At 36.9% G+C, this 144,179-nt stretch overlaps 3 protein-coding genes, 1 long non-coding RNA gene and 1 pseudogene across 4 annotated transcripts; 4 read left to right on the top strand and 1 right to left on the bottom strand.

Annotated features, from left to right (window-relative positions):
* The first annotated feature begins 19,491 nt into the window (after positions 1–19,491).
* Positions 19,492–23,877, top strand: LOC122002718 (probable glutathione S-transferase DHAR1, cytosolic). Its single transcript, XM_042557991.1, has 6 exons — positions 19,492–19,652; positions 19,731–19,821; positions 19,911–20,057; positions 21,222–21,339; positions 21,537–21,677; positions 23,546–23,877. Exons 1-6 carry the CDS (start codon positions 19,574–19,576, stop codon positions 23,630–23,632), a joined length of 663 nt encoding a protein of 220 aa, XP_042413925.1. The 5' UTR covers positions 19,492–19,573; the 3' UTR covers positions 23,633–23,877.
* An 8,205-nt stretch (positions 23,878–32,082) lies between these two features.
* On the top strand, positions 32,083–91,614 carry LOC122002717 (beta-hexosaminidase 1-like). Its single transcript, XM_042557990.1, has 15 exons — positions 32,083–32,532; positions 32,625–32,708; positions 35,836–35,871; positions 37,879–37,990; positions 38,085–38,155; positions 38,267–38,397; positions 43,969–43,985; positions 44,165–44,213; positions 49,481–49,581; positions 61,101–61,160; positions 73,285–73,318; positions 80,184–80,282; positions 80,400–80,459; positions 80,555–80,805; positions 91,240–91,614. Exons 1-15 carry the CDS (start codon positions 32,167–32,169, stop codon positions 91,413–91,415), a joined length of 1,647 nt encoding a protein of 548 aa, XP_042413924.1. The 5' UTR covers positions 32,083–32,166; the 3' UTR covers positions 91,416–91,614.
* Positions 91,615–98,635: 7,021 nt separating this feature from the next.
* On the top strand, positions 98,636–101,478 carry LOC122002715 (annotated as a pseudogene).
* A 32,297-nt stretch (positions 101,479–133,775) lies between these two features.
* On the bottom strand, positions 133,776–134,860 carry LOC122002714. The gene is made up of 2 exons (XR_006117705.1): positions 134,722–134,860; positions 133,776–134,069 (listed from the first exon to the last, which is right to left on the bottom strand). It is a non-coding gene; the product is annotated as an uncharacterized LOC122002714 (long non-coding RNA).
* LOC122002713 (tetraspanin-6-like) lies at positions 134,101–137,565 on the top strand. Its single transcript, XM_042557989.1, has 3 exons — positions 134,101–135,207; positions 136,788–137,107; positions 137,280–137,565. The coding sequence occupies exons 1-3, from the start codon at positions 134,710–134,712 to the stop codon at positions 137,317–137,319; spliced, it is 858 nt and encodes a 285-aa protein (XP_042413923.1). The 5' UTR covers positions 134,101–134,709; the 3' UTR covers positions 137,320–137,565.
* Positions 137,566–144,179: the final 6,614 nt, after the last annotated feature.

The raw sequence follows: 144,179 nt of genomic DNA, 5'->3' as shown, positions 1-144,179 counted from the left end.
GGCGCACGTCGACCGGATGGAAGGCCTCACATTTCCAAGCGACTGGCGGACACCCATCATAGAGTTCCTCCGCTCGGGAGCCACACCGTCTGACCGGAACGAAACCCAGCTGTTAAGAAGGAGGGTCGGTCGGTTCACACTCATCGGCGATCAGCTTTATAAGAAGGCTTTCTCTCGCCCGCTGTTGAAATGCGTGAGCTCGGAAGACTCGGCTTACATCCTCCAAGAAGTACATCAAGGATCGTGCGGAGGACATCCGGGCGGACGATCACTAGCTAAGAAGATCCTGCAGCCGGATACTTTTGGCCGAGCTTACAAGAAGACGCCGCTCGTACAGTATCTACGTGCCTTTCGTGCCAGAAGTACCATAACTTCTCCCACCGACCGACCGAGGAAATGAAGGCATCAATCGTTTCATGTTCGTTCGATCAATGGGGAATGGATATTGTCGGTCCATTTCTGATGGCGACCGGGCAGAGGAAATTTTTGCTAGTGGCGGTGGATTATTTTTCCAAGTGGGTGGAGGCCGAGCCGCTGGCAAAAATCACCGAACAGATGGTCAAAAAATTCATCTGGCAACACATTATCTGTCGGTTCGGCATCCCTCGCCGATTGGTTTCCGACAATGGGCGGCAATTCACAGGGAAGGTGCTAGAGGATTGGTGCAAAAGCTACGGCATCGAGCAACACTTCACGTCCGTGGCTTATCCCCAAAGCAATGGTCAAACCGAAGTAGCCAATCGGGAAATTCTTCGTATTTTGCGCGCTCGGCTCGACCATTTGGGAGGAAATTGGCCGGATGAAGTGTTGGACGTCTTATGGGTCATCCGAACGACTCCGAAGGAAGGGACGGGCGTCACACCGTTCCATTTGGTGTATGGCGGTGAGGCGGTTATTCCGGTTGAAGTCGACGTCGAGTCCGTCCGAATCCAGAGCTATGATGATGACAACGTCGAACGAAGGAACATGGAGCTGGATTTGATCGACGAGGAGCGAGCCAAGGCGTCCGTTCGGCTGATGGCGTACCGACAGCGGATGAAGCAAAATTACAACCGCCGTGTAATCCCCAGATCATTCCAGGTCGGTGATCTTGTCTGGAAGAAAGTCAAGCCAGTCGGCGACATCGGCAAACTGGAGGCACCGTGGGCAGGCCCCTTCAAGGTTATTGAAAAGCTCCGCTCGGGAGCCTATTATTTGGAGGATGAAGACGGGCGGCAGCTGGATCGACCATGGAGTGCGAATCATCTCCAGCCTTATCGAGCGGGGTGAAAGGTGCACGAATGTAAATCATTTTCGTATATGTTAGTCGCCCGTGTCCTTGTAATGCAGGAAGCAAAATTAATTCAAAGGATTGCCAAGGGTTCTGCCGATCGGCAGTGTCGAAGTTAGCCGTGAAGGCCGTCGAGCTCCGACGTTAAATATCGAGAGACGAGCCGGCGTCTATAAACGTCCGAGCGCAAGACCGTCGAGCTCCGACGTTAAATATCGAGAGACGAGCCGACGTCTATAAACGTCCGAGCGGAAGGCCGTCGAACTCCGACGTTAAATATCGAGAGACGAGCCAGTGTCTATAAACGTCTGAGCGCAAGACCGTCGAGCTCCGACGTTAAATATCAAGAGATGAGCCGGCGTCTATAAATCATCCGAGCGGAAGACCGTCGAGCTCCGGCGTTAAATATCGAGAGACGAGTCGACGTCTATAAATGTCCGGGCGCAAGGTCGTCGAGCTCCGACATTAAATATCGAGAGACGAGCCAACGTCTATAAACGTCCGAGCGGAAGACCGTCGAGCTCCGACGTTAAATATCGAGAGACGAGCCGGCGTCTATAAACGTCCGAACGCAAGACCGTCGAGCTCCGACGTTAAATATCGAGAGACGAGCCGGCATCTATAAACGTCCGAGCGGAAGGCCGTCGAGCTCCGACGTTAAATATCGAGAGACGAGCCGACGTCTATAAACGTCCGAGCGCAAGACCGTCGAGCTCCGACGTTAAATATCGAGAGACGAGCCGGCGTCTATAAACGTCCGAGTAGGGTAATTCTTCTCATAATCCTTGAGTTGTCTGGAGGCATAGGCGATCACCTTGTCGTTTTGCATCAATACTACCCCTAGTCCCAACTTAGAGGCATCACTATAGATGTCAAAGCTGCTGGTGTTGTCTGGTAGAGCCAAAATGGGAGCACTGGTCAATCTCCTTTTTAGCTCGCTGAAGCTGTTCTCACAGTCCTCTGTCCTCTGAAATTTCCTGTTCTTTCTGGTAAGAGCTGTCAGTGGGGAGGCTATCCTGGAGAAGTCCTCTACAAACTTTCTGTAATATCCTGCTAATCCCAAAAAGCTCCTAATTTCGCTGGCGTTCTTAGGTCTCTTCCAGTTACTTACTGCCTCTATCTTGCTGGGGTCTACCATAACCCCATCTTTTGATATGATGTGACCCAGGAAGGACACCTGATCTAGCCAAAATTCACATTTCGTGAACTTGGCGTATAGCTGGTTCTGCTGAAGGGTCTGCAATACTAGTTTCAGGTGCTCTGAGTGTTCTTCCTGAGTTCCTGAGTAGATAAGAATGTCATCGATAAACACAATAACAAACTTATCTAAATACTCCCTGAATACTCTGTTCATGAGATCCATGAATGTAGCTGGAGCATTGGTCACACCAAAGGGCATGACTACGAACTCGTAGTGTCCGTATCTGGTCCTGAATACTGTCTTGGGTATATCCCCTTCTTTAACCTTCACCTGATGATAACCTGATCTGAGATCTATCTTAGAGAACACTGCTGCTCCCTTCAGCTGGTCGAACAGGTCATCGATTCTGGGAAGGGGATATTTGTTCTTGATCGTGACTTGGTTCAGTGATCTGTAGTCTATGCACAGTCGCATGCTTCCATCCTTTTTCTTCACGAACAATACAGGCGCTCCCCATGGTGAGTGACTCGGGCGTATGAAACCCTTGTCAAGCAGCTCCTGTAGTTGCTCCTGAAGTTCCTTCAGTTCTGCTGGAGCCATGCGATAAGGCGCTTTGGAGATAGGATTTGTACCGGGAATGAGCTCTATCTCAAAGTCAATCTCCCTGTCTGGTGCTAAGCCTGGTAACTCTTCTGGGAAGACTGTTGGGTAGTCACATACGACTCGAACCTCTGCTAGCTGTGGGTTCTTGTCCTGGCGGGCGTTGACTACGTGTGCTAGGAACCCTGTACATCCTGAATCCAGTAGCTTCTATGCTTTCATAGCTGAGAGGAACTTCTTGACCTTTCTCTTTGGTTCCCTGCTGTATTCAAATTGCACTGCCGCTTCAGGTTGGAAGATAACTTTCTGTTTACGGCACTCTATGGTAGCACCGTATCTGATCAGAAAGTCCATTCCAAAGATAACGTCATAGTCGGTTATCTCTAGCACTATCAGATCACAAAAGAGCTCTCTGTCTGCTATAATGACCGGCACTGCTCTGAGCCAGTGCGTGGATGCCATGATCTCCCCTGAAGGTAGTGCCGTCAAAAACTGACCACTGAGTATCTCTGAGGGTCTTTCTAATTTTTCAGAGAACATCCTGGCTATATATGAATGGGTTGCCCCAGTATCAAATAGAACAGTAGCACTATACTGTAAAATGCTAATCTGACATGTGACAACTGTCGAAGCATTGGCTACGTCCACTCTGGTGAGTGAGTAGATCCTCGCATTCGCCATAGCTGGAGGGGCTTCTAATCTGCCTTGGCTGATAAGTGGACCTTCTAGAGCGGCCTGCATATGATATAACTGAGCTGGCTAGCCTGCATACTGAATCTGCAGTGGCTGAGGAAGGCCGGTCTTGTTCGGGCACTGTTTGGCCATGTGCCCTTCTTGTCCACATTCAAAGTATCCTCGTGTACCCTTGCGACAAACCCCTGGGTGGAATTTCCCACAAGTAGCACACTTTGGATAGCTGGGTCGCTTGCTAGATGGTCCTCCTTTTGGGTCGCTCCCTGATTTGCGCTTGTTGTTGGAGTTCCCTTTCCAGTTAGAGCTGTGGCCCTAATGTTTTTGAGTGTGAGAGTTTCCTTAGCCTTTGGACTCTGAGGAGACTTGCTTCTGCTGCTTTATGCTGTTCTGGTAATGCTCTGTGGTCAAGGCACTGCTCACTAACTCCTCTGTGGTTTGTGGCCTATGTATGCCACCAGCCACGTTCACTGCTATCTCTGGCCTCAGCATCTTGAGCATCAACCGGATTCGTTCCTTCTCTGTGCTGACTAGCTCTGGGCATAGACGAGCCAACCTGTTGAATTTCTTCACGGCTTCCTCAACTGAAAGGTTGCCCTGACGAAACTCGGTGAACTCGTCGTAGTGGCGGTTTGTAACCCGTATGTGAAAGAACTCCTCGAAGAATTCTTTCTCGAAGTCATCCCATGACATTTTGGTTCACTGGGCGCTTCGTTCTGATTCTTTCCCACCACATGCGTGCGTCTCCTGTCAGGCAGAAGAAGGCACACTTCACCTTCTCGTGTTCTGGCCAGTCCAGAAGCTCCATCGTACTCTCCAGTGTTTTGAACCAGGCTTGTGCATCCCATGGTTCACTAGTGCCTGAGAAGTTCTCTGGCTTGACTCGCTGCCACTGGATCAGATAGGCTTCCTTTCTTGACTCAACTGCTGGGACTGCTGGTGCTGGTACTGGTGCTGGCGCTGGCGCTGGCGCTGTAGGCTGAGCTGGTGGAACCTCCAAGACTTCTGGAGTCGTCAGGTTCGGTTTCGAGGTGACTGTGGGGGTACTCTGCTGATTAGCCTTGAGGGTGACTATCTCCTGTTGCTGTTCAGCTAGCTGCTGCTGTAACTAAGCCACTAATGTTGTAAGGTCTGGGGGAGGCACTGAACTGCTTGCCTCTTGCTGGGGCTCAGTAGCTAGTGCCCTTCTAGCTGGGCGTCCTCGTGCCATTGCTAAAGACATAGGGGACAGAACATGAATAACTATTACAATCATAATTGTATAACTATCATTATCATGTTATATACTATCACATACTATCATGCATCAGTTTATCTATAAACATGAGCTATACAAGAAAGCAAGAAACATAAATAAAGTAGGGGTATTCTTACTTGGAAGCTGCAGGTTCAATGCTGATGTGTGTGTAGGAAGTATGGAACTTGGCTCTGATACCACTCTGTAACTACCCGTCTTCTACTAACTAAGCTGTAAGGCTTATCGTCACATTATGCTGTGCTAAACTATTCCCTGACCATCACTAAAACTAGACGCGGAAGCTGTACTAATTAAAATTTTGCTAAGCTGTTAACATTTCTTGGTGCTACATGTACTAAGGAGTGTAATCTAAGTATACCTAACATATACTACATCCCCTATGGTCAAGGAACTGAAATATATGTTTTCCAGCTGTTATCAGACCTCCCAATCGATCCACGGATCGATTGGAATAGTCGGATCGATCCAGGGATCGATCCAGACGGCTACTGTATGCGGGACATAAGTTGGATCGATCCAGTGATCGATCCAGCACGCTACTGTGCTCGGGGCAATAATTTGGATCGATAGGCTGATCGATCCGGGCTGGTCAATCGATCCAGTGATCGATCCCAGAGCTCTCTGTTCACGACAGAAATGGCTGGATCGATCGGCTGATCGATCCAAAGGCCTACTGTTCGCGGAAGAGATTGCCCAATCGATCAGCTGATCGATTGGGAACCCTCGAATCGATCAGCTGATCGATTCGAGTTACTGATTTCGTGGCAAATGTCTGATTTCAGCACTGTTTCGTGCCTCAACCACATTTACAGTTCTAAGATGGCTAGGAAACACTCTAACGATGACCACTAACATTCTAACATCATATATTTAACATTCTAAGCACAATATAAAGTATGGTTCGTTAGCTCATGGCGTTTAACATGCTAAAGTTCATATGCTGAATTGAAATTGCTGGATCCCTAGGATCTTTATTCCATGTTCCATCCACACACATCCTCATCAGTGCATTGACCTCCAGCCTCCGCTAGTCCATCTTTCCTTTACCTTTATCTGCAGTATAAGGAAAATAGAATCTGTAAGCTTAAAGCTTAGTAAGAAACCATCTACCTCACAAAAACATGCATACGATGCATTCATACTTTTAAAACATGCTATTTAAAACATATGCTGAACATGTAAAAGATGGCATGACATACAATCATCCAAACATGTATATCGAACTAAACATAGAGTTATCATGCATATTCACAGGGAAAAACTAAGCTGGAGCATGATACTGAGCTAAGCTATTACTGATCTGATACTAAAACTGTACTGAATTCATATGACTATTTTATGAACTTTTGAAAACTATATATATAATAGGTGAAAATACATAATCATGCTGTTGTTTGGGCCCGGCGACTGTACCTGCTGTGCGCGCATCCCTAACTAGACCCGGGTTTGCAAGTCCCGAATTTAGAAAGGTTACTAAGTTATCTGAACCTAGGGACCGACTGTGGGAGTCCAGCCCAATGGATATCTAATCCTGTATAGTGCCACTGAAAAGTAAAATACTGATTATAGCTGTATTTTTGGCTGTTCTTGCTATTTTAGGTTGTCTGAACCTAGAGCTAGGTTGTCTGAACCTAGAGGCAACTGTGGGAGCCCACCCATTGGACATCTAGTCTCATATAAGCTGTAATAAAGCTGAAAGTGCTAAATGAATGCTTCTATTGCATTTAACTAAGCTATTAAAATGCCTAAATTGCATTTCTTTTATGAACTGAGCATTTTATCAAACACTTGGTGTGCTCTAACCCTCTCCTCTACTAGGGAGACCACATCTAGGCACCCGACAGCGTCTACATCCTCCAACGGTAGGGAAGGACGTGTCTGGCCCATCTAGAGGTGTTCAACTAAATCCCTAAGTCGCGAAGGAGGTTAAACATGAAGGTGCCCGGCTCGGCTTGCTTGGGGTAATAGAAATAAAAGAATACCTCCGGTCGGAGGGGGATGTTGTGAATCTTAAACAAAACGACAACACCGCAGAGGAGACGGAAGGTATTGGGTACTAAACTGCCGAGCGGCACACCGAAAAAGTTACAGACATCTATGATGAACGGGTGTACAGGAAAACGAAGACCGGCGGTAAACTGGTCTCGGAAGACACAGAAAGCTCCGCGCGGCGGCCTGTGAGGCCGAGCGGAAGGACCAGCTAAGCGAATTTCGAAATCCTCTGGGATTTCGAAATTGTCGGCCAAAATATCGAAATCCCGCTGTTCGAATCGGGACTGCATGGTGGTGTACCATGGGCCGAGCGACTGATCTTCGGGATTGGAAGAGCTAGCCATGGGCCGATCGGGAGGAGTCAAAAGGCAAAAAGGCAGGAGCAAAACAACATCAAATGAAAGGAAGTTTCAAGGATCGAAACTGAGAAAGAAATGCGGAGGAAACACCGGAAAGGAGGAAGAAAAGATATAAAACCTTGCTGCGGGGAAAGGGATCAAGGAAAAGGCGCTGGAGAGCGTCGGAGAGCAGAAACAGGATCGCCGGAGCTCCGAAGCGCAGGAGGCAATGGTTGAAATCCCGGAGGCAGGTGAGGAAGAGAAGGAAACGAAGAATTTATAGGGTGAAGGCCGGGCGGCCTCCACCGTTGGATCCAGGTCACGGGAATCAAAGCATGCATCGAGCCGTCCATTTCTAATCGCTTCGATCACATCAAAACACCACGGCACCGCCGCCGTACGCCGATGGCAGTGCTCCACGTGGCATTCAATCATTCGGAGCATTTAATGAAAGCATGCTCAACCTTAATGTCGAAGATTGGCGCAGAACACGAGGAGATCCGGTGAATGCCATTGTTGATTCGCTTAAGGCTACCTCTATGGTTGGCCGAGCTGATGATACAAGCACGGAGGAACCGCTCGGCCGGATTCTTAGTCCAGTCAGTCGGACTATTCGCCTCCTTCGACTAGACTTGAAGGGGAGGCAAGTGATCCGGTAGTAAGAACAGGGGATCCCGCCCTGTGAAGTCAACGCCACGTGGAAGCCACAGTGGCAGTTGTCCATCCGGAGAGGGCCCGGTCCGACCGGACGGACGGCAGGCCGATGGAATCGAACGCCCGGAGAGGGATGGGTCCGATCGGCTTGTCGACCGGACGATATTCGGCTGATGGTTAAAGGCGCCCTGTCGAAATTAGGGTTCCGGCGCTCAGTGGAAAAGGTCGCTGGGCCGAGCGGACCTCACGCTCGGCCAAAGCCATAAGGTAACACTGCTAATAGTCCCCATAAAGCACGTGATGGAGGATCTCCTCAAGTAAACCACCGCATATGTCCGGCCGGATGTTGAGGGAGCTGTCCGCCCGGAAGCCAGATTTGGAGCAAAGGGGAAAAGGACAAGGAACGTCTTTTTCTGACAGCAGGTATGTTTCACGTGTGGACCATGCTACAAATCTTGTGACAGGGGATTCCGCTGTCCCATCGAGGACATGCTAAGACTGTAGCAGTATGGGTTAGGGAAGCTCACTGACAAGTCCTTACTGGAGTATGGGCCATGGACACGTATACACCTCGGTAAGTGTACACTCACTTCTTCGCTGCCCTATATAAAGGCCCTCATTCTTCGCCGGAGGTACGCAGTCTACGAGTTTTAAAGCCACTGTTTCTTTCTTGAGCTTCGCCTGACTTGAGCGTCGGAGGGTCGCCGCCAGGAATCCCTTCCCGACCCGACTTCTGTGCAGGTTCGCAGGAGCTTTGTGCCGCCAGTCGAAGATCCACGCCAGCAGCCGGAAGTGCCACGTGCCCAGCGTCCATTGATTCGGCATTCGGACAGGATCACATGATATAATATACATAAAAACATCTTAATTTTCAAAATGAAATTCGATTTAACCCCAAAAAATCCACTAAATCCTATATTTAAATCAACCTAGATCAATCCGAACCCGACCCGACCCAACTCGAAAATTTTTAACTCTCCAACCCTCCAATCCGAACTCGACCCAAACCTGAAAATGTCCAACTCGAACCTGATTTTTTTTAGGTCGACTTGCGTTGGGTCGTCGGATCGGGTTCATTTTTGACACCCCTATACAGACCTAACCTCTTACAAGATCATTGTAAAGAAAAAATAATTAATCGGATAACATTAAATTCAAGATGATCGATCTAGTTTTATAAAAAAAAAATTATTAGTCATTAGAGTAAATTGGGAAGCACTCATAGTAGATGATCTAAAAGTCCAGCATCCCTTAGTTACGCGTCTCATTTGGAGGAAAAATCTCTATAAATATATCATAATTAGAAATCGAACTGTGAATATTCAGATGACAACTGAACACTCTTCCATTGTAACATAGTCATGAGACTCTTACAATAACATAGTCATGGGACTCTTACAAGAGCATTGTAGTAGATACAAGAAGCTAATAACATAGGTAGGGTTTTACAATGAGGCTCAACAATCGGATATCAATTAATTAATAACTTAATCAATCTATTGCATAATTGTCCGTGGGAATTACTTCATTGACCTCATCTTGCTCGCGTGACACCCATAAATTGACTAGTTTGACACTATCAATATACTACTTCCGACCGAGTCCAACACATGACGAGTGTTTCCTCCATTTAAAATAACAATAACTTTATCTAGGGTTTACCTATCGATTATCAATCACCATTACTTTATTGACCTTGATAGGCCCCCAGGGCGTAGCGCAGACGGTGGGCGCATGATATCTCTGGCGTAATGGCAGGGGTCGATTCTCAGGAACTGACGACCTGGGATTTATCCCGCCATGCGCTTATGACCTGTGTACCTGCATGAACCTCCTTCCATATCCGTGGGGTCGGCACTAGGGGGGTTGCTAAGGTAACGGATCTATTTTTTTTTTTATCGACCTTGATAGAATCATATGGATCATGATTGTTTCCATCAATTTCTTCACGAGTGATCCCTCCAACTTGCATTGATTGGTTAATCAAAACACAATTCGATAAGTTTTCGAGTCGGCTACCTAATCGACTAAACATACATATGCAATCAGTCGACTTGGTCATCCATCAATTAGGAAACATATTGTAGGATTAAATTTAGCGATAAAGGGGTGTTCTTTTCTTTTCTTTTCTTTTACAAAACAAATCTATAAGCAACTTTAAACTAAAAACAAGAACTCTATTTATTATTTGGTTTGTAGTCCAATGACTATCACTCCAAAGCTTACAATCCCTTAGACAATTTTTAAATGGGCAATCCACTAATATTGTCCTTTCCGAAAACCTTTATAGAAGGAAAAAAAAACATATAAGGATGAAGAGAATAGTAACAAGCTACTATCTTTAATTTAAATGCAAAAACTAAATTTGCCTACAACTTAAGATTAGTATGTAGACATAGGTTATTAGATGACCTCTCGACATAGTAGCATAAGATCTTGCATGAACTTATCGACAACGAGGAAGGAATTGATGAGAGAATTGAATGTATGATGTTGAGCCTCATATCTTGAGGCTTCTTTTAAAGCCTCATTCAGTTGATTGAAAATCATTCAGTCGACTAAACCTTCTGGTTGACTAAATCATTTATCAAACAACTTGACTTTGATCTTTCCTTGCTTGCTTCGATCCGATCAAATCAATCCCATAAAATTTGCTTGTCTGGTCGACTGAACACCTATCCAGGTGACTGGACTTAGATTTCCTTTATTATTTTGATCCGATCATATCTGATATGTTATTTCCATGTGTGTTTGATCGTCTGATCCACCCGATTAGTCAACTGAATACTTATTTCCTTCTTAATTTGCATGGATACGGATCTGGTATGTGATTATCTGCTTGGATTGGTCCACCGAATCACCTTGCTCGGTCAACATAATCCTTTGATCAACCAAAGACTCTTTTTCTACAAAACAAAGTTAGCGCACAATACCAACAATAATAATTTTGCAAAACAGAGTTAGAAATATATAATTATGCATAAGTTAATCTGACACTTAGGACTATCTGATCTTAACTATGAAACTTCTGTTAGTTTCTTGGGACGGACTAATTAACGGCTAAAGTTATCCCAATTAGGACATGTCCTTTCAAAATGAAAGATCTCTCTAGAACTTACCTTACTTATCCACCAAATATATGGTCCAGTTGACTTGTTTGGAGTTCTTTTTCTGCTCAATGTCTAATCCCATCAAAACTTTCCTTACTTGATGTCTATCCAGCTGACCCATCAAGTGCTCTGTCATATTAGCTTATCTGTTCTTCTGCTTGGTATCTAGTCCATTTAATCCACTAAGACTCTCTTACATAGTATCCGGTTCTCCTAACCTACAAGGTCTTTTTAATGCCTAATGTTCGGATATTTTTTATTGGCAGTAGCTACTAGCGATTAATTACTACAACGTGTAATGAGTAATGTCTATTATTATTTTAAAATATTTTATTTTTTATTATTTTATATTTATATTTTATATTTCATTGGATATAGGGTCAGATATCCAAATAACTGACAATCCGTCAGATATCTGATATATAATAACCGCCGGATATAGGGTCGGATGTAGGTCCTGATATTGTATTATCTGATTTAGTAGGACCGGATAATTTTTTATCCTAATAACAGAATCAATCTGATTCATGATTACTCTTACTATTTCACGAGCGAGTGGAAGCGCTTGTCTATCTGCTGAAATTCTTCCTGCATCTATTATCGAAGACTAGTATATCATCCAACTCTGGAGGGGCTGTGGGAGCTGGAGGTATTTCTAAGAGTGGACTCATGGGAGCACCAGCGGGCTTGGCAATTGACTGAACAACTGACTCCTCATCCTTAGGCTCCTCGACGTGTGGGGCATGTGGATGATGCTCCTTAAAAGCTAAAGTCTGACCAACTACTTTTATCCTAGCTAAGGATAGCTGTCGGATGCCAATTTTGTCAAAATGAGTGGATATGGATTTGATATTGACAACTGTAGTTTTAATGTCAAAGGATTTTAGTAATGAAGTAATGACATGACAGTCTGCCATGTAGACCCTAAATGATAGTTTAAACACCCATAAACTCATGTCAATATTAAGTCGATGTTTAAGAGTATACAAGAGAAGATAGAGTCTGATGGCAGAATGACCTTGAGTGCCTAAGGGTAGAATGCAACCAGCAATTGCTTTATAAAAGGCATTGTCTTGGGCTCTTAGGTCGATTGAGTTCATTACTTTAGGATGTGGATTTTCAAAGAAGTCAATATACATGGAGTCCAATGTAAGATGAGCACAAGGCTCAGGTAATGTCTTGGGAAAATCCAAAAAATAATAAAAGGTGTCATTAGTTACTCCAGTCTGAAGAAAGGATCTAACATTAAAAGGTGTCAACATAGAACATAAAGTCCTAACATACAATTCTAGTTTTATAATTGTACTCATCAATTTGCTGAAGGTTGTTGTGAAATTCAGCATACAAGTCAAAATTGATGAAATGCATGCAGTTTAGTTGATCATGCATGGTAGGTAAAAATTTCCATCATACTAGGATAATATGTGGTGAAAATGACATATCTAGATATTGATTTCCTAAATGATGAAATATTTTTGTTTGGAATGAATGCCCAAGTTCTTCAGTAAGGAACTTAAGGTTTTGTCTAGGATTGGATGGGCCAGCCTGATTAGTAATTTAGTTTCGGAGCTAGAAGATCAGAGGAAGAGAGAAACTTTGACTTCGGTATGAGAGTTTATATCGAGATGCACATGAAGTAGGAGATGAATTAAGTGGTTTTTAAAAAGTCTTCTTTTTATGTTTTAAAACAAAAATATGCAGGGAAAAGGAAATAAATAGAAATAGGAAAAGGCATGAATATAAGGATTTATTTGGTTCAGAAGTTTCGATAACTCTTACTTCAAGATTAAGATCTCTCAGATTTATCATTGGGTAATTCACTAAATACCTCTTTCAAAATCGCAGGAAGAGGTGATCGAATATAGGAGATAGGGACAATGTAATAACCTATACTTTCCCTTTCTAAAACTGTAATAAAAAATGTAACACTTAATAAAATATTACTAGTAATTAAGAGTGTTTATGTGTTGTTATCGGTATGATGGAGATGATACTCAGAAAAATAATATTACAAAGATAATAATATTACATCAACAACAATTTAAAAATTTATAAATCACTGGACATTACTTTATTTGATAATATTTCAAGGATATTGATTATAATAACAGATTATATAATTTCAACAAAACATCAATTTTGTCATTCAATAAACAAATATAGTTTTTTGGAATTGACAATCAAAAGAAAACATCTCAAAATCAAAATATATAAAAGAATAAAGTACATAATTTTTTTAAATTTAAATATTCAACTTTTTTAACCGATTAATCCTGATTAATCTGATCGCACAAATATTTTTTTTATCGATTATTAGTATAAATCAGAAAGTACTTGCGAAGTCAAAAAAAGATGATTAATCCAACCTCATAAATTTTTTTTATCGGTCACTAGTGTAAATCAAAAAGTGTTCGTGAAGACTCATCTAAGGGGGCGTTTGGTTTAGAGGAATAGGAGTGAGGAATGAGAATGAGAATCATTGATTGCCATTGTTAATGTTTGGATTATAGGAATAGGAATACAAATAAGGGAATGAATCCTTGAAATTGGGTAATGACTCATTCCCATGTACCTCCCCTTCAATGACTCATTACCCTATTTTCATCAATTAAAATATTTTCTTATTCCAAAAATACCCTTGACCTAAAACTAAAATTTTCTCCATTAATATCAAATATCAAAATATATTTTTTTTATTTTTTCTTTCATATCACTTCTCTCTTCTTGTGTGTCTCTCATCATATTTTCTCTCTCATCATTTTATCACACACTTTCTCTCTCCTTAATCTCTCCTATCACACTCTCTTTCCTCTTTTTTCTCATTACACTTTCTCTCTTATCATACTTTCTCTCTCCTCAATCTCTTCCATCACACTCTCTTCCTTTTTTTTTTCTCATCATACTTTCTCTCTCCTTAATCTCTCCAATCACACTCTCTTTTTTTCTTTTTTTTTTCTCATCTCACTTTCACTCTCATCACACTTTCTCTCTCCTCAATCTCTCTTGTCACACTCCCTCCTTTTTTTTCCTCAACATACTTTCTCTTTCATCATACTTTCTTCCTCATCATACTTTCTCTCTCCTCAATCTCTCTCATCACACTCACTGTTCTCTTTTTTCTCATCACACTTTTCTCTCATCATACTTTCTCTCTCACCATACTTTCTCTCTCATCACACTCTCTCTCCTCTTTTTTCTCATTACATTTTCTCTTTCTTCATCATCTCCCATCATACTTTCTCTCTCATCTTCTCTCATCATGCTCTCTCCTATCACACTCTCTTTTCTCATTTTCTCTCATCACACTTTGTCTCTCTTCATTCTTTCTCATCACATTTTCTCTCTCATCACACTTTCTCTCTCATCATACTTTCTCTCTCATCATTCTCTTTCATCATATTTTTCTCTCACATTCATCTTTCTCTCACATCTAATTTTTTCTCTTATTTTCCTTTAAGGGTAAAAAAGGAAATTTTGATTTATTCCGATAGAAAATATGTAAGTAACCAAACATTGCTTTTAAGAGTGATATTCATGCTCATACTCATTCCCATTTCATAATATAATGATTCTCATTCCGATTCCTATTCTTAGGAAAGAACCAAACACCCCCTAAACTGTCAGCGTTCTTGGAATTATCATCCCACTAGAGATTTTTCTTTAAAGGCCTAATTAACTGCTGCACCATTGCATCTAAAGAATATATTAATGAAGAAATAGTACTAGTTAGGGTTACTAAAGTGTTCCTTATGCTTAGAAATGACAATCCAAAAAGAAAATTTCAGCAATTTTTCAACAGTCAAGTCCTTCTCAATGGAGGAGAATGATGCAAACATGGAAATATATTATCATAAAACAATTATGATGGAAGGAAAAAAAATCAACAACCGCTCGATTAGGCTAAGAGATGCCTACACTTCATAACGATTTCACCTTTCCACTTACAAAATAAACAAATACATCAACATCAAACAGACAATATTTGAAAAAAAACAAATCAGTAATCGTTGTCTGATTTAGCTAAAATGGTGCCTTCACTTCGTAACGGTACCTTTTCACTTGACAAAATCAAGTGCTTTTCAATTGAAGCGAAAAACATAGTGCATAATTTACTTTTATTAAAAGTTATTTAAATTGTTAATTGAAACTTTTTAAAAAGTTCTTTAATTTAGTTTAGAAAAGTCTAATAAGTTAATATTATGATAATTATAATCTTATTTTTAAAAAGTCCGTTTTTTTAATAAAGAATAGATTGTATTATTAAATTATAATTAAAACTAAAATCTCATATAATAGATAAGTTTTGGAACTAATATAATTTAAAATTCTCTTTTAGTGAGAATCCATAATTATTTTTGAGTGAGGATGATATCATTATCCTTTTGTTGTGCTGTGCCAAAATTAATCAGTCGGATCCGTTCTTGACCCTACTTGTTTAACAAGTGGGGTCCATAAAATCTCACCTATGAATGAAATGGTTCATCTTTGCGTCTAAAGGATCCGACCTCGAAATTAATATGTATATAGAATTTAAAATTTTAGAAAAAAAAGTTCATGAAAAATATGATATATTTGGCATAAATTAATTTGCTTTTAAACTTACAAAATTATGTATTGCTTCAATCTATATTACTTTTAAAAAATTATAAGTTTTTAAAATTTTATGTATTTTAAAAACTTATAATTTTTTAAAAATTTATATAATCTCTTTATTTTTTATTTATACCTAACATAATATATAGTTTTTTTTTAAAAAAATAAAAGGATATTTATATCACTATTATTATTTTTGAAATTTATTTCGTATATTTTAGTTTTTAGTTTTATAAATTTTATAGCTCATAATAACTTTTTAAAAAATATAACAAAATTTATATAGTTTTTTCATGAAAAAAAATTCCATCGTAGTCGGCCCCAATCTTAGATAAAGGATATTGCATTAAATTGTGGTAAAATATAAATTAGTGTACTAATGTTATATTGTTGCTAAGAAAATTCATTATAGAGTCTAACTATAATATTTCAATAAGAACTACTATATCTCCATAATAATAAGTGTAATGTTAAATATATAAGAATTCTTACCTCTTAGATTGGATAAATATAGACATTATAAGAATATAAATTGACTTCAATTATGAATAAGATAGTAGATATAATGATTAAAAAAATTTAATATTTTATATTTATAAGAGACAAAATGGGTATGAAGAAGACAAAAATTATAGAGAACTCAAAATTTATGGTATATAGGAAAGACTAAAATGAAAAATAAAATAAATATTTTTATAGATAGTTTATTAAGGGATAAAGTGGTAAAAATCATTAGGATGGAAGATAAGATTACAACTTTTAAGACAGTAGCAATAAAAGAAATTATGCATGTGGATATGATAGAGTACATGTGTGAGCCATAATTTTGGAATAAGAAATGTTGAAGAAAAATGTATATTGGATTTCACAATAACATATGAATTTCAAATAGCTAATATGTCTTTGAAGAAGAGAAAAAAAACACTTATTACATTCAAAAGTAGGAACATTAATTTTCAAATTGGCTTTCTTAAGTTAGAAAGAGAGATAATTTGTTTTAAAAAAATTTATAAGGTCATTCATAAATAAAAACTTAACTACCCAATATAAATTAGTGATGTTAGATATGTGGCTCAAGCATAATATCAATAGAAGAAAAACATGTATGACTTCAACCTAAGATAAAATGGTGAAAGTTAAAAGATGGAAAATAAAGTATCTTTAAGAAAAAGATTGGAGCATAATTATTAGGAGAAATACATAGCGATTTGAATATGATATGGAATAAGATGATATCAAATTTAAAATAGTGGTTAAGAGTTACTTAGTGTGTCAAAAGGATAAATACCACCAAATAAAGAATATTGATGGTGAAAATGAGAAAATATAAGAGAAAATAATAAAAAAAAACAAACAATCTATAAGTTACTATACACTTGTAAAAAGGAACAAAACTTAAAACGGCATGCAATATCTAATAATTAAAGAGGACAACAAAATAATTAAGGAGCATGCAATATCTAATAAAGAGGACAACAAAATAAGGAGTGAAGCTAATAATGAAGTAGGTCAGAGAAGAATATAAATTAAGATTTTGATTAGAGAATTCAAATTTAAAAGTATAACAGGTATGAAATGAGATACAAAATAGAAAAAATCAATTGGATTGATGATTTTCCAATAGAGATATTAAAGTACTTAGTGATGTAAGGTATTGAATGTTTTATAAAGTTATTCAAATTGATATAAAAAATAAAGAAAATATCTTATCAATGAAGGGTAAGTACTCTAACCCCTTTATAAAATCAAATGAGATATATAAAATTATACAAATTATAGAGACATTAAACTAATAAGTGAATGCCATAAAACTTTAATAACGAGTAATAGAAAAAAAAAGATTAAGAAAGAGACTAAGGTAATTCAAAAATTAATTTTGATTCATGCTTATAAGATCGACGATAGAAGTTATATATTTTTTTCAAACAACTAATTAAAAAGTATTTAGAAAAGAAGCAAGACTTACATATGATATTCATTGAATAAAAAAACTTATGGATAAAGAATTATATGAAGAATTTTAAATAAAAAATTTATTGATATAACATATATTAAAATATTTAAGGATATATTATGATGTAATAATAAGAGTAAAGACTCTAAGTAAATTAATGAAAGTATTTTCTATAAAGATAATATTTCATCAATGTTCAACTCTAAGTACATTTCTTATATTAGTTATGAATGAACTTACTAGACACATCCAAGACATATTACCGTAGTACATGTTATTTACAATGATATTATTTTAACCTATGAGAATTACGAAGAAGTAAATGCTAAACTCAAATATTAACAGAAAATATTAGAAGAAGGTTCAATTGTAATTTTTTTTTTTTTTTACATTAATTAGTTATAAACAAACTCTCTAGACATATCCCAGACACATTAACGAAGTGCATGTTATTTACGATGATATTATTTTAACTTATGAGGCTTATGAAGAAGTAAATACGAAGCTCAAATATTAACAGAAAATATTAGAAGGAAGAGGTTTTGAGTTTAATAGAGTAAAGATAAAATATATGAAATTTAAGTTTTATAATAGTAGGCTTAACAAGACAAAATATATGAAATTTATGTTTTGTAGGTGCATGTTATTTACAATAATTGTTAAGATAAAAGTTGACAAATTATTTATATTAAGAACTTTAAATATTTAGGGTTATTTTTATAAAATAATAGAGAAGTTAGTACATATGTTTTATATAGGAAATAAGTAATATAGTTGAAATAAATGAGAAGGTTAGGTGTTTTGTGCTATTATAGGATATCTCTAAAACTTAAGAAAAAGTTTTATAAAATCATAACTATATCTATTATATTATATTATGAATCAAATATATAAGTAGAAGATGATAGGCATAAAGATAGATAAGGATGTTAAGATGAATTTATAAACATGAGGATGGATAATATAAGAAAAAATATTAGAGAGAAAGTTAGAATTATGTCTATTAAGGAAAAACTTTAAAATTACATTTAAGATAATATACACGTGTACTTATGTGATCAATAAATGTCTTATATAGATGATGTCAAATTATAACAAATACACATATTAATCAAAAAAGAAGGAGATTGAACACTACTTGATTAGTAATGATTAAATAATATAAATTTATTTAAATATAAATGAAGATATGATGAATAATTGAACCTAATAATATAGGAGAATCCTTTGTATTGATCATGCCTATTGGGATAAAAACTTAGTTGTTATTTTTATATCAAAATTTATGTCATTCCTTTTATTTTTTTAAAGAAATATATTTTAAATATTATTTAAATTTACAATTTAAACTTATACTAATTTAATGAAGGGTTTGTTTTCTAGATAATTTCTAAAAATTAATTTAAGATTAGTTATAATAAAATAATTTGAATAGAGTGCCAAATTTTTTAAGAAAAAATGCACTTTGATAATTTTTTTTAAAAAAAATATGCGCAAGATATTTACTTTTGCCCAATATTTAACTTCCTCTAAATCCTTTGTCTATTTCATATTTTGAGTATTTTTTTTTTCCGTTGTAAAAGCCGAAAAAAGACGACTTTAAAGTCGGGCCCAGAACACTTTAATTACTTTATCCTTTCCTTTACAAAAAGCCAAATTTGGGACCACAATAATTGGATTCGTAATTGAATTACTCTTTTATCCTTTTGTTCAAAATGAAAACAAAAGGCCGAAATTGGGCCGCTTTACAATTAATAAACGTTTGTTGTTAATGACAAATCATCGAATCAACGTCAAACACGTGCGCCTAATTAGCCTCGCACCATACTCCGCAGGAGTAGCACACCACGCAAATTGGTCTGTTTAAAATGCATCGACTAGAATTCTCTAGACCATCATCGAGTTCTAGTAGCTGTCTCACATCCGTCGCGTGCGCACGATCCGGAGCTCAGTACCCTCCGCCTCGCCGAACAATGGCAGACGTCGTCTCTGATAAAGCCGTCGAGGTCTGCGTGAAAGCCGCCGTCGGCGCACCGGACACCCTCGGCGACTGTAAAGCCCCCTCGTACTCTTTCGTCGCCTTGTGCCGGTTCTATAATCATTGATCTCTTGTCCATGCAAAATGAACAGGTCCTTTTAGTCATAGGGTGCTCCTCACGCTAGAGGAGAAGAAGATTCCCTACGATCTGAAGTTGATCGATGTTAGCAACAAGCCAGATTGGTAACTGAGCGTGATGTTTCATGACGAGGGTTTATTTTTTTAGCTTGTGTTCACGGGAAGGTTTCTTATCGTTAATGTCGTTGGATTAGGTTCTTGGCTATTAGCCCAGAAGGTAAGGTTCCGGTGCTGAAGGCGGATGATGACCAGTGGGTTCCCGATTCAGATGTCATCACCCAAATTTTGGAGGAGAAATATCCGAACCCTCCGCTTGTTGCTCCCCAGGAGTACTCGTCAGTGTAAGATTTTTTTTTTTTTTTCAGTCTAGTCTTTCTGTTTGTTTCTGTTGGTTCATGGTACAATTGGTTATAAGCTGCTATAGGCTCATATACTGATGCATGTCATAATGGATTTTACAACTGTTGATAGGATGAAAACAATGTGAGGTTCGTGTGATTAATGTTTTTGTTCTGGAGCTCTGTAATTCATTTCTCAGTAACCTAGATTAGACTATTGAACTGTTATGGGTCCTTTAGTAAACGAATCTGGAATGGTACTGTTTAGATTAGTTGATGACCTTGAACGTCCATATTTGTGTTTTGTCCGAGACACAGGTGGTTTGTGTTTGATTTGACTGATAGTCTACAGTATCGATGGGGACGTGTCAGACATTCTACCCACAAGGCAGAAAAGTCTGTATGATGGATATTCTCTCAACTTTTCTTCCGTGCTCTCTAATTTCTGTTTTTTTAGTGAAGAGCCAGAATTGAAATTTTTAGCTTGATTGTTGTTCTTATTTGAAGTGAATTTTTTTAGAAAGTCAAAATTGTGATAAAGAATTGTTTTGGAAGCCAAAGAGATACCAGTAACGAGGTACCTGGAGAATAAACACTTGTACCTTTCATCTATATTGATTTGGTTGATTCATACTCATTCTACCATGGTTCTTTTTCTTTTGTTAGATTATTTCATTATGTATCCGCTAGAGTCATGGTGTTAGATTACAACTTGTACAACAAACAACAGCAAAACATATATCATAAATAATATCACTCTAAACAATATTTGTATAGGTAAACCTTACCACTTTCAATTTGCACATTTGTATAAAGGATGAAGTATTTCATAGACAATATTGTAATTTTCTCTTTGTTTGAATGTTACTGTGGTGCATGTTGTTTGTAGGTTTGTAGGAGACATTATTTTGGTCGATGAGACATGTGAAGGGTGAAAATGTTAAGTTTGAATCTTGGTGGCAACACAACAAACTTGTACAATATTTTGATTTTATTGTTTTCTTACTATGTATGTAGTGTTATTAAAATTGCTTTTCAATTTGTCTTCATTTATTTGCAGTTACAAATTCACTATTGTTTATTTTGTTATTTCATAATATTAAATGTGGTTGTTTAAAAGGCCATTCAACTATCATAGCAGTGAAACTTTTTTACCATCTTTGTCAGGGGATCAAAAATCTTTTCTTCTTTTGTTAATTTCTTGAAGAGCAAAGATGCCAATGATGGATCGGAACAAGCTCTGATTGATGAGTTACAGGCATTGGATGAACATCTTAAAGCTCATGTAAGTATAGGACTGAAGATAGTATCCAAAGTTAGCTAGTATTTTAAGTGAGAATAATTAGGTTTACTCCCACATATCGTATTTTATCAATTGTTTGAAGAGTGTCCAATAATTGGAGTTATGCTTCATTGAAAACCTAATTCAAGCCTATAGTCCTTTTACTCTGGTTCAATTTTTGGTTTTTATACTTTATATAGGGCCCATATATCAATGGTGACAACATTTCTGCTGTTGACTTGAGCTTGGCACCTAAGTTGTTCCATCTAGTGGTAGCGCTTGATCATTTCAAAGGATGGAAGGTCCCAGAGAATCTTTCCTATGTTCATGCTTACATGAAGGTGTGATTCTAGATTCCTGTCTGTGGAATTTTTAATTTTCCTGTTTAGAGTTACTCTTTTTCTTGCATTTCAATACAAGTTCTTTATCTTGTGACTTTGTCTCTTTTTAGTATGTCATATTTGCTTTTTTAGCCCCCCACCCCCACCAACCTCCATCACAACAGCAACAAAAAGGAAAAGAAAAAAACACAAAGTTGTTGATTCCACTAAAATAACTAACTTATGGCAGTAGAATGACTGTTCAGGTAGGGTTGAAGGGGCAAAACAATCTACTCACCTCACCTATTACATCACCCAGCTGCACAAATGCTTCACCCATGGGTGTAGCTTAATCATTACATTCTTGTCTCCATCAGCAAATTTGATTATTTCACCATGTGCACAGTAGCAAAAAAACTAGGATGGTTGACATATTGGATGTGGTGATGATTGCCTAGCCCATAGAGGTAGCATCGTGTGTGGTTGACTTGTGCTGCATCACTGACATCAAGCAAATTCATTGGGTTTGGGGTGCCATATCAACCAATTGCTTCACATTGATGAGAACTGATGCTGGTGCCAACATAATTGCCTCTGCACTCAAAGCAAAGCCCTTGATGTAGAACACAAGTCAGCACATACCAATGTGCCAAGATTTCTTCAATTTCAAGTTCTAAAGGTGGGAGGAGAGCACCTTGTGAGCCTTGAAAACACGGATGGCTGCCTACTATGTTACTTGGATTTACGTTTTTGACATGATTGGCGATTCAATTATATAGCTATTTCTAAAACTTTTACACATGAACAATAGAAATACTGAATCTCCATTCAGAATGTTGGCGTCAAGTGTCAGTTCTTGACATAGAGTTTGAGAGGGTAGCCAAAGAGTTCTAGAGGCAGCACAGGTGGAGAGGTAAACAAAGAAGAAATGGACTTTGATAAGAGCAAACAAATAGAGAAGATCAAATAAAAAATTTTATTGAAAAGATAAGCAACCAAATAAAGCTGGCAAGCATTTAGGATCCTAGCAACTTTATGAAACTTTGCACCATGCAATGACGAGTTCCTATTCTATCTGCAACTCAAGATTGTGGGTGAACCAGCAGGCTAAACTCTGGTTTGTGTCTCCATTTGTTGAACAATGTTGTCTGATTTGCTTCAGAAAAATTCATCTGCTTGCCAGTGTTGTGGGTGACTAAACAGCATGGCAATGGTTAATGAGTGCAAATTGTGGGATCTGTGACACAAAAGATGTCATAATAGTCATCTTCGTTGTTGTTGCAGTCCATTTGGTTGCTGAGACAACAGTGGCAATGGAATTGTCAAAATGCACCTGAACATTCACACGTAGAGCATTTGACCACCATGTGTGTTCTGTGATGGAGTCAGTTGGGTTGGCTGGGGAGGTGCAATGGCATAACTCTAGAAAGTCAGGATATTTGATGAAAGTGAATTTGGGTGATTGCAAAATAGAAATTGTAATTTAGGTGGAAAAAAATGAAAATTTCCCCTTTACTATCAAGAAACTGAGATCAGGTCAATCAGTTTGAATTAGTTTAATTTTCTCTGGTTTTTATTTGATTCTTGACATTGTTGAATACTAGACTTGGATGTGAGATCGATTGGTGAAGTCTCTCATGGTGGCCTGGAAACTGGAAAATCTATACTAACAGCCTAAATGGTTACAATAGCTTTATTACCCAAATGGTTACTATAGCCTTAGTCCCAAATGCTTACGATAGCTTGGTACCCAACAGAGAACTTGCTTGGTAGCATCAGAATAAACTTGTTATTTATAATGCTAGTCACTCGCTATACTTTTACAAGTAGGTTTTTGAAACTACAATATGCTTTGACGTCTAACCTCCTAAACCTTCAACCTTTTGCAGAACCTTTTTGAACGGGAATCTTTCTGCAAGACCAAGGCTGCAAAGGAGCATGTGATTGCTGGATGGGCACCAAAAGTGAATGCTTGATATGTAAGTTTTAGTTGGAGAACTTTAGAGCTGCTTTGTTTCCTGAACTCCCTTAGCTTCTGCTACTCTGTGAAATCTGAATAAAATAGCTCTCTTATGGTTTGTGGTAGTAAATGGAATGCTTGATATGTAATTTTCACTAGGAGAGCTTTAGAGCCGCTTTGTTTCCTGAACTCTCGTAGCTTCTGCTACATGTTACCGCAAAGTATGAATAAAAAAGCTCTCTTATGGTTTGTGGTAGTAAATGAACTTAGTAAATGAAATGCTTTTACATTTTCTCCTTTCGAAATTTATTTATCATGAAAGCTCCGTTCCTTATATATAGTGACAAAGGGGTTCAGAGTTGGTATAGTTATATTTTACTCGTGACTGTTCCTAAGCTGGGGCAAATTGCAGAGAATAAGCGTTGTGGTATCATAAAAATGTGCCTATGAATATGTTCATTCGTAGTAATTGTGGTCGTGGGGAGAATTGATGGATTTCATATTTGTGATGGACTTCAGGGAGTGCATCGCACGAGAAGTTTGAAATGATTATTTACAAGGGAGAATTTCAGATATATGCAAGTATTTCATCCATGTGACGCCTTGTTAGGACATAGTGAATTGATTTGGTTTGTTGCGGTTAGAAGTTGAATTAAATTTGAATATACGAAGTATAGTAAATGTTTCCTGTACATGAATAGATGATATATGAATCTCATATCTAATTAATGATGTTTAGTCTAGAGATTTTCATTGAGTAGTATAAATAGTCATGTAATGTGAAGTTGAAAGATAAGTCCGTTTTATAATAAAGTCTTTATATTATAACTCTTCTTCTCTTCCTAAAAAGCTTTTGAGAACCCACCACTTTAGTCGTATTGGAGCTAATGATATCAAAGTCATTTTCTTTTCAATACCTATAATTTACTAAACACAACTATGAGATTGATCACTTATAATGAAGGCTATTCTTGGGTCTCACGGAGTGAGATATTGTTGAAAATGGTTTTGAAAAATCGTTAGATGTGACAACTCTTACTCATTATCGAAATGATGCTTTGGAGAAAAAAAAGAAAGAGATATCAAGGTGCTTTTACCATTATCTATCAAGGTTTGGATGAAGGTATGTTTGAGAAAATAGCTAATGAGACAATATTAAAGAAAGCGTGGGAGATGCTCCCCAATTCTATCATGGGAGTAGATAAAGTAAAGAAGGTGTGATTCAAACTCTAAGGGTTGAGTGTGAATCACTCTTTAAGGAGAGTGAATATATCCCTGATTATTTTACAAGGGGTTTTGTTGTTGCCAATTAAATGAAGAGACTTAGAGAAATCATACCTTACGTTCGTGTAATTGAGAAAGTTCTATGTTCTCTTAGCACAAAGTTTAATCATGTTATTGTTGCAATTGAAGAGCCCAAATATTTGGATATTATGACCGTTGATGAATTAAATGGATCATTACGGGCTTTTGAAGAAAGAATGAATCGTGAAAAGCAAGAATAATCAGGACATGTATTACAAGCAAAGACTATTTTGACGACCAAAGGACGTATTTCTATTAGAGGTTGAGGCCAGGGACAAGGCAAAGGTTGAGGTTCAGTACATGGTTGTCGTCAAAGGAGAGATAAGCAATCTTCTCAGTTTGATAAAAAAAATCAAATATTTGCAAGAGGTCGTGGAAGAGCAGGAAGAACAGATAACTATATGAGGGATAATAATAGAAAAAATAAATTGTCATAAGTTTAAATATTATTCTTGGGAGTGTCAATCAAACATGAAAGATGAATAGACAAATCTAATGGACAACAAGGAAGACGATGCAAAGCAATCATTGTTTCTTGCACTTAAGGAGGATTCTATTGGAAAAACAAATACATGGTACCTTGATAATGGAGCTAGCAATCATATAACTTGTGATAAAAGTAAATTTGTGGAGTTTGATACAAACAAGAAAGACTTTGTAAGTTTTGGAGATAACACAGGTGAAAATTGAAGACAAAGATACAATTCTTCTTGAAATAAAAAATGATGGTTATAAAATACTTTGTGATGTTTATTATGTTCTAAAAGTGACTAGCAAATCTTGAGTATTGGTCAACTTTTGAAAAGAAATTATAAGATTCATACTAAAGATTGTATGCTTTGACTATGAGGTCAAGATTTTATTAGATTTGAAGAATTGTGGATCTATGTCCTTGAACACTTGTATCTAGAATCTATTATGAATTTGACATATGAGTTTGGTCATTTGAATTTTGACGGACTCAAAGCTTTAGGAGATCATAAGATTATTAAAGGGATTCTAAAAATTGATCACTCCGATCAATTATGTGAAGCATACTTGGCAAGCATCCAAGAAAGCTTTGCAAAGAAATCTATTTTGACACCAACCAAGCTACTCCAACTTATCCATGGTGATGTTTGTGGTCCTATGAAGTCTGAATCTCTCGGTAAAAGTTATTATTTTGTGCTCTTTATTAATAATTTCAGAAGAAAGACATGAATTTATTTTTTAAAGCAAAAATATGAGGTATTTGGTACATTCATAAAATTCAAACCTTTTCTTGAAAAAGAAAGTAGATATTAAATTCAAGCATTATGAACCGATAGAGGTGGTGAATTTACATCTAATGAATTTAATAATTGTTGGGAGTTGCATGAAATTTGTCGTTCAACTCTAACAAAATGGAGTTGTTGAAAGGAAAAATGATGTGTGTATTTCATGCATGGTTTTAGTATTATTTTTTGCATGCATTCTATGCCATTTCATAAGCTTATTTTATGTAGTTACATTTTTTTTTATTGTTTTTATTTATTTTTATTCGGAGTTCTATTTTTTTTTTTACTTTTTCATTGACATGATGTGAAACTAAAGTGAAAATGGAGTTTAAAAGCCTTGGAATGTGGATGCAAAGGAACACGTTTTGGCTATGTCTATAAGAGTGTGTTTCTCCAACTAAAGTTAAACGAAGAATGGAGCGAAAAGGAGGCTTTTAGCACTTGACATGGGCTGGTCGTTCCCCTCGGTACGATCATGCCCCATCCAGCCGCAATCGAAATTTATATACCAGGCTGTACCTCCCTGGCACTGTCGTGTTTCTCTCCATAGTGCGCAACATGATTAGGTTGTGTCCTCTTGCATGACCGTGCCCTTCATCGCAACAACCAACATGACAGTTATGGAATTTCTAACCATTTTGGTGGGTTTCAAGGGTTATAAAAAGTCTAAGAAGGATCCTAAAACATGAGGAGGGGTTTTTCCCATGATAGGGAACCCTAGGAGCGTTGTCTAAGGAGCCATTGAAACAATCCATCTACCTTTGGAGCTTAGAGGTCCTTCCAAAGACATCGACAATCATCCTGACTAAGCTTTCTCTTCTCCTTTCTCTGTTTTGAGTTGTCTGATGCTTAATTTAATGTCTTTCAGTTGTAATTCCATCTACATGGTGTAGTTCTCTAGATTCTAGGAAAGGGGAGTAGCTCGATGAATGGCTGACATACTCTTATAAGTTTATTTATCTTTTTCTATTGCATGATATATTTATTTCATGATCCGATTTTATTGCACTTACATGTTTGTGATACTAACTGTAATGCCCCAAATTTCCTCAATTAGAGTCCTAAAAGTAATTTAAAAATATTTAAAAATGCTATAGAAATATTCTAGGGGTTTTTAGAAATTTTTAGAGTATTTTTATGTAATTTTTGGAGGTCGTTTGGTATTTTTACTAAACGAAGGAAGTTTCGACAAAAAAAATGTCCAAGCCGAGAATTGAACCAACGACCTTTGACTCGGTCAAAACCCAACTGACCAGGTGTGCAAACGGATTTTTCTGTTTAGAAAAGGTAGCGAATTTATTTAAGATAGTTAACAGAATATTGGATTATAAAAGGGATAAGTTGATGTTGAATTTGTCTGTTTAGAAAAATTAGAAAAATTTATTTAAGGAGTTAACAGAATATTGGATTATAAAAAGGATAAGTTGATGTTGGATTTGTCTGTTAGAAAAGGTAGCGAATTTATTTAAGATAGTTAACAGAAATATTAAGTTATAAAAAGGGAGAACTTAGGGATTATTTTCCAAAACCTAAACCTCTCCTCTCCTTTTCTCTCCCGACGGCACAACGTCTCCTGTTTGGGCGAAGGAAAAAAAAAAGGGGGGGGGGATCTAGGGTTCCTCTCCGGCGACCGACCAAGGGAGATTTCCACGAGATCTTCACATGGTTGTGATCCTCTCGTCAAGGGGGAACCGTGAGCACGAAGGAGGGGTCGAAGCTTGCAATTCTCGCAAACCCTAGAAGTTTTCTTTCCGATTGTAAGCCCAAGAACGCAAAGGTAAGTGCTTCTCACCTGCAGTAGGAGTAGTTTCAGACCTTCGTTCTTCTTGAATTCAAAGCATGAGAAGCGCTTATAGTGCAGATTTTTAATTAAGCCTATAGTGCAGATTTTAATTAAGCTTATAGTGCAGATTTTTATGTAGGCTTATAGTGTAGATTTTAATTAAGCTTGTAGTGCAGATTTTTAATTAAGCCTATAGTGCAGATTTTAATTAAGCTTATAGTGCAGATTTTTATATAAGCTTATAGTGCAGATTTTAATTAAGCTTATAGTGCAAATTTTAATTAAGCTTATAGTGCAGATTTTTAATTAAACTTATAGTGCAGATTTTTATTTAAGCTTATAGTGCAGATTTTAATTAAGGCTATAGTGCAGATTTTAATTAAGCTTATAGTGCAGATTTTTATGTAAGCTTATAGTGCAGATTTTAATTAAGCCTGTAGTGCAGATTTCTTATAGCTTAAAATGTAGATTTCTTTAGAGCTTGTAGTGCAGATTTCTTAAGAGTTTATGGTGCAGATTTCTTTAAAGTTTATAGTGCAGATTTTTGGTGGAACTTGTAGTGCAGATTTTTGGTGGAACTTATAGTGCAGTTTTTAAAGAAAAAGATTATAGTGCAATTTGCTTAAGTATTATAGTGCATAATTTATGTTTGCATAGTATACAGAAATAGTGTAGCATAGAATACAGAATCTTGATTAGTATAGTATGTAGAATTTTGATTAGCATAGTATGCAGATTTTTGTTTATACATTTCAAAGTTAGAATTTGTTTAAACATTTCAGTTTTTAAAAAAGTCTTCTTTTATTAGAGGTATTAACAAGTATAAGAAAGATAAAGAAAAGAAAGAAAAAGGCCAAGGCCTTAAGTAGATCCTAAAGTCCAGACTTTAGGGATTTTGGCACACAAGGAGCTCATTAAAATGCCGAGACATTATATATTAGAAGTATTAAAAGATAACAAGTATTTTACTTTTATCAGTGACACTGTGTTGGACTCTCAGTTGTCCTTGGGTTGGGCTCCCATAGTCGTCCCTAGGTTTAGATAACCTAGTAGTAACGACACAGCCGACGGTCGACGGTCGACGACCCGAGGGTCGCCAAATGGGCCGTCAAATGGGTCGGGTCGTTACAATAGTAAACCCTACTAGATTCGGGACTAGCTACCTTGGGTCTAGTTAGGGATGCGCGCATAGCAAGTACAGTTGTCGGGCCCAAGAAGAAAGTTGATTATTATTTTGAAGTATTATAAGTATAAGTTTTTGAACAAGTAATGTAAGTTTTACATAAGTATAAAAGTATTAAAGAAGAAGTTTTTAAACAAGTGAAATAAAAGAATAAGTTTAGAACAAATGAAATAAGTTTCATTTTGTTTTAAAAACAGCAAGTTGAGTTTTCTTTTATGCTAGCATGTTATTTAGATTAACTTACTGTTCTTTGCTATTTTCTGAGCATGAGTAGCTTTACATGTTTAGCATTTCAGCCTGTTTGATTCCTTTATTATTAGATGGGCACGAGTAGTCTTCAGTAAGTAATCAGTTAAATCATGTTATAGATATATGTACATGCATATCGAGATTTTGTGAGTTAGATAACGCTTACTAAACATTTTGCTTATAGTTTGTATTTCCTCTTACTGCAGATACAGGAAAAGGAAAAGTTATAGCAAAGGAAGGCGGCAAGGAGGTGCGGATGGATGTATGATGCCCGGACTATAGAAGCCTTGGGACCTAGCATAAAAATTTATTAAGATTGTCATTTATTAAGAATGTATTAGATGAGTCATTTAGTCTTCCGCTGCTAGTTAATTGTATGTTTTGAGTTCTCCGAGAGTTTTAGGAATTTCTATCAACATGTGAACAAGGATAGTTAAGTAAAGTTAGTAGTCCAGTAGCGCTCCGCCCTCACAGACTAGTAGCGAGGAGGGTGGGAAGAACCGAAAGGTGAACCCAAATTTTCGACTCATAAAGAATCGAGACATAAGGAGTTGGTCACGAAAGTAGTCTAAAATTCCACGAGAACACCATTGACATCACAAAGCTTAATGAGTTTGCCCTGATTTGATGTCACGAAGTAGGGGATGACATCTAAAGGATCATGGGAGTCTTGTGATAGGAGTCTCCTTGAGAAAGAGGTCGCTTTAGTAAGGTTGTCTTAAAAGTAAACATCAAGTTTGAGTAGACACGATTGATAATTTCAAAAGTTTATATCAATATCTCGGGATATACCGCCGACATGTAAACAAACATTGAGGTAGGGAAGTAAATAGAACTTAAGAGTGTTAACAATGATCGTGATGAAATTAAAATCCTAGAATCGTTTTCCTAATTTAGATTTCTTCCTCGTCTTCTTGCGTGTGCTCGACTCGTTTTCTTTCTGTTTCAAACTCTTATGAACTGTGATTTTCTAGATAATCTACTTCGTTAATTCGATTAGTGAGTATTTTACAGGAATGTGGGATCGATCTTTTTATTATCTGACAACAATCGTGTGCATTTGTGGATTTTGCTCATCAAATTTTTGGTGTCATTGCGGGAGACCATATCAAGATCGATATTGATTGATATTGATTGAATTGCGATTTGATTAATTTAAATTTCTTCCCTTTTTCACAATTCTTCACTTTTCTCTTTGCTTCTTTCCTATTTCATCTCTTTGTTTTTTTTCTTTTCTCACATTTCTGTTTCTACGGGCGATAAGTCTTTCCTTATATGCTCAGATCTAACACGACAAGAGGTCTTTTTCTTACCAATTCAGAAATTGACAGGATTTTGCTAAGGAGACGGAACTTACAAAAGACAATTGGAGGAAGAACAATCTCAAGCAACTTCCAACATGGCCAACAACAAGAATAGGCTGTTGAAAGACTACGCCGCTCCTAGTGCCAGACGCCTAAGGTCTAGCGTTACAAATTTTAGCCGTTTGACAAATCAATTTTATTTTTTTAAGTAATCTAAGTGTCTAGGCTTCACCTAATTGCGGCAAAAGGTGAAATGTTAGCTCCCAGCACCCCCACCGTATCCGACCTAAGGTCATCACGAGAGAGATAAATCACAACACCTAATTAATCATAGAGGTAGACGATGTTCCTTCTAATTCATCTATCAAATAAATCCGTAGCTTATGCATGTCCACTTATAGAATATTCACAAGACATGACATCATTTTTTTGAATTCTTGAGATACGAATATTCATTAGGACGATGTTAAAATAGAGATTATAATCTTTCACAATATTAATATTATTATATTTAGTAGTTTTTTCTTTTGTAATGAAAAGAGTGTTAACAACCCATGAGAAATGAGAAAGTTGATGAGTTTGATAAACAAAACAATTCCAATGAGAAAATCAACACATAAATATTTTATCAAAAGTATTAAATAAAGAGATTAAGCAATTCTAATATATGACTTTTCATTGATTGATTGATAAATAGGGCTGCCAAAAGAACGGTGAGGCTAAGTAAAAAAATTATTTACATATGGTCATATATTACGAAAATAAAACATTTTGACATGAATATAAAATATTAAAGATACATTATATAATGTAAGTTATAGAAATTGAACTTGAGATTATGAAAAATGGATGAAACAAAGAATAATGAAGAAATAGTAAAATTGAACCAATGAATTATAGAGTTTCAGATCTTTTTTAAGTTGAAAATGTTTTGATTTTATATACTCAAGTGTTAATATATAAGATATCATCTTTTTTTTTTTTTTTTTTTTTTTTAAGAAGAAACAAAATAATAAAACGTACAATTGCAAGATATCTCCCTTTAAATCTACTTGTTAGGAATCAACGAGTGAGATGGAAGATCGAGCCGCGCTGCATAGAATTTCAGATGTAGCAGATCCCATAACATAAAAAACAAGCTGGCACACTTGTGCTACACTCATCCAGCGAAGAAGGGCCCACCAACTCCTCTACCGGATCTTAAAAGGCCACCACTGTCATACAATCCATCCCACGTCATCCTCTTACCATCGCCCTCGCATTCTCATGTTTACGTGTCGGTCTCTGAAGGGCAGACTACCATCTAAATGTCTTCCCAACTCAACTCGGGATCCAATCCAATCATGTTGGTTTTTAGCGACCGTCCCCAATTATTATAACAATTCATTTACAACACCGCAGTTCCAAGTCCACCGCCACCAAGGCACACCAATTCCATCATCCTCCGCCGTCTCGCGTTCCTCCACCGTCATGCCTTCCGAGGCCGTTTGTTTCCTCCTCCTCATATTACTCTCCCTCCTCACCCCGCCCTCCCATGGCCGGAGCATCCCTCGCCGGAGCATCCCTCGTCGCCACTGGATCCCCTCCACTAACGATTCCCCTGTCTACCTCTGGCCCCTTCCCAAGCAATTCAGTCACGGCGATGGTATCCTCTACGTGGATCCTGACCTATCGCTCGACCTCCAGGTACCCGGAGACTACTTAGAAATCGTAACTGATGCGTTCGAGAGGTATAAAGATCTGATTTTTACGCACTGGGAGAGGTCCGCTCGCCGGAGCTCCGCAGAGTACGATGTCGCGAAGATGACGGTGATCGTTTCTTCAACTAATGATACGGTGGGGGTTGGTTGGTTCTGCAATTGTTTGTTGGTTGTTTTGTTTATTTATTTCGTTGTTTTGGTGGATGGGATTGATCTGTTTGTAAGCAGCTTCAATTTGGTGTCGATGAGAGCTATATGCTATACGTGGGTAGAGGAGATGAGCTTTCAGTTGTTAAAGGAGCTACGATCGAGGTAATGATAATGCTTTATATCATGCTGTCTCCAACGGTAGAACTGCATTCATAGTCATACTGATTTATTCTGAGTAGGGCTATCAGTGTGGTTAAGGAAAGTACATTGCTTAATTCAATCACCATTTCGAAAGTAAATAATCTTAATGCTCATTATCATAATGCACTGTATACTGTTAGTAAGATTTTATTCTTTTCAACGAAATTGATATAAAAAAGTCAAACATTGTGTCTGGTTTAGTTGATAGCGCTGGTTAATTTATGAGATTCTTAATCTTGTATAAATCATGACATACAGAATAATCAAACATCTTATTAGTTGTAACACATAATTGAATAAAAGTAGTCAACTAAAGTTTCTCCTCTGGAAAAGCAAACTGGGATTCCTAATCACGACTCTTCAACATGACATGACACAATATTTTCAACCTCACTCTTTGCCAACTTCACCACAGGACAGTTTTACCTTTTCATATGTATGAATTTTTACTAACATAAAGAACTAAGTTTTTGGGATGATACTAGATGCACATATGTTAACTAGATCTAGATTTGTGTGTAATTACACATATGTTGTACTTTAAGTTTTCGATTTTAATTTTGTGAGTTCTGGTGATTAATAAAGGAATTAGATGTTTATGAATAAATGGAGAAATTAATTCTGGGAGCATTTTGTAACCTTAGAGATTTATGGATTTAATCCAATTAGGATGCTACAATCATTTAGTCAAGATGGTCAGAATGAGTAAAATTTGTTACTCCAAACTTTTAATTTTATTAAATTTCTAGTTGCTATTGGATTATATTTGGAGGTAAGGAAGTTAACTGGAAGAAGATTATTTATTAAACATCAGTTGATCTTGGAATGCTTTTAAACATGCCAAAACTTGTCAAGTGCTGGCTTGGTATGGTACCAAAACAAAACCATTCCAGCAGAATACTGAACTCCGAAGTAGAGTGATATTTTAAAACTTGATTAAAAATATTTAAACTTGCAAATAAATATTTAAGGTAGCACTTACAAGTAATAAACTATTTAATAGTGTCCTTTAAGGTTTTAAGTCACTTTAGTTGATTTTAAATACATCTCAATGAACCAAACAATTTTTCTTAACCTTATGTATAATGCATATGCAATAGGCTGCCATAAGCAGTCACTATGCTGCCACCACTTTGAAATCCTCCTAAACAGCAGAATGTGCTATTCCATATTCATCTAATTGTTTCATTTCTTTTCTTATTATTGAAATCACATTTCTTATATGCATCATTTTTCTCCATATTCAGGTTTCTAATTTAATCTAGTAAAATCTCATTAACTAACACAATATTGTCTACACATAACGACACCACAAACAGGTTTGCTTTTAATATGATTAGCGTGCTCATCTAGTACTAATATAAGAGAATAGGGACTAAAGTTGTAGGCGGGATCCTCTGGACCGCGACCGTCCGCTCCTGGACTAGGGGCCGCTCATAGGTGGGGTTCCATGGACCCCACCTGTATGAATTGGTCCATCCTTTGGATCAGAAAGTGCAGTCCAGAGGATCCACACTACTAAAGTTGGCCCTTTACATAACCTACAGTTACAAGAAGATCAAATGTCACACTCCCAGTATCTTTAGTACTACATAGGTGCATTATGATGTCCTTTATCATATCAATCTAATTAATAAATATTCTTTTCTTCTCTACAACTTATCACAATGTTTATTTAAGGAGTATGATGAAATTAAATTAATGAAATTCATATGAATAACACCATTTTTCTATATTTTCCCATCAATTTTAAGTGGAAGCGATGTCAAAAATCTATATATTATTTATCCTTGTATGCAGTTAGTTCAATGGCAAGATAAAATCCTTGTAGCCACGGTTGTCAAGATTGCAAACCAAACCTTAGGATCTTATTATCCCGTCATCCAAACTAACCTAAACAATCTATATCCCTAGTGGGATTTAAATTGGGTAAGAATTTACAAATCTATGACCCGTTCCTATTTTGCTTACCGTTCATATGTAGAATTTTGTTCCTAACAACCTTGACTAGAGACAATATAAATTCCCTTTAACTCATTACAGGTATCCTTTTTAGTTATTGCCATTATCATACATCATATATTTATTTATAGAAGTTGTTATTTGCTATATAAAGATTGAATGTATCTTTGTTTCTGCCAAATATACATGCCAAATATAGTTTTAAAAATTAATTAAATTATAGGATCTCATGATCCCATGCCCTAATTTTACGATATGAACTTATGAACCTCTTTTGGTTGCTAAGTGGTATCTCGATCTTGACTACCTTGCTTGTGTGCCACCCACGTCAACCGTGCGATGAAATATTATGCCGCATTGACACTTGGTACATATTTTGGCAGACATCGTCATCTGTTAAGATGAATTCAAGTACTCTTTGTTCTTTTTATCTATTTTTTTTCTAAATTTCTAATTCAACTGATTATTTAATTGAATTATCTTATATTTCAAATTAAACAATTTAAATTGAATAAATTATAGGAGTAAGCTTATAAGTATTCATCTCAACATGTGAATAAAAAATCAGTATTTATTTTTTAAGTCCACTATATAATTGATATAGTCTTATTAGAAGTAGAAAATCTAAGTGAAGGAAGCCCATCTAAATTTATGTCATCAATTTTTAACACATGCCGAAGCGTGTCATGTATCAATACAATATAACAAAACTTTAATTCAATTCACTATCTAATTGCTATAATATCTCTCTGGAAAGAAAATAAACTGAAAGAGTATTAAAATGAGTAAAACCCATCTAAATTCATCTAGGCATATGATTTAGTGTGTGTCAAGAGTCGGCACAACACCATGCCAAAGCTATACCATAAATGTACTGATGATTCCTTAAGCCTCATCTCTTTCATATAGTTCTCTCTTTTGTTTGTTACAATCATGCACTCGAAGAGTTGCATTTCATCAAATATTTTGTTTGTCTACTCTAACTACTCTTTAGCGAGCTGATAATCATGCATATCAAAAGATTACTGTGATCTTTCTTCCATAATTGATGAAGTTCTTTATATTTTTGAAATTGACTTTTTTTCTCCAGCTTGCTATAATTGTTAAATGTTTCATATCTTTGCAGGCTAATACTATTTACGGGGCTCTGCGAGGCTTAGAGGTATTGTTGAGATGCTAGTCAACTTAGTTAAAGCTTCAATATATTGGCAACTTTTGTATGCTGTGCTCCTCTTATTTAACCTTTATTGATATATTTTAACTCTTCTTAGTGTTACTAATGCCTTCATTGAGAATATATGATAATATATCAAATAATACAGACAATAACAGACCCTTGATCTTGTTAGTCCTAACCAATGCATGCCATTTTCAACTTTCTGCATCTAGGTATTGGAAACTCGAGCTAAATTTGTAGAGTAAATACAACAAAAGTTGTAACACTCTAGTTTGTTGAGTACAATAACTTATTTTTTACTTTTTATCAAAAATAGAACATAATTTTCTTTAATCTAGAACTTTTCTTTTGCCCTAGTCACTTAATCATCGAAGAGAGCATGAATACCACTAGTTTCCTGGGTGCTTTTGTCTGAGGCAAACATTCATCATCATCATTTTTTTTTGTCCACCTGTCCTATGCATGTTGAGGTCTAATAATGTGTAGCTAAGCATGCCATTTTTTTTCTATGCATATGCCAAGTCAATAATATGTGGATCTAAGTATTCTACACAATAGCTTCTAAAATTTTTGGTACATGAACAACAGTATCAAGTGTCCACTTAGAATATCAGATTCAAGTGTCAAGTGTTTGAGTCTGACATGCTTTCACAAGGTAGAAATGGTAAGTCTAAGTATTAGTGGTACTCTTTGGCCTTTTAGGTCACTTGAACAGTGCTGAAATGATGGATGCTCTGAAGTAATAAGGCTACTTGTCTATTAAGGCACATCAGCATTCACTATTTTAATACACTAAATGTTGTTTCCTGAATGTAACATGATGTAAAAGGATAAATAAAGGATACAAGAGGAATAACTTTTTTTCACACCAGATTGATAGTCCAAAATATGTATGAGCATCTGTAGGGCAAACTCACGCTCATTGATGGTGTTGAGGATAAAGGAAAAAATTGAGTCTTTTGACAATCATATACACATATAAACATCAACTTAGTACATATTTACTGGTTCTGGTATACAAGCTCATGGAATTTGAAACTTCAATCCTATGCCATCATGTGGCATACACATCTTGGACAAACAACATTTTGGAATTCCCGAAGAGTTAAAAAATGTTACTGTACAACCCTTCCTATTTCCTAAATCCTCTTAGAACTTCCCTCTCTCATAGAGCCCCTAGAAGTGTCAATCAGCTCTTTGCTGCAAACTATTGGCAATATATATGGCATAGAACATACTTGAATTAAGATGAAAAATCATGTCCAATTTCCAAGCCATTAGGGTATATTATATGGATCCCACCGTTTCTGTTCAAAGTCATTTTATATTTTTTAATTGTGTTTAGTAGAATTTTTGTAGTCTTCCTTCATCCCTCACACTTTCACGCTGTTTGATTCAACTAGTGTCTTTTGACATATATTGGTATGGAGTTTGAAGAGGAGAGTTGGATGAGAAGAGAAGAAGAGAGAGAAGGTTGAGAGAGGGAGAGTAAGAGTTCCAAGAATCAATTTTCTATCATAATTCATAACAACAAATTTCCTTAATATATACGTCTTCATCTATATTTTGGTTATAGTCACAATTTAGCTCACCGAATAACAATTTATTTTATTCTCTGAATACCTATTTGTTTGTTGATTGCAAATCATTTCGTGTTTTCTAGGATAGCATAATTGTATTGCAAGTCTACACCTGTTACATTTCATTCATGGCAAGGTTTTCCTTCTCTCCAAAACATTTATTTGTAATGAGTGCTTGAATGTTTAAAATATGCTTGGTGTTATCTCAGTTTTTATGCTATTGAACCGGTGAACTCATATTTTTCATGTTACAAATTGCCTAACATTTCCATTCATATCAACCAATAGAAAACCATGCTCTTCATCTGCTCTTTTGCAAGAACCGGAATTTTTTCATGAAAGTTCACGTTCTGTTTTATCCAGATACGTGAAAATGACTAAGATTCTTGCTGATTAAACTAATTCAATCTAGACTTTCAGTCAATTATGCATACCCAACTACGAAAATAAAAGTGTTGAAATTCAGAAAGCGCCATGGTCCATCAAAGACGAACCTCGATTTAACTTCCGAGGGCTTCTAATCGGTAAGGAGGTTATGTATCTATTCAACTTTGCGAAGCTCAATTTTCATACTTCCCATGTCAATACTGATGTTTTCTTCATATATCAATGTGGTAGACACCTCACGGCATTACTTACCTGTGAATGTGATTAAGCAAGTGATTGATGCTATGTCCTATGCTAAACTTGTAAGGAACATTCATTTTAGAAATTTATGGCTTCTATTTCACTTATTCATTCATTTGAACATTTCTGTTTCATATATTGTAATTTCTAACACTGAGAATGGCATTCAGTAGAATGTTCTTCATTGGCACATTTTAGATGAAGAATCATTCCCTTTAGAGGTACCTTCATATCCAAATTTGTGGAAAGGTTCTTACTCAAAGTTGGAGCGATACACAATTGAAGATGCTTATGAAGTTGTTGAGTAAGTTACTATGATCTGCATATGTCCACTAATTGCAATATTGGCTGTGAATATGGTTCCATGATTCCATCAATGCTAATAGCGGGAATAAGCACAAAGCTTCCGATTTAGTTAGTATGATCCTTTGTAGTGCTTGCAAAGGTCTTGTTATCAAATCCTTCATCAGTTGGGTGGGGTTTCTCCTTTTCTTTCTCTTCAAAATAGCTGGAATAAGCATCCACTTGATTCTTTGTTGAATCTGGTTCATCAAATTAGTTCTTATCTAATGGGTTCACGACACAAAGTTGTTGTCTAATATGGAACACTGCATTTGCTTGTTGGTCTCGTCCTAAATTTTATCTATTTCTTTTTCTGAAAAAAATATGTAGTTAGTTTCCCGACGTGCAGCATGTTGTTCATGTTTCTGAGTGGCAGTTGTATTTTTTTATTAAATTCATTGTATACTGGTTACATGACATCTACGATTCATGAAATTTCAAGGGATGAGATCAAATGGGATGTTACTAAATTTGATAAAAACTTCTCAGCTTTTTTAGGATCACATTTCTTTCACTTAGACCATTATGATTTGAGGAAATTAACTTTATAACTAATCTTTTTTGCATTTATTCCATCCTTATGTCCATGCAGGGTACACACTCATAGAAACCGTCATGTTATGTTCCTACTATCCTAATTTCAGTGGTCTAGCCTTTATATTGTTATGTTTGTTCCTAACTTTCTATCTGATTTAGATACATTCAACAACTCTAGTCACATTATAAGTTATCCTATAATGATAATTACTTTGGATGAAACATGTACTAAGAAGGGATGAATAATAACACCCAGGACTACTTGATGTGATTGATTGGTTGAGTGACCTGGTTCGCAATTTGGCAGATTCCACATATCATGGTTTGAAATATTGTGTCATATCGCTTGAAACTGATGAAATTTACTTGTCTAGCATGGGACCGACACTATCGGTGCGTCATCGCGCAACCTCACAAGGTCATTGCAAGTGCAGAGAGTGTCGTGACTCCCCGGTTGCCCTCTTTTGGGGGCGTGATGACCCTTTGTTGGGGGCACGGAGGTGTCGTGACCCTCCATGTAGGATCGAGGAGTGTGATGGAGGGGGGAATATCACTCATTTAAAACTTTCTTCTTCTTTTTCAAAACTAATCAGAATGCAACGGAATAAAAACAATACATAAGAGATACGTTGTTTACTTGGTTCACAGTCTACAAGATTGCTACTCTAAGGCCTATGATTCATTGGATCATTTTCCGAATAGGCAACCTCTAATTTTCTACTTCCGAAAAATCTTTCGGAGACGGAGAAACCTCTCACAATTGAAGCAGTATAGTAACACTTTACTATACCTCTATTATAAATGAGAAGCAATACAAATGAAAATGTTACTAACAACTTTTAAATGTAGAACTTCGGCATTATCAGAGAGAATCAACGTGTAGACGGGCAGAATTTGCTCGAACGAAGAGATGAATGAAAGAATTGAATGAATGTTTATTTTTAGCCTCTACCATCGAGCTTCTTTTATAAGAGGTTATCAATGGACACCATTTCTGGTCGACTAATCCAGATTGGATTGCGCCAAATCAACACTTGAATTTTGCTTTTTTCGGTCGACTAATCGCCTGGAATGGTTGACCAATCGCCTGGAACGGTCGACCAATCCCTAGCTTTCCTTACTGCTTCGATCCGATCTGCTTTTTCGGTCGCCTGATCCTCCAAAATGCTCCACTGATCCCGAACTTCCTTTCTAGGGTTTGATCGCATCCTGCTCCATCTACTTGTCTAGTCGCCCGATTTATTAGTCACTTCTAAAGTCGGATCATATCCGTTCGATCTTATCTCAAGTACTTAGTCTACCAAACCTTCTTGTTCGGTCACTCGAACCGCCCGGTCGCTTGAACTATCTAGTCGACCGAAAGTACTATTTAGTTGACTGAAACTCTTGTTTCTTACAAAAACAAAGTTAGTCCAACAAGTATAGTAATTATGCAAAATAAAGTTAAACTAACCCAATTTATAATTTTATGCATGTTCTAATGATGACAGTTAAGCAACTGTTTTGGCTTCGAAATTCAGGTTGGTTTTTTAGTCGGATCAATGCCTAAGATTTGTTCCAAGATTGGGACATGTTCTCACTGTCTTCTTCTCATAAGGATCTCTCTAGGACTTTCCGTTTTTACCTTTATGCCAAACATCCGATCTTCCTTTTTGATCGACCCATCAAGGTTTCCCCTACTTGATGTCTGGTCTTGCTGACCCATCAAGTGTGTTCAATTAGATGTTTAGTTTATCAACCTATCTAGTTTGCCTAGTGTTTGGTGCTCCTGATCCACTAAGACCTTCTTAGTTAGTGCCCAGTTCTCCTGATCCATTAGGACTTTGCTGCCTAGTGTCTGGTCCTCATGAGATCTTTCTCTGTCAGCACATTCAACACTTGGGTATCAAAACGTGAGTTTGATCATCTGGTGCTGCCCAACATTTTGCCTGCATCAACACTTTATGCCCGAGGTCGCTTGTTAAGGGTGCTGCGACCATGCAACGACCTCCTTAAGACACGGAGGGTGCTGTAACCTTCGACGACCTCCATTGAGTCACAACTCGCGATTGTTTCTGTGATATTTTTTTTTAAGTTATTTTATTTTTATAAAGATATTTTTTATTATATAAATAAATATAATATATTATTAATAATAGTTATAAAATATTAAAAATTATTTGACTTTTTAAATAATTTTAAAAATTAATAAAATAATTAATTTTTTAATATATATTGAAAATTTAATATGAATTTAAAATAATCTATTTTTTTTCAAAATATAATTCTTAAAAATTTTAAATCTATAAATACATTCAAAAATTAATTTAAGATTTTCAAATAATTTTATTTTATCTCTTAGCTTTTTAAATAAAAAAAAGGACAGCCCGGTGCACGAAACTCCTGCTATGCGGGGTCCCGGGGAAGGATCCATTGTATTCAGCCTTACCTTGCTTTTTGCAAGAGGTTGTTTCCAGGATTCGAACCCGTGACCTTTTAGTCACAAAGCAACAACTTTACCGTTGTGCCAAGACTCCCCTTCTTTTAAAAAAGGGTAGCCCGGTGCATGAAACTCCCGCTATGCGGGTCCCGGAGAAGGATCCATTGTACACTGGCACCGCAACCGCGAGGTTGTCGCGACCTCAAGGCAGCCCTGCGAGGTCGCCATGAGATCGTGGAGGATGTTGTTACTTCACGGTTGTTCTTCGCAAGGGCGCAGAGGGTGCGACGAACTATGGACGGCGTAATGCCCTCTATGGGATCGTAGCTCATGCCTGTTGTCATGATTTTTGAAGGTTATTTTTAGATATTTTTTATTATAAATAAACTGCTTATTATTATATAAATAAATATAATATATTATTAATAATATTTATAAAATATTAAAAATTATTTTTAAAATTTTAAATAATTTTAAAATTAATAAAATAATTTAAATTTTTAATATATATTGAAAATTTGAATGTGAATTTAAAATAATTTAAATTTTTTAATATATATTTTGAAGATTGAATGTGAATTTAAAATATTTTTTTTTTTCAAAATATAGTACTTAAATATTTCAAATAAATTTTTAAAAATTAAAAATTTACAAATATATTAAAAAATAATTTAAGATTTTCAAATAATTTTATAATTATCTTTGAGATTTTCAAATAGTTTTATAATTTTAAATTTAGTTTTGAATTTTGAGAATTGCTTAATTTTTTAAATAATATTTATAAAAATTTAATAAGTATGATCTTATAAGAAAATATTGAAATATAAACATAACAACTCAAAATATAACATCAATAGTGAGCATATTTAATAATAAAATATTAATAAAATTAATATACACATATTTAAAAATTAAATAAAATTCTGAAATTGTATTGGCATAACACAGATACTGAGACTGTATCATTCCGTTCCAAGATCAAAATTCTAGCACGGGTTGAAATTTTAAACCATAGGCAACATTATACTAATAAATAAAAATCTTATTTGACTAGTGGTGTAAAAACAATTCTTATAATACTATTACGAAGACTATCTTGGTTATCCTTCATAGTTAAATAATTTTAATATTACTAATTTTTATGTTGCACAACTTTGTAGAAGGTCTAGTTAATTTTAAATATGTATAATTATTTTTAAAAATGTAGATTTGGTTCTGCCTTCCAAGGAAATTCCAAGTTATATAAGGAGAGGAGATCTAACATTTTTAGTTGATCCTTTTACCATCAAGTGACTCTCTTCAAATTCTTTCTGCATACTTTTTTTTCTTTACTATGCTAGCCCTCCACCATGTAACCTCTTTTTGCTCTTGCACGACAAGGCAAATGCATTTCAGTCACTCACTAGATCCACCAGATATTGAAGACCAAGTTATCTGCCTTATTGATAGTTAGCCTGTCCAAGGAGATCTTATAACCCAAGTTGAAGTTCTATCTAGACCATCCCAATGCTATTAGCGAGGTTCCTCTCATGTGCTTGTGCTGAACTCTTCGTGTTTCTTTCCATTATATATTGTTTTGAATATGCTCTCTTTTGGGAAGATGAATATCTCTCTTTCCTTACTTCAAATTTCGTCCAATATATTTCCATCCCTTTACTAAGCTCTTCTTGTCTCTGTACCTTCCTACAGTGTCTTCTATCTTTCTTTATCTCTTAATCTGTTGTTATCCTTTGGAAATCAACTCTATTCTATATGCATATTTTGTTCTCAGTTTGCTAATTCTAGCAAAGAGTCAACTGTGTTATCCATCTCCCAGGAAGACTTGGAGAATATAATTGTCTCAATTTGTTACTTCAACAAAAGGTTAAATCAAGGTTCAAAATCTTGAGGTTGAAGTGGTTATTAGTATGTGTTCTTTTAACTCCTTAAGTTATGTTTTCATTTCATTATGGTTGTATCTTAAAGTTTGGATTAACTTTTCTAGTTCATGTAACAAATTGGTAACTAGTATCTATGCTTCATCTTAAAGGGAAGTGTTAGAGGAGTTGAGTAATATGATTATTGGTGTAGTAGATTTTGTCCCACATTAATATTTTGTGATTAGGATTTCTATATTGAATCCTTAATGTACATATTATTATCCCTTTCTGGCATATGCAATACAATATTTTCCTTTGACCAAAGTTTATAACATGAAAGTAGTGCAAGAATTCCACAAGATGATTCTAAAATATGGATAGTCACTATAGATTGCAAAGATGGATAGATTAAAACTAAGATATATAGGAGATGCCAGAAGTAAGTGACATATCAATGAATATGGATTCAGATTACTATTGGATCATAGCTAATTTTTTGTTACTTCCTATTAGATTGCAAGAATATTTTTTTGCCGATACATACTCATGAAACTTTCTTGCATACTCATGAAACTTTTTTGCATATTGTTCTTCTAGGCGAACATTGTTTCTCGTATTCTTATTATCATTTACTTTCAATCCCATATTTTGTTTCCTTAGCTTTTATACTGATATATTTTTTTTCTCACCTCCTGCGTGCAAATATTGTGGTTGAAAGCTTTGCAAAGAAAAGAGGTATGCTTGCTTTGCTTTTGCCATTTTCCAATTTAAACTTCTTGATACTTATTCATTCTCTCTGCAAGCTAGGAATGACATATATTATTTATTTTATTATTGTTATTTGTTGACAATATGTGCTTGCACAATTGAACTTGTAGTTAAGGATATAGAAATGACTCATTTTCCCCTTTCAGGAATCCACATTATGGCTGAAGTTGATGTCCCTGGGCACGCTGAATCCTGGTATGTGTACTACTTGAGCATCCAATATTATAACTTGTGATTTGTGATCTTAATACGTAGTACAGATTTTATAATTTCAATCCTTAGCATGAGTTTTCAAGTTATACGAGTCATAGCAGTGTGGTGTTTAGGATTTTTTAAACCATTACAGTTTGGTGGTATCACCCCATACATACTTTTCCAACAAGGAAGTGCATCAAAATCAAGTTGTTCTCTCTATATTAAATATTCTAGATACAATGTTAGTAATGATATAAACACACCCTACACCTATTGTTTACACAATTACATATGGGTTCAAAATACTCCACCCTCAAATTGATTCATAGAAACCCAACTTGTAATAAACATATGCTACTATAGACCTCAGCAATTTAGTCAATAGACCTACCTGCTGTGACTTATTGTTGGAATTAACAAAAGTGATGATGATTTCATTTGTTTTCACTTTCTCTCTAATAAAGTGACAATCAATTTCTTATGCTCTTATCAAATACTTTGATATGATTTGAGGTTATATGTGTTGCAACTTAATTGTCACTAATGTTACTAAGGCCATGATTTGGTTTTTGAGAATAAGGTTATCCCATAATAAGACATAATAAGCAAATGTAGATTGTGTGTTTGTATGGGAACTTGCCCAATTTGCATTGGAGTATCTCACAATCTCATCACAAAATAACTAGCTTTTCTTGGCGTAGTTTTCAAGGAATGTAGATTCCTCATAAATGCTACTTAATGGTCATAACATGAACTCTCTAGAAATCGATGGATCATACTAACAATAAATAAAATGTCATTTTTGTGACTTTAAGATAATTCAATTTTCCTATGATCCTATCAAGCTTCTAAATTTTCTAAGGTCACTCGGTGATTCCCCTTGTAGGATCTATGGGAATATCTACTAGTTTAGCCCCTAACACGTTAAGCCCTTCAAGCATATATTAAGTATATAATTGTATTATAAAATGTAGATATTTTTGCTTGAGCGAACAACTTATACATCCTCATAAAGTACTTGTGATTATTTAAATCTTCAAAGTGTGTTTGTTTTGTAGGAAATATTTTCTAAGTTTTTAGTGTCTGCTGCAATAGAAAATATGGTCAATGGGAAATTTCTTTTAGTCAATGGAAAACTTTCTTTTGGCCAAAAACATCATTTGAGGAAAATGACTTTTTTTGAAAATGAGCAGAAGTCATTTTCCTTTCGCACCCACAAGCCCTTCAATCTATTAATAAAGCCTTATTCTTCCTCCACTCGCTTCCCTCATCTATAAAGTCTATTAATTCAGATTGATTGGTAGATCATGTAGGATAAGATAGTTGGACTAAGTGGTTTAGCCAATTTGGACACAGGTTGTTTGGGTGTTGGTGGATTTGAGTGTGTCTATTGGTCTAGGTAAGCCTAGTTACTAGTTGAATTGGACAAGCTAGATGAGCTAGGTTGGTGTAGCCAGATACCTTGGTTGGTTAGACTTGGGAAATTAGTCTAAGTGTGTCTATCCAGTTGGGCTTGTTAGTCTAGGTGAGCCTAACAATTTAAGTGAACCTGATGATTTGGTTTGTTTGAGAGGGTTGGTTAGCTGATCGATCCAATCTGATCAGGCAATGGTTTATATGGGTTATTAATGCTTGTTGGTCTGATTTGGTCAACTCAAGTAGGGGTTCAAGAGAAGTGGTCAAGTTGGCTAGGCCGATCAGCAGTGAGTTGGCCAATCAATCGGTCCGGGTGGATTAATTGGTCATAGCAGGAGGGTCATGCATGACAAACTTAAAAGTTGCCAAATTGTCTAGGACAAGCGACAAGTTAGACAAGTTGGCTTGATCGATTGTTTTGACCAAAATTTACTAATGGACCTAGAGAGCTCAAAATGATATGAAATCGGGTCTTATGTGTTCGTCTGAACACGAATAAAATTTTTTTAGTGTAGCAATCGATTCCAGACATTATAGTGTTGATTAATACTGTCCAAATCGATTGCTATATTGTAGCAATTGATTGGGGTAGGCGTGAGCGAATGCGGAGGGGCCAAAAACAGAATTGGGTACATGATTTGGTAATTTTGAAACTTCCCTATGTGATTTGGGTATTTGGCAACTTTGACTACGTGGTTCAGTAATTTGTCGTATGAAGATTGATGGAGAATGCCATGGAAAGATAAAAATGACTAAAAGCTATTAGAGAATTAGTCTTGATCGAGATGTTAATAAAAGAAAAAAGTTCAGAACTATCTTTAAGTAGAAAACATCATGTTATTCTAAAATAGTTAATGATGAAGGGTATAAAGGATTTGAACTTTAAAAGTATAGTTGACATGACTTGGGCCTTAGACATCCGAATGCACCAAAGAAAAAGGTTCAGAGGTACATTTATGGACGCTCATAAGGAAAGGAGACTTAAAAATTCAGAGATCTGATAAGTCCACTAATAGAAAATAAGTTGAATAGAAACTCGAGAATATAGAAGATAAATGACCAATATCCTTAACTAATGAGTGTGCTTTACTGGTTATATCAACATTATTCAGACCCAGAGAGCATGATACTAGTGAAAACAATGTGTTACTAGAAGCATGTTTAGAAGTTGCTCAGTCTAGGTTTGAAGTGGACGATGTAGATGTATGCAATAGATTATTAGTAGAGGGACCTCCTTAGACCAATGAGGTAACTAGCTGAGATGATGCACTGATAGTCACCTGGAGTTATAGAAGTTAAGAGTATTCCTCAACAGAAAATGTAATTTTAGAGAACCTGACATGCTTAAGCCTGCCACAGTAGTACACTTAGGTCTCTTCTATCCTCGTGGACGACCACCTCTACCTCATCATTGGCCACCATGACTACCCTATGATTCTGTAAGAGGTGAATAAACTATCAAGGCATATTGATCTATTGCAGGATCAAAAGAGGGAGTAATAGTTGAGACACGTTATATTCACATATGCACATTGAATAAAGGAGGAATTGGAAAAATACCTAGGATCTAAGATTTCATAAACTCTAATTCATAGCGAATAATGTGAACCATGATGGTAAGTAGTCAATCTATGTGATCCCACATTTTCGAGCATTTAAAGTGATCAGATGGATATCTCTAGAAGTGACCTATGAGTGGTCATCCTCTTGTCATCCCGATGTAACTTAAATAGATTACTAATGGCATTATATGCTCATAGATCCCACCCATATAAAGAATCCTCACCTATATTCACATCTTATTATAGGAAAAACAAAAGTTCAAGATGCTTATAAGACTTGGGTCAATCAACTTCCATAGAATAGCCAGTAATTGGGCATCCATCCACTCCCACGAAGAGCGAGTGGACTTAGGGATCTCGACAACTCAAGTAGTAAGGTGTTCTAGTTGTCTTTGACCTTCAAAACCATACTTGAATTACTATGACTAAGTACAATTCCTTCATTGAATTTTCCCATCATGATGATTCCATGCCTTGACATAGTGGAACAATCCCCACAAGAGGCGTTGAAATAGTTGTAGAGGACTCTGACATGCTGAAACGTGTATTGTTGTTCACAAAAGAAGAAATTAGGCTAGCCCAAACAAAAGAAAACCAAAATGCTGGATTCATGGCTGGGATGGGCTCTAATTGCCTCTATTGTACATAGTAGGGTTAGTCTTGTCGAAACTGGGCTAGTGGTAGCATAGAAAGAAAAATATGGCTAGTTGATCGCATGATGGCAGACATTGGTAGCGGCACGTTGACATTAATTGCATGATGGTGCATGCAAGTTAGCGTGTTCTTCAAAAGGGTGAGAAAACAATCATTGGTGGGTCGACACTCACATGAACCCAACAATGTCAGCATGAAGAAATGAGACACGATTGACGACATGCACAAAAAAATTGGAAGGGTTTGTAAAAGCTGGAAGGGTTGTCAATGCTCTAAGGATGGTGCGATCGACACCTAGTGTTTCAAAGATGGGGAACTTGGTAGGGTGGCATGCAAAAGTTGGATAACTCCACAAAATGACACATTCGTAGTTGGTTTTAGGTTGAATGACATTGGAAGATTTGTAGAAGTGGATTGGAGGGCTGTTGGCGCGTAGAGATTTAGTTGATTATTAGTAGCAATGACACGATGAAGAGATAGCTTTGATAGCATGTTAAGTGGCAGTTATTTTTATGGGTCCAAAATAAAAGTCAACACAGACATCACCTCACTTGTTTGGGGTAGAAACTGACCTCATGTGATTGGCATTGGGTATTATAGGCATGTCTTGAATTGCATTAGGTAAGATCAACTTGAGAACCAATTGCCCCAAGAATGATCCAAAAAAACATACACAATTCATAATTTAAAATAACACCAAAAACAAGAAAAACATCATTGATGTTCTATCAGACATTTTCAATAACTAGTTTTCTTTAGAAAATCACATGAATTTTTCCATAATAATATACAATTATCAATGTCAAGAAATCTAGAACTGGTCCTACACAGTAAAGCATAATCATGTTGTTTTGACCTACTCCTATTAGTGATATATAGCTATTCAAGTTGCCTTTAAATAGTCGAAATCAATGTTAGTTGGGTTACTAAAAACATTCTATGTTGGTGAAATAATAGATGATAAAGTCAACTGAAGGAATATTATATGCATGTGTCACTATATAGGTTAATAGGTTAATCAACAACGCAGAGAGATTAATTACCAACAATGGTACAAATGCCTTCTCTTGCAAGAAAAATAAGGTAATACACTAAGAGAGTAAATAAATTAGGATTACACAGCCCTACCAAGGTTGTTTTGTAATGTATTTGTATACCTTGACATAGATACCATAAAATTCTGTCCTATAGATCCAAAATTGGTACCAGTACTGAAATCTTAACTTGGCCGGAATTATTTTTTATTGGTTTGAAGCCTTGAAAGCACCTTTCATAGCAAACTACCGTTTACTGAGATATCAGGTGTACATCATCTAAGTGAGAAGGTTGGGATTAAATAGAATGCTGCTCACTAATCAATTATTCTAAAATGAACCTAGTTTTTTAATCATATTGACATAATATGTTTAAAACAAGAAGTTTAAATTCATGTCACAACTAAATTGACTGAATCTAACCATAATTAAATTTCTAATTTGTGTCTAGTAAACGACTTTTGAATGGGAAGCATTATATGCTTGAACTCTAATCTACCGTTCATTGCATGTTGTATGTTATGCATAAGTTATAAGCATGTAAAGTTGTCTGCTAGTTTGTATGTATTGGCTAGTGATAGGTTTTGACTATTCCATGCAGGGGTTCTGGTTATCCTGATCTATGGCCTTCTGCTAATTGTACAGAGCCCCTGGATGTGAGCAAAAATTTTACTTTTGAAGTAATTTCTGGAATTTTGTCTGGTGAGTTATATATATATATATATATATGTTCCCTTATATTATCTCTCAACAACTGTCTGTTTTTTTTTTGAATGATCTTACTTTAAATAGCTTGAAGTTGCAACTTATTTGTATTCCAATTCCAGTTAGTGAGTACTTCTGTGTTGAAAAACCAATTTTTCACCCAATAGTCCAAATAATGCTCGGTGAACTATGGTTAGGGTGATGCTCTGAGTGAGCTCCTCTTGGTTGCAGACAATTCTATTGGCACACCTAGTTATAGGACCATGTTGACGAGATGCTAGGCAATGCTTATAGTTTGTCCTCGCATAGTATCATTGGCAAACATAGATGGTGATACACAATAAAAAGTCAGTAAGAATCTCAACAATTCATATGATTCATACTGTGACAGTTCACAATATCTCATAAATATAGTTATGGAATAATAAGTTCACAACAAACCAATGAAAGACAAAATTCCAATTGCAATAGTTGAGATGACATAGAGTAACAATAGTGATAGTAACCCCTAACGAAATGAAGGAACAGGGTTGGACAAGAAATAAGGTGAATAAAATTTACCACCTCTTAAGTGTAGCCATTTTTACATGAACACAGCTCTTTTTCATTAATCTTTGTCATTTGGCATGTATACTTAGGCTCTACACACAAAGTTGGCTGAATCAAGGGATCACCTTCGGTGTAAATCCATAACTATCTCTATAATTATCTTGCTAAATGTGATAGGCTTAATGATCATGAAATTGTAGTGTTGTTGGGACCGTTAAGGAATCTACTGGAGAGGGGTGAATTACAATTCTCCAGCAAATATAAACTTATACTCTTGCTAATGCAATAGCAAGGATGCACACGTAGATAAAACTTAGCGGAATCGATAAAGAAAGCAAGTCAATTGATACTAACACTAACAAGACGACAAACATGGTTCAGAACCCTTATTCCTTCTCCACAGCCTTTAATTCATTAGTGAGTCACTTTTGAAAGCCTATTATCTTTTTCTTATTGTGGATAACTTTAAGAGGTAGAGAAACCTTTTACAACAGCAAAGTTTACAATAAGAGCAATGCATAGAAGATTATGCTAAGAGTACAAGAGAAAGGCACAAAAGATTTAAACAATTAGTATTTTGCTAGTCTTCAAATGCTCCTCTTGGTCCTTTTATAGCCTTCAATCTTCTTCAATTTCACTTATTGTTCTGATTTTCTATTGCTGCCAATTAGTCTACTGGATCCACCATTAGTTGATTGTTCTCAATTGCTTTAGCCTGCAATTTATCAACGACTACCTCAATAGACTAGATTTCACCATTAATTGTCTAATCTCTTGTAGACACTAGGTCATCCGACCATTGCAACCCAATTTTGTCATATCAATGACCACTGGCTTTGTTGAAGCATTTTGTTCACGAGCCATCAATCCTATTTCGATTTAGTTTACTAGTCAACTGGAACCCATAATTAGTCGAGTGAAACTCACAATCACTTACATGAACTCAATTTGACAATCAACTAAATTCAATTAGTCGACTGAGCTCCGATTAAAAAAATATTGTTTGTGAGCCATCAAATGTGAGTCGACTCCTTAGTGAACTCAACTCACTAATCGACTAGAATCACCTCAAGGCTAACTCCTACACTACTACTATCATTTTGATCGAGTCTTCACCTAAGCTGAGATCTACCCTCTCTTGAGGATTCATGTCTCTCAACTCTCACAACTTACCGCGCTTGACTTCATCATCAAAATCATCTATGTTAGGTTCTCAAGTCCCTTGTACACCAAGCCTACAACTTGTTCCACGTGCCATTCTCCGCTCTTCCACTATCTAATTTTCCTTTTTTGGACTACCATTAATGTTGCACCTCGGTGCTCCTCATCTTGCAGTCCCTTAGATGCCTCAACTTTCCTTTTTCAATCTCTAGCGGACCTCGAGTCACCGAGCCAACCAATTTCATCATGCTAAGTCAAGCTCCATGAGTTTCTCTAACACCCTTCAATGCTTCTCATCTTGTGGTTCCTCGGATGCCTCATACAGCCTTTTTGGAATTCCATCGAACCTCTAAGCCATTCAACGTGTTGTCTTAGTCGCACCAAGTTCCACACTTGATCTCATTGAGTTACAATCTCCACAAGTTCCATGTGTGTTTTGCCAAGCTTCCGCAGAACTTACAAGTTCCATGTGTGTTTTGCCAAGCTCCTGCAGAATTTAACACGCATACCAAATACAAATGCAACACCTAATTTAAACTCTTTGCACAAACAAACTTAGGCTCCCCTAACATCTAATCTAATATCCTAGAGCCAGGAAGAATAAGATTCCCAACTTAAACCTTTTCTTTTTTTCTCCCTTAACACATAAAAAAGATGCACCAATAATCTCCTTTTTACGGCTTAATACATCTAAAATGATCACCAATTATTCAAAGTCCCCATATGGATTATAACATGAATATCCAAGTTATCATGATCAACCATATTAGAATATTCCTGTTCTAAACATTCTGCACTATTCTAGTTGATTGCCTATCAGGCACTAGACGACTGAATTCAAAGTGAGTCGATTAGTTACTGATGTAGAAACTTAAAAAATTCCAATTCTTTGCAGAGAGGTTTGTTTCACCTATATCTAGATGGGAAAATAGATTTTTTTTACCAAAAATGCCACATTTCTCAAGCTTGATACATTCTCAAAACTAGCTAAAAGGTTTAAATTTTCTTAAGTCATAGTTTTGACCCCATTTAACTTATATGCCAAATACATACTGAAATGCCCCCATGCATTAATTTATTTGACATCAAATATAATTAAATCCATTTCATGCTATTTACACATAACTCTAATGTTCTCTTGCTTGAAAACTACTCTAAGGTGTCAATCATCAAGCATAAAGCTTTTCATTCATTCCAAAATCTATTAGCACACCCTAGAATCCTTTAATATGCCAAACATCCTTTCTTTGGGATCCAAAATCTATTAGTCCTAATTGGGTTCAAAAAGCACCTACTAAAGGTAGCCTCTCGAGTCACCCTTCTAAGTTCAAATGCATTCCCAACATTTCCAAACTTAGATGGCTCACTTGTACTATAATCAATGCTACCCTAACACATAATGATATGTTGGCCCTTGATGATAATAGTTTGTACCCCAAACTGAACCTATGATACTTTTAAGTCCTTAGACCAATTTGTAAGCCTCTAAAGGATCCATTCTAGAAGTCTTGCCTTGACCATAAGGCTAGATTTTCTAACTCTGAACTCCTTAATGTTGAATTCTCATGCTTTCCTTGCATGTTCTTGGACCTAAACATGTGTCTATCCTTCTTGGGTTATTTTCCTAGTTTGTATCTATTGCCCTAATTTTAGGTAAAATATAATCATGATACATAGAATCAAAGTTATGGATAGACAATTGAACATATGAATTATGCATCGGTACCTTTCAAATTAGGATTTGACATTGATAGTTTGGTTTCACCTTTAGACCTCCCCTTGATTTGAGCTTCCAACTTGTCTCTATTATTTTATGGTCTTTTTCTTCTTCACTACCTCCTTTAGGCACTTATGTAGTAGTGACCTGGTGTCTTGCATAGCATGTGAAACAAATAATGTGATCTTTGTTCTTTGTTTTCTTCTTCCTACCACTTGGATTAGTAAAATAATTTAATTCACCAAGCTTATGTTTTTTTACCTTTATCTCCTCGGCTAGTCAACATTTATTTTTGGAATGTCCTCTCTCTCATTGCATCCAAAGTACATATATAATATGCTCCTTAGACTTGAACTGAGGAGCTTGAAGGATTATCTTCCGTATCACTTCTTCCAATGACTTTGAGTCATCCTTATTCCTTGAAGAGGATGAAGGTTCTCCACTTGAATCTTGCAATGAAGGTCTTCTATCCTCATTGATTACCTTAATGAATGGAGCTTGAATTTCTTCCTCTTCTTTAATTTTTTCTTGCACTTTCACTTTTTGGATTTATTTCTCTTGCTTAAGATTCCCATGATTCATTCTAAAACTCTATGGAGTTTTTGCATTTTCCAATATCATCCAAGATATTTTTGGCCATAACCAAAATCATTGAGATCATGGTCTCCATATTTCCTTCACAGAGTTCGGCTTGAAGTTTTGTCCGTTTTCTTCTCTTGATTCATTTTTCATATTCATCTCTCGGTGTTCCATACCCCCATAATATGGCAAGACATCTTCTAAAATTGATTTAAAAACTAATATTCCATCTTGTCTTTCTTCATACGGTGGAATGCGAAGAGCTATCTTCTCCATGTCTTGGCTTCCAATAGCAAATCCATTTGTTTATATAGTCTTGGCTCCTAATAGCGATTTTACTTGTTGATACTATTTATCAGGGTGGTAATTCTAGGGGTGTTAATTCGGGTGGGTCAGATGGGTTCGGGTTAGGTCGAAGCAAGAATATTATAAAAAATTCCAACCCGAATCCAAAAATCCGAAATCGTAAACCCGAACTCAGATAACGCGACCAACCCGAATAGCCCACTCAACCCAAAAAAAACCTTTTTTAAAATTATTTGTTCTATAATTCTTCACTTTTATCTCAATATTTCATTATTGTTATACTAACATTCAACTATTTATGTACATAAAATATCTTAATTTTTAAAATCAAAATTTGATTTAACCTAAAAAAAAACCTCTAAATCCTAAATCTCAGTCGACCCGAATCCAACTCGAACCTAAACCAACCCAAAAAAACTCCAATCCCCAACTCCCAACTTAAACCCAAAAACCCCCTAATCCAAACCCGATATTTTTCTGGTTGACTAGGGTCAGGTCCATTTTTGACACCCCTAGGTAATTAAACACTTTTTCCCTTAAATTGGCAGTAAAATGTGAAACACCCTCTTGGTGGCCCCTCCAAGGTGACCCCCTATCTAGAAGGGAGGTAAATCATGGGGGGCTTCGCCTAATAACAGTAGCGCATGTAAGGAGGGGTTGAGGCAACCAACGGAGCATTCCGCACCTGTTGGAAATCGACCCAGCAACACCCCTGTATAAACAACTGTGCTAGCCCGTGGGGGCGCTTTTCCCTTAAATTGATTTTATAGTTAGTGGTTAGTCCTTCCGAGTTGTTGGAACTTTTGACACTACTTTGTGGGAATCAGCTGGGGGTGAATAACAATTGACTTGCAAATACAAACTTATACTCTTGCCAATGCTTTAGCAAGGTCAAACACATAGATTAAATGCCGCAAAAACTATAAAGAAAGCAAGTCAATTAGTACCAACTGTAATATCATTCAGAATCATTGTTCCTACTCCACGACCTATAACTCGTTGGTGAATTACTCCCAAAAGTCTATTGTCTTTCTCCTTTAGAGATAACTTTTAGAGATGGAGAAACCTTTTACAACAAACTTTATAATAAGAACTTAAGAGGATTAGGATAAGAGTACAAAAGAAAGCCTCAAAAGATTTAGACATTCAGTATTTTGCTAGCCTTCCAAGTGCTCCTCTTGGCCCTCCTTTTGTGGGCTTCAAGATTCTTTAGATTTACTTATTGTTTTGTTGTTCTATCACCATCGATGAGTCGTCTGGGTCCACCATCAGTCAACTAGTTACTGATCGCTTTAGCCTACAACATGCCAATGACTATCATAGTCGATTAAAATCCACCATCAATTGGCTTGGACTCCACCATTAATCGGCTCCACCATCGATTGACCGATTTCCTTTAGACCCTAGGACATTCAATTGTTGCAACTCAGCTTTCTTGCATCAGTCGATTGAAATCCAACATCTACAAACAAAAGCACCAAACTTAATCAGTTGATTGCTTAGTCGACTAGGCTAGGCTTTGAATAAAAACATTTGGAAGTCATAGGCTCGAGTCGATTCCTTAAACGATTCAACTCATTAATCGATTGGAACCACTTTTAGTTGACTGCATACAACATCTTCTCTCATGAATACACGTCTTTCAACTCTTAAGCACGCACAAGAGGTTACCTCCACAGCTTGAGTTCGCCGCCAAGGTCGTCTCCCTTACTGTCCTCAAGTCCCTTGGATGCATTGAGTCCACGACTCAATCCATATACCATCATTGACTCTTCCCCTACATTGCTTATCTTTTTATAGTGGTTGTCAACATTGTGCCTCAATGTTTTTCATTTTGTTTTCCCTCAAATGTCTCGTATATCTAGTGGACCTCGAGCCACCAAACTAACTAACTTGACCGCACCAAGTCAAGCTCCACGAGTTGCTCCAACACACACCTTAATGCTTTTTATCCTAATCCCTCTAATGAATATGCATCCTTCTTGGAACTCCATGGACCTCTAAGCCATTAAGTATGTTTCCTTGGTTACGCCAAGTCATTATCCACACAACTTTCGTCGAGTCATGAGCTCCTTTTGTGTCTTGCCATGTTCCTACAAAACTTAATACACAAATCAAATATAAATGCAAGGCATAACTTAAACCCTTTGCTCAAACATTAAAATCCAAAGTCGAAACAGACCACTTAGAACACGATTACTACAACAAGTGTCCTAGCCATGCTTAGTTAGAACCTAACTTTTATAAACCCACAACATTTGTAAGGTAATTTGATTACAAGTTAAGTATTAGCAAATACCAAAACCCCACATTTTATAATATCCCTAAAAATTAGTGACTAACTGTTAGGCATTAGTGGAACCTCACACAATCAAGAAAAGTGTGAATCATATTAATTGGAAATTGATTAATATATAAAATCACAACACTTTTGTAGGCTTAATATCAACTAAACAAATATCCTTAATTAGGAAACACAATTATGGTTTGAAGTATGGGACCATGTAGATCAACTCTAGCGAAATTTATCATTCCACTTGTCAACCAGCATATGAAATGCTTAGCACTAGCAAGAAGAGAGGAATAAGCTATTATCCTTTTAAGCTATTTTAAAGCATGGCAAAGTTGTAGCCATGCTTTAAAATTTTAAACTATCAGGCGGCACAAGCGAAATTTGTTGTTTCGCCCGTTGCTTGCGCCGCCATCCTACGGTGACCTCTACGAGGTCATGAAGGCTACCGCGATCCCATGGTGACCTCCGATCGCTCTCAAGGGCGCTTGATCTTGCAATTTTTTTTAAAAAAATATTTTATTTTTTAATATTTAGGTTAAAAATTTTATTTTAAAAATATTTTTAATTAATATATTTTATATTTAAAAAATACTAAAATCATATCGACATGACAAGATACCGAAATTGTATCGTTCTGGTCTGATATGACTAGAAATTATAAATGACATAACGAGTGCTTTGGCAGTTATTACTATAGTCGATAACGCATGGGAACTGTAGTTGGTCATGTATGACAATTGCGGGTCAGGAAGGGAAGACAAAGGATACTTTAAAAAGAGGGAAAAAAATAATACTTTAATTAGGAAATCCTAATTAAATTGACTAATTGATCCTTAACCTTATAAAAACACACTAATTCTAATTAAATACTCTTCTATATAACTTGCTTTAGTTTTAAATAGATCAAAAGAAATCCAAATCGAGTTCGGTTTAAATCCACTTAATCTTAATCATCATATCTACTTGATTAGATTTATTTGACCTTGAACCAAATTCCACTCGACTATAAAACTCAAAATATTTATTTCATTTATCTTAGTTACATATCTAAAAACTTTTAAAAAATAATTTGAAATACACAAATTTAGGGGGCGTTTGGTTTAGGGGAATAAGAGTAGGGAATGAGAATAACAATCATTAATTGTCATTGTTGATGTTTGGATTATAAGAATAGAAATACAAATAAGGGAATGAATCCTTATTATTGGGTAATGACTCATTCTACGCCTCTCCCCTGATGTCAGATATCTATTTTTTTTTTTCAAAAAAATATCAAAAAAAAAAAAAAACCGAAAAAACACTCTCTTCCCTCTTTTTTTTCTCATCACACTTTCTCTCTCATCATACTTTCCCTCTCCTCAATCTCTCACATCACACTCTCTTTTCTCTTTCTTCTCATCACACTTTCTCTCTCATCATGCTTTCTATCTCATCACACATTCTCTCTCCTCAATCTCTCCCATCACACTCTCCCTTTTTTTCTCAACACACTTTCTCTCTCATCATGCTTTCTCTCTCATCATACTCTCCCATCATATTCACTTTCCTATTTTTTCTCATCTCACTTTCTCTCTTATCATACTCTCTCTCATCATACTTTCTCTCTCCTTTTTTTTTTCTCATTACACTTTCTCTCTCTTCATCATCTCATCATATTTTCTCTCATGTTCTATCATCATGCTCTCCCATCACACTCTTTTTCCTCATTTTCTCTCATCGCACTTTCTCTCTCTCCATTTTTTCCCATCACACTTTCTCTCTCATCATACTTTCTCTCTCATCATTCTCTGTAATACCCCGGTTCTGAGATTCTGGTTAAGTATGACTTAAAAGGTTAGATGGTACTATCCATATCACCAAGGTGCACCTTCCTTTTCGGAAGCCCAAACTCAAAGTTGCTGCTTCTGGACTGAGATGGGTGACCTCCTTTTTCAGTGCGTGAGGACATTGATCTGATTAGGTAATCTTGTGTCGGTTCGGTCCGGGGGCAAGCATCCACCGAAGTGCGCCTGTACACAGGAGCCACCTAGCGAGGAGATTCGGGATTTGTTTCGTGTGATTTGTGGTTACACAACGAGGGCTGTCTTTAAGTGGGGTGATTATAATACCCAGTTCCGAGACGGTTAAGTATGACTTAAAAGGTTAGATGGTACTATCCATATCACCAAGGTGCCTTCCTTTTGAAGCCCAACTAAGAACTCAGTTAAGCGTGCTTGGCTGAGAAATGAGATGGGTGACCTGAAGTTTTCCGGGTGCGTGCAGTGAGGAGACAAAGCAACAAAGGACCTTCGGTGATTTGGAAGTTGGACAATTATGGTAGCTCTGGTCTGGGGCCGCCCGGGCTGGGGCGTTACATTCTCTCTCATCATATTTTTCTCTCACATCTAATTTTTTCTCTTATTTTCCTTTAAGGGTAAAAAAGGAAATTTTAATTTATTCCGATAGAAAATATTCAACTAACCAAACATTGCTTTTAAGAGTGATATTCATGCTCACACCTATTTCCATTCTACAATACTATGATTCCCATTCCAATTCCTATTCCTAGGAAAGAACCAAACACCCCCTTAAATGGGATAAACTTAGTATCCAACAGCGGTGAAGTTATTTTTTATAACAGTGGAAGAGACCAAGAGAAATTATATGAGTAAGCAATAAGAAAACTATAGTTTGATAAGATCCTATCGAGCTTCTTGCCCTTCTTTATTTTTTTTCTCAGTTTTGATTCGAGCATTAACAACATGGTTCACATAACACTTTGATTAAATAAAAATGTAATTAAATAAATTTAAAATAATTTATTTATTTATTTTTAGTATTTATTTTATTGGAATCTTGGAAACAACCTCTTGCAAAAAAGCATGGTAAGGTTGCGTACAATGGATCCTTCCCCGGGATCCCGCATAATGGGAGCTTCGTGCACCGGGCTGCCCTTTATTTATTTTATTAGAATATTTTATGATTGCAAGATACATGAACTTCTTAAACAAAATTATTTTTTTTAAAAGTAACTCTATTCTCAAATTTATATGTATTTTATTAAAAGATTCTTAATTTTTTAATTTAATTCAGTCAAGTACAAATTGAGTTTTATATATTTAAATTTTGAAAAATTTCATAATTATAAAATTAAGAAAATTTAATTATAAAATTTAAAATGTAGTTTAAACTTAAAATATAATATTTTAGGTTTTAAAATGTGGAAAATTTTAAATCTCCTTATTTTTCGTCTACTAATAATTATAATTATATAGACTAAATAAAAATCAAATTAAAATTAAATGATAGAATTGTAAATATAAAAAACGACATAATACTTATAATTGTAAGCATGGTTTAAAATTTTATACTAGACCGAGTGAGATAGTCAAAACATATGGTTCGGGTAGATTGCCGATAATCGATATCACTTGGTATAAATAATGTCTCCTTACTATGCTTTTTTCTCTTTCCTCCTAGAATTTGCATTTCATCACTAACACCATACATTATAATGTCGACTAATACTGAAATATCATTCTCGTCAAAGTCTGAAACTCCAGCATAACTTAAAGTTTTGATAATTAAAGATAAAAATTAAAAGTAAATGATTACAAGCTTTTTTAATTCTAAAAACTGTGATCAAATTAATCCAAAAAAGAGACTAAACATGTATTAACAATCTAATTAATTATCAACTAAATAATAAATAAATTATAACTTATGTTAAGTAAGAATTAATTGTATTATTATTATTAATTCAATTACCTAGGAATAAAAAACGTACCGACATGACACAATAAGTAAAAAAACTATATTGTTCCAGTTAAAAATTGAAATTCTCGTGTGGCTCAAGAGTTAAACCTAAAACACAATAATCATAAAATGTCTTACCAAATCAAAAGCACTTTTGAACTAAAATTAGAACAATTAGCCAAAATTCAATTACAATTTAAAATTGAAAATTTTATTTCTTTTTGTTTCATTTTCTCCCTTTAAGAAGAATTTGATTCACTGTGTGGTGAGATCAAACCTTCCAAATCATGCATTCTGATGCCACGTGACTGGTGAGTGATACTCCATTTTTCAAGTAGCTAACAATCAATGCATCTTTGGTAATCAATATGTATCTATTTTAAAAGTCCTCTCCAGTGAACCAAGTATCTCTAGAAGCTTCCATGAGAAGACAACCTGGTCTAAGTATCTACTATGTGTTCAATTTAATAAACAGGCTGTGTGGCGGAGGGGAGCACTTGTACTAGAATTACAGGAGTCTGACCTTTAGGGAAACTAATAGACGAGGAAGGCTTGAATTTCTCTTGGTATGTTAGTGAGTCTTCGATATTAAAAATAGTTTAATCTTTAAATTACATGGCAAGTTAATAACATGTATTAGCGCCAATCTTTTTCACAATGCAAAAGACACTAGAGGAATGAGATGATGCTTTTTGAAGCCGATTTTAGGAGCATGATACAGTAAACTCATAGTAGTACTAAGCCTATATTATGATTGTTTTTCTATTTACTACTTTTCCCTGTTTCCTGGAACTATGTTTCTTTTGCTGTTATACACTCCACTTGCTGCTGCAAGTGAAAGTTACTCTGTTCCTCTGAGAACAGAGATTGTGTAGTTCAAATCATTCACATCAAGAATGCACTTTTTCAAGTTTAGCATAGCAAATACTAATTAAGGGAATTCTGGAGATCCTTATGTAAAGGATCATGGTAGCATGCATGGACACACTAGTCTGTCCATAGTCCATGCTGGACATTTGGTCGCTTACTTGAATGCTACTGGTATATCATACCTACCTAATTTTTATTATTATCTTCTAGTTCCTGAACGAGGAGTGTCTTACATGGATTCAAAATATTACAAAGTTGAAGATTTTCAATTTTATTTCTGACCATTTGATTGATGTTCTGTTGCAGATATGAGAAAGATCTTTCCATTTGAACTTTTTCACTTGGGGGGAGATGAAGTCCATACTGGTCAGTTTGCTTGTTGTGTATCTTTTGATAGCTTTTGCACTTTTATGAAACGTTTTACTATCATACTTAGTTAAACAAATGATTTGGAAGAAATTTTAGCATTATAGAGGATCTCGTTATTTTGTTCTCGTATTGCTTTCTTCAAGGAACAATTGCTTAAGCATAAGTAAACAGTTCAAGGCTTCTATTTGATTTATCCACAATTCTTTGTCCATTAGAAATTATCTTATTATTGTCTTAAGATGTAAAATGGAAAGAAAATATAATCACCATTAGACAAATCTTAAATTGTTTGGCATAGTTGAAGTGAAAAACATAAAAATTAAATTATTAAAAGAAAGAAAACTAGGGTCGTAATAAGCAGCAAAAGATGAAAACTTAAAGAGCTTGGAGCAGAAAAATTTCCCCTCTATTCGAGGAGAATTCTCCTTATATCCCCATCATACAAGCTGATTTTTTGCTCTTAAAATAGCTAAATTATTATATACAAATCTGCAAAAGATAGCCTACAACCGTATCCTAATTAATAAAAGATTTATAATCATAAAAGTTGTACATTGCATGGTTTAAAATCTCCAGCCGTATTAGAGTTTTGATTTATGATAGGAGCAATACGGTTTTGGTACTGTATCGTGCTGTGCTGATATAATTTCGATATTTTTTTAATATAAAATATATTAATTAAAAATAAAAAAAATTAATCTAAATATTTGAAAATTAAAAACACAAATATAAATTATTTTTTTTAAAAAAGGAAAAATATGGGATGGTTTTGTTAATATGGTAAATAAATAAATAAATATTTTATTATATATATTTATAATTAAAATAAATAAAAATATATATATATTAAATTAATAGAATATTTTTATTAGGCTTCCACTCCACGATATTGGTTGTGCTGATGCCGAGCGGCTACCGGAATGGTAAATTGTCTATTTTGTCTGGCATAAAATGAAATTTTAATCCATGGTACAATGCATAGATTAAAATCTCATTTCGTTTCGTTTCGTTTGATACGGGCAAAATATTTCATTTCGCTCATGGACTTGCACCGACATAGGAACACCTCTAGTGTTGGTGCACCCCTTGGACGCATCGCGCTGTTTTGGCAATGTGTTTGGAGGCATCACTAGGGCACGGTGATGCATCCGAAGGCGTCGCGTGCGCCCGACAACACCTTTGGAGGCAACGTGCGGGCCCAACAATGAGTCTAGACATGTCACACTAGCCGGAATAGGGTGGGGGTCGAGGGAAGGTTTTAATTTAATTAACTTATATAAATAGTTTTAATCAACTCCTACCTTTGATTAGGATAATTCAAATAGGCTTAATTAAAGTCTAATAAAATTATCATATTAATTTTATATATATATATATTAAAAAATATTTTATTTTTTATTTTAAAAGATGTAGATTAAATTTTTTATTTTTAGTTAATATATCTTATATTTAAAAAATATCGAAACTATGTCGGTACGATACGATACCGAAATCATATTGTTCCGATCAGGGATCGATACCTCGGTGCGGCTCAAGATTTTAAATCATGGCACAATGTATATAATTTATTGGCTTTAAATAACCAGCTAATGCATAAATGTGTTGTCATTGTGCAACTAATGCATATAATCTGCACTGTAAATGACTACTTAATTCCTTTGACATCCCCTCAAATTGATCTATAAGTATAAATTTGTTGACAAAGGAATTTATGGCATTGACATGTTATGGATTTGGTGAAAATATCCACGATCTGTAGAGTTGTAGAGATATGTGGTAGAGTGACAACTTGGCAATCACATGCCTCCTGGATAGAGCGGTAGTTGGCCTCTATGGGCTTCATGTGTCTGTGGCAGACATAGTTGGCAACAATTTAGATGGCACTAGTGTTGTCAACATGTAGCGGAGTAGGTTGAACTTGGGAGAAACCAAGCAGTGCAAGGAGACCACACAACCAAATGTTCTCACAGCTTGTAATAGACATGCCATGGTACTTGCCTTAATAGATGATTTAGAGACAATGTCTTGCTTCTTGCATTTATAAGAGATAAGAGCATCACCAAGGAATGTATACCATCTTGCAGTAGATTTCCTAGTGTTTGGGCAGCTGGCCTAATCAACATCATTATAGGCTTGTAGTTGGAGTAAAGAACTAGTAGGAAAGCATAGGCCATGACTAGGTGTGCCAAAGATATATCTAATGCTGCGTTGGACATGGATAGGTGAAGATGCCGAGGTGCTTGTATGAACTTGCTAATGGTATGAACAACATGAGATATTGTTTGAGTGATGGTTAGATGGATAAGATTACCAACCAACTTCGAATATAAAGAAGGGTCCTCAAGGAGCTTACCTTTGTCATGTTGATATTTTACATTAATTTCCTTAAGTGTGTCAAGTGTCAACAGATATAGTGTTCGTGAGTCCAGCTAACTAAAACCAAATCCAAGATATACTTGTGTTGATTCAAGAAGATATCTTGAGGCTGATGATGCACTTCTAACCCTAAGAAGTAGGCGAGTTGACTAATGTCTTTCATGTGGAAAGTAGTATGCAACAAATTATGAATTTCAAAGATAGCCTCCATATTGGAACCAGTGTTAACTGTGTCGTCAACATAAACAAGTAGGAAAACTATTCTCTTAGATTTTATTTTGTAGAAAAGGGAGAGATACTGACTTTTAGTAAATGAAAAGTCAAGGAGAGTGGACTGAAATGTTTCCCTACAAAGAGCGTTTATTTTGCAAGGAAGCAGCATGCCATAGGGAAGTTTCATGTAAACTTCTTCCTTGAGATCAACATGTAAGAATGCATTCTTGACATCCATTTGATATAAAGACTATGCAACAAGGGCTAGTAATGTTCATACGGTGGTCATCTTGCCGACTGGTGTGAAGGTCTCATTGTAGTCTAGGTCATACTCTTGCATGTTGCCAAGGACTTCTAACCGAGCCTCGTAGCTATTTATGAATCCATTGGAACTAAGCTTGATAGAAAGCACAAACTTACTACCAAGAGGTTTCACTGATAGGGGGTATGGAATAATACCCAGCTCTAATTCTCTTTTGTTTCAATAGCTTTTTGCCAACACTCATGTTCCATTGCCTGTTTATCAGATGTGGGAATAGGAATACAAGACAAGGTGGCTATCGAGGATAAAGAAGGGGTGATACCATACCTATCTGGCGTTCTACGAAGGATTGTGTCTGAGTGGATGACGTGTGGTTGCTGGATATGTAGAAGTGTCATTTGATGTGTTGGACTTGTGTCGTTGATATAGTATGATAGACTTCAAGCTGCGGGATCTGCAGAGAGTGAGTAAACAATGACAAAACCAAGAAAAACTGGAAATAAAGGAGAAAGTGGATCACAGTAAGTGAAAAAATTATATACTGATTTAAAAAAACAAATTTTGAGAAACCTGAATACTACACAAATTGGGATCACAGCAAAGAAAACCTTCTGGTGTCCTAGAAAAGAAAATTGAATGGATTTTAGCTACGAGAGAAAGATGAACATAAGACACGACCAAAGGTATGAAGGTTAGAATAATTTGGGATATGACCAAACAATTGAAGTGAAAGGAGAACATGATTGAATGAAGGAGAAGACAATCTGTTGATGTGTTGGAGAGAGCTTCACATCAAAATCAAGAGGGCACAAGTGGCTCTAATAAAAGGTTGTGGACAACATCGAGAAGGTGGCGATTCTTTCTTTCAACTACCTCATTTTGTTGTGAGGTTGCAGGGAAAAATTGTTGAGAAATTATGCTATTGGTTTGCAGAAATTCTGAATAAATGAAACATGTACTAATACCCATTTTCAAACCAAATAATTTTGATATTGACAGAAATTGAGTTTGTATATGTGCATGAAAAGGCTGAAAATTGAAAATACTTCATCTTTAGAATACAATAACAACAAATAAGTATTTATCTCATTAAATATGGTTGGTTATATAGATCCTCTTCCTCCATTGAGCTCAATCTCCTACTATATCTACATCTATATTTAAATGAATTTTATCTTATTTTATTGTTGCTAACCAAGTTTTCTATGATCTCCCTCTTCCTCTATTAATGTGTGTATTTGTCACGATCTCACATCATCTGGGGCATGTATTGGACGCTAAGTATGCGGCCATACCATTTTAAAAGCATCTTTCATAGCCTTTCATAAATATGCACAAGCTCGACTTTCTCTCTAACGTTCTCATTTCTTATCAGGTTTATCCTCGTATGTCTGCACACCCACCTTAACATTCTCATCTTTGCAACTCTAATCTTTTGTTTGTATGTTATTTTCATAACGCAACATTCAACCCCATATAATATATTAAATCTAACTTCATTTTGTAAAACTTCCCTTTAATCTTTAGAAGTACCTTATGAGCACAAAAAGAACACTTCCATGTCTATCATCTTACTTGTATCTTATGTAAAATATCTCTATCAACTCTATTCTTTTGTAAAAATGATTATTTCATATATTCTATTTTTACTCTACTATGCCCAACACCTTTACTTCTGGTGTTTTGTACCAAGATTTGAGCTTAACATTTACACATTCACATGTCTTATTGACTAAACCAATGTTATGTGCAAACAATATGTATCATGATAATGTGTCTTGGATGTGTCTAGTGAGTCCATCCATGACTAGTGTAAAAAGATATGGACTTAAAGTTGATCTTTGATATAACCTATGAAACACTTCAATTAACCCTTACCATTACATTCTCATACATATCTTGAATTGTTTCAATATACACTACGATAATATCTTTCTTTTTTAAAATTCTTCACATAATTTTCCTCTAGACTCATCTTTAATTATTTCAATATATACTATGTTAATATTTTTTTTTTCTAGAATTTTTCCCATAATTTTCTTCGAGATTGACATAAGTTTTTTCTAAATCAATGAATACTATATGTAAGTCTTGCTTCTTTTCTTTATACTTTTCAATCAATAATGCAAGAAGATGTATAACTTCTATCGTTAACCTTTTAGGCATGAGTTCAAATTGATTTTCAATCATCTTGATCTTCTTCTTTAATTTTTTTTCCATCTCTTTTTCTAAAGTTTGACAAGGAGCCTTGGCGCAATACTCAAGTTGATGTAGTGTGACCTTGTGGTCACAAGTTCGAGTTGCGAAAATAACCTTTTGTAATACAGGATAAGATTAGACCCGTATTGGTGTAACACCCCACCCTCCTCACTACTAGACTGTGAGGGCGGAGCGCTACTGGACTACTAATTTTACTTAACTATCCTTGTTCACATGTTGATAGTAATTTCTAAAACTCTCGGAGAACTCAAAACATACAATTAACTAGCAGCGGAAGACTAAATGACTCATCTAAACACATAAAATCATTCTATGAATAAAATCATCAACATGAATGAACAATTCCAATAGTCTAAATACAAAATAATCTTAATAAATTCTTATGCTAAATCCCAAGGCTTCTATAGTCCAGGCATCACACATCCATCCGCACTTCCTTGTCGTCTTCCTTTGTTATAGCTTTTTCTTTCCTTTATCTGCAGTAAGAGGAAAATGCATCTATAAGCAAAATTGCTTAGTAAGCGTTATCTAACTCACAAAACTCGAATATGCATGTAACCGGAAGAAATCTAAAACTGAATGCTCAGAAAGAAATACTACTCATACTCATCTAACAGCAAACGAAACAAGGCATACTGGAATGCTAAACATGTAAAGCAAATCTAAACAAACACGCTAGCATAAAGGAGAACTAAACTTGCTGGATTTTAAACTTATGTGAAGCTTGTTTTACTTGTTTAAAAATTTATACTTTAATACTTCAAAATAATAATCAACTTCTCTTGGGCCCGGCAACTGTACTTGCTATGCGCGCATCCCTAACTAGACCCGAGGTAGCTAGTCTCGAATCTAGTAGGGTTTATTAGGTTATCTAAACCTAGGGACGACTATGGGAGCCCAACCCAAGGACAACTGAGAGTTCAGCACAGTGTCACTGATAAAAGTAAAATACTTGTTATCTTTTAATACTTCTAATATATAATGCCTCAGCATTTTAACGAGCACCTTGTGTGCCAAAATCCCTAAAGTCTTGACTTTGGGATCTACTTAAGGCCTTGACCTTTTTCTTTCTTTTCTTTATCTTTCTTATACTTGTTAATACCTCTAATAAAAAGGTGTCTCATACAAAACTGCACTAAAATGCTTAACAGAATTGCATGGAAATACTTAATAGAACTATACTGAAATGCTTATTGAAACTGTACTGAAACTAAATCTGCATACAAGCGTAATCAAATCTGCCTACAAACTTAATCAAAATTCTGCACGATAAGCTTAATCAAAATTCTGCACTATAAGCTTAATCAAATCTGCCTACAAACTTAATCAAAATTCTGCACTATAAGCTTAATCAAATCTGCCTACAAACTTAATCAAAATTCTGCACTGTAAGCTTAATCAAATCTGCCTACAAACTTAATCAAAATTCTGCAATATAAGCTTAATCAAAATTCTGCACTATAAGCTTAATCAAAATTCTGCACTATAAGCTTGATCAAAATTCTGCACTATAAGCTTAATCAAATCTGCCTACAAACTTAATCAAAATTCTGCACTATAAGCTTAATCAAAATTCTGCACTATAATCTTACATAAAAAGTGCACTATAAGTTCCACCAAAAATCTGAAAGTAAAGTTTCCATTCTTAATTTACGTCATCAACATTTGATCATCATCTTTTCTGAATCTAATATTCCCTTAAATTTATGCATTCTCTTCCCATAAATTAATCAATATGATATTTGTCTCATGCTCACTGCATAACAAAACAATTTACTCCTTTCCAAATCTAAATGAACTAAATTTAGTTTCATGGTAGCAGCACCAATCAAACAATAAGGAATAAACTAAACCACATATTCAAATTAATTAAAACCTCTTCTCATCTTCTTTATGAAACTCACGGCAGGAAATCTTCAAAATCATTAATCTTTGCGACATGCGTCGGAAATCAAGAACACATGAATCCGAAACTACTCTACTGCAGGTGAGGAAGCACTTACCTTGCTTCTTGGACTCACAACCGAACAAAAAGGGCTTCTAGGACCTTGGCCGGCCGCCGGAGACGATGCCCTAACTCCCTTTTGTTTTCTGCCCGAGCTCCGCCATCGTACGCAGAAGAGAAAGAGAGAATGGTTTAAGTCACGGGAAAATAGAGCATCAACTTATCCCTTTTTATAACTTAATATTTCTGTTAACTCCTTAAATAAATTTTTCTATCTTTTCTAAACAGATTTGTCCGTTTGCATTCTTGGTCCGCCGGATTTGCCCCCGGTCAGAGGTTGCGGGTTCGATTCCTCAGCCGAACCCTTTTTCTCTTATTTATTTCCTATTTATTAATTACTACTTAAATAAATTTTGTTCCTTCTTTTAATCAGCATCGCTCGAACACTTGGTCAGCTGCGCTTTGCTAAAATCAAGGGTCGCGGGTTCGATTCCTCAGCCGAACCCTTTTTATTCCAATTTATCTCTTATTCTTTAACTACTGCTTAAATAGATTTTTCTCCTTCTTTAATCTGTAATGCCCGCTGGAACAGTTGGTCCGCCGCGCGTTGCTCAAGGCTTGGCTCGTGGGTTCAAATCTCGGCTGCAACCTTTTTCTTCCTATTATTTCCTGTTATCAACTTCTACTACTTAAATATATTTCATGCTTCTTTTAATCAGCAACGACTGCTTGCACACTTGGTCAGCCGAACTTGCTTAAAGCTTGGTTCGGCCGGAGGTCTCGGGTTCGAATCTCTGCTTGGACATTTTTTTGTCGAAACTTCTTTCGTTTAGTAAAAATACCAAACGACCTCCAAAAATTGCATAAAAATACTCTAAAAATTTCTAAAAATCTCTAGAATTTTTCTAAAGCATTTCTAAATATTTTTACGTACTATTAGGACTCGTAATGAGGAATTTTGGGTCGTTACAATTGGTGAAAGTTCTGTGCACTAAACTGTCATTTTTTTACTTTTTTTTTTTAAGTTTCGTGATTTGACTCATAACTTAATACCCTTGTCATTTGCAAAATCTTGTACGTCGCCTTTATTTTATATAGGGCCTAGAGTACTTATCATCCACTGATCATATTTTTTGAATTTTTAATATTAGGTTGAATAACTTCATAAGCTATTTGATATCCTACTTTCCTAAGAATTTCAATATCTCTATTGGAATATCATTTAACGTAATCGCTTTCTCGTTTAGCGCCTATTCTACTTTTCAAATTTGAATTCTCTAATAAAATTTAAGTTTTTAATACTCCTCTAACCTACTTATGTTTCCTAAGCTAAGTTGATCACCTAAAAATTCATTAAAAAGGTGATAAAAATACTTCTTTCATTGTTCCTTTATTTCTTCATCTTTAACTAGTATTCTATTAGATTCATCTTTAATGCATCTTGTTTGAGTAAGATTTATTATTTTTCTCTCTTTCGCTTAAGCTATTCTGTAGATATCTCTTTTCCCTTCTTTTGTATCAAGTTGTCGATACAAGCATTCAAAAGCCTCATTCTTTGCTTCACTCACTGTTAACATGGCCTCTTTTGCCCTTGATTTTTATAGTAACCAGTTATAGGTATCTGACTGCAGAAAGACAGATTCTTCAAGGCTCGTTTGAAGGTCGCATCCTTGCATTCCTGTTCCAGGAATTTATAAGCGAATTAGACTCTAGGGATTATTCCTATCGTTAATCCTGGATATTTTTCGTCAAAAGATGCTTTGACCTTGTTTCCAAGGTCGCTTGGCATTTTAACCCAGAACTTCTAGATAATTCTGCCCTGCGTACATTCTTCCTGTCTTTGCCTCAACTCTCATGTAGTCATTCATGTATTGAATAATATTTTTGACGTTGTCGCACGAGAGTTTTTCTAAATCCCTATAGGCGGCATCTTGAATTGCCGTGGATCCTTAGGCAGGATCCTCCGACGAGAAAACCCTTCGCATTTAGGATATTATGTTTTGGGTTCCTTATCTGCCATCACCAATATTGACTAGGGCTTCATATTCTGCTGGATAGCTCATACGCCATTGGATCAACGTGATCTTCTCAATTTCTCCAAGTAAATTTTCCATATATTCTATCTTATCCCTTGGATCCGTAAAGACTTGCCTTGCAATGTGGTTTTTTGTGATGGATTCCCACCTTGAAAGCACATCGTCAAAGAGGCCTAATTGTTCTGGTATAATAAACATAGCTCCTCCTTGTTGTGCGGGCGGGAGTGCCCATAGTTCATTATTATATCCGCTCTTGAATTTTGTTTTAGGTGGTTGCTGCTCATATATAGGTTGTAGCCTGGACAGTTGGGGATCCACACTTGCAGGCGGGTACCCGGGCGGTCCCATAGCAGTATATTCCGGAGGCCTGAAGGGAGACATTACTGTGCTTGTTGAATAAATTTGTTGTTGCTCTTTAGTTTGCATAGCTTCTTCCAAATGCCTGAGGGTAGGATACTCAAGTCTAGATGCTATCAGGTGGTGATTTTCTGTAACCCCTTTCCCACCACCTTCCATGGCGAATGGATTAGTCCATTCAGATTCTGCATCATCTTCATAGGAGTCTCACTTGGGAACATCAGCGTCATCTTCTGCAGATTTTGGGTAAGGCTCCGTAAGACTTGCAAGGTATTGTATTTGTTCGAGAAAGTAGTCCTCGGGCACAGAATCATCTATGGAAAGGTCCTTGGACCGGACTGTAGAAGCCCATGGACGTGCATCTCCTGCAAGGTTTTCTAGAGGATCATCTGGCGAGGATTCCTTCTCTACAAGTACTGCAATGACGTGCTTTTCCTTTGGTAATAATTTATCAAATATTGTAGAGTTTTGTGAGGGTGTTGCATCCGTTGAGCCAAATCCTGCTATACTTCGTCGAGTCCTGGATAAAATTGGGACTGGTATAACATTTGGGAGAATAATTTTTTCGAAGATTATTTGAGCGATGCAGTCTCCTTGATTAATGCAGACCTTTTGGTCTGAATGGTTAAAAATAAGAATTTTGATTTCTCCTCGGTAATCACAATCAATGACTCCTGCTCCGACGTCTATTCCGAGTTTATATGCTGCTCCAGATCTTGTGGCTATGCGTCCGTAAGTTCCCCGGCCCCAAGGGAGACTAAGGCTCGCCCTCTAGGCTCTATGACGCATGTTCTGTCAGCAGCCAGGTCGAAGCCGGTTGCACCAGAAGTTTTTCTTCGGAGCATAGTTGTTGTCTCTGATAGTTGGTGCACTAAGATATAAGGAAATTCTTCAGAGGTTGAGGCTTCCTGCTCTTCTTGATCATCATCCTGATAAGAGAATATGCCAAGTTGCTTTTCAATTAATACAACAAGAGTGTGGAAAGAGCGGACTTCCTCTTCATCACTTTGGATCTCTTCATCCTTTTGATTATAATGAGGAGGTCAGCTAGTACTTGCTGCCATATAGTTAGAAAAGCTTAGGGAAATTCTTCCATCCATAAGATTGCGGCTATTTACTTCAGATGGTTGCATAGGAATGGAGATTCGAGGGGGGCGTAAAATCTAGTTTAATCCTTGGGATGTTGTTGTGGAATAACGCCTTCCCGGGAGAGCTCAAACACCATGGCTTGTGAAGTAGTCAACAACTCCTTGTACTTCATATGTGAAGCCTACGTTTGGTGTGTTAGAAAGTCTCCCCACCAGGACTTAACTAGGGTTAAGTTCAACTTGAGAGCAAGAGGCATGTTAGGATTCATAATTGAGGCTTTGATACTATAGAGCTGAAAAACATGAAAAACTTGAGTAGAGAGAGTCTCCCCTCTCTTTGAGGAGATTTGCGCTTACATTGCCATCATGCAAGCTGATGGCCTTTAAAATAATTAGACTATCATACACAAATCTGCAAAAGGTAATCTACATCTATATTCTAATTAATAAAAGATTTACAAAATCATAAAAGCTGTACAATGTATGTAATTTGTCAGCTTTAAAATGGAGCTAATGCATAAAATCCGCTGGCTTTAATTGACTATATGATACATAATATTAGCCTGCTTTTAATGTGCAAATGACCTGATAATTCCTTTGACAAATATGACAACTATCTAACACACTACTAAATAAATGTCTTGTGCGAGCATGGATATTGAGCAATGTTTAGCTTTTACAAAATAAAGAAATCACACAATTAGAAAAGAAAGGTACGACTCTCTAAGATGCACAACAAGAATAAAGAAGATGAAGGTTTTAAATCTTGTTCTGAGCTAGGTGTCCAGGTTTCAGTTCCTAGCTGGAACAAGATATTTCAATGTCGTGCTGTCCCAACATTGCTGCATGGTGCCGAAAACACAAACACCTAAGAGGAAGGAATTGATGAGGAGTGGAAAGAAAAGGAAGAAGATTAGTAGGAGAAAACAAACATAACATTCTAATGACCTAACCTCATTCAGCAGTCACCTTGGGGAACTTGTTGATTTTCAGATAGCTCGAGGAAGTCTTGTGCAACTTCATTGTCTCAAACAGGTCGTGGAAGTTTCATCAACATCTTAGATAGTTTGCAAAAGTATCAACGCCGTCTAGAGGTCCTGGAAGCTTCGTTGTTGTCTCGGACAAGTTGTGGAATCTCCACCATCATCTTGAACAAGTCAAGCTTTGTCGTCATCTCAGATAGGTTAGGGAAACTTCATTGTCATCTCAGACATGACATAACTAGAGGACAGATTGAAGAGCGTTATTGTTCTTGATGGTCGAATAAAAGTCATCTCATGAAAAGCAATTAGCTCATAGTTTATTTCATGAATTGAGCAAAACTCAAAATCTTCGAATTTTTTTGTAAGAATGAATTTGATAGCGTCTTGCTCACTTGAAATTTATATGGTGCTGCATCCTTAAATTTCTTTTATATTGCCACTGAGTTGTGTCTCAAACGGTTAACTAGATGAAATCCCAAATGTCTAGGGATCCTTTCCAACCAAAAAAAAATCCTTTATATTTGAAAGGATGCATTTTTATTAATTTTATTTTTATTTCCTTTGAACCACAGTTATTAGTTGAAAATAAGGTATCTGACATGAATTCTACTACCTGACTCGTATTTGTATATGCCTTACAGATTGTTGGTCTTCGACTCCTCATGTCAAGCAATGGTATGCCAGTCTTTTTCTGTAATTAATTTAGGATACTTGTTTTGTGATATACTTTTGTTCTGTCAGAACTATAAATGATGTGTATACGTAGTCTTTCTATTTTCTCAGTATATATATTTTGAAATTTGAAAAAGGCTGGTATATCGACTGAAAACACTATCATGCAAACACAAGTAGAAACTTTGTACTCGTTATTGTATGCTATTCTTTTATTTTTCATTTCACCTTTTTCTTCTCAAAAGTCAATAACTTTCTATGATGTTTTAGTACTTATTTGTTGATTTTGTCTTCCTTAATTTTCCAAATTGGCCAATTCCAATCGAGATTGGCCGAGCTCAATCGATATCAGACTTTGCAACTCCAATTTCATCTCAGACATCATCTATGATGAAGAGACTGTTCAGCAAAATCATATAGATTTAAAAGAGAAGGTAAAGAAGTGACATCAAAGTTATGTAACTTTGGAATCACTTAATTATAAGAGAATCATTTGGTTCGGATGAAACTCTTGTTCTTCAAGGTATTGTTTTGACTTAATGAACGATCACTAGATTTGTCTTTTCGGTGAAATCCTTTTGAAAATATTAAGAATGCTAGAATTAGACAGAGGGAAAAGGAAAATTAATTGCAAGTGAGAGGTGGAAATGAATGATTGACCGATTTTCCTTCTATCCAAGGAAGTTATATAATGTATTTGTGCTAAGGTGTTTTAGTGTATGTGTGGTGTGACTCCTAAGTGAGGCACATGAACCACTAAAGTCTAAATATAATAAATTTTAATTTAATTAACTATTTAATTACTAGTTTTATTTTATAAATAAATAGACTAAGTTAAATGGTATTAAAGGAATATAATAGATCTAAATTCATCTTGGCATATTTTGATGCATGCTGAAGCATGTTGAGTGTATAATATCATGTCGAAACCATATTATCTTGTTAGAGTACCAAAACTTATAGAATAAATGATACGATACTTTAAATGTTACTTCATCCCATGCGTGACACTTATTTTGGAATTAGTAAAGGTGTATTCAATAGTACAAAAAGTACAAATGCTTGTAATATTTTATAAATTATTGCTTCAAAATTTAAATTGAAATGATATGAACTTGTATTTAGAAGTAAACAAGCTAAGTGGGTGAGGATTATAGGATTAAAACGCATTTGAATGCATGCTTGGAAGCCTGCTGAATGTTGGCACAAGACAACATTGTAACCACATTATTCTATATGAAGATTGAAACTTTGACATAGTATAAAATTTGAAGCCTTGTTCATCAACTCAAATTTTGTATCGAGCTGAGTGGTAAAGTTGAAATGTAACTTTTCAGTTGACTATAAAAAACTCTGGGTGGCATGTTTAAAATGATACAAATATATACTTAGACGACCAATAAATGTTCCAGTTAGGCGATGTTGAACTATGACAAATGTGTATATCAAACAAGGAAGAGGAGGACCAAAAAAAGGCTTGGTTAACAAGAATAAAACAAGAGAAAATTTATTTAAATATAAATGATCATATAGTAGGGGATAGAGTCCAATGGCGTAGAAGGATCTATCCTAGTGGGATAAGACTTTATTGTTGTTGTATAGAAATCAATATTGATCGACATTGGTTATCTCTACTCTACCAATTATGTTGATACTTAACATTCATTGACACACTTCAGTATGCAGTAATATTAATATTTGTGCTCCTGGGGCAAGGTTGAGTTGGCTTGTGCGAGATAGAGTTGCTACAATAGGGCAAGGGTTAGAATCTCGGTAAAGCCGAGGAAACAACCCTCCCCGCACTATCCAACTACAACTTCCCGTTTTACTTTCTCATAGATGGTCGTGGGGTCGACCGTGTGGAGCCGCTGGGGTGGCGGATTCCACCTTTTGCTACAATATTAATATTTGTTACTTTTTGTTGTAGCTTTGCTTTGTTTTTTCTAAATTCTAATTCAATTAATTATAGCATTCTTATACCTTTAGTTTAAGGGGAGCTTAGCGCAACGGTAAAGTTGTTGCCATGTGATCAGATGGTCATGGGTTTGAGTCATGGAAACCTCTTACAATACAGGATAAGACTGCGTATAATAGACCTAGTCCAACCTTTTCTCGGGACCCATATTAGTGGAAACCTCTACCCTTTTTTTATACCTGTAGTTTTGTAAATAAACAAGTTATTTAGAAGATAATTATAGGAGGAAAACTTAAATGAATTCATCTTGACTCACTTTAAAGTAAAAAATTAGTAAAATCATTTATAATTCAAACTTATTAATGTATAAAGTTTAAATGATGGATGATTAAGTAAAACTCATTTAATTTTTTTCTGGCATGTTTTGATAGTTGCTGAAGTGTGTCTAATTTCAATAATATGGTATAATATGTTTAAATTTATTTGATTATCTAATAGTTATATTATTATTGTATAAACTGAGTAGAAGATGATTAAAGGAATACAACCTATTTAAATTCATCTATTTTGATGCATGTCAAAGCATGGTGAATTTCAACATAATACGATGCTAAAATCGCCCTATACTTGCTAGGATCAAAGTGTTAACATCAAGGTTTAAAATCTTGAGCCGTGTCAAAACAAGTCTTTGACTCGAATGATACTTTTTTGGTATCGTGTTCATGTTTCGATGCATGGTGCTGGTAATGGATTGAAGTTGAAGAATGAAGGAGATGAAGCATAGAAAGGAAACATTGTCTGTGTTAGTATGGTTTTAAATCTGATACCATATCAAGTGAAACAGTCGAAACATATCTTTCCATTCTTTCTAGTAAATTATTGAAACTTGATATTGCTCAACACACGCTGGAAAGATAAATTATTGAAACTCAATATCACTCGGCATGGATAATGTCTCATTCCTTTGCTTTATCTCTGACCTCCTTTAACCTCCAATCAATCATTGACGCATTCATTGGACCATTGGTATGATATTGGAACAACATTTTCTAGCAAAGACTGGAATTATGGCACAACTCGAGATTTTGAAACTTGATGCTGAGCGGTATTGAGTTTCAATAATTTACTAACGATATGTTTCGATTTGTATGATACGATATTTCAAATCATGGTTGACATGTTTAAACGTTGCCCCTAAATATGCGGTTACCATTGTCTTCTTCTTCCTCCATCCACATCCCATTTTCCACCTGCACTGTCTATCATCATTTTGGCAAGGCCACCATACTCCAACTTGAAATGAGATTTTAAACTTTATTTCCAATCAAAACCCAATCCTCAAGTGAGAATTTTCTATTTTTTTAGGACACCCTTTGATTGCTGACTTCTTATATCTGCCTCGGAAAGATGCCATCTTGATTTTAAATTTATTCACTTGGTGGGATCACTATTTTGTTGGTGGGAGAGAATGAGGCAAAATAAAATAAACTAATTAAAATTAAGAAATTGATCAAGGGTGTGAAATACATTATAAATTTTATTTGACTTTCTTAACTGAACTTAGTTTATTTTGTCCAGATCATAATTAGACTTGGATTATTGTGAAGGCTTATATGAATGGCTTCAACCTATTGTTTGAGACCTATTGTTCTTCAATGAAGTTATTGTATCTCCTCTCTCTTGTCATGTGAGTGTCCACTGAAACACACTAATTCAATTGGAACTTTTGAATGCTAGAAACAACATATTCCATAACTTGTGGATGTTAAACTAGCTTTCCTCTCTCCATTAATTCACTTTTTCATCTTTTCATAAGCAAAAAGTTCTAGAGTAGGCACAAGATTTTCCTGTTACAAAACTGCTAGTCTGTCCAACTCTATCGTCCATCTGTTAGAGTTTTACCTTTCCAACCGTTTATTCATGTTCATTTCAAATGGAAAATGACATCCACTACAAAAAAAAACAGGTTTACCGACGGAATTTTCCGTCGTAATTCCATCGGTATAGTTGCTTAGTGACGGAATTATGACGGAAAATCAGTTGTCGGAAGATAATTTGTCGAAAACAGATATACCGACGGAATTTGAATTCCGTCGGTAATTACCGACGGAATTAGGATTTCCGTAGTAAAATTTACCGACGGAATTAGGATTTCCGTAGTAAAATTTACCGACGGGATTTATATTTCCGTCGGTAAATCATGTCGGAAATAGTGCTTCTGGTAGTTGCGATTACCGACGGAATTTATATTTCCGTCGGTAAATAATTTTATAAATACCGACGGAAATAGCGTTTCCGTCGGTAAACCATTACGATAATTGCCAACGGAATACTTATTCCGTCGGTATTCCGTCGGTAAAATAAAAAAAAATTACAAGAAAAAATTTATATTTCTTTTTGTACTTGTTTACAATCCATATATACACTAAATCATCACAGACGATGACATTTCATATATACAAACACATACAAACAATCACATCCATACAAACACATACAAACAATTACTTTCACACCTACAAACACATTTCATATATCCTAATAATTCATACAATTCATACAAACATAAATAAACTATAACATCCATACAAACAAAGTAATATAAATAAAAACAATCACAATCATCTAAAACAAATAAAATCTAAACAAATCACAATAATAGAAACAAACTAAACTATCCAAATTTCCATATATAAATCCAAATTTATAGAATCAGATATTTAAATACATACCATGATAGAAAATACTCCAAATTATACATCCGCATATAATAAAAAATCCTGCAAAAAGTAAAATGCAATAGAATATGATTATTTATGAATAAGATAAAATTTTTGTAGTGATTTATATATAGCTAATTTTGATACCTGGATATAAATGAGCAAATGATGATGACGATGACGATGACGATGACGACGACGATGATGATCAATATGTCAATAAGAACTCCTGAAACATACAATAATATAATATTTAGAAATGTGCAGATTAAAATATCAAAACATAATAAATATAATTTTGTAATACTATAATGAAATGCTGAAACCTAAAAAAGAATGATGCATGCCTCAACTATTCATGATTAGATCTTTCAAAAATACTCAAACAAACAAAAGGTTAATAATTAAAACTAAGTAGGAAAAACTACTTATAAAAGGATGATCCCTCCAAAACTCTGTAAAGACTTCCTCTAGAAATCATTACAATGACACTCGTTAAATATGCAAGAAAAGAAATGAGAGCAATGCACTAAAAAAGTATAATGTTTAACTAATATATAATGTTTGCACAAATTAACCCAACTTAATTTGAACCACAATTTTCATTTTCTATAAGGAAATTAAACTGATTAATTAATTAATTAATAATTTTTGGGTTAAAGAGACGCACTAAGAAATTAAAAACCACCCATGAATACCTAATGCATACTATATTTTCCAAAAGTACATAAGTTGGATTAAATCTTATCATAATTTGGTTTAACATTGACAAGATTATCATTTTATATCAATCATGTAGATGGTACATTCCTAGCCAATGTGTTGAAGACATCTTCAGACAATTTTCATATATATGAAGACCCTGCCCATCCTAGCTAAAATCTCTAGTCATGAGGGAAAACCTTATAATCGTTATTAACAAAGGTCGCAAACTAAAATTTTGAATTTTTTGAAACCCCATTAATTAGTTTAAAAGATTGGATCAATACTAACAATTGGATCAATTTAACTAGCTAGCTAGCTTGAGTCATTCTGTATTGGTTGGCTAGCTAGCAAGTTATATAAAATACCAAGTCATCTCTTGTCTCCTCCATCAGTTACTCCATATATTCATATAATATTCCATGTTTATTTTGTGTCCCTACACAATAGAGAAAAAAATTGTAGTAGAAACCACTTGCTGGCAGCCAACACAACCATCGGCCAGCACAGCCGTCGGCTGCTTGCAAGCGCTCGACACAGCTGCCGTTCACTTGCAAGCTCTTGGCACAGTCGCCGACCACTTGCTAGCAGCTGGACGACCGCTTGCTAGCAGCTGATCGGCACAGTTGTCGGTTGTTTGCTAGCAGCCGCCGGCAAGCGATAGACCGCTTGCTAGCGGCCGACACAACCACTAGCGTGCGGCTAGCGCCCGGCAAAGCCGCCAGCCGTGTGGTAGCGACTGGCGGAGAGGAGAAAAATGGAGAGGAGAGGAGAGAACTTACCTGAAGATCATCGGAGAGGAGAGATCGCGCTGGAATCGCCGAAAAGGAGAGATCGCGCCGGAATCGCCGAAGAGGAGAGATTGCGCCGGAATCGCAGGAGAGGAGGAAATCGAGCGCACGAGAGGAGAAGGGCTGGTGCCCTAATTTTATTTTTGGTATTACCGACGGAATTTAGATTCCGTCGGTAATTTTCGACGGAATTTAGATTCCGTCGGTAATTTCTGACGGAATCTAAATTCCGTCGGTAATCCAGATACTTTTGTTATTATTTAAGTATTTCCGACGGAATCTAAATTCCGTCGGTAATTACCGACGGAATCTAGATTCCGTCGGAAATCCTGATATTTATATTTCAAGATTACCGACGGAAATTAGATTCCGTCGGTACTTATCGACGGAAATCATATTCCGTCGGTAATCCTGATTTTCCCCCGTTAATAAATAGTTCCCATCATTGTATCGACGGAAATCAAATTCCGTCGGAAAATATTACCGACGGAATTTTAATTCCGTCGGTAATATTAACATTTTACCGACGGAAAATTAATTCCGTCGGTAATATTTGATATTACCGACGGAAATTAGATTCCGTCGGAGAATACCGATGGAAATTAGCTTCCGTCGGAGATTACCGACAGAATATTATTCCGTCGGTATATTCCGTCGGTAAACCTGATTATTTTTGTAGTGATCCATCATATTGATTATTCACAAATTTAAATTAACAGCACTTTTACCTCTTTGTACAGGCTTCAGGAGCGAAACATGACTAATAAGGAAGCATACCAATATTTTGTATTGAGGGCTCAGAAGATAGCTGCAGATCTTGGTTGGATTCCTGTTAACTGGTACGTTTGTTATTCTTTCTTAATTCATTTTATTCCACCTATAATATAGAAGGTGATGGGCAATAACATTTCAATATTAATCACAGTTTTTTTATTCACTTTTTTTTTCATAATCAGGGAAGAGACATTCAATACATTCAACAAAAGCCTCAATCCACAGACTGTTGTACATAATTGGTTTGTTGCTTTACCACACAGTTTTCCCATTCTTGTGTATCTAGTTTATGCCTGTTCATTCTTGTTAAGGTCTGTACATGATTGGTTTCTTACAGGTGGGGTCCTGGAGTCTGTCCAGAAGTGGTTGAGAAGGGTTTTAGATGTATTGTAAGCAACCAAGGTGTCTGGTATCTTGATCATCTTGATATCCCATGGGAGGACTTCTACACCAATGAGCCATTAGAAGGGATAAACAATACGGCACAACAGAATCTTGTGCTTGGTGGTGAAGTTTGCATGTGGGGAGAGATGGCTGATACATCTGTTGTTCAGCAAACAATCTGGCCTCGTGCTGCTGCAGCTGCAGGTATGTAGAATAGTAATTGATATGTCACTTAGGAACTCCAACTAAATATTCTCACTAGATAAAAGTATTCATAAAACACAGCTAGTAGGCTTATTCCTGAGTTTTAGATAGGGTTAGTTTTGTTTAAGAACTAAGAAATACAAAACCTATAACCCATAACAGTATCATAATAAAATATTTTCTCTCTCTCAACTTAGTTTTGAATCTGATTCCTCTTCTACACAGTTAGATTACGCCAACTTTCCCTGTACCATAATAACTCCTAATTATCCTTCTCTATGGAAATTTTACTTTCTCTCTCTTACTCCATCTTCCTAATTCTCCTTCTCTATAAAAGTTTATGATAAAGTTGCAAGGTATTGAACAATAAGAAATATCTTCTTGAAGATAAGTTATCGCACAGAACATCCTTCTGCAAAATGAGAATGGATCTTTTGCAAGAAATTATTATGTATGGGTGTAAACCTATAGAGGCTTAATAAGCTATGATTTTAGGATGATGACTTTAAAAACCTCCTGATGTTGAAGACTAGCAAGCGAGAACATTTTCATAGTTACTAAGTGATATATATTTCGCAGTCAATGTTGTGAGTTTTCTCATGCAACAATCTATGAAGTGTCATGACAAGGTTGTGTCGAAAATCTTCAATATCTTAATGGAACTCGATGTAATGGGTTTTTTTACAAGAAGGATGGACACTTAAATATTATCAACTTTTATAATTTTGATTTTGTTGGATCGGATATTACTAGAACATTGACCTTAGGATTCTATACTATATTGAAGGCAAACGTGTAATGTGAAAAAAATAAAAAACCAAATGTGGTAAGCACAATCGAATGTTGGAGATAAATAAAAGGTATTGCAAATAGAATATGTGGATAATGTGTATAGTCTACTTCGGCTTTAACATTACAAAACTAAATGATATACCTTGTTCAATAAGAGCATCTACAACAACATCAAATATTTCTCACAAATATTTGTGGTCCCCACGCCCATATCATCAATCAAATATCTCACTCCTCAAATATTTATGGGTCCCACTTGTTGGTGCAACCTTAGGTCAAGGTTGACCTGGTTGACTTGACTCGAGTTGACCTGACTCGAGTTGTATTTTGATGTTTGACTTAGGAAGATTGATGGTGCAACCTTAGGTCAAGGTTGACCTAGTTGAGTTGTATTTTGATGTTTGACACTCGTGGAAGAGTTGTATTCTTGATATGGGACAAATGTTTGGGAGATTATTGGTGCAACGTAGGTCAAGGTTGACCTGGTTGACCTGATTCGGGAAAGAGTCCAAGTATGGAGACTTGGCAACGGAAAAAGTCCAAGCAGGGAACTTGGCACTGGAAAAGTCCAAGCAGGGAGCTTGGCACGCGAAAAGTCCAAGTGTGGAGACTTGGCACGGGAAAAGTCCAAGTATGGAGACTTGGCATCGAAAAGTCCAAGTATGGAGACTTAGACGGAGAAGTCCAAGCAGGAGCTTGACGAGAAAGTCCTAACTGGATGTAGGCAGGTGGAAAGTCCCGTGAGTGAAGCCAGTGGGAAAGTCCTAACTGGAGGCAGTGTGAAAGTCCCGTGAGTGAAGTGGGAAAGTCCTAACTGGATGTTAGGCAGTGGAAAGTCCTGGTGAGTGAAGCCAGTGAGAAAGTCCTAACTGGGATGTTAGGGTGGAAATCCTCGTGAGTGAAGTTAGGTGAAAGTCCCGTGAGTGAAGCCGTAGGGAAAATCCAGATGGATCAAGGGTGATCGGACATCCGGTGTTGGGAAGTCCAAGTAGATCGAGGGTGATCGGATACTGGCACGAAGAGGAAAGTTCAAGTGGGTCGAAGGGATTGACCGGACATTTGGTGGGAAGTTTTAGCAGGTCAAGGGAGTGACCGGATGCTAAGATGATGTACCAATAGGTCAAGGTGGACCGGATATTGGTCGATTGGTTGGGAAAATTTGGATCGATCGGTGACCGATCCATGATATCAGGTTTCGACCGTCCGGAGACCGATCGAAGCGATCGAGATGCCTCATGAAGCATCGATCGGCCCGGGACCGATCGAAGGAATCTCGATCGGTCCCGGACCGATCGAGGCATGCAGAGTTGGCAACTCTTTGAAAGCACTGATCGGTCCGGGACCGATCAAGAGAGCCCGATCGGTCCCCACGACCGATCGATCAGCATCGATCGGTGATGCGATCGGTCCGGCACTAGCCGCTGGCTCACAACGGCTAGTCTTCTTCTTCGGTGAATGCAGGTATAAGGGCCGAGTGCTTCTACAGTGGAGACACTCTTACTTCTTCTTCTTCCTTCCGCTGCGAAGCTGTTGTGCTTGAGCTTTGTTGAGCTCCTCCTCGTCGCTTCGCGTGAGCTTCATTCCACGATCGGATCACTTGCTTCCGAGTTGCTTGTCAGATCCGTCCGTGACTTCATCCGGTCGACGAGAAGGCAAGCTACCGTGTTTACATTCTGTTGTATTTTGTTCTTGCTATTCTCTTGTACTCTTAGCTTGTTGTTGTGGCGAGATTTCTCCACCCACAAGGAGTTTGATTTAGCCGGTTTTCCGGGGACTCATCCACCGACGGATTGATAGGCTTCGTCCACCTTACGGACACGCCGAGGAGTAGGAGTTTCATCTCCGAACCTCGTTACATCCTTGCGTAGAGGTTTGATTTCTTCTCCTGTTTTCTTTCTGCATTTAGTTTCCGCTGCGCTAACCCTAGTTTGTAGAAAGAAACGCGAGCAATTGGGGTCGGCTATTCACACCCCCCTCTCTAGCCGTACGAAGAGATCCTAACACCACTATCATTTTATTAATTTACATCTAATTTTATTGAAAGGGAGCCTTGGGGCAACGGTAAAGTTGTTGCTTTGTGACCTAAAGGTCACGGATTCGAATCTTAGAAACAACCTCTTGCAAAAAGCAGGGTAAAGTTGCGTACAATGGATCCTTTTCCGTGACCCTGCATGGCGAGAGCTTCGTGCACCGGACTGTTCCTTTTAGCTAACCCCACCTAGTGGGATAAGGCTTGGCTGTTGTTGTACATCTAATGTTATATTTAAAGAAAATTAATTATACTTATCAATTTTTAATTTAATATATTTTAATATTTATTTATATTTTGATAATTATTAAATATAATGAATTTAATAATAATATTTTATTTAAATATAAGCAGACATAAATTTTTTAAAAATAATACAATATACACGAATATAAATGTTTCATATATTCAAAATTGAAATACTGAAGTACAAATCACGTAAATAAAATATAGAATGATAAACCATAGAAATTAAAAACCATAATTAGTTAATAAAATAAATAAAAATTCACTACATATTCAATCTTTTCTTCAGTTGCACACATATCACTAGATGGTTCTGAAGTTGTTCATTTGTCATGCCTCGTGTGTCCTTACGAGGAGTTGATATGCTTAGATGAGTTGATCCACTTTCTTATTGTTATTATACTCCTCCAAATGTGCTACTGACTGTTGCATAGTCTTATTCAATTTATCAATTAGGCCTACTCTTTCTTTACCTTTCCTCTTTGCTGATTTTTGTCCCATTGGAAGAGATCGGGTTTCTCTATCATCCACATCAATAGATGTGTTAGGATTTGAAGAGTCAATATAAGCACCTGATGATTCTAGTGTCCTTGCTTTCTTTGTAGCTCGTCACTCTGAGGATTGAAAAGCGTACATCGGACTATCTTTCACAATCATCCACACATGTTCATATTAGAAAGTAGATTTAAAAGTACTTTGTATTCTTCATGAGCCCACACCATTAAATCCTTGTCGCTTCATCCGCTTGGTCGATCATTGTTCCATTTATTGTAGATTCCATTATATCTATTCAAGATCTTTTTCACCGAAGCTCAATGTGATTTTGCTTTATTCGCAGTTCTCTATTTAGTTCCCTTATCTCGATTGGTATTATAGTATGTGACCACACGTTTCCAAAAAGACTCTCTTCTAGGCATTACCAACTACTGAATCTTCGCTCATGATTGTGTAGGCTACTGCAAGGAGCTTATCATCTGCTATTGTCCACACTGTTCGTTTGCTATGATCTCCATCCGATGCATTGCCCGTCTCAGTTGTTTGATTGAAAATAATATTGTTAAGCCCTATTTGAGATGAGAATGAAGTAAATTGTGAATCGGGGAGTGCATGAGATGTTTCTATACCTTTATCACTATCACTTGCATCAACACTAGTTCTTCGCGATTCATTCGATTGAATCCTCGGTGATTGAAGCGGATTAATTCCATGAGATGGAGCTTGCATGAAATATTGGTTATTTTACCAATATTCTGGGGGACGTGTATAAAAAGATGCTCGAGGGTCGCTACTCGAAAAATTTGGATAACTTTAAAAATTATGATAATATGGTGGTGGGTTTGGAAAAGGTTGGAAATTTTGTGGGTGTTGTGTGAGAAATGGAAATGGAGGTTGTAGATTGGGACGGACTTGATGTTGGAGTTGCAAGGTTGCAAACATAGTCCCACATTGAAAACACATGGGAAAGATCATAAGTTTATAAGAGAAAAAGATATCTCCATTGGTATGAGGCCTTTTGGAGAGAACCCAAGAGCAAAAGCCATGAGGGTCTAAGCCCAAAGTGGACAATATCATGCTATTGTGGAGATATCTAAATTCTTTTCGATTCAACAGTTGGTATCAGAGCCCGGGCTGTCAGAAGGTTTAACCGCCGACTGTGCACAAGAGCTATGGTCTGATTGAGCCATGTGAGTACAATATTGACCTCGAACAAAGAAAGTGGGGGCTCCTATGTTCGGATCAAGAGGACCAGACACCAGGCAGGAAGTCCTAGTTGCGGCTAGGCAAGGAAGTCCTAGTAGGTCGGGTGGACCGAGGGGCAGGAAGACCTGGTGGGTCGAGGATCGGACATGGAAGCCTGTGGTCCTTTGTTTGAGGGGGGGATTGTTGGGGTTGCAAGGTTGCAAACATAGTCCCACATTAAAAACACATGGGAAAGATCATGAGTTTATAAAGAGAAAGATATCTCCATTGGTATGAGACATTTTGGGGAGAGCCCAAGAGCAAAGCCATGAGGGTCTAGGCCCAAAGTGGACAATATCATGTCATTGTGGAGATATCTAAATTCTTTTCGATCCAACACTTGAAAATTTTCTCCACTTGAATTTTCGTCAATATATGGAGAATTCAATAAGTCCCCAAAATAATGACCGAAATCTCTATCCATTTTCCTCTAAATTTTGGATACTCAGTGATTTTTTTGGTTGAAAGATGAATAAAAAAATGAGATATATATAGAAGAAAAAAAAGACCGTTCGGTTGAAAGATGAATAAAAAAATGAGATATATATAGAAGAAAAAAAAACCGTTACCCAACGCTCTAAAAACTGAATGTTGAATTAAATTGACCGTTACAACGCTTACCTTCAACATTCAACTTTAAAAAAAAATAAAAAAACAACAATAACTCCTACAACAGCTATAGACGTGTGGGAGGGCCCACCACCTGTTGCAGCGGTAGCTCTATTTACTTTTTTTTTATTTTTTATTTTTTTTAATGCCACGTAGGGTAGAAATCACCGACCATAGAGTTATGTCCAGTGATTTTTAAATATCCCCATCCCTATCTATCATAATGGAGGATATTTGAGATCAGGGATATTTGGAGAAATATCCCCATAGTGTGGTTGCCCTAAGAGAACTATCTATGTTGCCAATGATTTAGCGCTCCACAAATTCGCTAAATTAGGAACTAAGAAGATTAGCATGTCATGCACTTTTTCTATGTACATTTTTTAAAGAATAAATTTTCAACACTATTTTTACCAAGTCTCTTCTTAAAAAGACTAGGTGCAAATAACATAATCTACTTTTGTAATTTAGATTTATTAGATATTATAGAGTCTATAAGTACATGGATTGTAATTATAGTTTTGACAATAAAAATGATATCAAGTGTTCTTTTAGCTAGAATAGGAGAGGTAGAATTGACAAAAAAAAAAAAAAAAAAATAATGAAGGTTGAATTAAGAAAAACAAATGTCAATGTCATGACTTAAATATCTATACCATTTTTCAAAAGGATATAACAACAATTAAGTTTTTATCCTACTAAGTGGGGTCGTCTATATGGTCCTAAATCGGAATGATACGATTTCGATATCATATTGTGCTATGCTAATATAGTTTCAAATTATTTTTAAAAAAAATTAAATATGGGTATATATTAATTTTATTAAATTTAATTATTAAATAGGCTCACTATTAATGTTATATTTTAATATTATCTTATATGAAAGTCTATTAAATTTTTATAAAAATTATTTAACAAATAAGTAATTTTTAAAATTCAAAACTAAATCTATAATTATAAAATTATTTGAAAGACGAAAGATAATTATAAAATTATTTGAAGGTCTTAAATTATTTTTTTGAATGTATTTGTAATTTTTTAAAAAAATTATTTAAAATGTTTAAGAATTATATTTTGAGAAATTATTTTTAGATTATTTTAAATTCACATTCAATTTTCAATATCTATTAAAAAATTTAAATTATTTTATAAAATAATTTATTAGTTTTTAAAATTATTTAAAAATTTAAAAATAATTCTTAATATTTTATAACTATTATTAATTTTATATTATATTTATTACAATTATATAATAATTAATTATTTATTTATAATATAAATACTTATTTAAAAATAAAAAATGTAACCTTAAAAGAAAATTCATTACAACCCAACATCAGGTCCTCTATAACTTGACTTATCTTCATATGTTTAACATTCGGTCTTTCTTGACCTGCCAAGACTTCCCTGCTTATCTCTAATTAGGGTTGTAAACCGAGCCGAGCCGAGCTTTGGGGTGTTCAAGCTTGACTTGATTTATTTTTTATGAGCTTGAGCTTGTTTGAAGCTTGGCTTGAGATTGGTTCGTTTAGATGTTATCAAGCTCTCAATTCAAGCTTAACTTGAGCTTGGTTCAAGCTTTGCTTGATTTATTTTTTATGAGCTTGAGCTTGTTTGAAGCTTGGCTTGAGCTTGGTTCGTTTAGATGCTATCAAGCTCTCAATTCAAGCTTAACTTGAGCTTGGTTCAAGCTTGGCTTGAGCTTGGTTCGAGCTTGGTTCGTTAGATGTTATCAAGCTCTCAATTCAAGCTTATTTGATTGTTTGATTGGTATTGAGCTTAATAATTTAAACTTATTTATTTATTTTATTTTATTGTTTATTTAGCATATTGAAAAGAGTTTTATTAATTAATATGGTTCGTGAACATTGTTCATGAGCGTTGTTCACGAATATTGTTCACGAACGTTTGTGTTCAAGTTTGTTTATTTAGCTTAACGAGTTGTTCAAGCTTGTTTGTTTAATTAATATTATGTATATTGAACGAAGATAAATAAGCTCTTACCAAGCCAAACACCAAACTTGTTCACGAATGTTTGGTTCATTTATAGTCCTATCTCTAATATCATACTCTCCATAATTTATTAGGACTTAATTCATTGTCAAGTATTTAGTCAACCATGATTTACTTGGATTTCACTCATGTCGACTCCCTATTAAACTTTCATCTACTAACTATCTAATGTATCATGATCCATTTGAACTTTTCCCCTGACAAGGATCTTGCTCAACTATCAAATATATTGATCAAATATTAAAATTCAATTAAAGCTCGATCAACCTTGATTAGTGGTCAATTGCACTAACATATGTGGCAAAAGGCGAAATCGCTTGCCCCCAGTGCCCCCGCTGCACCCGACCCTAGGTTATCACGAGGGAGGTAAATAAATCACGATACCCAAGAGGGCAAGTGGTGGTGGGGTGAATTGCACAGGGTCCGGAGATTTACACCCCGACAACCCTACGGTTCGACCCTGCGACCTCATGTGGCAAGAGCATACCACCACTTACCATCTTGGATGACCCGTGGGGTCTCAATTGCACTAACATAGTGTAACGACCCGACTCCTGAGTACTAAGCTGTGAGCCGGATCGCTACCTTGATTACTGAAACTACTGTGCTGTACTGAGCGGAAACTGGGTAAAATAAAACATTATCAAACTATGGTAGTTGCCTCTATTAACATTGTGAGAGGGATTTTATACTTAACTACCTTCTAGATATTCATAGCTATGCTGGGGGGGATGAACTGGAACTTTGGATCGGTCCGTGGAACGATCCACTAACACGCACAGGAACGCTGGCTGGATCGGTCTGCCGACCGATCCAGCTGCTCACTGATCGGTCGGCCGACCGATCAATGGCTCACTGATTTCGTCCCGAACTCTCTGTTCGCGGACGGAACGGTCGGCTGACCGATCCAGGGAGATACAGTAGGCTACTGTATCCATCTGGATCGGTCGGCTGACCGATCCAGGAGAATAAATGGCACTGGATCGGTCTGCTGACTGATCCAGGCTCTGATAGTCTGAAACGAAATCAGGATTTCTGATTTCCAGCACTGATTCGTGCCCATAATCACATACATAAGCTCTAGATACATGACAAACACTCTAGCATGTAAGTATTGACATTCTAAACATGATAAACTAAACAAGACATAGTTTACTAAGCTATAACAACTAGTAACAAGACTAAGTCATAAAACTAGACATGTTAAGTACTAAAATTGAGATAAAAGCGTATAGATCCCAAGGATCTTTATTCCAGATCCCTTGCACACACACATCATCGTAGCATCGCCCTCCAGCCTCCGCTAGTCCACTTTTCTTTTACCGGTATCTGTAGTATAAGAAAAGTAGCATCTGTAAGCTAAGAAGCTTAGTAAGAAACCATCTACCTCACAAAAACATGCAACGATGCATTTCATGACTTTTAAAAACATGCTATTTGAAAACCAAGCTGAGCATGACAACATGGCATGGTATATAAAAGCATAAACTGGAACTGAAACATGGCATAGCATATAAATTAAACATGCTTTAAACTGAACATGACATACTTATAAACTGAGCATGAAACTGAACTAGTCATGCATATATCTAAATCTGTACATGAACTCAAATCATGAAAACTGAACCTGAACTGAACTGAAAGCTAAATTAGTGTTCTCATCACTGGTTTCAAATTTGAAAACTATACATATAATAGATGAAAATACTAAACATGCTGCTGGGGCCCTGGCAACTGTACTTACTGTGCGCGCATCCCTACGAGACCCGGGATTGCAAGTTCCGAATCCAGCAGGGTTACTAGGTTATCTGAACCTAGGGACGACTGTGGGAGTCCAGCCCATGGATATCTGATCCAAGTACAGTGCCAACTGAATAAAAGTAAAATACTGAATACTGTTTTATTTTACTTTGCTGTTCTAGGTTATCTGCACCTAGAGCTAGGTTATCTGAACCTAGAGGCTACTGTGGGAGCCCACCCAATGGATATTTGATCCATATAGCTGTAATAACTGATAATAAACTGAGTAAAATGTTTCTAATACGTTTTACATGCTGTTAGGACGCCTACTGGTGCATCCTTCTGAACTAGGCATTCTACCGAATGCTTGGTGTGCACTGAGAGCACACCCTATAACTGAAAACTGTAAAACTACTAAACTAACGCCAAAACTAACAAGCGAGAGCAATTATACTGCAGGTGAGGGGTTTCTTACCTCAATCGCAAGGTTTTCTTACGATTCTATCCGCTGGATTTTCCGGAAAACTGCTCCGTTCGACGAACCGCTTACGTCCTCGCGTTCCTCTCGCGGAGAAGAACTTTTTTTTCGTGTTGGAGTCGTCGCTGGAAGATGTTCCCTTGCCCCTTGGCTTGGTGTGCCGTGCGTGAGGAAGAGGAGAAGAAGAGAGGTGCGGCGATTTTAGGTTTCGGGTGAGGAAAAGCTACGGTGAGAAATAATCTAAAACTTCTCACTTAAATCCTTATTTATATTTACTAATTAATTCATCCAAAAATCAATTATAAATATAATTGATTCCCTCTTCTTTCAGCACGGCCCTGCTGGGTTCAACTGGTTACTAGCATTATCCCTTACACCATAGGTCTCGGGTTCGATTCCCGCCTAAACTATTTTGCGACTTATTTGTTTTTGCTACTTCCGGTACTCCAGAAATTATGTAAAAATATCCTAAAAAATCTAGAGAAATCGTAGGATATTTCTAAAATAAATTCGGGAATTTTTCGGGCTTTACACATAGCTTACACGGATAGATGTGTGTTTATTTGTGACTTTATTCCCTTCAATATACTCAACAAATAATCTTTGAACATTTCTTTAAAAGGATGTTTGACATAAATCTAAAAACCTTCTTTTTGTTCAGTTGTCCTATTCTTGTATTTCTTAAATTTTTTTTTAGTAGTTTCTAAAAGCCGTTGAGGATTTTTAGTTTAGTTGCCAGTTTTATTTCGCATCTTTGGTTCGTGAACACAGTTATGTTTTCCTTCAGAGCGCTTGTGGAGCCCCTTGGAGTCAACCTCCACCGGTAACCTCAACACCACCGTGTTGCCGCGCTTACATTACTTCAGATGTTTGTTGAACCGCCGAGGAATAGCTGCTGCTCCAGTGACCAACAAGTATGCTCGAAGCCCCCCTTATGGTCCTGATTCCTGCTATGTTCAATAATTATCAATCTACATACATATGTCTGTTCACTCGTAAATATTGCCAGCTCTGTTGTTTATGTGGCTTTTACTTTTCTTTTTTGTGTTTTTTCTTATTATGCAAGTTGATTGGAATGCGCAATAAAAGTGTTTGATCTTCTACGCTGTTCAATTTGATTCATAACGGAATAAGTCATTTGTCTTCTTGGACCTTTAGCTTTGCTGATTTCTTATTTGCATTGCATTTTTTTTGTTTTTTGTGATCTTACTTTCTTCTAGACACCACCAAAGTCCAAATCTGTATTCCTGGTTGAATAAATACGAATGGCGGCTATTACGTTCCTGTCCGATCTTCCAGATTCTTTAAAGTACACAATCATCAATTTTATCTACAAATACAAACTTTGGTATTTGATATGCTGAGTGAAAGTTGACCAAAGTCATCGACTTGGAATTTCATTCTTGTTGTTTTTTTTTTTTCAATTTGGTGGGATCAGTTCACGCCCATGCTGATTTGAAAACCACCCTGCGGGTTGAAGGTTGTAGATAATTCCTCCGCAAGGGGGAGCATTTGTCAAAGTATTGAATTAAGACTGAGAATTTTATTTCTTGAGGACGTAGAGATGTCGGAGATACATGGACTGACTTGGCCTGTGGCAGCAGAACTTTGAGCGTTGGTGCGATCATTGCAGCCAGTTGTCATCTGGATTCAGCATAAGTAGTCAGATTAAGCCGGGAACAGTTGTTGAAGTGGTGGTGGTGATGATGAAGATGATGCGAGGTGATGATGCTAAGGTGGGGGTGTTGTCCAATCCTTGGGGACGGGTTGTGAGAGGTGTCTGAGGTGAGTATAATCATCTTTTACTATAATCATCTTTGTCCGATCCATGCCATGTGTTCCAACTTGAATGGCGTGGCTTGACCTATGCATACTAGAGGAAAATGTTAGAGGATGTCAGAATTATTCAACAATGTGCGAGTAGTGATAAAGTTGGGAAAGCAAAACCGAGTAAAAATTGTGAAGAGAGATTCTAAACTATTAGATGATACATGCACTTACTTAGGTACTTATAGGTGTAGATCATGACTACCCTCGTCGAGGTGTTTGAGAAAATAGAAACTGTTTTGACTTTTTCTCAACTTAATTATTATTAATTATATTAACCTTGATCTTGATCCGACTTGCCCAGATCGTTAGATAACATCTTCTATCAGTTGTCTAGAAGCAGCTCCGGTCTCCTGCATGCTTTGGTCTTCCTGACCTAGCTGTGGTCGTGCATAGAACTATCGAACTTTGCTTCCCTGCAATAGTTACGCGTAATGAGTATGATATAAGATTTAAAATTACTTGTACTTACTTTGGGTCTAAATATTCGACTCCCAGCTGACCCATCCAAATTAACTTGTCAAGCTATAACTCCTAGTTGATTCCATTTGAAATTTTTTGTCAAGCATTTAGCTCCCAGCTGACTCCACTTGGACTTTTGTGTTGAACCTTTAACTTCTAGCTAACACCACTTGAACTTAATCCACCTTGTTCTCAACTAGGATTTTCTTGCTGGTTCCCAACTAAGATTTAGTTCATTCTTGATTTCCAACTAGGACTTCGGTAATTACCTAGTTCCACTAGGACTTAGTCATCTGCTAATGCACATTTGATATCAACTTGTTAGATCTTAACAAACTTATTTTTAACCTTAGTCGTACATTAAAACTTTGGGTTCAATATTGTACTCCCAGCACCTACAAAACCTTGGCTTTGGGACATCATTAGCTTACCTCAGTTCTTCTTGACCTACTAGGACATAAATCCAAGTATTTAATTTCTAATTTACTTAGCTTCATATTTGTTTCTTAACCTACTTTGACTTTCGTATGTTAAGCATTCAATCCTCGACCTATTATGTAGCTCAGTTGCTCAATATTCAATCCTTTATCTACTATCATTATTGAACCTACTATACATGTTAAATTCACTTGGGGCTCCGGGGGTTATGGTGCAGTGGATGGACATCTAATTGTCACCTAGACATCTATGATTTGATTCTTAGTTACGGCACATTTGCAGAGATTTTTTCTCCAAATAAGACTTGCAGTCAAGGGGTGCTGGGCTTTTGGGTTGTTCATCGCGAGCACTTCCCGATTTATCCTTGCGGCCTGTGGGAAACTTCCGTGAGACCAGATCAATCATCTTGGATTCGACATTACATGACCTGATTAATCATTTTAAATTCACTTGGGTACTTGACACATATAAAATCATGATATCTACTTAAAGTTTGCTCAAACACCAAAATCATATGCTTAGGAGTATGATCACACCAACAATTATTACAATGACGCTTGTCTATAGATGATGTACCTTTGGATGTTTTTGCCCACAATTAACCTAAATAGAACAATTTTAGAGAACTAAAAAGTTTTAGTTTTTATTCATTTGTCTAAAATTGACACTTTAAGCTTGTATCTACAACAGCTTTGAAACACTTGTAATTTAGTGCAAATAGTAATTGTGTGCAGATTCACATTGAGATGCTTTCACCTTTAATCGATAAAAATTGGATTCTTCAAGTTCATTTTGTTTAATTTATCTAAAATCAACCTTTCCTATTATTTTTGGACAAATATTGTTAAAAAAAATCATTTGTACAATATTACTTATTTGTTGATCCGAGTAGCTTAGGAATGTTTCTGCCAAGAACCAAAATAAATAAATAAATGATTATAAAAATAAATTGTTTAATTTTAATCTGTTCGATTTATTCTAAATCCATATGATTTATTTTTTTATCCGCAAATATAGTTTAAACATGTAATTAGAGTAATGATACTTTAGTACAAATTCAATACCTTAGCATATGCTTTTGCCCACAATTAAAAAATGTAAAAGTAATTTTAGAAAAAAATTGCTATAAAATGTTGAATCAGTTTTGAAAAGAAGATTTGAGAAAAAGACATAATCTAGCAAGGTCATTTTCAAGGATGATATTTTTACTGGAAGTGGCGCATCCTCCCATATGAGGATGGATCTATAATAATACTCTTTCATGTTGGTCCTGGAATGGATTGACGGGGAATGTTAAAGATGAATGTAATCATCTTTTACTAACATTTTACATCTTTTACTATCATGGATCTATAATAATAATGCCTAAAAGCTTATAATCTTAGTAATAAATCAATGATGGGCAAAATTTCATCATTTATGTTTTTATCATATTGACGCTAAAAAAAAGTTAAATAAGCATATTTCTGTGCTTCTTTTAAAGTGATATATCCAAAATACTTTTATATTATTTGATTATTCGATCATGTAGAAGCTAATTACTAGCTTCTACAATTGTAAAATCTAACATCTAATTTTTACAATATGTAAAAACTAACAAATAACTTTAAATACATTATCATATATAGGGCTGTAAATGAACCAAGCGTTCGTGAACAAGCTTGGTGTTCGGCTTGGTAAGAGCTTGTTTATGTTCGTTCAATATACATAAGATTAATTAAACAAACAAGCTTGAACAGCTCGTTAAGCTAAACAAACAAGCTTGAACACATATGTGTTCGGCTCGTTAACGTTCGTGAACAACGTTCGTGAACAATGTTCATGAACAACGTTCATGAACAATGTTCACGAACCATATTTATTAATAAAACTCTTTCAATATTCTAAATAAATAATAAAATAAAATAAATAAATTTAAATTATCAATCTTAATAACTAATCAAACAATTAAAAGTTTCAAACAATCAAACAAGCTTGAATCGAGAGTTTGATAACATCTAAACGAACCAAGCTCAAACCAAGCTCAAGCCAAGCTCGAACCAAGCCCAAGCCAAACTTGAATTGAGAGCTTGATAACATCTAAACGAACCAAGCTCAAGCCAAGCTTCAAACAAGCTCAAGCTCATAAAAAATAAACCAAGCCAAGCTTGAACACTCATTTCAAAAGCTTGGTTCATTTTAAGCTCGGCTTGGATCGGCTCGATTATCTTATCAAACAAGCTTGAACACCCCAAAGCTCGGCTCGGCTCGTTTACAACCCTAATCATATATTTGGTCGTCTAGTAATTAACTTCTACAACATGCAAAAGCTAGCAGCTAACTTCTATAAGCATTTAGCTTCTACACATTGCAGATACTAGTTGTTAGCTTCTACAATGATGATTTTATATCATTTTGACTTTGATATTATGAATGATAACCTGATTAAAATAATATTTCAACGAGCAAACCAAACAATGAAAACTCATTACATTTCAAATGAACATAATTTAATCATAATCAAATGTGTAGAAACTAGCATATAACTTTTACAACTTGTAACCATAGTTTGTAGAATCGCGATCCTACGCAGGATCGATTTAGGGTCAGGATCGAATCGCTCAGGATCGGATCGTAGAATCGTACGATCCTACCAAAAACCCTTAAAATCTTATCATACATGATTAATAATTAGAAAAAATACCTAAAAATCTCATTTACATATAAATAAATAACTAATTTTGTATATATATGCAATCATTTACACTCAACACCTCAAATTACATTACTACATGTACAAATTTAAATTAATTTGTAATTCAACTATTATTCTCTTATAGTAATAATATTTATATTTTCATATCATAAAATGAAAAAAATATAAAATTTCTATTAATACAATAATAATAACACATTCAATGTAATAAATATTTCCTTGGTTTATAAGATAATTCAATTTACAGGTCAACAAAACACCTAACGTATATAATAGAAGCTATTGAATCCTTTGATTCAAATATGAACGCCGGAAATAATCTTCTAAAGACTGGTTGATGTCATACAATACTAGATAATAGGCATCCAAAAACTCATTATTTTGAGGAAAATAAATGACAGAATATTATTGATAAAAAACTAACTCAAAAATAGTTAAACATATGTTTAAATAATTTAAACCCCTAATAAGATGAGAAAAAGATAATAAAAAAAAAGATAAAATCTCCTAGACATCTGAAAAGGATTTAAATGATATTTTTTGGCTTTGAAATAGGGTGATTAAGGATAAACTTTGAAATTTATTAAAGATCTCTGAACGAGCTTTGATTTGATATATTATAGGCCCCATGGTTCAATCCGAGTCAAAAGTTATGACCTCTCAAAGCTTCTACCGATCCTGCTCCGATTCTGCTCCGATCCTACTGATTCTATTCCGATCCTACCAATCCTGCTGCGATTCTACTGCAAAACTCGATTCTGCACGATCCTGGATTGATTTTGGGTTTCCGGATCGTAGAATCGTATGATCCTACGATCCGGATCACGATTTTGCAAACTATGCTTGTAACAACTATTGATTATCTTTTATAATGTATAGAAGCTAGCCGATAGCTTCTACACATTGCAGAATTTAGTCGATAACTTCTACAATTTGAATCCAAGAGTATTTTCGTTTATACTAATTTTTTCAGAGGAGTGCTCATTATAAAAAAAAAGACAAAATAACTTTAAGCCCCTCTGTGTTTTCTGTTAAGTTATAGTTTGCCCCCTTATATTTAAAAATGAATACTTAACCCCTTTTACCTCAAGCTAAAATGAAAAAAATGGCAATAACTAAAATAACCCTGAAAGAGAATAAACTCTAATTCTGAATATTGAAAATTTACATGTTGGCCTAAACCCTATTTCTGAACATTGAAAAAAAATGGTAATGACCAAAATAACCTATTACTTTTGATCCTGTCTGAAAGCTGAAAAGATGACTAGTTGGGAACGTGGCTCTGGTGTTGATTGGAAGAAGACTCCAGGTTTTGTAAAACCAAGAGCGTTAGTGCCAGGTCAGGGAAGGGGCCCCTGACATTGGCCTCTGATGCTCAAGTTAGTCTTCGGTTCAGGAGGAAAGAGTAGTAGTAGTGAACAGTAGCAGAGAGCGTGTAGAATAATGAAGCATCGCATACCTTTGCCTGTAGATAGAGATCTCCTTTTATAGTGTCACTGTAGCGTTTGTGCATGCATCCCAAAGCATATGTACGTTTTCCAAAACTTCCTAAGAAAAGACAAGTCAAAAAGTATCTCTGACACCTTTCTTTAAACGAGCACGCAAATCTCTGATGTGATAGGCTAGAAGCTTCTAAAGGATGATTTACCTACAGGACATTCTCTGTTGTCGACGGTACAGACTTTCAAAAGAGTACGATAAGATGTGGGTCCCGCTATAGGCCAACCGAGGGCCACTCGGTCGGAACATCATCAACTCGATCATGTTGAATGGAGCTATCGACTTATTCTTCACTCGATCTTACTATTGCTGGAGAGATGTATTGCGTCCGATCAAACCTAAGGTCTGATCGACCAGGGCGGTGGATCGAATAACTTAGCATTTGGTAACCTCGGCTATAAGTGCGAAGGACGACCGCTCGGACGGTTTGGTCGATCCTTTAAGTCTGACCAACTCTCAAGGCTCGTTTGGCCAACTTTATCTGATCCGCACTCCACAGTCTCATAATCCATCTAACCCTGCAATTTTTATCGTTTGACTTTGACTTTCACGTCAGCTGATATTTACTACTTTGATATCCATTAGATGTTAATGGTTTTGGATTTATGTGGTATATTAAAATGTTTGAGCATTAACCTTATAGCCACAATAGATTATAAACTTCCTTCTTGGATTTTATAATGTCTTTGATGTACGTATTGGTATAATTTTATCATACCAACATTTCACTCAAACTTCATTATATGTCATATTTGATGATTAGCAGAAGATTTTTAATGATAAATTTTATTTTATCTTTATTTAATTTTGATTAATCAATTTAAAATTTTAACTCATTTTTAATTGAGTGAGGATGGTGGAATGAATTTTTTATTTTTATTTTTTATGATGATTATCCATTTTTGAATTTTCTGTTATTTATGGTGTTTTTTTACATATAATAGATGCATGGATGAAAAGGTCGTCTTCACAATTTTTACGCATAGATAAATACATTCCAAAATTCAAATTTCCAATAGAACAACAGATCTCTTTCTCCGAGCCGCCGTCGCATTGCCGTTACTTAATTTAATTATAAATTTTCAAAATTAGAATTCATGGCCCTCGACGACCGGTCAATTTCTCTCCGTCAAACTGGTGATGGGACCACCCCCGACCGTTCCAAAGTCCAGTCAAATGCCGTTCCACTCGCCACCTGTCGCTCTCGATCCTTCGTCCACATTAGTCCAGCGCATCATCGCCTTTCCAAAACTGCTGTCCCCCCACCCCCACCCGACGAGGGTTCCTCTTCCTCTTCCTCTTCCTCCGCTCTCTCTCTCTCTCTCTCTCTCTCTCTCTCTCTCTCACTTTCTTCCGTGGTCGGAGGTCTCTTGATGCAAGATCGGTGGGTGTTGGCATGAATTACTGCTGCTTTTGCTTGCCAGCGTTGGAGGCATCGAGAAAATAGCTACAATTCAATATTGTTTAATCAGGATATCCTTTTGTTTTGGTATGCTGCAGTTTTGCGGTACCACTTCGATCGGCATCACTCGGTGATTGTGAAGAATGAGTACTTGATTCAGAGCGGCAATTGCGCAATGGGTAGCGAACGAGGTGCCTCCGGCTCGATGTCCGATGGTATGAGCTTTAGGAGGTCAGCATCATGGTCCGCTTCCCGGACGTTGGCACAGGATCCTGCCTTGGACTACTCTTCCTGTGACAATAGCTCTGGATATGGCTCACACCGCTGCTTCCCTCTTCCCCACACGCCCAGATCTCAGAGCCAAAAGGCTAGACTGGGTCTCCCGCCCCTTGCCATCGTTCGCCGGCGCTTGGACGAGTGGCCTAAGCCTGGCTCTGATGATCTTGAAGAATGGCCTCAGCCACCTACCCCCAGCGCAAAGGCGGAAACCCACAAGCCGGTGGTTAATGTCATGAAATTGGAGCTTCCTTCCCCGTGTTCAAAAGGTAGGAGAGATCAGCTGGCCTTCTATGATAAGGAATGCTCCAAGGTTGCGGACCATATCTACTTCGGTGGAGATTATGTAGCTAGAAACCTAGAAATTCTTCAAAAGCATGAGATCACCCATGTTTTGAACTGTGTTGGCTTTGTTTGTCCAGAATACTTCAAGACCGACTTTGTTTACAGGACTCTTTGGTTGCAGGACAGCCCAACAGAGGACATAACAAGTATTTTGTATGATGTGTTTGATTACTTCGAGGATGTTCGGCAGCAAGGTGGGAGGGTGTTTGTCCATTGCTGTCAGGGTGTGTCGCGATCTACTTCTCTGGTTATAGCTTATTTGATGTGGAGAGAAGGGCAGAGTTTTGACAACGCCTTCCAATTCGTAAAGGCTGCAAGGGGGATTGCTAATCCCAACATGGGCTTTGCTTGTCAATTGCTACAATGCCAGAAGAGGGTCCATGCGATCCCATTGAGCCCCACTTCAGTGCTCAGGATGTACCGAATGGCTCCGCACTCCCCCTACGATCCTTTGCATCTTGTTCCTAAATTGCTAAATAATCCTTCTCCTGCAGCTTTGGATTCTAGGGGAGCTTTCATCGTGCATGCTCTTTCATCCATCTACGTATGGATTGGTAGTAACTGTGAATCTGTAATGGAGAAGGATGCACAAGCTTCTGCCTTTCAAGTGGTAAGGTATGAGCAGGTTCAAGGGGAAATTATGGCAATTGAAGAAGGGGAGGAGCCCTTTGAATTCTGGGAGGCCTTGTCCAGTCCACAACTTTCAGAACATGGAGGCAGAAAGGTCAGTGAGGACCTGATGAAATCAGCTGCTAAGATGATAGTCGGTGCAAGGAGAGTTGAATCCTATGATGTTGACTTTGGGCTTTTTTATAGGGCTCTCACTGGAGGTGTCATCCCACCATTCTCTTCTTCAAGTAATGGTCAGGAGACCCAACTCCCTGCCAGAGAAAATAGCTGGAACATATTGAGGCATAAGTTCCTCTCTAGAGACGTCTTCAGAGTCTATTCAGATACTGCATCAGTCAGAGATATTGATTCACAAGGAATCAGAAAATAAATTTTAGCTGTAGATGCTTTAGCATCTCCTTCATTCCGGTCTCCTAGTTCTGTTTCTTCTGGCTCCATTAGTTCCAAGTGTAGTTCAGAGTCTCCTTCAGTTTCACCATCTACATGCTATTCCCCTTCCCCTACTCTGTCACCTGCTTCACATAACATTCCCAATAATTTTTTGTCAATCAGTATCCATTCTTTCCAGCACTCCAACACTGTGGAACCACTGAAACCATGCACAGAACAAGTTTCTTCTTTGCCAAAACGTCTTTGTAGTTCAATTTATGAAAGAAGGGGACGTTTTATTTCTCTGAAGTTGCCTATATTACATAGTGGTGCTCCACCGTTATCACCAACGGGTTTAAATTCAGCATTTGGAGATCTAGAAACTGATCAAAAGGTATTTCATGATAAATTTCTATAAAAAATGATGAACAAGGTAACACCAAACTTAGGGTTACCGGCCCGGCTCCACTTAGTTTGCCACCAGCCGCCATCTGATGCTTTAGGTTGTGCAAATAGTTTAGAACAAAAATTGCACTTTGGTCTAGAGGAATCATTGAATAGTACATCAGAGAACCTACAAATAGACAACCTTAGGAATACTGATATATCAATTCATGGTATGACAGGATGTACTGGCACTAGACTAGATATTCTGATCACTAGTGTACCGCTGGCCCAATTTGGAGAAGCTTACTACATTTCCCATGGAAGATTTTGATTAAGAAGTATTTATGATTTTGATTTCCGATATCAGTCAAAATCCAGATGAATATAAGGTTCTGGTTCCGTGGATAGGTGGTCATTTTAAACAGAGAAATAGATCAACCCCATTGAAGGATGACCAATATGACACTGAAATTCCAATTGACTGGCATCAAGTTGGTCGTAATTTTCTTGATGCAACTGGCCTTCCTAAAAATCTCCAAATAAAAGGTACAATTTATCACATCCAAATTCTGTTTCATTCAATAACATCTGCACACTGTTGTATACACAATTCTAAATTATGTTTTATCCAATAACATCTGGATTCTGTTGTATATGTAATTGTGAATATTAGTCAGAATATACTTTTGATGCTACTTAAGTATGTCTTTAAATCACTTTCTGCATGTGTAGTCATCCAATATTTCTAGTAGTGAAATGTGAACTTGCAAAGCAAATATTATTACTACTCTTGTATGAGTTTTATTTATCTGCTGCAAAGTGATTCTTTTTCTTCTTTACTCAGTAATCCTTCCTTTGTGCTGTTATGGTGACTAGATTCATAGATACTTGTAGGCCAAGCAGAATGTATCATATAATGTTATTGCTATTTGTAGAGTTAAGCAATCACAAATTTCAACTAAAATAAGATTTAACTTCCATGAATGATAAAGACAACTATAATTCACCTGGCAAAGTGCTCACTTTGGATGTGAGAGGCAAAGGGTTTGATTTCTTGGACTCGAGTACATTGTTAGGATAAAGCCTATGAATCTCTATTTGATTGCTGTTGCTCTTTGAAGCTTGAAATTGAGACATTCTAGTGCATAATGCATATAAAAATAAGTTGCACTTTTGTTTCTGTTTTTCTGCATATATACAATTTGCTTATTGATGTGATCACTGTACGAGTTGCCTTGTTAGGTGTCTTTCACCCGTATGAGGTTAGCAGTAGCGCAACAAAACTTATCAAACTATTATCACACAAGTTGAACAATATTTATATTTTTAATTACTTTTGCTTCACCAAGTTGTAACTTACACACATTCACAGTTTCAGTTTTTGATCTTGTTTACCTAGAACAAATTATTGTATGTTTGAGCTATGTGGTAAAATTGTCAAAGCTTAGCAGAATGTGAGCTACCTATAGTAATTCCATGAGGTTTATCAATATTGTTGATGAGCTTCGGATCATGTAATTGTGATATAGGAATCACTTGGTCAAAGCTAGGATTGTATCATTATGTTTCCTTCTTAAGACACTGTATAATCTGGAACTTTTGGAAGTTCCATCTTTATCCTACAATGAATCACGGTTTTGATCACGCTGATTTACCACTACTGAGGCCTGTATTTGGAATTTGATTCATAATTAGGTGAAGGAACAGGAGGCAGGGCAGCTGTTTGAACTGTTGTAATCCACTTGATGCCATCTCACTGACAATTTCTAGGCGTCTTGCGAAATTGTGGTTACCTTCCATCAATATTTTGGCCTGCAAATAACGTGTCAGTGAATATAAGACTTTAAAAACAAAGGTATTCTGCGGCACAATACTTGCCATGGAAATCATCTTCCCACCCCTGTCGTTGTCTTGTTCCTCTTGTCTCTCGACAAGAAGTGGTTGCCTTGTAAGGCATTTTGTGATACTTTTGGAACGCTGCTGACTTGCAATACATTGTTAATTATCTCATCGCCTTTTCACTGTTAAGTCGATCGCATGAAACTTCTGATCCATTAATTCTGTGTATTTGGAGGATTAAGTGTCCGTTAGGTGGGCTGATACAAGATTCATAACAACAGATAACGATTTGCCATTAAAGAATTAAATCCTAATTAAGTAATATAATATTTGATGCATGAAGGGATTTTTAGTTAAATGGATATGGATTAAATGTGTAGATTCAATCATTCGGTTCATTAATATTAATGGACTATTAATGGATTATGGGCATCTTGGTGGATGGTCCCAATAAGATAAGTTTGGTATATAAAAAGAAAAGATTTATTCAATTGAGAATGTTCTGCTACTCTTTTTCTTCTTCTCTGGATTCTTCCCCATTGAGATCAAACTTTAGTTGTCGTCTATTTCTGCAGGAGACTTTTGTTGCATTGCAGGAATCTCTCCTATGACAAGTAAGGGATACAATGAGTCTTAAGATGGATACAGGTCGGCCCATTGTTAGCTATTGTATTGATTTTAATTTTGCCTTAAATATGATGACAGTTAGATCATGTAGATGGTACATCCTTTAGTTTGTTTTTGATATATCATTATTGCTTTCAATTTTTTGGCAATTTAGAAATATACATTGATTTTTTATTCGATTCCATTTGGATGAGTGAATCAATGTATATCCGTCGAGTAGAGCATTGGAAAACCCTAGGATATAACCTACATTTCAAGTTTTTCATATCATCCACGAAAAACACAAATAACAATGGAATTTTAGGATTTTTGGAGCTGAAAAATTGTGTAGAAATCAAGTTTTCAGATATTAATCAACGGGTGAGTTTCACCAATCGATTGGTAATTGTAAAATTAGGCACTGAATGGGCTAAGTTGATTGGGCAGATTGACTAGTATTCATCAATCGATTGCCATAGGATCAATCGAATGATAATCCCAAAGTTGTGCATAGAGCGATTTGAAATTGATTGGGTAGATCGACTATTGTTCACTAGTTGATTGCCATAAAGGATCGATTACTAACCTGGGTCATGAACAGAAACTCGTGAAGTCGATTGGGTAGATTGACTAGTCTTCACCAATCAATTACCATAAGGACCAATCTATTGTTGAACCTAAGGTCAAGCACAAGAGGTCAAGGAGTTGATTGGGCAGTTTGACTGGTGGTCACTGTCGATTTCCATAAGGACCAACCGATTGATCTTCAAAGGGTTGTCTATAGAAGGTTTCTAAGTCGATTAGTGTGATCGACTGATATTTATCAATCGATTACTATGAGGCATCAATCGACTAATGTGGATGATCTCGTTTATAGAATCTTTCTGAATTGACGAATTGACTAGGGAACTCGACTGATGTGGAGCAATCGACTGCAATTGGTGGGTCGCTTGCTATGTCTTGAACTTGACAATAAGGAGTATGAGTCATGCCTGAGCAATCGACTACTACTAGTATTAATCGGCTGATAACTAATATCAATCGATTGATATTTAATTAGCTAAGTTTTCAACTGGTTTTTTGTATTCTTCTTCAGGCTTACTACTTAGTTGAACTAATAGTATTGTCAAAGCAATAACTATTAGGGAGTTTAGGGGTATTTGTGTAGATGGATGATTCATGCTAAAGTTGGTTGCTCAAAGAAAAGTCATTTTTTATACCGAATGCATGTTTAAGTAAGCTCACAAATCTAGTTTGACTTCTAAGTCATGCGTATAGTGTGTCGACCCAAAGGAAAACACACTGTGGTTGATTAGAAGTGTTATGAATGATACTTGAAAATATAAGCAAACTAAGAAAGCTCATTCATAAGATTAATCATGCACATGATGTGTTGGCCCAAAGAAACACTTTGTATGGTAAATGAAGTTATAAGTTATTTGAAGAGTACCACATGCAAATTGCATTTAGTCCAAAAATTTAATGTAATGTTGTATTAAATATCTCATTTAATGTCCATAAAGTTGCATGTTTTATTTGTTGTATTTTGTTACTTTACAACTATAAAGATGCATGCTTTGTTTAGTTACATTGAGCTATGTTTTTTATTTTTTATTTTATATAATACTCTCAATGTCGGCTAATCTAAACAATATTCTTGTACTTACTATTACAAACTTTGGACAATGAAAGAACATACTATGATTTTATTAAGTTGCATGAATCTGGACTTTGCATTTAGGCATGATCGCCCTGCACCTTTGACCAGTTATTCTAATGCGGATCAAAAGGTGATTCTTGATAACTAGGAGCAATTAAATCACACTAGTCTTATAATCACGAAGATGTCAATTCCGGAATCCATTAGGAGTTCGATAATTGAGAATGAGGATGCTAAACCTTTATTAAGGAATTAACAGACTGATTCACTTCAAATGAAAAGGTCAGGACTACCATACTTTTTATGAAGTTGGTGTTCATGTGGTACAACGGGAAGAATAACATAAGAGTACATCATCGATATGTTGAACTTGGTTACAAGGCTTATGACATCAAAGTTAGAAATATCTGAAAATGTCCTTGTGAATCTCATCCTAATCTTCTACCTACATAGTTCACTCTCTTTAATATAAGTTACAACATTCAAAAGGAGAAGTGGACACTAAATGAGCTTATAGCTCAGTGTGTACAGGAGGAAGAGAAATTGAGGCATGACACATCTTATAACGTTCGCTTTGCATCCTCATCTCAATATTCGAACAAGAAGAAAAATGATAAGAGTAAGAGTAAGGATAAATAATTTATAGTCACTAAGGTTTCAGAGCATAAGGTGTAAAAGTAATAAGATTCAGACTCAACTTATTTCTTTTGTAAAAAGAAAAGTCATCTGAGGAAGGATTGCCCCAGATACATTAATTGGCGTGTCAAGAAAGGCAAACTTCTTAACTTTGTCAGTTCAGAAGTTAATCTAGCTACTGTCTCATAACACTTGGTGGATAGATACGGGTGTAACTACTCGTATAATTGTAACTATGTAGGGTTGCCTCAGGAGTCAAAGGTCAATTGATGCTGAAAGATTCATCTATACCAAAATTGGCAAGAAAGCAAAAGTAGAAATAATAGGTATATTTAAAATTTGTTTAGGGAACAATATACTTTTAAAATTAAAAAAATATATTTCTAGTGTCGTCATTTACACTAAACTTAATTTTTATTTCATGTTTGAATAAATTCAGGCACACTTGTTCATTGGAAAATGAAAATTCATTATTTTTTTCAAATTCTATTTTGTGTGGTAATTGATAAACTATATAGGTTGGATATTGAAACTCATATGGATAATATTGTAAGGAATAGTAGGTGTGAAGCGTGATTTGGCGAGTGAAAATTCATCTATGTTATGATATAGACGTTTAGGGTAAATCTCTAAATAATGTCTAGAAATGTTAATGTCATTAGAAATTTTCAATTTTCTCGATATGTCAGATTTTGGAATATGCATTATGAGTATCAAGGAAAAAATGACTAACAAAAGTAATAAAAGTTTAAGACGGAGTAATTGAGTTTTAAGCTAAACATACAAATATATGTGGATTCTCTAAAACTTTTTGGAACGGTCAAGTATACTTTATTAGCTTTATAAACGACTATACCTGATATGGATACTTATACTTAATTCACAAGAAGTCGCAATCCCTAGATATGTTTAAAATTTTCAAAACTGAAGTTGAAAATCAACTTGGTAAGAAAATTAAGACTGTCATATCATATCATGGTGGTGAATGCTACAGTAGATCTGACAGATCAGGTGAATAATATCCTAGGTCACTTGCAAAATATATTACAACATGCAAAATCATGGCGCAATACACCATGCATAGTATCCCTTAACAGAATATTGTAGCAGAGCGATGAATCCAGACCTTAAAAGACATGGTGAGGAATATGATTATATTTTCTTCTCTATCGAAGTCTTTATGAGGTGAGACACTAAAGATTACGATTTACTTACTCAATAGAGTTCCTAATAAGGCAATAATGCAAACCTCATACGAGTTGTGGACTGATAGAACATTTAATATTAGACATCTACATATCTAACGTTGTCCAACTGAGGCTAGACCCTTTAGACCTAATAAAAGAAAATTTGATTCAAGAATCGTTAGTTGTGATTTTGTAGGATACTCTGAAAACTCTATGAACTTCAAGTTTTACAATCTCTTGAGTAGATCTTTTTTTGAGACAGGTAATGTCAAATTTATCAAGGATGGTGGGAGTGATAAAGTTAGGGAAATATCATTTGAAAAAAAATTTAGTAATCCTAATACGATTAACTATTAATGCAACTGATAGTGAAATGATTATCTTTCCATATACAGTTGAAGTTGCACAACTAGAAGAGGTAGTGGACCACAATATTCCTATATCACCTCCAATTCAAGTGGAGGGGGTGTCATCTCAAATAGAAATATTTTCTCCTATAGTTGAGCATGACTCCCAACCGCCTTAAGGTCAAGTGTCACTAAAAAGATCCATTAAAGATAAGAGTTCTACAATGTCTTGTGATAATAGGGTTGGAAAATCATCCCACATCTTTTTAAAAAGTCAAATAATATCCTCATCCGGAAAAATAAATTGAAGTCAAGAGGGAAAATATGAAGTTTATGAAGGACAATGACGTTTGGGAGCTCGTCAAATTGTCTAAATGTGTGAGACCTGTTGATTATAAATAGATATTTTAAACCAAACAATATTCATATGTCAATGTTGAAAAGTATAAAGCTCACATAGTCACCAAGGGATTCACTTAGAAAAAAGATAATGATTACAAGGAGACTTTTTAGCTGGTTATAACAAAAGACTCTCTTAGAGTAATCATGACACTTGAAACTCATTATGATCTAGAGCTACACCAAATGGATGTTAAGACTACGTTTCTCAATAAAAATATTGAGGAAACTATACAAATGATGTAGCTGGAGGAACTTTGAGTAGGAAAATTCAAACCATTTAGTATGTAAATCAAGAAAGTCTGTTATAGCTTAAAGCTACAAGCATCTCGTTAATGATATCGAAAGTTTGATTAAGCGGTTTATACGATTAAAAGAGAATCCATTAATATTTGTATATCAAGTTAAGGAACAAGTTTATTATATTTATTTTGTATATGCGCGATATTTTACTGGCAAATGATGATAAGGGTTTTCTAATAGAAAATAAATCATTTCTATCAGGTGAATTTGAAATAAATTATCTTGATAATGTATTCTTTATCTTAAGTATACAAATGATTCATGATCATTCAAAGTGTACACTTGGACTATCACAAAAGCCTTATATAGAAAAAAAAATGTTCATTCGATATAACATACAGAATTATACTCTTGACGACACTCTTGTGTCAAAAGATGATAGACTTAGTTTGTGACAATGTCAACGTCATGAACTTGAGATTAAGAAAATGTAACAATTCCCTTATGCATCGATAGTAGGGAGTTTAATATATGCTCAAGTATATACGCTACCGGATCTTTCATACATTGTGATGATCTTTGGCGGATATTTGAATAATCTTGACTAGAGCATTAGAAAATTATAAATAGGGTTATGTAGTATTTGTAAAGAACTAAGGATTACATGCTCTTATCGAAGATTAGGTTATTTAGAAGTTATTAGATATTCAGACTCCGATTTTATTGGATGCTTAGATAGTAAAGGGTCAACCTCATGTTATATTTTGATGCTGATAGGAGGGAGCTATATCATGGAAGAACGTTAAACGAACTCTAATAGTCACTTCCACTATAGAGGTGAGATTTATAACCTGTTATGAAACTTTCAATCATGAGATATGAATGTGGAACCTTATCATAGGGTTACAACTCAATGTGAGTATTACCAAACCATTAAAAATCAATTGTGATAACAAATTTATAGAATTATATTTTAAGAATAATCGTAGTTCGTCGAAGTCTAAACATATAGACATAAAATTTCTAATGGTTAAAGAAAGTTTAGAATGGTCAAATTATGATAAAGCATATAAGGACATATTCCATGTTAGTGAATCCGCTCACTAAGGACTTGTCACTCAAGGTGTTTCATCAGCATGTGCTAAATATAAGGGTTTTTTTCCTTTTGATGAAGTACTAATTTGGTAGGAATTTGTATTTTGGTGTAATGCTTTGTTTCGGTCTGGAAATCTCACTAGGATGACACGGCGACAAAAGTCCACCTCGGCATAAAGAATGATGACGTTGATGTCTTCTCCTAGATTTCTTTCTGTAACGCAGTGATTCCTGCGGAGAGTAACAAACATGAAAGGGTTCGCCGAGAGTTGTCTCGGTGAAACCACTCTGATGCCTAGCAAAATAATTAAGGGATGTTGAGTTAGAGAGAGCCCACTTGCGCTTAGCATAAACTTGACCTTTTATAAGTGTGAGGTACTCTGGGAGATCATGGAGAGGTGGGGAGGAGATCTAGGAGAGTGAGCAAGAGATCATGGGCGAGTGGGGATCAAGTGTCACGCCCCCAGAAGAGTCCCTGTCCGAGAAAATTTCGATAGCATCTCCCCTGTACGGCGGACAATCAAAATTTTCTACAAGCACTAAATACTCAGCCACAGGCGGCTGGAATAATAACAGTAAATAAAATCAATCATCACGCAGTTTATATATGTATTCAGCCTCTGGCTGTCACAACCACACAGTTAATAAAATAAACAACATAATAATACTCTGACTCGAAATCAACCCTACTCAACTACACTCGTAAAGCCCAAATCCGATTTTTCTTACCTCTTCTGCCGTCCAGGCAGACATGTAGTAGAGTAAATCCAAATCATACGAAAAGTCCATCCAACGGAAAGATTCCATACAATATCCATATGTAAGTCCAAAACAAAATTAAAATAAAGTCTGATAGCGAAAAGCTAAAATGAAACAACTCAAAAACCAGCAGCGGAGTAGCACTACGTGCAGTGGGGACTAGCGACTGGAACTCCCTCCTGACAGCATCAACCTGAAAATAACAACAATGGAGGCGGGGTGAGTCCAACACTCAGCAGGTACAGTTGATATGCAAAGTAAAGAAACAACACCTAGCACTAATCATGCGTACAGTCTCCCGATCAGAAAGATAAGAACGCATCCGAAATAAACAGAGAATACTGTACTAACCAGTCCCGAGTATAAGGTCAAACAGTCCGAGGATAAGGAATTCTGTATGTATGTCAAACATAGGTATCCAAACAATATGCATAATATAAATGCAGAAACACAAACACAGCAATAAATGCATCATGCATATGATGCCAATGATGCCTCCGGTCACCCCCGACGATCATCTCATACAAAAGTGAGGCCGAGTGGGTAGGGTCATGATCTGTCATCACTACTCCCGATGAGTGACCGAGTGGACGGATGTCCGGAGTACACCTATCCTCCTACCCCAAATCATAGATGGGGAGCGCAATGCTCTCAACTCCCGGTGACGGGAGGAATCCCGGCGGTAACACTCCAGTCACACTACCCATGAGCGGACCAACGGTGCCTAACAGAGTCCCTGCTGCAACACACTCAGCCTAAATCGACCACTAACCCATGAGTGGTGGTGTGTGCAGATCCATGTAACTGGCGATGTGCTCAACAATAATGGAGCGGACTATCGCACAGCATGCAATCATGCAAATGGTGCATGGCACTAACCACAAGAATATCCTGACCTAATCCACATATATATAAAAATGCATCAAAGGTCAACGAATCCAAAACAATCCAAAGGTATACAGGAGGTATAAAACCTAGGTCCTGAACATGGTCAAGCATGGCATATCACTACCCCTATAAGCATGTATAAACAGGTAAAATATACCCGAGATGCAAAACCAATCAATCAATCAAGCATGTAAGATTTGGGTAGTGATTAACCGAAACAGATAAGAAACACAATTAATGCAACATGTTAATTTAATTACTAAGCATATCAAATGACATAAGTCAAAAGTACCCGCCTCCAATAGGAATGTCCAACGACATCGAGATACTCGTCTCGCGTCAAAATCCTGTATCCAATAAATACATTTTTATTTAGCTAAAATTCGAATGAATTGCTAAATAAATCCTTAAAACCATTTAGGGCAAAACCCTAATTAATAATCATCAACTTATCTAAATAAAGTCTAACGATAAATTAGGGTTAGTTACCTAATCCCCAATCCACCATTAGATCAATTCCAAACTACCTAATCCTATCAATCAATCATCAACAACATAATCAAAGTAAAACCCTAAACCTTACCTCAGTTCACAATCCAAATGACTGCAGTGAAAGGTTGCTTGCTGCTGAAAAATACTGCACACTACCAGGATCAAAATAAAATCCACAACAACAATTAAATACCCTATACTATCAATTAGGCAGCACCCATAACTCTGTAAAATCTGAGCCTCAAACCAACAATACCTAAATTTCCTTACCTATCTCGTAGCTGTGTTTGTTGATCCTCCACAAAGAAGGATTGGCCGGAGCTAGGGCACGGGGTGACCGGCAGTGGCGTCGGCTCTGTCCGGTGCGGCGACGACACTCTGCAAAGGAAGAGGCGTCGGCGGTGTGGCTCAGATCCACCGCACAGTGGCCGGCGTTCGCTCTAGGGCACGGCTGGGCGGAGAAGTGAGGTTCGGCTCAGTAGAGAAGAGAAGGAAATGGATGTGCGGCGGTGGAGAAGCTTCGGGTGTGTGCGGCTCGGGAGGAAGAAATAGAAGGACGAGGAACTGCCGTGGCCGGCGGTTAGGGCTCGGGATCGGCGTTGACCGCGTGGAGAAGAAGAGAGATCGGTGGAAAGAAAAGAAAATAAAAGAAAATAAAGAAAAGGAAATGTAAATATAAACATTTCCTCGCTTAAACGGGTAACCTAAACAGTTTTTCCGGCCCCGTTTTTGTCCCAGTTAACTCGTCCGTACGAGCTCGAAAAATACCCTAAAAATTTCCAAAAGTTCTAAAAATCCTTATTAATATTTCCTATTTTTCCGATATTTTACATTCTCCCCACTTATAAAAATTTTGTCCCAAATTTCGTTATCTACCATCGCAAGTACTAACAACAGATATTGAGTATAAATGCCGAACGGTAATAAATCACATACCTCAAGTGAAAAGATGGGGATATCGAGCTCGGATAGTGTCCTCGAGCTCCCAAGTAGCCTCCTCGTCCGATTGATGCCGCCATCCGACTTTAACCAGCCGGATGGTCTTGTTCCGAATCGACGCTCCTTCCGGCCGTACAGGAACCTCCTCATAGGTAATGTCAGGTGAATGGAACTGGGATATCCGCCAGCACATGCGTCGGATCGGTACATATCTCCTCGGCATGGATACATGAAATACATCGCCTGACAAGGACGGTGGTAGTGCCAGTCGGTAAGCTACCGCTCCGATCCTCTCCAAGATCTCGAGGGACCAATGTACCGGCTAGCTTACCTCTGATGCCAAATCTCTTCACCCCTTTCGTGGGTGAAACTCGCAGAAATACATGGTCACCAACAGAGAACTCTAGTGGTCTGCGTCTCCGATCAGCGTAACTCTTCTGGCGATCCTGCGCCTCTGACATCCTCCGTCTGATAGTACGGACCAACTCTGCATCCTGCTGAACTCTCTGAGGTCCCAACAATTGAGCCTCTCCAACCTCATCCCAAAGGACAGGTGTCCGACAAGGTCTACCATACAACGCCTCAAACGGTGCCATCTGAATAGCCGAATGAAAGCTGTTGTTGTAAGCAAACTCTACCAATGGCAGATGGTCCTCCCAACTGCCTCCGAAATCCATAACACATGACCTCAGCAGGTCCTCTAAAGTCTGAATAGTCCGCTCTGACTGTCCATCTGTCTGTGGATGGAAAGCTGTACTAAGTCGGAGCTGTGTGCCCAAGGCCTGCTGCAGACTCTGCTAGAAACGAGACGTAAAACGTTGATCTCTATCCGAAATGATACTCAACGGAACACTATGTAGTCTGATAATCTCCCGACAATACAGATCTGCCAATCGATCCAGAGGATCAGTCCTTCGGATCACTAAGAAGTGCGCAGATTTGGTTAATCGATCAACGATTACCTAAATCGCGTCATGGCCTCGTCGTGTCCTCGGCAACCCTACCACAAAGTCCATGGTAATGTGATCCCACTTCCACTCAGGAATAGGAATCCGCTGAAGTAACCTTCACCTACTGACAACCAAGACATCTAGCTACAAAATCCGCGATGTCTTTCTTCATACCGTTCCACCAATAGGAGCGTCTCAAATCTCGATACATACGGGTCCCGCCTGGATGGATCGCAAATCGAGAACGGTGAGCCTCCTGAAGTAGCTCCTGTAAGACTGGATGAGAATGAGGTACACATAATCTGCCTCGGAAGTATATAAGACCCGCTTCATCTCGGGGAAACCTAGTTTGCTGCCCGGAAGCTATCCAGCTGCCAATGGACCGTAACCACCAGGCTTCTTGATCCTCGTCCCGATCGACGATCGAGCAACCATGGTAACAATAATACCCTGCTCTGTCCCTGCTCCTCAAGATCTAACTCCGAGAAACTCGAATCAAGTCGTGAAATCCGGTGGCAAGCTAAAGTCCCTCTGGACTTCCTGCTGGCTACCACATTAGCTTTCCCCGGTGATAGCTAATGGTACAATCGTAGTCCTTCAGAACTCCATCCATCTCCTCCGTTGGAGATTAAGCTCCTTCGAGTAAAAATATATTTGAGACTCTTATGATCATGAGAATCTCAAATGTGACACGTATAAATGATGGCACCAAAGCTTCGAGCAAAGATGATGGCAGCTAACTCCAAGTCATGAATCGGTAGTTCTTCTCATGCTCCTTCACCGACGAGAAGCATAAGAGACTACTCGCCGTCGCATCGTAATACCAAACCTCAAGAGACGCGCTGTAAAGTACAACCATCCTCTCGTAAGGTAAAATCAAAATCGAGCCGACACTAATCTCCGCCTCCTGAAAGCCGGTCTCGCAATCCTGACTATATGAACTTCACGCCTTTCCGGTACATGTCGGTGGCATAGCAATACGCGAGAAGCCCTCGACAAAACGCCGGTAATATCCGCCAATCGTAAAATCATGGATCTCTCGAATCGACTTTACCGCCCCAACCGGTGATGCCTCGATCTTCGAGGATCAATCAAATATCTCGCTAGAAACCACGTGTCCCGTAAAACCAATCAGGATAACCGTAATGCACACTTGTCAACTTCGCAGACATGATGTCGTCAAGAATCTCCAAGATCGCGAAGATGTCAGGCATGCTCCTCCTAACGAGAGTAGACCAATATGTCATCAATGAAAACGATAACAAACCGATCCAGATACTCCAGAAAAGATGCGGTTCATCAAGTCCATAAACATCGCTGGAGCATTGGTAAGCCCAAATGGCATTACCAAAACTCATAATGACCGATCCGTATGGAAAGTCGTTTTTGATATCGTAATCTCTCGACTCAATCGATGATATCCGGATCGCAGATCAATCTTAGAATACATCAAGTACCTCTGAGCTGATCAAACAAATCCTCAATCCGTGGTAATGGATATTTATTTCTGACGGTCACTGAATTCAGCTGTCTGTAGTCAATACATAACCTCATGGTGTCGTCTTTCTTCTTGGCAAATAGAACTGGAGAACCCCATGGTGAAATACTAGGGCGAATGAATCCTGTCTAAAAGCTCACGGAGTTGAACCTTCACTCGTTCAACTCTTTGGTGCCATACGATACGGAGCTGGCGTCGGTGAGGTTCCGGAATCACCAATAGCGAACTCCACCGCCTTCTAGGAGGCAAACCGCAGCTCCGAAATACATCCGGTATTCCTGACAACAGAACGCTTGAGAGTCGCGAACTACTACCGCCCTCGATCGATCAACGACAACAAAACCATAACCGTGAGACAAAGCACCGAATCAAATAATCGAGATGCCGCTGCCTCTAATGCCGTTGAAACTCCACGAGGGTTGGTTCGAGGCCGAAAGTGACCACCCTCGTCTGGCAATCAATGGTAGCATGATATACTGATAGCCAATCCATACCAAGAATGATATCAAACTCGACCATCTCCAATACTAGAAGATCTACCGTAAGTATCATGTTGCCAAAGTCTAACGGGCAACCTCTGATCTCCTGGGTGACGTCTAAAGTATCACCGGACGGTAGGGAGACAGTCAATCGCCACAACCTAACAATAGGTAATCTACCAATCTCCCGCATAAAGATACGGGATATAAAAGAGTGCAAACTACCAGTATCAATCAAAATATCAGCAGTAAATGCATAAATGGAAATCGTACCGCGGAAAACGGATCCGTCGGCCCGCATCCTCTCTGGTAATAGCATGAACACGACTAGTCTCGGCGGAGGAGGAGGTGGTAATGCCGCCAACGGCTGCTGCGGCTGGCCAGCGCTGCTGGACTATGTGCGATAAGACCGAGAGGATGGTGACTGATACTGTGCCGGACCTGAGTCGATACTGCCCCGAGTCGGATAATAAAGTCCCGGAGCAAAACTGTGGTACAGAAGCACTGGAGTACTCCTGCCCAAGCATGCCAAATGTCCGCGGAGGGAGTCGCCTCGCCGACGCAGAAGATTGGGCCGCCTCCTCGATACGCCTCGATCGACTAGACTGCCCCTCTCGACTGACCTCCGAAGCTGCCGAGCCTTCACCGACAATCTCCTCAGGTGCCCTAGCTTGCAATAAAAGCAACCGATCGTCCCCAGAGCAAGCCGGGTGAGGTGATCTCGGATCCACATCTCAAACAATGAGTATCACCGAAGGTGGTTGCTGTCACGAGAAACCGGAACGCCTCAAGAAGACCGCCTGATCTCGAGGCCTACGAGACGCCTGAAGAACTCGACCGACGGCTCGCGACTACTCGAGGCCGTCCCGTCGCTCGAGTTTCATGGACCGCCTCGATGTCTCGACCCAGATGCTTTTTCCGTCCGGATATGCTCGCCGAGCTAACTCTATCATCAAAGCTCGATTCAATGCATCGAGTAAGATGTAATTCCTAATCCGCAAGTCGTATACGCAGATAACCATCCAACCTCAGATAAACCGTGATCATGCGAGTTCGTCCTCCGCAACTAACTCGACAAAACCGAGCCAACCGGAGGAATTTCAGATATACTCGGCCATCGAGCGATTATTCGCCTCGACTCATAAAATCTCGTCACGAGCCATCCGATAGACAAGGAAAGAAACGGCCTCAAAAGCCTCTCTGAACTCGTCCATGTGACGCAGGCCACCAATAATAATGAGTAACCCACCGACATTAGCTTCATCCCGTAAATGGTAAGCAGCTTTCTCCCACTCGGAGCAAGCCATATAAAAGAAAGTCTGCTTCATAGTCTCTATCCATGACAGAGCCATACTCGGATCGAGATCTCCGCGGAAAAGAGTGAAACGAGTCTTCATCGACTCGGCCAGTGCTGGAATCCTAGCTCGTGCAGCGATAGTATCAGTGAACTGTGTCGGGACGGCTGCAGGAACTGGCGGAAACACTGGAGCTGATACTACAGGTGGTACCGCGGAATAAACCGGAGGAGGAACTCCCGGTGCTGCTGTATATACCGGAGCATAAGCCGTCGGTGGTACTGCCTGGGGAATAAAAGTGGTGGCAACTGGAGGTACGGTGGGAAAAGGTACCGTATGTGGAGCAGCTGCTGCTACTGTAGGCACTGGGGGTACAGGTGCCACTGGTATAGGATACATTGTAGATCCAGGTGGTGGTGGCAATGAATACGCCGTAGGCTGCGCTGGAGCAGATGTCGGGTACACCAATGGTACTCCTGATGGTACTGTAAACAGGGTAGGCGTGGATACCGTCGGTGTGGCCAAAATAGGTATCTCTACAGGAGCTATCGGGATTTGAGAGCCCGATGCTCCCGCTGCATCCTGAGTCTGTCCCTGACTGACAGGCTCACTAACAGTGGGCATCTCTGGCATATCCAGAGATCCCGTGGTCCTCGCACGTGGTCGTCCAGCACCACGTCTCGCAGCAATACGAGTAGATCGTCTCATATCTGTTAAATTAAATTACAGATATCAATACCAATATAACCAACATAAAATAACAACATACCTATTTGCCGTCTGGAGATGTTCCGTCGCTGTCCAGTCCCCAATTTGACCTCAAAATTCCGAACGTACATATCGCCGGAAATCCAAATAAATCCGAAACATAACCATATCGAAAATCCGATAATGCCCAGTTTGACTCGCAAACCTGGCTAACCCAAATATTCAGAATACCAACAACAGGTATCCGATAAATCTCCAGAACACCAAAAGCAGGTATCATAACCCGCTCTGATACCAAATAAATTGGTATCAGATAAATCCCGAAAATCCAAAATACAAAACAAAAGATCGTAAAACTGTGCTCTGATACCACTAAATTGTCACGCCCCCAGAAGAGTCCCTGTCCGAGAAAATTTCGACAGTATCTCCCCTGTACGGCGGACAATCAAAATTTTCTACAAGCACTAAATACTCAGCCACAGGCGGCTGGAATAATAACAGTAAATAAAATCAATCATCACGCAGTTTATATATGTATTCAGCCTCTGGCTGTCACAACCACACAGTTAATAAAATAAACAACATAATAATACTCTGACTCGAAATCAACCCTACTCAACTACACTCGTAAAGCCCAAATCCGATTTTTCTTACCTCTTCTGCCGTCCAGGCAGGCATGTGTTGGATCGAGATCGCGCTAGAGGGGGGGTGAATAGCGCTCGCGGCTATTTTTGTCGTATCGGAAACGTAAAACTACCAAAGTAAATATACGCAGCGGAAGTAAAGAATGCAATCACAGAAAGACACAGATAGTTTTACTTCGTTCGGAGCCTAGGTCGACTCCTACTCGAAGGCCCGCGATCCTTGATCGCTTTCGGTGGGCAACACTTATAAGTACGAAAAAGAGTACAAGATTTACAATCAGTACAGTAATTAAAAACAAGTTTACCGACGACAGAATCGTAAACTCGAAGCTCCTGGTCGTCGTGGACTTGTAACAGCACTTCAGGGTCGTTGAATGAGCAGCACGCAGCACAAGGATTGCTTGAAAGTTCTGTTCTAAAGCTGCTGGTCGAGACCCCTTATAAAGGGGGTTCAAGGCGCCTTACACTGTTCACCAAGGCGCCTTGAACGAGCCGAGTCACCCGCGTGGATCAGCACGGACCTGGTCGAACTCTATCTGGTTTAAGGCGCCTTCAGCCTATCCAAGGCGCCTTCAACTCGGTCAAGCCGACCCTTTGCCTTCGAATAGAGTTCTTCCGCTTGACGAGGCGCCCCAAGCTCCATGGAGGCGCCTTTGACCACTGCTCATCCGAGTCCTTCTTTGTGTTTTTGGACTGCAAGTATGTTAATCCAAAGATACCGCAACACAAAGTTAACACAACATAATAGTATGAATATGAAATTATGACAGTCTCCGGACTTCGGGTTTCCAACCGAAACCCTAGGTCGACCCGACGCCACTGTTCCTCTAGGGAACGCGTCCTCACCTACTCCTCTCGGAGATTTTACTGCTGGTGCGATCCTCCAGATCGACCGACTTTTGCTCGGCACTCGATGCTCCGGACTTTCTTGAACATCCGCTTCACCGGTCAGACTTTCACCGGTTCATGACACCAGACTTTCCACCTAGGGTTACCACCCCTAGGACTTTGCCTGAAGCCATCGACCGCCAAGACTTTCCGCATAGGGTTACCACCCCTATGACCTAGGGTTACCACCCCTAGGGTTTTACCTGCCTAACCGCAGCTAGGACTTTCTCAAACACTCAAAAAAAGTCAGATAACAAAGCACCTTAACTTCAATCCTTTGCCATTATCAAAACTTAGGTTCGATCGCCTGATGCTTCCCGCACCAACAATCTCCCTTTGATTATGGCAACACGAATTCAAAGTTAAGAAAACAACATATGTAATAACTGCATAAAGTTAACCAAGCTTAAGTAAATAAACTTCAAATGCAATAGAGGTTAAGCTGGAAACTTTGAACTTTGACATATTAGACTCCCCCTTAATAAAAGCCCTCCTTTTATCAAATACTTTGAATTTAACTTTAATTTACCTACTCTCTGCTTTTATTAAATACTTTGATTTTTCCATTAACTTTAAATCTACTCTCCCCCTTTGCCATATATCAAAAAATAAACTAGTTTGAAAGTAGATTTGTATTTTTCTGAAGGAAAATTTTCAAAAGAGGGAAAAAGAACAAAAAACGACTTAGCTTTTTGAGTTTTGGGATTTTCTAATTTTGAAAATACTTAGCTATATATTCAGCTTCAAAATGATTTGTATTGAGAAAATATTTTGCCAAATAGCTAAGTTTAGAGTACAATCTAACTAAGTGTAGTAAATTTATTCTTAAAATTAACTAAGTTTGAAGATATGAGTATTTGAATTTTCAATAAAAAAGTTTTGCTTAGAAGTTATAAAATTTGAGGTCACTTTAAAATGTTATAATTAGTTTACTAGATTTGAAAAATAGTTGAATATTCAATTTCATGGTCAAGTTTTTTGAAAAAACTATAAATGAGTTTTGAATACTTATTGTGAAGAAAATTAACAAAATATTTATTTTTAGGGCAGAGGGAGTAGTAGGAGTTTGTTGTCAGTCCAAGCATAAGTCAAATTAAATTATTAAGTTTAATTTGATTAAGTATCAGAGCCCTAAAATAATCAGGTAAAGAAATTTGATTAGAACCGTAAAGTATAATCATGCTTAAATTGAAACACATTTTTCCAACTGTCTAACCTTTAGCTACTTGCTGATTGCCTAGAGGGCAGTAGCTTTCACATGGTTAGTCAAATTAAGTCCATTTGGTCCAGTTAGATTTGTCTAGAGCTGGAAGACTTGACTTGATTAATATTTATGATGTGTTTAACGCCCAGACTCATATTGATGCACAAATATAAGCATTCCTGAGTCCAGGCTGTACCCTATGCATCTCACGCCATTCTAAGTTTTTCAAACACAAGCAAGGTAGACCTAGGTGTTTGTGAGATGCTCTGGCTTTAATCTAGGGGAACATGATTTCTAGGGGAAAACTTAGGCTAGTTCCAAATGTTGAAAATTCTAAGAAATTGGAATTTTGAAATAAGTATTTTCCTAGAAATTTAAAAGCAAATGATAACCAAACATTGTCTATTCTACCCAACACATTCCTATTTGTCTTCTAAGTGAGCTGAACTCAAGTTCAGGTAAGGGTTTTGTGAAGATGTCAGCTAGATTTGATTTTGACTCAACATAGTTGAGTGTAATGTCACCCTTAGCTACATGATCCCTTACAAAATGGTGCTTTACTTCTATATGTTTAGTCCTTGAGTGATGAATTGGGTTTTTTGTTAAATTTATGGAACTTATATTATCAATTGAGATTTTTGTGTTATGATAGTTCAGTTGATAGTCTTTAAGAGTGTGCATCATCCAAAGCAATTGAGATGTGCATTCACCTAAGGCTATATATTCAGCTTCAGTGGTAGACAAAGCCACAATGTTGCTTTCTACTTGACCAACTTACTAGGCATTGTCCTAGAAATTGACAACTACCACTTGTGCTTTTTCTATCTAACTTGCATCCGGCGTAATCCGAGTCGAGTAGCCAAGAAGGTCAAAGGTGCAAGTTCTAGGGTACCGTAGTCCTATATTTAGAGTACCTTTAATGTACATAAGTATTCTTTTAACATAGGTTAAATGTGACTCTTTTGCACAAGACTGGTATCTTGCGCACATACCAACTGCAAATAATATGTCGGGTCGGCTTGCAGTTAGGTAAAGCAGGCTTCCTATGGCACTCCTGTAGTACTTTGGGTCTACTGGTTTGCCTTCAGGGTCAGAGTCTATGTTAATGTTGGTTGCCATGGGTGTATTTATTATTTTTGAATTTTCCATGCAGAATTTTTTAATTAATTCCTTTGCATATTTAGTTTGATAAATATATATTCCATCTTTAGTTTGTTTTATTTGTAGGCCTAAGAAAAAATTAAGTTCACCAACCATGCTCATTTCGAATTCATTTTCCATTAATTTAGTGAATTCTTTTAAAAATTTAGAGTTATTTGATCCAAAAATTATATCATCAACGTAGATTTGAGCTATGAAGATGTCTTTGTCTACAGTTTTTACAAATAGAGTTGGATCTATTTGACCTTGGTTGAAACCTTTGGATATTAAGTGATTTGACAATCGTTCATACCATGCCCTAGGGGCTTGTTTAAGTCCGTACAAGGCCTTTTTTAACCTAAATACATGATTAGGATATCCTAAGTCCTCAAATCCTGGGGGTTGGCTTACATATACTTCCTCCTTAATAAATCCATTTAAGAATGCTGACTTGACATCCATTTGGTATAGTTTAAATCCTTTGTTTGCTGCATAGGCTAACAACATTCTAATGGATTCTAGTCTAGCTACTGGGGCATAGGTTTCATCATAGTCCAAACCTTCAACTTGGCTGAATCCTTTAGCTACAAGCCTAGCCTTATTTCTAATTATTTCGCCTTGATCATCTAGCTTGTTTCTAAATACCCATTTTGTATCGATTATTGATTTATTTGAGGGTTTAGATACAAGTTCCCAGACTTGATTTCTCTCAAATTGGGCTAACTCTTCCTGCATAGCTATGATCCAGTCCGGGTCAGGTAGTGCTTCTTCTATTGTTTTTGGTTCGATTTTAGAAATTAGGGCAATCTGACTGTGAATTCTGTAGGAGGATCTAGTTCTTACCCCTAGATTTGGATCACCCAAAATTTGATCAGATGGGTGAGAGGTACTGACCCTAGTTAGTCTTGTAAGTGGGTCAGGGGCTGGTTCCTCTGGTTTATGAAGACTTGGTTGAATTTCATCATCTTCTATATTTCTTGGATCAATATCAACATTCTCATTTATATTTGGTAGATTATTTTCTTCATCAAATATTATATTAGTTGTTTCTTCAACTTTTAGGGTGTTTTGATTGTAGACTCTATAGGCTCGACTGTTTGAGGAGTATCCTAAAAATATTCCTTTGTTAGATTTGGGTGTGAATTTTCTTAAATAATCTTTAGTGTTTAAAATGTGAACTTTACATCCAAATACTTTTAAATAATGTAAGTTAGGAATTTTATGATAATATAGTTCATAAGGGGTTTTCTTGTGAAATTTGTTGATCAAAATTCGGTTTTGAATATGATTTGCAGAATTTATTGCTTCTGCCCAGAATTGGTGATTTAAGTTATATTCATTTAACATGGTTCTAGCGGCTTCTTGTAGGGTTCTATTTTTACGTTCCACCAGACCATTTTGTTGGGGGGTTCTAGGACATGAAAATTCATGTTGATATCCATTTATTTTACAAAATTGGATAAATTTATGATTTTCAAATTCCCCTCCGTGATCACTTCTTATTCTTTTAATTTTAGTATCTTTTTCATTTTCTATTAATTTACAAAAGTTACTAAATATTTCATAGGTTTCATCTTTAGTTTTTAGGAATTTTACCCATGAAAATCTAGAGTAGTCATCAATTATTACTAAGCAATACTGGTTCTTGCTTAGTGACTTAGCTCCATATGAATCAAATAAGTCAAGGTGAAGGAGCTCAAGTAAGGAGCTGGTTCTTTCAAGATTTATTGATTTGTGTGTTGACTTAGTTTGTTTTCCTTGTTGACAAGCATTACAGATTGAATTTTCAATGAATTTTAGGTTTGGTAAACCTTTAACTAGACCATTTTGACTCATTTTTGAAATGAGTCTAGTGTGAGTGTGACACAATCTTCTGTGCCACAAAGCAGTTTCCTCTTCTTGTGTTAGAAAACACTTTGTTGAGGATGTTGGTAGATTAATGGAATACATATTATTTATCCTAAGTCCCTTAAGTAAGATTTCAGGATTTTCAATGTTTTTAACTAAACACCTGGTTTTGTCAAAAGTTACTAAGTATCCGTTATCACACAATTGACTTATACTTAGTAAATTAAACTTGAAATTTTCAACTAAAAGGACTTTTCGAATAATAAAATCGGAGTTGAGTTCGATATTACCTCTTCCGATTATCTTAAGTTGACCTTCGTTACCGAATGCAACTGATCCTAAGTTGTTGTATGTGAGTTTAGTAAACTTCAATTTATCTCCAGTCATGTGTCTGGAGCAGCCACTATCCAACATCCATTGATCCAATTCCTACATAGGAAGTGGTTGAATTGTTTTAATGGATTGCACGATAGTTAAGTTGAAGTAAACTTGTTAGAGATAAATTTTGAAGGAGTTTTGAAATTGAAAATAATTTTGAAATTTAATTTTGAAATTGAGTTTTAAAAATAAATTTGAAATTTGAGTTTTAAAAATAATTTTGAAATTGAGTTTTAAAAGTAATTTTGAAATTGAGTTTTAGAATAATTTTGAAAAATAATTTTGAAATTAAGTTTTAAAATTAAGTTTTAAAATAATTTTGAAATTAAGTTTTTAAAATAATTTTTAAAATAATTTTGAAATTAAGTTTTTGAAATAATTTTGAAATTGAGTTTTAGAATAATTTTGAAAAACAATTTTGAAATTAGGTTTTTAAAATAATTTTGAAATTGAGTTTTAAAATAATTTTGAAATTAAGTTTTTAAAATAATTTTGAAATTGAGTTTTAAAATAATTTTGATATTAAGTTTTTAAAATAATTTTGAAAAGATTTTTCAAATTGTTTCAGTTTTGAAAATAATTCAAGTTAAAATAACTTGATTTAAGTTAAGTCAATTTAAATAATTTAAATTCCTAATCATCTCACCCGATCTAAAATTGTCAATCAGGGAACCCTATAATTGTTGTGAGATGAATTATAATTCAACTTTTGGGTTAACTTTGTGTTAGATTCAGGTTTGGCTTTGGGTTCAACAAGTAAGCATTCTTTGGATAAACTTCTGGGCTATGGTGAGTCACAAGGAGCTCATTAAAGTAACCATGCCTTCGAGGTTTTCCAAATAGTCCTACCCATTGAACTTAATACCAATCCTTGGTCTAACTAGTCAGGATTCATTTAAGGGTAGCTTCGGTCAGTTCCACTTGGCCAATTGCACGCCATATCTTCCTAGACACGCGATGCCCAAGCTTCCCTAACGCACTATCATCCAAAAATTTCACCAATACTGTGGGTCAAGTTAAACCTAGCCTGTTTTAATCTAACCTTAATTACCCTGCCGGGTAATCTACTCTTGTTTTACCCATCTTGGGTAGATTAGGTTTAGTTACCTGCCGGGTAGTTTAGTTGGGGGTGCCAGCATTTTTATTTTCAGTGTTAACTAAATTTCGACTCTTGAATATCTTAACTTGATTTTAATTTTGAGTTTTGAATTGATAATTTAATTTTGAATTTTGAATTTAATTTTTAATTTTAAATTTTGAATTTTAAATTTAATTTTAGTGTTAAATTTTGAATTTTGAATTTTAATTTTTAATTTTAAATTTCGAATTTTGAGTTTAATTTTAGTTTTAAATTTTGAATTTTGAATTTAATTTTTAATTTTAAATTTCGAATTTTAAATTTTTAGGATTGTTTTTCGTTTTGCTCCCCCTGAATCATGGCCTCGATATGGTCTATCGAGGTAGTATATTTGATCCTTTGGAACCCAGTATTGGTCAGGTCTAACTTGATTGACCAAGTTAGACTTGGAGACCCATGCTTGGACTGATTTAACACTTTGTTTGTTTATTAATGATAAATAAGATCTATATTTACTTTTGTATCCCAGCCCAGTTCAATTCCTAATCATCTCACCCGATCTAAAATTGTCAATCAGGGAACCCTATAATTGTTGTGAGATGAATTATAATTCAACTTTTGGGTTAACTTTGTGTTAGATTCAGGTTTGGCTTTGGGTTCAACAAGTAAGCATTCTTTGGATAAACTTCTGGGCTATGGTGAGTCACAAGGAGCTCATTAAAGTAACCATGCCTTCGAGGTTTTCCAAATAGTCCTACCCATTGAACTTAATACCAATCCTTGGTCTAACTAGTCAGGATTCATTTAAGGGTAGCTTCGGTCAGTTCCACTTGGCCAATTGCACCAGGTTGAAGTCATATCTTCCTAGACATGCGATGCCCAAGCTTCCCTAACGTACTATCATCCAAAAATTTCACCAGTACTGTGGGTCAAGTTAAACCTAGCCCGTTTTAATCTAACCTTAATTACCCTGCCGGGTAATCTACTCTTGTTTTACCCATCTTGGGTAGATTAGGTTTAGTTACCCTGCCGGGTAGTTTAGTTGGGGGTGCCAGCGAGTCTGGATCCTCCATTTTTATTTTCAGTGTTAACTAAATTTCGACTCTTGAATATCTTAACTTGATTTTAATTTTGAGTTTTGAATTGATAATTTAATTTTGAATTTTGAATTTAATTTTTAATTTTAAATTTTGAATTTTAAATTTAATTTTAGTGTTAAATTTCGAATTTTGAATTTTAATTTTTAATTTTAAATTTCGAATTTTGAGTTTAATTTTAGTTTTAAATTTTGAATTTTGAATTTAATTTTTAATTTTAAATTTCGAATTTTAAATTTTTAGGATTGTTTTTCGTTTTGCTCCCCCTGAATCATGGCCTCGATATGGTCTATCGAGGTAGTATATTTGATCCTTTGGAACCCAGTATTGGTCAGGTCTAACTTGATTGACCAAGTTAGACTTGGAGACCCATGCTTGGACTGATTTAACACTTTGTTTGTTTATTAATGATAAATAAGATCTATATTTACTTTTGTATCCCAGCCCAGTTCTGTTGTAGACGGCTCTTTGTGTCCCAAGAATCAAGTCCAAATTCTTGGAGCCCAAAGTAAACCGTTCTAAGGTATTTTCTAAATCTTTAACCTGATTTGTTAGAGTTGAATTTTCTTCCTCAAGTTTTTGAACTTGAGTTGGAAATTCAGTCTGACTCTGGTCAGGTAAGGGTTTAGTTTAAGCCACTTCTTTAGAAGTGACTTAACCTTCAGGTTTGACTTAGCTAATTTGCGCAATAAATAGCTAACTAAAATGTTCAACCGGGAGATACTTACAGCGGGGTCTGGTCCTTCGGAAACGGATACGGATCCGTGGCTTTGCTCGGACTCTGCCTCAGACTCGCTCTCGCATCCATATTCAACGACTTGGTCCCGGGCCATTAATGCGAGTAGACTCGTTTGTTCGAGCTCGTCGTCGTCGTCCTCCGATGAAGATTCGTCCCATGTTGCCTTAAGGACCTTTTTCCTTCTTTGCTTTTTGACCTCCTTCAGGTTAGGGCAGTTGGTTTTGATGTGCCCTTTTTGGTTACACCCGTAGCATGTAACTTCAAACTTCATCTTTGTATTTTGTGGGCCTTCCTTTGATTTCACCGCCTTCTTTAGATCTCTTTTGTCGAATCCTTTCGTCTTGTAGAGCTTCTTCACGAGATTTACCAGCTCGGTTGTAATGTCACCTTCTTCATCATCAGAGTCTGGTTCAGCTTCCGATGCTGGTTCGGTTCTCCGTCGAGGTCTCGGTTCCCGGGTTCGGCTTGTACCTGCAACCAACGCAATACCTTTCTCGGTAGGCTGTGCATTAGTCTGCTCATGAAGTTCAAATTCACTAAAAAGTTCATCTAGTTTTAAAGAAGATAAATCCTTGGAAACTTTGTAGGCATCTACCATTGATGCCCACAATGTATTCCTTGGAAACGAGTTTAGGGCATACCTTATTACGTCCCGATTTTCTATCTTCCGGCCAATTCCGTGAAGAGAGTTAAGGATGTCTTGTATTCTTGCGTGAAGAGAACTCGCCGTTTCGCCTTCCTGCATTTTTAGATTATATAATTTATTAAGTAAAAGATCTCTTTTACTTACCTTAGTGTCGTCAGTGCCTTCGTGGAGTTCGATGAGCTTTTCCCAGAGTTCTTTTGCGGAGGAGAATGGACCGACTCTGTTGAGCTCTTCTTTGGTAAGACCACATTGGATGGTGCAGGTGGCTTTTGCGTCAGCTTCCACCTTTTGATAAATGCCGGCTCCCAATTTTCGCAGGTGTAGGCTTACCGTCGTTACCAGTTGGTAGATCATCCAGGTATCGAACTGGATCTTCAGATATATCTCCATTCGCCCCTTCCAATACCCGAAGTCTTCTCCGGAAAATAGTGGGGGACGAACGGTGCTATATCCTTCTTGTTGGGCCATTTTAGATCTACAAGAACAAACACAACAAAATCTATTCCAAGACTGAGTCTTGGATTAGTAGTGCGAGAGTAAAGGATAATAAAAACGAACTCGAGTGGTGTTGCACCTACTTCGAGCAAAAGTCGATTCGAGGGAAACAAAAATTAGAATATAGCTATAAGGCTAAATTCTAATTTGACTCCGAAAACGAAAAAAAACTGCGAAAAATTTGTTTTGAAAGGTGGTTGCACCAATTCAAAACGACCCTGCTCTGATACCAATTGTTGGATCGAGATCGCGCTAGAGGGGGGGTGAATAGCGCTCGCGGCTATTTTTGTCGTATCGGAAACGTAAAACTACCAAAGTAAATATACGCAGCGGAAGTAAAGAATGCAATCACAGAAAGACACAGATAGTTTTACTTCGTTCGGAGCCTAGGTCGACTCCTACTCGAAGGCCCGCGATCCTTGATCGCTTTCGGTGGGCAACACTTATAAGTACGAAAAGAGTACAAGATTTACAATCAATACAGTAATTAAAAACAAGTTTACCGACGACAGAATCGTAAACTCGAAGCTCCTGGTCGTCGTGGACTTGTAACAGCACTTCAGGGTCGTTGAATGAGCAGCACGCAGCACAAGGATTGCTTGGAAGTTCTGTTCTGAAGCTGCTGGTCGAGACCCCTTATAAAGGGGGTTCAAGGCGCCTTACACTGTTCACCAAGGCGCCTTGAACGAGCCGAGTCACCCGCGTGGATCAGCACGGACCTGGTCGAACTCTATCTGGTTTAAGGCGCCTTCAGCCTATCCAAGGCGCCTTCAACCTCCGGTTCAAGGCGCCTTGAACCCTATTCAAGGCGCCTCCAGTCTGCTGCGCTGGCCTCTTCCTGGCTCGCACCCGAGGCCTCGGACACTGTTCATCCGAGTCCTTCTTTGTGTTTTTGGTACCTGCAAGTATGTTAATCCAAAGATACCTGCAACACAAAGTTAACACAACATAATAGTATGAATATGAAATTATGACAGTCTCCGGACTGTCCGGGTCTGACTTCGGGTTTCCAACCGGAAACCCTAGGTCGACCCGACGCCTACTGTTCCCTCTACGGGGAACGCGTCCTCACCTACTCCTCTCGGGCGATTTGTTGCCAGTGCGATCCTCCAGATCGACTGGACTTTTGCTCGGCACTCGATGCTCCCGGACTTTCTGCTGAACATCCGCTTCACCGGCCAGTTCAGACTTTCACCTGGTTCGCGACACCAGGACTTTCCACCTAGGGTTACCACCCCCTAGGACTTTTGCCTGAAGCCATCGACCTGCCAAGACTTTCCGCATAGGGTTACCACCCCCTATGACCTAGGGTTACCACCCCCTAGGGTTTTACCTTGCCTAACCGCAGTTAGGACTTTCCTGAAACACTCAGCAAAAGCTGTCAGATAACAAAGCACCTTAACTTTGAATCCTTTGCCATTATCAAAACTTATGTTCGATCGTCGGATGCTTCCCGCACCAACAGCATGTAGTAGAGTAAATCCAAATCATACGAAAAGTCCATCCAACGGAAAGATTCCATACAATATCCATATGTAAGTCCAAAACAAAACTAAAATAAAGTCTGATAGCGAAAAGCTAAAATGAAACAACTCAAAAACCAGCAGCGGAGTAGCACTACGTGCAGTGGGGACTAGCGACTGGAACTCCCTCCTGACAGCATCAACCTGAAAATAACAACAATGGAGGCGGGGTGAGTCCAACACTCAGCAGGTACAGTTGATATGCAAAGTAAAGAAACAACACCTAGCACTAATCATGCGTACAGTCTCCTGATAAGAAAGATAAGAATGCATCTGAAATAAACAGGAGAATACTGTACTAACCAGGTCCTGAGTATAAGGTCAAACAGTCCGAGGGATAAGGAATTCCTGTATGCATGTCAAACATAGGTATCCAAACAATATGCAGCATATAAATGCAGCAAACACAAACACAAGCAATAAATGCATCATGCATATGATGCCATTGATGCGTCCTGGTCACCCCTGACGTCAGTCGATCATCTCATACAAAAGTGAGGCCGAGTGGGTAGGGCTGTGACAACCGTGCACTCTGTCGTCACTACTCCTGATGAGTGACCGAGTGGACGGGATGCTGTCGGAGTACACCTATCCTCCTACCCCAAATCATAGATGGGGGAGCGCAATGCTCTCAACTCCCGGTACACAATGACGGGGAGGAATCCCTGCCGGATAACACGTTGTGTCACACTACCCATGAGCGGACCAACGGTGCCTAACAGAGTCCCTGCTGCAACACACTCAGCCTGAATCGACCACTAACCCATGAGTGGTGGTGTGTGCAGATCCATGTAACTGGCTATGTGCTCAACAATAATGGAGTGGACTATCGCACAGCATGCAATCATGCAAATGGTGCATGGCACTAACCACAAGAATATCCTGACCTAATCCACATATATATAAAAATGCATCAAAGGTCAACGAATCCAAAACAATCCAAAGGTATACAGAAGGTATAAAACCTAGGTCCTGAACATGGTCAAGCATGGCATATCACTACCCCTATATGCATGTATAGACAGGTAAAATATACCCGAGATGCAAAACCAATCAATCAAACAAGCATGTAAGATTTGGGTAGTGATTAACCGAAACAGATAAAAAAACACAATTAATGCAACATGTTAATTTAATTACTAAGCATATCAAATGACATAAGTCAAAAGTACCCGCCTCCAATAGGAATGCCCAAATCCGACATCGAGATACTCGTCTCGCGTCAAAATCCTGTATCCAATAAATACATTTTTATTTAGCTAAAATTCGAATGAATTGCTAAATAAATCCTTAAAACCATTTAGGGCAAAACCCTAATTAATAATCATCAACTTATCTAAATAAAGTCTAACGATAAATTAGGGTTAGTTACCTAATCCCCAATCCACCATTAGATCAATTCCAAACTACCTAATCCTATCAATCAATCATCAACAACATAATCAAAGTAAAACCCTAAACCTTACCTCAGTTCACAATCCAAATGACTGCAGTGAAAGGTTGCTTGCTGCTGAAAAATCCTCCACACTACCAGGATCAAAATAAAATCCACAACAACAATTAAATACCCTATACTATCAATTAGGCAGCACTCATAACTCTGTAAAATCTGAGCCTCAAACCAACAATACCTAAATTTCCTTACCTATCTCGTAGCTGTGTTTGTTGATCCTCCACAAAGAAGGATTGGCCGGAGCTAGGGCACGGGGTGACCGGCAGTGGCGTCGGCTCTGTCCGGTGCGGCGACGACACTCTGCAAAGGAAGAGGCGTCGGCGGTGTGGCTCAGATCCACCGCACAGTGGCCGGCGTTCGCTCTAGGGCACGGCTGGGCGGAGAAGTGAGGTTCGGCTCAGTAGAGAAGAGAAGGAAATGGATGTGCGGCGGTGGAGAAGCGGCTATCGCTGCACTACTTCGTGCGGAAAGAAGGAACTCGGCCGGCGGCAGCGTCGGGTAGAGAAGGTGCCGAGAGGAGATGAGAACGAAGAGAAGGGATCGGCGTCTAGGTTTCCTCTCGTGCGGCGCCGGTTAGGGCAGGGGGAAGAGGTCGGGTGGTTTCGGCGTTGAGGGAAGAAAAAGAAAATAAAAGAAAATAAAGAAAAGGAAATGTAAATATAAACATTTCCTCGCTTAAACGGGGTAACCTAAACAGGCTTTTCCGGGCCCCGTTTTTGTCCCCGTTAATTCGTCCGTACGAGCTCCGAAAAATACCCGGAAAATTTCCAAAAATTCCGGAAAAATCCCTTATTAATATTCCCTATTTTTCCGGTATTTTACATCAAGACCCATGTCTACCTCGACATAAGATAGGTCGGCAGATCAGTAGATCGGCAGATTAACTGATCGGCAGATCAAGAAGTTTGCGAGTCGACTGATCAAGTCAGCTCAACAAGTCAAACTGCTCAAGAAGTTGGGAGGTCGGCGCAACAAATGAGAGTCAGCTTGAGATGTCGATGAGTTTGATAGGTTTGCCACATGGAGTCTATGTTGACCTAGTCTTGACCACTCCACCCAACCTCTTTGTTGACTGAGTCCTTCTACGTAGGCCATGTTGTCTCCATCGCATCACAAGCATCTCCCTCTAGTCGAAGGAGGACGTAGTCCGATTGACTAGATAATTATCTTATCAACAAACGTCAAGATTCATGTGACTGAGTACCTCAAGGTAGAATTGAAAAGGAGGACCACAACATATGTTAAAAAATGGAATACATATGGTCAGATTTGGTGTGAAGACAATGAGTTGAAGCCGGTCAAGGGTTGGGAGAGAAACCAATCCATGATCGAGTCCAAGTCAAGAGAATAAGTAGCGACTCTAGCCCTAGTAGAGAAAATGCTCAATCTATAATCATGTCTAAGTCGGGAGAGTATATTAAACTTGATCTTTCGACTCCCGAGTACCTGTAAAGTCGGCGAGAGAGTAGCTCAATCCGCGACTATATATGAGTCGGACAAAATAGATCGATCTGTGATTATGTCCAAGTTGGAAGAGAATTATCTTGTTCGCACGACTCCCGAGTTGTCAATCCTAAAATGTGGAATTAAAGAGAACTCTATATTTTTAATTGATTAATGAAAAAAATTCTCAATAATATATCGGAATTTAGTTTCGAACTCTAAATTTCTGATTGATTAATGAATTTTTTTTTTAATAATACGTCGTTGCTGAATCTCGAACTTTAGATCCCTGATTGATTAATAAGAAATTTTTTTAATAATATATCGCAGCTGAGTCTTAAACTCTAAATCTCTAATTGATGTATGTGGAAATTATTAATAAATTTTGAAATACATTATCGTAATTTAATTTTCAGATTCATCAAATTAATTAAGAGGTCCAGAATTTTAATATAATAATAATAATAATAAGATAAACCCATAATTCTAGAACTACATGCTGTTGAAAAACACTCAAGGCCTAGAGTTGCACTTACGTTCAGTGTAGCTATATGAGCCTTGGAATGTTCAGAGACGTCCACCCATATCAGTAGTGTCTTGTATTTGTAAGACATTTGATGGTCTAGGGAATTGCTGAGGGAACTCCTCCGTTCATTCTATTTGATATGCTCATTACATACATACCTCAGTGGTCACACCATCAATTGATTGAATTGTAAAGCCTAGAATAAGGATAATTGGTCGGTTTTCCCTACCTTCTCAAAATATATGGTTGGATTGAGAAAAGCGCTAGAAGGAAGTGAATAGCATGCTTCGTATGCTTTTACAAAATGTTCGAAAAATCACAGAGTCGTGCAGCAAAATTTAAAAGACAATTAAGAACACAATGATTTTTTACTTGGTTCGTAATCTCGTGGCTACTACTCCAATGCCCGTAGTTAGTTAGACCATTTTCGTTGGACAATCACTATCAAATCGATTCTTTTACAAAATATAGATTGGTAACAAGATTATCAACTTTAGAATAAAACGCACAAGAAGAAAGCAAGAGTAATATAAACTAACAACTACACACGTTACTAAAGTCTAGGCTCATTTGATCTCGTAGTGTTGTGTCACTGTCACGTCTGAAGCTTGAGCGCGACAAAGTATCATCGTTTCGGAAGTATAACAGAGCTTGAAGCATAAAATGAATGAGTACATGAAGTTTCTGATCAATGCTTTTTTTATAGTTTGATCTAGGCTCTGAATCGGTTTGAGGCGCCTCTAGCAGTCCTTATGCAATCCAATCTTGTCACCGTGATAAGCTTTCTAGTACAGGTGTCTGGAAGTGATAGAGGCATCTGAATAGTCTAGGCACATGGATGTGATAGAGGTAGGATTGAGCATTCGGTCAAAATCGAACCGACCGAACCGAATAGATCGAAAATCGAATAAACTGATTTTTTTTTCAACCAACCGAACTGACCGAATTCTATACAAAAATCAAACCGACTGAACCGATAAAAGATCGATTAATTCGATTTTTGACCGATTTAATCGAATTTTAAAACTTTATTTGATTTTAATTAAAAAAAGAAGAGATTTTATTTTATTTATTATATTTTTAAATAAAAAAAATTAATAAATATTTTTATTCGGTTTAATCGATTTATTTGGTTTAACCGAATTACAAAACTTAGAACCGAAACCGAACCGAATTCACTGAAAATCGAATCGAATTTTTTTTTAAAAAAATGAAAACCGAATTAACCGAACCGAATTCCTAAATTCGGTCGGTTCGGTTAATTCGGTTTTACCGAATTTTTGCTCACCCCTAGATAGAGGCCCTTGGATCCCGTTTTCTAAGTTGTTTGGTTAGTTAGCTTCATGCATCACATTGTTAGTACAATATATAAATATAATTATTATTGACAACTCTCCGATCTGTTCGGTCTCAACTTTAGATCTCCCATGAGATCTTAGGTTGGACCTATGCATATTGCTCCTTTTCCGAGAGTGCGTCCTCACCACTCCACCCAAGAGAGTTTACTTAATGTGAAGCTTGGTTCACCCGACCTACTTAGACTTTTGCTCAGTCTGACCTTGACTCTTAGAACTTTCTACTAGATCTTCGGCCCTCAACCCTCAGGATTTCCCGTCTGATGTCCTCAATCTATCAAGACTTCCGCCTAGTCCCTCTGACCAAGACTTTCTTTCCTAGTCACAACGAGGACTTTTTTTACTTACTTCAACTATAACTTCCTTGCAAGCTCAATCCACATATTAGAAAATCACATGACTTGACTTGAACTTATTGCCAAGATTTCCAGCACCAGCACATATAAATAATTTAGGATGATATAAATTAAGGTGGCCCGCGTATAAAAAATTGGGGGGAGGGACTCCAAACAACATTCCATCAAAGGGAGCTAATTAATCTTGTTTAACATCAGTTGATTAAGTTCAGCAATCAAATTCTCACTTTTCAATAATTCAAGAATTAGAATCTTATTCTACCACGCAACAAATAAAGAAATTTACACACACACACACACAAACAACTTTCGAATCTTTCAATTGTTCAAGTCACCATATTATTCTCTGAGCTTGACACAAAATTCCTTTTTATCTGAAATTCCGTCAAAGGGAGCAAAGCTTTTAAAGCTACTTGTTAGTGGATGAGAGTGCTGTCTTAAATCATATCCTTTCTGTCACAAATAAAGCAAAAGACAATTGATAAAACCGATTGAGAAATCATAGAATAATTTCATCAAGTGGTGGTAGTGGCAATATAAAGCACAGGTTCTTCTAATTTGTTTCTTAACACGTAAGAAAAGAAACCAGAATTTGAATGTCTTTTGGCACTGAAAGTACTGTACCAAGTCATCACCATTCACAACTGAGAAAAAGGAACAGGAAAAGAGATGGACATTATTAAAGCAGTCTGCTGTCTCATGGCTATAAACTATAGGGAAACTTAAAGGAGTGATAAAGCATCTGAAGGGATAAGGAGGAATTTTTCTTGGAGCAAATTGAGGGAAGAACAACACCAGCACCGGGGGAAGCAGAGAGACGAGGTGAGGGTTGTTTTCTTGGGAGGTTTAAACAAGGGGGCACAAAAAATCATTTTTCTAGCAGGCAAAGAGTGGGAAGAACATCAGCACCACGTGGAGAAGTCGAGAGGAGGAAAAAGGAGGTATTTTTGAGATCGAAAGCATTCACAAGAAGGAGCCGCCGCCACCCGTGCAGGTGGAGAGAAGAAAAGGGGGAAGCGATTTCGACATCAAACTCCTAGGGTTCTGAAGAGAGAAAAAAAATCGATTTTTGAGATCCAAAGACTAGGGTTTGATGAGGACGTACCGATTCAGCAACTCCTTGATCGGGTACCTGAACCTGTTGACGCTACTCGCGTCGATCCCTCTGATCGGCAGCGGTCTCTGGCTCTCGCGGAGTTCGGCGACGTGCGAGTCGTCGCTGCAGACGCCGCTCCTGGTGCTGGGCTTCGTGGTGCTCATCGTCTCGCTCGCCGGCTTCGTCGGCGCCTGCTTCAACGTGGCCTGGGCTCTCTGGCTCTACCTCGTCGTCATGCTCTTCCTCATCGTGGCCCTTCTCGGCCTCACGGTGTTCGGATTCGCCGTCACCGGGGGTGGGGGCGGCGTGGAAGTCCCCGGGCGCGTCTACCACGAGTACCGCCTCGACGACTACTCCGGCTGGCTGAGGCGGAGGATCACGGAGCCGCAGTACTGGAAGACGGCCATGGCGTGCGTGGTTGGGTCGAGGACGTGCGCCAAGATCGCGTTTTGGACGCCATTGGATTATCTCCAAAGGGACCTCTCGCCTATTCAGGTAAATAATTATCTTTCTAGTTCAGCAAACTCTACTAAATTTCAAGATTTCAATTTTCCAACTTTAAAAAACTTATTTATCTTTAAATTTAATGAAGTCCCTTTAACCATTTTTTATATATATTACTAATGAGATATTAATTAATATAATCATATAATATAGATCTAGGGTAAAAGATAAAACCATCACTTGACGGATCCTCGAAATCATATAATATAGATGAAGTTTGTTGGGTTGATGTATAAAATTAACAAGTAAAAATAATTCACTGCTTGTTAACAAACCACCAATAGGTCATAGGTGATAATAAACCTATAAAAATAATTATTATTAGATCCTGTTGAATAAGATGAATTATTATTCGACTAAATCTGAAATAAAATACAATTAATATAGATGTAATTAATTATCTGAACCCAATACAAAATAAAATTACAAATGATTTATTTAAGTAATAAACTGATTTTAAAACTTTTATATATAATTAATTCACTAAACAGTTTAATTAGTTTTAGATATCTTGAAGTGAATTTTAAAATTATACAATTAGTTCTATGTCGATCTAAAAGATATGATCTGCGGGACATGATTAACAAGATTGTAACACCAATTGTCACATCTAAAACATCCAATATATACATGTTTTTCCCCATGTCTTGACCACTTGTACTAATGATTAGTAGTCATCCGTGATTTACCTCTTCCGTGTTGACCGAAGGACGGATTGATTAGGGCGTTGGGGGCGAACGATAGCCTATTTTACCACATAAAACATCCAATATATAACCCTCGGAATAGTGCAGCAACAAGAGGTAGGGCAGTATGCTCACACACTCGTGGTTCAATTCCAAGTAGAGCAATATTACATCCATTGTGCTCGAACTACTGGAACTGCTAGGCTGCCATGTAAGGAGTCGTTGCGCTTCTAGATTTATTCGGTGGACGAATCAGGGGAAGATTGACCACCTCCAAGATTAGTCGGATCAAAAGCCAGATATTCTGGGTTAACAAAAATAAATATAATATATATAAAAGAACCAATTAAAACTAAAAATGAGAGCCAATAAATACAATATTATCATGTTCAAAAAGGATCACGCCATAAGAACTAGCATGGATTGTAAATGAAAAAAATGTTCATGAGGTGTTTGACTTGATGAGAGCTTCATTATAGTCGATCAATACACATAAGGTCAATTTAATGAACAAGCTTAAACGTATATATTCAACTTGTTCATGTTTATGAATAAAGATTATGAATTGTTAGTGAACAATGTTCACGAACAAAGTTTGTGAACCATATTTAATAACTAATAAAAAAGCTTAAAACTATTAAATTGTAAAACAATTAAATAAGTCTTATTTGAACTGTGAGCTCGATAATATTTAAACGAACTGAATTCTAGCTAAGCTTGAACCAAGTGTAAACTCGTAAAATAGAAATCAAGTCAAGTTTGAATAACTATTTCGACAAATTAGTTCATTTTAGGCTCGGATTAGCTCATCGAAAAAGACTAGTGGTCGATTTAATGCAATTCTTGCCATCGTGTATATTAATTCTTCTGTATTGGCGTATGCAGTCCGGCTGTTGCAAGCCGCCAACATCTTGCACCTACAACGCTGGGGCTGCCATGGCGGCTCAAGACGAGGACTGCTATCGGTGGAACAATGCAGCCAACGTCCTGTGCTACGCCTGCGACTCATGCAAGGCTGGTGTCTTGGAGCAAGTCAGGAGGGACTGGCACAAGCTCTCCATCCTCAACGTCGTCGTCCTCATCTTCCTCATCTCCATCTACTCTATCGGCTGTTGCGCCTTCCGCAATGCCCGACGTGCTGAGTCTGAGTATCCATATGGCGAGAACCGCATGTCCAAGATACACCCTCGATGGGACTACTACTGGTACTGCTTCATCTGCCCCAACTCAATTGCTAAGCTCAAAGACTCACCTTGTAGCTAGCATTACCTTACACTTGAGTGTAACAATTGAGTTGTCAATCATTTTCTTCTTAGCTTACTTTCCAGCTGATTATAGATCGATACTGATCAGTTGTAGTTTTCTTTCAACTTGCAGGTGGAGATGGTTCCGAGACAGAAGAGAACAGCTCTATTAGCGATCGACTTTGATGCTGCATTTGATCGATGTTAATTAAGTACAAATCTAGAGAAACTGGAGCTCAGTTTCTGTAAATTAACAGAGCTAGCTACATTTGTCTATGGTCATGGTTAGTGAAGGGTTCCTTGACCCTTTATGTTGCCTGTTTTGCTTAAGGAAAGGTTTTCTAAATTTTTTATATGGAACTTGCTTAGTTTCTATATTATATATATGAACTCTCGGTCCTTAGTCGTGTTAAATGAAAGAGATGAATATTTCATACCTATAGAGTATATTTGTGATTATTTTGAAGAAGAATTTTAGGATAAAATAGATGTTTTGGACCTACTCTGTACGATGATCTATGTCTTAGATATGATGATGTTTCGGACCATGGATACCCATTGAGGCATTCTCGGAAAAGTGTTGATGGCACTTCGAAGTATGTCAAACCATTAATTAATTCTAGAATGAAAAATTTTCACCATTTTCCCCTTTTCCACATTGAGGTTATTTTCGGCTAGTTCCACTAGCCTCTTCTGCAACTCTAATGTGGGCTCGTATGCTCCAATTCATGCATGGGGAGTACACTTAATAGATGATATTTGGCTTCGTCTCTTTGCTTCTTCATCCATCGACTCTCCGCCATAATTTCTCATTAACATCCCTAAGCATCTCAAAATAATTTTTCATGATTAATATGATATCAAAGTGAATTTTAGAAAATACCTTCATTCCTTGCTTTCTCGAGAGTTCTCCTTTAAACTTTGGTATATTGATATTTCATAGTCTTGTGCTTTCAAGACAGTCAAGAAAAGAGGTTTCAACCTGATTTAATACCAATTGTTGAGACTAGTGGTGATGAGATGGCTAGAAGATATAGAGGGGGGAATATGGATTCTTTCAACCATGTTAGCATATAAATAAAATATGCAATGAAATTAAATGCTAAATGAAATACCATTGCTAACATCAACATTTACATGGTTCAAAACCCGGTTTATGATCCTTGGATGGATCATTCCTAAATGCTCTCTATACTTTCCTAGATTCTATATTTGTGCTAATATTCATAGGTCTATAGAGTTCATATAATATAATATTATAGTTAAATGAACTATATGGTAGTATGGTGCATTGGGCTTATTTTAGGCATTGATTTGTGACCCAAACTAATTTTGCCATGACTAGGCCTTAAACTTCCTAGAATCATGTTCAAATTTCTGGATCCATTAGAAACTTTTATAAAATCTTTTTCATATTGTCATGCTTCGCTTCAAAACTTGATTTTCTAACTCATTATCTCTAGGGGTTTAATGTGTATTTACAATATTATGATGAATAATCCTTGTTTTAAACTTTTCTAAGTTAATTTTCGGTTTCTTAGAGATGTTCTTGGATTCTTCTATTGTAAATTGAACCATGCAAACTTGGACATGAGTGAGAAATTGTCAGCTCATCTTTTATATCTTAAGCACTCCTTGGTTTGAGCTTCCTTGTTCATTTCATTCAATGCATTTGTTTCTCTTCTTCTTTCCTTTCTCTTCCATTCTCTCCTTGTCTTTCCATTCATCTACACATTTCAAGACCATTCTTGTTTTCTTAACCTGTGTCCACTCTTTTTTCAGTGACCCTTGTTGAATTCGAAGTAAAATTTTGTGGTCTTTCTTGCAACTTGTAGTGGCTTCCTTCATTTTAATTTCTTCTTTCCCTCCCCTACATCCAATATATGATCTTTTTATTCACTGGTTTACCTTTCAATGTAGAGCCTAATAACTTGAAGAGGTGCCTCAAAGTCTTTCTTCCTCAATTTTCTTCGCTGTGCAATCAATTCTTGATGATGTTAAGTCTTCAGTGTTCAAATATACATTTAAAGAGGGTCACTCATCCATAGTTGAGGCTTGATCTTCATGCTTGACCTCATAGTTTTAGCATTGTGGATATGATGTCCACAATATATAGTTTCTACCTCTTCAATCATTTTAGGAGTTTGAGCTTCTAATTCTTGTATGAGATTTTCATGAAGAAGGTCAAAGCGAGCCAAGTGAGAAGGCCTATCTTGGCGAGTGTGCTAGTCGGTCTAGGCTAGCTGAGCGAACTAGTTGATCCAACCAGCAAGGAGGATCACTCAAGTAAGCAAAGTAGTGTTGGGTGGGCAAGACATGTTAATCAATCTGGAGGAACTAAATGGGTTGGATGAGTCGATCAGGCAAAGCGTTCTAAGCAGTACACGTTTGGTGGTTCAAACGGGCTACTTAGGTTGGATGGTTCTAACAAGCCCTAGCTGGATAGGCCTGGCAAACTGAACGAATTGAGTATATTGAACTAGTTAAATAGGTCAAACACAAAAATCATTCTTTCATCCATTTTTCCCATCCATCATTTCTTCCATCTGTTTTGAGTTAATAAGTAGCTCACTTGATAATCCATAGGCATCTAGTGTTAATTTTTTTTTTAAATATAAGATTGAGGGTATGAGGTTTAGTATTTAGACTAAAAGAAATGAATTTTGTTTTTTAAAAAAAAATACTAAATACCTATAGGTTGCCTGTAGATGGATGAATAAAATAACAAAATTATATATAGAGAGACGAATGATATACTGTTCATCTTATGTTACATACCCCGTGTACATCTAGTGTATTTTTTGACTTCCTAAATCCTAAATATTATATCCTAAATCTTAAACCCTAAGACATAAATCTTAAATCGAAACTTTTTAAAAAATTACACTAGGTTTGCATGAAGATAGGCAACTTATCAAAATCATATATATATATATATATATATATATATATATATATATATATATATATATATATATATATATAGAAAGAAAGAGAGCAATAATTGTTAGAGTGTATACTAAAAGCTTAGCTTTTGGTATAAACATTTATCTAGAAATAAGAATCACATTGGTCAAATGTCTACATTTATGATAAATGTAGTTGCTCAATTAATTTATATTGTAGATAACATGGTGTGTGGTGTCACATACAGAAGATCATGCTATCGGTTCCTTATAAATTATAAACAGTAGCTCACGACCAAGATGGAAAGGAACAAATCATTGGAAGGTCGTAGTGTAATTAGGTATTAGTTTATCTTAACTATATAATTACACTAGTACACTTAGAGTGTATTGAGTAGGACCATTTGAGGTCGTTCCTTTTATACTGACTTTATAAAGGAACAAAGACCTCAGTTATTATGGAAGTGTGTGCTCTTAATCCTAATATAATAACAAGCACATATATTTGATATTTATTTCTTGAATTTATCAATGGGTGAGATTTAGTTCGATAAATCAATAAGCCCGATAAGTTGAGAAATGATATCACTTATAGTGTGTGTTGTTGATTATAGAAGGAAACTGTGTCCTAGTGATCTAGGTTGAGAATGCCCCCAAGAGGAGCTCATAAGGATTGTCATGTTAAACCCTGCAGGTGGACTTAGTCCGACATGATGATGAAGTTGAGTGGTACTACTCTTGGAGCTAGATATTAATTAAGCGAGTTGTCAGTAACTTACTTAATTAGTGGACATTTGTTATCTTAAACACAGGGAGACTAACACACTCATAATAAGAAGGAGCCCAAAATGTAATTTGGGATTGGTGCGGTAGTTCAATAATAGTTCTTTAGTGGAATGAATTATTATTGATGAAATTAAGTTGTGTGTTCAGGGCGAACACGGGATGCTTATTTTCATCGGGAGACCAAAACCAATTCCTCCTCTCGGTCCCTATCGTAGTCTCTAGTATATAGAGATTTATACCCACCGCATACCCACCTTCTTACCTATCCAATGAGACCGGCCAAGCTAGTTTGGAACCCAAGCTAGGGCCGGCCAAGACCAAGTGGATGAGTCATGTAGGTGGCAGGCCAAAGCTTGGGTCCCAAGCTTAGGTGGTTGGCCACTAGAATATTAAAAAGGATTTTTATTAAAATTATTTCTTATGTGGATATCATGATTTTAAAAGAGAGTTTAAAAAATTAAAAATTTTCTTTTATAGCTTTCTACAAAAGATTAAGAGAAGAGATTAATCTCTTTCCTTATTTGTAGTTTAAAAGGATGGTTTTAATTTTTTAATAAAAACTTTCTTTATTTGTAAATCATCTACATGTTTAAAAGAGAGTTTAAAATTTGAAATCTTTCCTTATTTGTTGATTAAAGGAGGATTTTAAATTTTAAGAAAACTTTCCTTTTTAATCATGTTCATGATTTAAAAGAGAGTTTAAAATTAAATATTCTCTTTTATAAGTTTCTACAAAAGATTAAGAAAAGATTTGATATCTTTCCTTATTTGTAAATTAAAAGAGATTTTAATTTTTAGAGATAACTTTCTTTTTATCCACATGTTTAAAAGAAATATTTTAATTTATAAAATTTCCTTTTTATTAACCACCATGAAGGGAAAAATTATTTGAGAAATTTTTATAAATTTCCGGAAGCAAATTAGGAAGTTTTAATTCTTGTGTGAATTAAAATTTCCTTGATTAAAGGGATTAAAGGTGGCCGGCCATTAACATGATGAAAAGAAAATTATTTTTAATTAAATAAATTTTCCTTTTCAATGGCAAAAGAATTAAGGAAGTTTTTATTAAATTTTCCTTATTTGCCAAGACCAAGGATTATAAAAGAGGGGGTAGAGGAGGCTTCAAAAGATGAACAACTCTATTATTTTTCTCCCTCTTTTCTTCTTTGGGTGTGGCCGGCCCTTTCTTTCCTCTCCTCTCCTTTGTGTGGCCGAAACCTTCTCATGGTGGAGATAGCTTTGGTGGCCGGATCTAAGAAGGAGAAGAAGGAGAGAAAAGAAGTCTCTTTTCTAGCATCCCTTGGAGGATGGTGGTGGTGGCCGAACCTCTTCATCCTAGGAGAAGTTTTGATGGCCGAAACTTGTAAGGAAGAAGAAGGTGCTTGGTGGTTCTCATCTCGGAAGATCATTGCCCACACAACGTCCGAGGTTAGAAGAGAAATATGGTAGAAGATCAAGAGGTCTTTCTAAAAGGTATAACTAGTAATTTTTCTTTCCGCATCATACTAGTTATTTTTGGAAATAACACCAAATACAAGAGGCATGCGATTCCAGTATTTCGAATATGTTTTTCGATGTTGTGTTCTTTTGTTTTTTATTTTTTGTTTTTTTTCTTGTGATTTGATTGTTCTTTTCGGTTAACCTAAAGTTATTTTAGGAAATTAAATATTAGCTTTCCATAAAAGGTTTTGTCTAGTCGGTGGTGGTTGCTCTCATATCCAAGAAGACCATGTGCCTTGCCACGTCAGTACTGGGAACTAATTATGGAAATTAATATTTAATGGAATTAATAACTTAAGGTGATTTAGGTCGAACGTGTTAAGTTCCGCAGGAGACCCAAGTCAAAACCTAAAAGAACGAATAGATTAAGTTTTGGATCAAACGTGTTAAGTTCCGCAGGCGATCCAAAATTTAATTTAAAAGAACACATGGTAGCTAGGAAAAGATTCAGACCTTTGTACAAAATTTTTGTACAGTGGAACCTCTAGGTTTTCCGAGTAGCAACCAACAATAATAAGTTGCTCACCTTTGAGTATGTGCCTCTATGCGCAAGTGAGAGCAACTGGCCACGCTGCTCTCACTCACGTGCATAGGGCACGCACCCAAAGATGAGTAACATATCACCATTCTTTCTTTCTATAATTTTGATATTCGACACGACTTACCTTGGCGCCTACGTGGCCACCTGACGCAACCTAAACTTGAATTTTTAATACATCTTTCATCTGCATACGTGATATCTTCTCTCTCCTACATGCTACATTGGTGTTAGTTTATAGAAACTAACACCATGTCGGTGCTACTTTATACAAATCAACACCAAGTTGGTGCTGATTTCAACAAATCAGCACTACATTGGGTACAAACCAACACCAACATCATTATTGGTTTCAACAAATCAAGATCACATTAGCACTAGTTTCATTTATTGTTAGTGCTAGTTTCTGATTTATTGAAACTAGCACAAACATGGTGCTGATTTGTTGAAATCAATAATGGTGTTGTACAAAGCAGCACCAATATGGTATTGATTTCATTTGTTGTTGGTGCTGGTTTGTTAAAAGCAACACCAACATAATGTTGATTTATACAAACCAACACTAACGTGGTGTTAGTTTTGATATCCTACGCACCTTACCTTGGCACGCACCCAAAGGTGAGCAATGTATCACCATTCTCTCTTTCTCTATATATATTATTTTGATATCCTAGATACCCTGTAAATACAAAAAAAAAATGAATTTTATTTTTTTATTTAATATTATAACTCAACCCCTAAATCATAAAAACAAAATCTTATTAGAACAACCGAAAGCTAAAAAAAATGACCGAGATGCCTCAGATCATTCGAGACGCCTCGAACATATTAGGGTATATCAGGGTGGCCAAGCGAGACGATAATGAGGATGTGTAGGGTAACAAATGTTTATATATATATTTTTTCCATGGCTTTTAATTGGTGAACATAGTCTGATGATCAACACAATTAGTCATTTTTTTCACCCTTAATTATCAAGCAACCTTGAGCTACTACTCTAAAGAAAGTAAACAAGCAACAGCTGCCAGCAACAGAAAGGCGAAAGGGAAATAACACCTAAATAGCATAATTCTTGCTTAACCAAAGCTCTTCAACGACCATACTTGATTTCTGACGACGATGCTGCTTTAAGAATCAGCAGTGAGCTGCTGCTGGCTCGGTCACACATCAAAGTTTGCTCCCCTTTCAAGCAATCCAGCTGGCTGGCCGGTTGGCTGTACCACTCCATCAAGTGATATGTTCTGGTGCAAAAACCACCACCTTTCCTCAGTACGAATCATGCCATGCTAGCTACCATAAATCC

This window comes from Zingiber officinale, chromosome 7A (assembly GCF_018446385.1).
Source record: "Zingiber officinale cultivar Zhangliang chromosome 7A, Zo_v1.1, whole genome shotgun sequence".
Classification (NCBI taxonomy): Eukaryota; Viridiplantae; Streptophyta; class Magnoliopsida; order Zingiberales; family Zingiberaceae; genus Zingiber; species Zingiber officinale.
The sequence above is the reverse complement of the archived record's forward strand: the minus strand, read 5'-3'. Positions and strand labels throughout refer to the sequence as shown.

What these genes read in the sequence shown, in the direction of transcription:
- LOC122002713 (XM_042557989.1), top strand. Translation starts at nt 134,710, where the DNA reads ATGAGGACGTACCGATTCAGCAACTCCTTGATCGGGTACCTGAACCTG. An exon ending in GGGACCTCTCGCCTATTCAG is followed by an intron (nt 135,208 to 136,787) that starts GTAAATAATTAT and finishes TGGCGTATGCAG; the next exon opens with TCCGGCTGTTGCAAGCCGCC. An exon ending in CCTCGATGGGACTACTACTG is followed by an intron (nt 137,108 to 137,279) that starts GTACTGCTTCAT and finishes TTCAACTTGCAG; the next exon opens with GTGGAGATGGTTCCGAGACA.
- LOC122002718 (XM_042557991.1), top strand. Translation starts at nt 19,574, where the DNA reads ATGGCAGACGTCGTCTCTGATAAAGCCGTCGAGGTCTGCGTGAAAGCC. An exon ending in GTTAGCAACAAGCCAGATTG is followed by an intron (nt 19,822 to 19,910) that starts GTAACTGAGCGT and finishes TCGTTGGATTAG; the next exon opens with GTTCTTGGCTATTAGCCCAG. An exon ending in ATGTTCATGCTTACATGAAG is followed by an intron (nt 21,678 to 23,545) that starts GTGTGATTCTAG and finishes AACCTTTTGCAG; the next exon opens with AACCTTTTTGAACGGGAATC.
- LOC122002717 (XM_042557990.1), top strand. Translation starts at nt 32,167, where the DNA reads ATGCCTTCCGAGGCCGTTTGTTTCCTCCTCCTCATATTACTCTCCCTC. An exon ending in TTTCTTCAACTAATGATACG is followed by an intron (nt 32,533 to 32,624) that starts GTGGGGGTTGGT and finishes GTTTGTAAGCAG; the next exon opens with CTTCAATTTGGTGTCGATGA. An exon ending in ACTCCTCATGTCAAGCAATG is followed by an intron (nt 73,319 to 80,183) that starts GTATGCCAGTCT and finishes CTCTTTGTACAG; the next exon opens with GCTTCAGGAGCGAAACATGA.